This window comes from Pituophis catenifer, unplaced genomic scaffold (assembly GCF_029215685.1).
Source record: "Pituophis catenifer annectens isolate HBS135680 unplaced genomic scaffold, rPitCat1.0.hap2 SCAF_2, whole genome shotgun sequence".
NCBI lineage: Eukaryota > Metazoa > Chordata > Lepidosauria > Squamata > Colubridae > Pituophis > Pituophis catenifer.
The window spans coordinates 176,367,298-176,495,046 of record NW_027256882.1 but is presented as its reverse complement, the minus strand read 5'-3'; the positions used below and the strand labels follow the sequence as shown (position 1 = coordinate 176,495,046).

At 41.7% G+C, this 127,749-nt stretch overlaps 6 protein-coding genes across 7 annotated transcripts; 3 read left to right on the top strand and 3 right to left on the bottom strand.

Moving 5' to 3' along the window:
• The first annotated feature begins 6,101 nt into the window (after window positions 1-6,101).
• NAA10 (N-alpha-acetyltransferase 10, NatA catalytic subunit) lies at window positions 6,102-19,876 on the top strand. Of its 2 annotated transcripts, none has more exons than XM_070935191.1 (8): window positions 6,102-6,203; window positions 7,131-7,229; window positions 8,267-8,325; window positions 10,889-10,934; window positions 11,486-11,601; window positions 12,707-12,751; window positions 17,752-17,836; window positions 19,529-19,876. In XM_070935191.1, the coding sequence occupies exons 1-8, from the start codon at window positions 6,183-6,185 to the stop codon at window positions 19,778-19,780; spliced, it is 723 nt and encodes a 240-aa protein (XP_070791292.1). In that variant the 5' UTR covers window positions 6,102-6,182; the 3' UTR covers window positions 19,781-19,876. The 2 variants fall into 2 exon arrangements, with proteins under 2 accessions (XP_070791292.1, XP_070791293.1); XM_070935192.1 differs by having other exon boundaries at window positions 6,127-6,152.
• A 3,324-nt stretch (window positions 19,877-23,200) lies between these two features.
• On the top strand, window positions 23,201-28,284 carry NUDT16 (nudix hydrolase 16). Its single transcript, XM_070935190.1, has 3 exons — window positions 23,201-23,341; window positions 27,289-27,561; window positions 28,068-28,284. Exons 1-3 carry the CDS (start codon window positions 23,201-23,203, stop codon window positions 28,251-28,253), a joined length of 600 nt encoding a protein of 199 aa, XP_070791291.1. The 3' UTR covers window positions 28,254-28,284.
• An 8,648-nt stretch (window positions 28,285-36,932) lies between these two features.
• On the top strand, window positions 36,933-83,698 carry ARHGAP4 (Rho GTPase activating protein 4). Its single transcript, XM_070935189.1, has 23 exons — window positions 36,933-36,999; window positions 54,889-55,084; window positions 57,529-57,691; window positions 59,662-59,724; window positions 60,871-61,062; window positions 63,364-63,492; window positions 64,727-64,948; window positions 65,042-65,143; window positions 65,414-65,608; window positions 66,433-66,517; window positions 67,630-67,657; window positions 67,854-67,941; window positions 72,891-72,951; window positions 73,109-73,186; window positions 73,472-73,606; window positions 75,706-75,811; window positions 75,927-76,157; window positions 77,609-77,685; window positions 79,575-79,722; window positions 81,968-82,054; window positions 82,217-82,360; window positions 83,303-83,396; window positions 83,486-83,698. The coding sequence occupies exons 1-23, from the start codon at window positions 36,933-36,935 to the stop codon at window positions 83,696-83,698; spliced, it is 2,904 nt and encodes a 967-aa protein (XP_070791290.1).
• Window positions 83,699-85,053: 1,355 nt separating this feature from the next.
• Window positions 85,054-91,426, bottom strand: LOC139312937 (caveolin-3-like). The gene is made up of 2 exons (XM_070938162.1): window positions 91,033-91,426; window positions 85,054-86,436 (listed from the first exon to the last, which is right to left on the bottom strand). The coding sequence occupies exons 1-2, from the start codon at window positions 91,159-91,161 to the stop codon at window positions 86,086-86,088; spliced, it is 480 nt and encodes a 159-aa protein (XP_070794263.1). The 5' UTR covers window positions 91,162-91,426; the 3' UTR covers window positions 85,054-86,085.
• A 4,132-nt stretch (window positions 91,427-95,558) lies between these two features.
• On the bottom strand, window positions 95,559-103,075 carry LOC139312935 (caveolin-2-like). Its single transcript, XM_070938161.1, has 3 exons — window positions 102,721-103,075; window positions 101,865-102,052; window positions 95,559-96,981 (listed from the first exon to the last, which is right to left on the bottom strand). The coding sequence occupies exons 1-3, from the start codon at window positions 102,868-102,870 to the stop codon at window positions 96,831-96,833; spliced, it is 489 nt and encodes a 162-aa protein (XP_070794262.1). The 5' UTR covers window positions 102,871-103,075; the 3' UTR covers window positions 95,559-96,830.
• Window positions 103,076-108,306: 5,231 nt separating this feature from the next.
• Window positions 108,307-112,652, bottom strand: AVPR2 (arginine vasopressin receptor 2). The gene is made up of 3 exons (XM_070935188.1): window positions 112,641-112,652; window positions 109,563-110,418; window positions 108,307-108,509 (listed from the first exon to the last, which is right to left on the bottom strand). The coding sequence occupies exons 1-3, from the start codon at window positions 112,650-112,652 to the stop codon at window positions 108,307-108,309; spliced, it is 1,071 nt and encodes a 356-aa protein (XP_070791289.1).
• Window positions 112,653-127,749: the final 15,097 nt, after the last annotated feature.

Sequence of the window (127,749 nt, the reverse complement as noted above, 5' to 3'; positions counted from 1 at the left end):
GATTTACTTGCTGGTCATTGCCAAACGTGCCATTTCATTTAGATCTGTGCAATAAAGACACAAAATGTTCTCAAAAACAAATATCCCACTTTTATTTTAGTGTGCTTAGTGTGGCATAAATACCTCAATTTACAATTGGGACTAGAACTTTCATCACTAAGCATCGTGGTTAAGTGAGTTATGCCTGATTTTATGTCTCTTTTTGCCATGGTCATTAATGAAATCATGTAGTAGTCATTAAGCAAAATCAGCTTCTCCCATTGACTCTTCTTTTTCGAAGCTTCCTGGGAAAGTTGCAGATGCAATCGTGATTCTGGGATGCTTTGCTCACATAATACTACAACAGTCATAAGTGTACGGAGTGGTTGTAAATCACTTTTTTTCAGCACTGTCATAATTTTGAGTAGTTGTTAAATGAGTGGTTGTAAGTTGAAGATTAGCTCTACATAGTGCTTCTTCCTTAAGTTAACCATACTACTAGGTGGATTTGGCTGAGAGGACTCGCCAGCTACGGTAGCTAAAGGAAGATAAGAATTCACCATCTCCCATTTTTAACATTTTAAAAAAATAAAACAGCATTTTGATTGACTTGCTTCCAAATGTCATTCTGAGGTAATTTAGAACGGTATTCTAAAACAGCACTCCCCAACCTCTGTGGCTTGGCCTGTGTGAGCAGCTGGCATGCACACATAGCTCAACTGCGAGTTGAGCTGTGCATTCATGTGCATGCGTGCCGGCCTGCCACTTGTGCGAGTTGAGCTGCGCATGTGCATGCACCGTCACCCATGCATGCATGCCTCCAGACCAATGATAAAAAAGGTTGTAGGTATATTCTTTTATTGGCATTGGGAATCTTCTTGTTTGTCTCGCTTTGAATGTTTGTGTGTTTGTTTGTGTGTGTGAGTGTGTATATGTATCCAACTTTTTTTTCCTTCTGTCAATTGAGTCCGATTCTTGAAGACTGACTGACAGGTCTCTGCAGTTTTCTGGTTTTTCAGAAGTAGTTTGCCTTTGCTTTCTTGCTAGAGCTGAGAAAGAATGACTGGCCCATCATCACCCAGCTGGGTTTGTGCCTGAGGCAGGACTAGACCTTATGTTCTCTTGGTTTTAGCCTGATGCAGACATGATTCCATATAACTCCTTGACTAAATAGAAAATAAAGAAATATTAATAAACTTCTGGGCTACCTAATAGCCTGGATTTCATCTTTTAACACCTCATTTTGAGGAATGATTGGTAAGGGTGGAAAGCAAGAGGTAAGATGTTTTTCTGTGCTTGCACTGCCATATTTTATATTGACTCCACTTTTTAGGCAGATTCATTGGGAAGAAAGACACAGCATGCATATGGTTCCAGCTTTAAATTTCATTTTGCATCATATTAAGGTTGCTTAACTCTGTACATAAAAAGATAGACTGAACAGTGGTAAACCTGTGGCCCTTCACTACCCTATTTCCCCCAAAATAAGGCATGCCCCAATAATAAGCCCAATTGGGCACAGCAATAAGGCCAAGCGCTTATTTCAGGATTCAAAAAAATATAAGACAAGGTCTTAATTTTGGGGAAACACGGTAGGTACAGCCAATGATAACATGGCATGATGACATAGAGTGCCAGAATCTCCAGCACTGATCCCCTTGCTTGAATTTGCTCTAGACAGAAATTTTACTGACAAAATAGTTAGAAGAACTTCAGCAGCTTTTCTTTTTTATCTAAAATCCGTGTAGGATGTTCTTTAATGAACTTTGCTTGTTTAATGTATTTATAAGCAAGATAATTTCTCATTCATTTGGCAAATTCAAGATTTCAGAGTACTTCAGACATATTTTGCTGCAGTCTTCACAACAGTTTTGAACTGATACTATAACTTGAGGAGAAAGGAAAAGTTCTAAGCCCCAGGATGACTTGTTAAAATCATAGTCTAAAGTATGACAGTGGTAGGATATCTGTAATTGGGAGATTTCTTTCTATTTTAACTTCCTAATATGTAATCTTTTAAGTTTAGGGCTTCAGTCTCATTAAACAGCAATTTATTCCTTTGAAAAAAAATATCACATTGCACAGTTTGTGACTTATTTCTAATCATAAGAATTAAATTTTTAAAAACAAGGTCTGGTAGTTGCTCTATTACCTACTGCTTCCCAAAATAAAAGAACTGCATATGAAATGAATTTTAAATATTCAAAGAATCTTCCTTCTTGGAAACCAGGGAGGGGAGCATACAAATTAAGCCAGTTGTTTGTAAGAAACTTGTACACACATCTTGATATGTACAAGGGGCATTCACTCTGCTTGTATTTGAATTTGAATGACTGATATTTTGCAGGTATTTTCAGTGCACACAAATATGATGATTTGGTTAAACTATGAATTGCAGCCCAGCACATAAAGGGTCATTCAGCTGTCATACCATCAAGCAAGGTTCATTTATAGTCTCTACCATACTCTCCCCAAGTTCAGAACTCGGCAACTAATCTTAACTGCAGTGCGTTCTGCTGCTGTGGTAGAATAGCTGCTATTCACTATAGTAGAACAGGCTCCACATGATTGCCATCTTCTGGAAACAGAAGGAACTATTGCTATTGATCAAATTTACACTCTTATTCAACAAGCGTTTTCTAAACAGGCCTATAAAATCTGTATTGTACTAACTCCCTAGGAACATTGTGCATTTTTAAAAGAAATTGTTCCTTTCAAACCTAAAGAAAACAGTCAGCTGTTTGATAGCAGCAAGGCTTCCAGATGAAGCTTCTATTATATAGTAATCCTGCCTCACTCATTATAGATTTGGAAAAACCATTAGATTTGGAAAGATTTGGAATCCTAACTTCTTCTCCTTGTAACTCCTGGTGTTTTCACACTGTAACTGCTTCTAAATCATTAACTTTTAAAAATATAATTCCAAAGATCCCAGTATCTCCTGAGTGCACTTTTTAATCTTTCTGCCACAAAAATCAGTTGACGTATACTTACATGTCTTGTGATGGTTGTCAATACTAGAAGCCTCCATTTGTAGTATAGAAGCCTTAATTTGCCAAATTAACCCTTTGCTAAATATGGCAATTGCTTCAACCAAGTTGTCAGATGGAATTATCTAATGTACTTTACCATATGAGAATGTAGTGTAACTATTTAAGCCTTTCAGATAACTTCCTCCTTGCCAGTTCCAAGATAAACTACTGAAACTGCCCAGAGAAAATTAAACCAGTTTTGTATTTTACAGATGTTTGGTTATGCAGAAAGAATGGAAGATAGAGCTAAATGCTGTCATCTAAATGAAGAAAGTTGCATCTTTTTCTCTCTCTTCTCCCCCGCCCCCCCATCCATCACATTTAGAAACTGCCCATCTCCTTCACAAAGTGACTCTGGATACAAACACAGGTCAAAACACAAATATTTAAAATTCAGAATTAAAAGGCAGGGGGATGGTCTTCAAGGGATTAACCAGCTCCATGGCTGCATGTACCTCTGGGGGCCCCAAGCTACCTAGTTGGTAAACTGGGTCTTTTCTGGAAGGCCAGGACATTTCTGGAAGGCCAGGAGAGGGGGGGCCTGTTTCGCCCCTATTGGGAGAATGTTTCAAATGATGGGGGCAGTGACAGAGAAGACTCTCTTCCTGGACCCTGTCATCTGAAATTGTTTAATTGCTGGGGTCCACAGCATGCCTGACCAGGTGAGATGGGCCAATGCAATAGAGTGAAGGAGGCTCTGCACACATAGGGCTTCAAAGCTCATAACAAAACCTTGAATTGGACCCAGAAGCAAACCAGCACCCAATGCAGCTCGAGCAAATATATCTACAAGATGCCAGATTCAGGGAGGCTGAGCTAGAGAGACTCATTATATCCTTTTTGCAAATGGATCTGAGGCTTGTTGGAAGAAATGTCCATCTGGGTTCAGTTCCAAGTGGGAAGAAAGACACTGGAAACATGGAGACTGCTTGGAAAGATGGTGTAATGGTGGACAGGACCACATAGGTTTCTTGGTCCTGGGCAAAGAAAAAGGGCAGAGATGCTGAGAGTGTCTGGGTTTTATACCCTCTCTGGGCTTTGGACTTCCTGGGACACAGGAAGAGTATCCTGATTGGTTGCTGTCAGAGGTCATAGCTAGCTTTGTAGGTTGTCTGTGTTAAATTTGGTTGAATCTTGCTGGGTGATGCAATGAAGGGCAATTAAATGGCTCTGCCTGAAGGAGGTAGATGTTTGTTATGTAGAATAGACTGGCCCAGGCCTTAATGGCCCATTGACAAAGGGTGTGTGTATTTCTGCCTCCCTTTTAGGGGAAATATTCTACCCTTTTAATATTTCCTAAAATATCTCTTTTTCCTAGGAGAGGGGTGGGTGCTAACTTCCTACAGCTCAGGATTGTGACTTTTAGAGAATATGAATTGTGAAGTTATCTAGAGTTGCCAGGTGTCCACTATTTGAGTGGACAGTCCGCTTTTTTCACATTATGTTCACTATTTTTTTTCACAAAATAGTGGACATTTTTTTTATTCAAAAGCTTTATGATGAAATGGTACGTAATCTAAAGCTGTACAGTCTAAGAGAATAAGGATAGGAGAATCGTGTTTTGTCTTTTTTTCATAAATTAGAATGAGACAAAGATCGAATATCCATTGAACTTGATTCTCTGAAAAAATTAATGAGATTAAAATAAATATATATTATAAAATTATGTACAGTTCACATTTTTAAAATGCATTGTAGCTTGTGTCAACTGACCTAAAATGGCGTCGAGTGATGAGAGTGACAGCGGCGAGATTTCAAAATCTTTAAAACGAAAGAGAGGAGTGTGCAAATACACCAAAGACTGGGAAGCTACTTTTGCATGGATTACCAACAACGAAACCGACAGAACAAATACGACGGCCTACTGTAAATTGTTTGTAAGAAAATATATAATTTAATTGTAAATTTATTTTTATTTTTTTTACTACTTAACCCCCCCCCCCCCCCGCCTCGCTTGTCCGCTATTTTTTGGAAGCAGACCTGACAACTTCTATCCTGTTTTTTTTTTTATTGCAAAAGTTTTACAATTACATTTTCACCCTTTTTCCCCCCAACCCACCCCAACCTTCCCAACCTCCCTAACCCTCCCTAACCCTCCCCTACCCCGACTTCCATACAGTATACTCATATCAAATAAAAAAAAAAACCCTTTATATAAAACTTATATAAAACTTGAACCCCTCCCTCCCCCTTAATTTTCTTTTTTATCTTCATTACAATAACATATTTCTATCTCAATATATCATTTTCAAATAAAAACTATTTGATACTTCCTAGTTTGGTATTTGTTCTGAACATAATCTATCCACTTTCTCCATTCCCATTCATAAGTCTCTTGTGAACAGTCTTTTAGATATGCTGAAATCTTTGCCATCTCTGCAAAACTGGCCAACTTCTATCCTGTTTTCATTCAAGAGCACAACCTGGTGTATACACTGGCTTCACCTCCAATTTCCCCCCACAACCCTGTGAGATAGCTTGGGCTGAGAAAAGGTGTGTCTGCCCAAAGTCACTAAGGAGCTTCTTGACATAATTTCAAGCATGTTATAAAAAAAAGAGCAGTAATGTCTTAAGATTTGTTATTTACTTAGATTACACCCCTTTCTTGGTTTAACTCAGGGGTCTCCAACCTTGGCAACTTTAAGCCTGGCGGACTTCAACTCCCAGAATTCCCCAGCCAGCAAAGCCAAGGTTGGAGACCCCTGGTTTAACTGATAATCAATGAAAGCACTTCTCCTCCTTCCCTCATTTATTTTCTTGAGTCCAAAGGGGCGGGGACAATGCAAGACTTTCCTAATCTGGACACGAGGAAAGAACCAATCGAATAGAATCATAGATGAATTAAAAAACGATTCCACGGACGGGGGGGGGGGAGAGAAGAGTAAGCCGAGTATTCATTGGTCAGTATGACCAGTTCTAAGCAAGCTCTGATTGGGTACTGAAGAAATCTACCTTAGGCAGGGTTTTCTTAATTGGAGAAGAGGGTGGTACAATTATCAGAATTTTTGTCGGGATTGGCTAGTAGCCTTTCCGTCTCTGCCCCGGTATTGGCTGCGTAGCGGAGATGAGCACGTTCTCTCCCCCCCCACCTACTCACGTCTTTTTCCCGGGGCAACGTACCTTGATGATCGTAGCTAGCGCGTGAGCCGAGGAAGGGTCGCTGCTGTCACTATGAATATCCGGAATGCGCGGGTTCGAGTCTGGGGCTGGCAGAAGGGGGAGGGGAGGAGGCGTGGGAGGGGGTGTTCAGGAGTTGCGCTGGGGTGAAAAGGCGCCAGCCTTTTTCTTCGAGGTAAAGGCTACGTAGAGAAGGCCATTGTTCAATCCTTCCTCCTCCCTAGTTAATTAGGATGAAAGAGTGGGAGCTCTTTCCCCCCCTCCCCCTAATTGTCGGTGCGCATTTCTTGCTGAAGGGACTTCAGTCAGACAGTCCCAGATTGTTGTGGGATATTAATTGAACATTTTAAAGTTGGTTCTTCTGCTAGGTAGGCCTACCCAGGTTCTGCGTTGGTGGTGGCCAACAACCTGGTCTCGGGGAAGGAGTCTAAAATTTATAGCGCGCACAGCTGCTGCTCTTGGATCCAAAGGGTCAGCCTCGCAGGAGGAGTTGATAGCCGTGAGGATCAGAGTGGAACCTTCCTTGTGAGGAGCAGTATATCCTTCCATGATTTAGGACTTGCCTGCAACTTATTTATTATATGTGTTATCTGGCACCTGGATATCTCCTGACCAAAATTAAAATGCTGGATAAAATAGGCAGTGTTTGGTATATAGCATGTACATATCTTTAAAAAAAAAATTTTTTTTTTTTTTACTGTTAATAGTTCATAGCTGGTGACAGCCGTTGTTGCAATCGGTTTGATCCAAAAAGATGGTTTTAATCAATGGGCAAGTTTCTGTTCCTAAAGTTAGCACTGTGGTGTGCTTAGAAAAACAAGGACTGAAAGAGACCAGGCACACCTTGCTGAATGGCCCACTTTTTTTGACACTGTGCTACAGTGCCTCTGATTGCAGAAAATCCAGTCATTTATTTCCGCATGAGCAGGCTCCCCTTGTGGGAATGAATTGCTACCTCTTTTTTTTTTCTGTCTCAATTTTTATTCCTTTTTTCACTATCAGCCCGAGGACCTGATGAACATGCAACATTGCAATCTCCTTTGCTTGCCAGAGAATTATCAGATGAAATACTATTTTTATCATGGACTCTCGTGGCCACAGGTGATTCCTTTTACATTTATATTCCTACTAATTTGTGAAGAATATGAAAGCTAAGGGTTGAGCCTGTTCTCAAAGGGGCCTGGTACAAGTTTCTTCTACACCGTATTTTCCTTTGTCTTGTCTTTTTTGACTTGGCATTGCTAACTGATACAGTCCAGGTAGTTTGTTTAGTGACCAAAGTTACAATGGCACTGAAAAAGTGGACTTATGATTATTTTTCACACTTAATGACCATTGCAGCATCCCCACAGTCATGTGATCAAAATTCCCATGCTTGGCAACTCACTCAAATTTATGATTGTTGCAGTATCTTGGGGTCATGTGATCACTTGCGATCCTCTGACAAGCGAAAGTCAATGGGGAAACTAGATTCACTGAACCGTGTTACTAACTTAACTGCAGTGATTCGTTTAAGAACTGTGGCAAGACATGTTGTAAAATGGGGCAAAATTCACTTAGCAACAGAAATGTTGAGGACTACCTGTAGCAAGGTGATGCATCTTCAAAAAACTAGTCTGATCCAGGCTTTTCAGGTTTTCCAAGTATATATGTGTCCTCCCTCAGCCTCAATCTGCCATGTCTGTTCCAACTTTCAGATGGTGATTGTTTTCAGTAAGCTGTGTAGCAGATTTTATTGATAGTAATACTTTATTTTGAATCCTTAGAATTCCTCTTGGTTCTTTAATCATTAACACAAGTACCGGTACTTCATATTTTAACTTTGAAATTATTCTTTTATTTAGCTAGCTGTACCTTTAGTGATATGGGAACAGCTGACAGGGAGGAATTTTATGAAATTTTATTTTATGAAAAATAATTTTATGAAAGACTACAAATGTAATAATATATATGCATAAAATATTTATATTATGATTATTTAGCAAGTATATCAGGTTAACTAGTAGTCCAAAAAAGTCAAATTTTAAGCTGGCTAGTTTGACTTCTCTGTGAAAAATCAGTAATTTAGATGATTCCCTTTGGTTTCTGGATTCTTTTCCAAGGCCTTGTGTGTCTAATCTCCTCATTGCTCTCTCCAGCTCTCCTACATTGCTGAAGATGAGAATGGCAAGATTGTGGGCTATGTGCTAGCTAAAATGTGAGTATGTGCATTGGATGATTTTAATGAGTGCGTACTACAGATAAACATGTTAGCAATTTTTTATACTGCAGTAGTGAAAGGTTTCAAGCTATGATTTTATCATATGTTGTGTATATTTGTGTTTGTATATTTAAATTCTAAAGCTGCATAACCTCATTTTCTTCTTACTGATGATTAGTCATGAGCTTGAAGATAGAAGGGATTTTAAGAATGAATGAAATATTGCAGGATTGCAAGGTTAGATTACAGGAGGATTACAAAACAGTTACATTTGTTTTTTTTTTAACAATCCCCAGGTCTTCTAGGACACTCATTATAGTTTTACTAAATTTTTGTTGATTAATAAGGAGAGCTGAAGATGTAGAGAAGAATTTATAGAGTTCATAGAAAATGGAGTGAGGTATGGAATGAAGATGTATTTGAGTGTATTCGAGGCACTGATAAGTTATTAATGTTGAGTATACTTGCTAGGAATAAAGGGGAAAGTTTCTTTTTTCCTTACTGTCTCCTTTTTTGAGGATATTTTTTTATTTTACATTTTAAAATATTTTTTCTTTCTTTGTATTAGGTTCTTGTATTATTTGGGCTTGTTTTTTTTTTCCCTGCAGCTGTTTCTTTACCAGGCTAGATAATATCAGTGTGTAGGATTGTGGGAATTTGAGTTTGTAGCTTTTTGTTGCATTTTGTGGATTGTTTTTGTTTTTTAAATAATACAATCAGTGGATTAAGTGTATTCCATTTTCACATATGGAATTATAAAAATGTGTAGGCGCTATTTCCTCTTTCCACCTTATTGTTTGCTTAGTTACAGGTAATCCTCGACTTAAAACTGTAGTTAAGATGAGTATTGCGGCTGTAAATTATGCCAGTTGTTAAACGAGTCATCATGTGACCACACCTGATTTTGCAGGCTTTTTTTTGTGATGGTCATTAAGTTGCAATGTGGTCATTAGGTGATTTCATTGTTTACAGTGGGTATTTTTTGTTGGAAACTGGAAACATATGGACTCCAGCAAAAATTTGCAAATCATGGTCATGTGATTGTGACATGCTGCAAGCAACCATTGATGTGGGCCAGTTGCCAAGTGTCCAGAATGCAATCATATGACTATAGGTTGCCCTATGGCTTTTGAAACTTCAAATCCAGGTTATAAGTCGTCCTAGAGAGGTCTGTTGTAGCTTCAAATGGTCGCTAAGTGACTGGTGCTGAAAATAACATAGGAAGAAGTAAATAAAGCAAGGGATAGCTGAGGCAGAGGAGAAGCAAAGAACAGTCAAATGTTGATTTCTCATGATAAGAAATGCATTAATTTAATTGTAAACTTGCTTCCCATTAGCTAATTAAAGGATAAGGAATTGGTGGACTTTCAGAATTACAGCTCAAGGCATTGCCCATCATTGGTTATCCTGCTGGGAGACAACATTCCTCAGCCTGAGCTAATTTAGGACTTCAGGGACCAATAGAGCAATTTCTAGTATTATAGTTATTAGGCATTGCAAGTGGCAGAAGCAAGTGATTTTTGTTGTTGTTATTTTAGAATGAACATACTAAATAACTTTAAGCATAAAGATTTAGATTGACATGCTGGATCTTCTATTATTATAATATATTGACAAAGGACTGGAAGAAGCTACAGGGAACTATTTCCTCATTTCACAAGCAAATTGTCATAGGATATAATTAAAATTATAACTTTGGTATAATTTGGGAGATGAAAGAATCAAAGAATCTGCTCTTAGTTGTTAAAAAAAATTCTAAGAGCTCCCTTTTAGATGAAATAGCTGAAATCTCATAATTGCTCTTGTAATATGAAACTCCTAAGGCAGAAAAAGGTGCAGAGTAAGTTCCCAGCTTCTAATTTAGACACAGCTTTGTTTTACCTGGATGTTCTTGTATCAGGCATCTAGGAATTGCTGTTGGCTTCATCTGAACCAGTGCTTTGATAAACTGCATGTATGTGTTTGACTCTTTCTTGGCTTACACTCTGTGTGCTTTGAGCTGAAAGATTCAGATGAGTACAAAGAGAGAATAAGATGGTATATCAGGCGATGAATTGTGATCCTTCAAGATATGGCATGGGGTTTGATTCATGGAGGGTAAGATTTTCAAGGCTTACTGGCTGTATAAGACCCCTAGCATCAGAGGCAGGATATATTTCAGTACCAGTTGCTGGGGTCCACAAATGGAAGGGTACTGGTGGTTTATAGCCTGCTTGAGAGATTCCTATTGATGGTAGTTTGACCACAGTGGAAACAGAATGCTGAAATAAATGAGTCTTTGATATTGCTGCTTTTACGTTCTGAGGGGGCCGGGCTCTCAGCCATATAGGGGGTTATTTGATTTTTGGTTTAATATAGTCTAAAGCAGTCTTGCCAAATTGGAGTTCTTCAGTTGTGTAGGGCTACACTTTCCATCACAATGAGGGGAGTTACTGTCTCACAAATAAAAAGACTACCAGATTGGGAAATACATGTTTTTTAAAAACGCACACAAACATACACATAGTTATGTCCAGGATTTGCGTGTGGTTGAAACTGAGCTAATTTTTACTATTTCTAGGGAGGAAGACCCTGACGATGTCCCCCATGGACACATCACATCTCTGGTACTATTTCTTTGCCTTCTCTTTCTCCCCTCCCCCACTTTAACCCTGAGACAGGTCAGTTATATGAATTAAATAGAAAGCACTGCATTGTCCTCTGTTAGAATCAAACTCGAATTGGGAGGTGGAATCCTTCAAAAGAAATTATGAAAAGTTGCAGAGATAGTCCTGAGAGCTGGTACTTGAGGCTTGACTCATTGTTGAGTAATGACTGAGGCTGTTTTTTCTCTGCGATTCTGAGATTACCATTGCACAGAAAGTTGTTTAATTGCTGACAATCAAGTTAGTACCCATTTGGACCTATTTGGTAGATAATGGAGAATAGGGGAAGCCATTTATACCTTTGTTAAGATGTTTGGAGTCAGATCACTATAATCTGCAGCCATGTTTTACATGGGTATGATGCTGGCAAATACCTCCCCCAAGTAAGGATAAGCTTAGACATGAGTAATAGCAGTATATTATACTGAGTTAGATTAGTATATAAAATCACCTATTCTCTCTCTCTTTTGATTAAATAAGCAATAATCTTCATTGCTGTCCCTCTTTGGTAGGCAGTCAAACGGTCCCATCGTCGCTTAGGGCTGGCTCAAAAGCTGATGGACCAGGCTTCCCGAGCCATGATTGAGAACTTCAATGCTAAGTATGTCTCACTGCATGTTCGCAAAAGGTGAGTTTTCCCGTCCCATGTCAGATTTATTTACAGTATTCTTCTTTAAAAAGGCAAGCCTAAACTTACCATTGTTACCATATAATTGTAAGCTTGGTTATGTTCAGAAAGGTAGGCCTTCCATTTTTCGTCACCTCTCCCAACATCTGAAGATTTTAGAATGAATGATTCACACAAAATCCACATATTCTGTTCATTTGCACATTGTCAAATTGGATAATGTGAGAAAAGGCTATCTACACAAATTCAGTATTTGTGGAGAGACATGTCTGAACCAACCGATGTGCATAACTTTGTAAGTAACATTGTCTGCACTCTCTCATCCATGGTCTTCAGGGGACCATCTGTCTTTTACCACTATGTTGTTTTCAACTCAGTGCCGTTTCTATTTTCAGTGAGAATTTGAATTCTTTCAATTCAACAAGGATTCAATCCTTGTTCTTGGCATGCTCTGACCGCATTGGCTTCACAATGAATTTCCATTTGTGGCTCTTGATACTTAAGTTGGATATAAATGTAATGGCCATCAAAAGGTTGATATGCATTGAAAGAGCTCTGTTCTCCTTAGGTGTGGCCATAAAAGAGGAAAAAGAGTTGGGAATTGGTGGATAGACATGTGGAAAATTTTGCTTCTATTACATAAGTAAAACTCTGTTGGATTATGCCAGGACCCATCCAGTCCAGCATTTTGGGTTACACACTGTATATGCAGGTGAAGCTGGGAATCTTAATAGCAGGAATAGGAAGGCACCAGTTAGCTTCTAAGCAGCTTACATTTAAAGTATGTTTCCTGTGATTGAGGAAATAGTAAGCTTCATGACTAGTAGCTATTAATGGACCAATTCTGTGTAAATTTATTTCTCTTTTAAAACCATCTGCATTTGTCACTATTGTCTCATCTGAGAGCATCAATTTTCAATTTTAATAATAGCAGTAAAAAGAAATAATGTGTAGGACCCATTTTATGGGTCTTGCATGTCCTTGCCTTTAGTTTTTGTGGATGATTCCAGGTTCATGATGGTCTGAATCCAAAAACTGAGATCAGTCCAATTGTGTCATTTCTCTTGATTTACATAACTTGCATTTTCTCTCTTCCATTTTCCAGTAACCGAGCTGCATTACACCTCTATTCCAACACGCTCAATTTTCAGTGAGTACCACAAGGATGGGAGGGGGCATGGTAAAGAGTTGTTCGATGTTAGAACATTGTTGGAAATTGAGCTTTTGATCTTTTAACTGGATTGCAAAAGATACTTGAGTGGTTCTGAAGGGGTAAGAGCCCGTCAGACTAATTACTTTGCAGGCTTATGAGTCCCTTGTTGCTTTCCCAGGAATGAATGAGGGTATGTGGGAGTACATAGGATGGGGATTACAGGAGTTGTAATCCAGTACATATTCAGATAAGAGATATTCTGTGTTTTTAACATGGTTGATCCCATGCAAAGGCCTTGCCTTGCTGAAGGTTTTATTTGGGCAATATGCTAGCAATTGAGCTCCTGTATATATATCTCAGCACACAGCTTTGTTTGTTTTGTACTACTGTATTAACAACAATTGTACGGATTAAGATGTCTGTGTTTCTAAAACACAGGTTCTTGTGTAAGAAAACATTACACAAACAAGGAGGAACTTTTAAAATCAGCATCATCCTAAAACCTGCCAGACAGTTTTTTCTCACTGCCTGAAAATACTTGAATACTTGCCTTCTGAACATCTGTAAATCTTCTCAGAGTATTACTAATAATTTACGTTTTGAATATTCCAAGCATATAAATGTTTTCTCTCAGTAATACTTAAAACAACCCTGTAGTGTAGCCCAGAATTTTCTATTATTGGGAGGAATTCTGAGCTTGTAAGAATATCACATTGCATTTGAGTACATGGGTATAAACCTGGGGCTTTGCAGCTTGTATTTTTCTGTATTCTGTTGTTCCGGCTGTGAGCAGAGGAGAGGAGATTGTGAAGACTTGCTTTTATTTTTTCAAAAATAAAACTCCGGAGTGGCGGAGTCGGGGGGAGTTGGAGGTGGCTCGGTGGTTCTGGTCTTGCTCTGCTGGCACTGACGGCGAATTTGAGACTTGCTGTACCCATGGACCATCAAGGGACTGCCTCTGCCCTCTGCTGGTCGCTGCTGAGATTACCTGCTGGAGCTACATCGGTTGTGCCTATTACATCTTTTGGGCACTTTTTGGGCATGAGGGCCTTTAGGGGTAGACCAACCCCAAGAGGCTTCCTTACACCTCCAGCGGGGGTGTTAGCCCCATACCCCATTGGTTCATCTGGGGACCCTGCCTAGGATCAGCGAACTGGGACTCGGACTTAGACGGCCAGGAGGTCGCTGGTTTTTCCTCCTCCAGGGAACAGGCTTTTGGGCGGTGTTTTCCACTGCCGTGAGAGGGCAGTTGTGGTTTTATGACATCGAACCGGCCATGCAGGGGTGAGAGCTCTGCAGTGGCCGAGAATACCGCCGGAGAGATTTCCCAAATGAACTTTGGGATGCCGTCATGGTGAGAGGACGATGGCGGTTATCAGCTATGCCCCACCCAGGTGTTGTGAGGGGGAGGAAGTTCCCGATGCTTGGGAAAATCTCAGCCACTTCCTAGCCTGCTTTTAACATCTCCTGTTTACCATTTTCGCAGCCTCTTCCATGGCTGCCATGGCTCCACGACTGTATTCAAGATCAGACTTATGCGCTTTAAGGAATGCCCCCCATTCCTGGAAGTGGCCTACTGGCCTTGCCAAGAAATACCTCAAGGAGGGGTCCTGGGATCCCGAGAGGTGGCACGAGGGCGTGGGGGATTTTAAAAGTTTTAAAAGTTCTTTGTATTCGTTTTTAATTGGCTTTTCAAGGGGTGGGAGGGATGATGTAACGTGCACAACCGGGGTGCGTTTGGGGGGCAACCCACAGGCGTCGGGACTGGGTCTTGGGGGGCGGGGGGGCTAGTTCCTATACTGGGGAGGGCATTTCCATTGGCACCATAGGTGGGAGGGGCAGATATGGTGGGAGCAGGGGGCCATATCGTGTTAGGGGAGGGCGCACTCACTACTTGCGAGCGATTGTGCGCTCTGGCCCCCCAATGTTCTTCTTGTTCCCCGGGTTCGGACCCCCAGGGCCTGGGCCTCCGGTTGATGTTGTGCAATGCCAGGTCCATGGTAAATAAAGCCCCCCTCATTTGTGATCTGGCTCAGGAGAGGTGTGTGGACCTGGTAGGTATTACGGAGACCTGGTTGGGCCAGGAGGGGGGGTTCCCCTCGTCGAGATGTGCCCACCAGGTTTCTATGCATTCCATCAACCAAGGTCCCAGGGGAGGGTGGTTCTGGTAAAGGAAGGACTTGCTCCAAGGGAGGCCCCTGTACCTCAGATAGCTGGATGTGAGTCCCTCCTTGTGAAGTGGGGACATGGGAGGCAGATGGGCTTGCTGATTACGTACCTGGCTCCCTGCCACATGTTGGCTGCCCTGCCCAAGCTGCTCAACGTGATTGCCGAGGTGGCGGTGGAGACCCCCAGGCTTATGGTCATGGGGGACTTTAACTTGCCATCTGCTGACGAAGCGTCTGAGGCGGCCCGGGAGTTCATGGCTTCCATTATGGCCATGGACCTGACCCAATTAATTCATGGACCCACTCACACGGGAGGACACACTCTGGACTTGATCTTTGTCTCTGGATGAATGATCTTGAGATAGGGGAGATAGTGACTGAAGCCTTGTCATGGTCAGATCATTCCCTTCTTAGCTTGACTTTCTAACCGCCACACCCCGCCGCAGGGAGGCGGAACAGACTAGATGGTTCAGCCCCAGGCGCCTGATGGATCCTGATGGGTTCCAGATGGAGCTTGGGCCATTCCCTGAAGCTCTGACTCACGGCTCGGCTGGAAGAATTGGTGGCCGCCTGGGATAGGGCGGCCACTGACGCTTTGGACCGAGTTGTGCCTTTGCGGCCTCTGACCCATCGCCGAGTCTACCTGGCTCCTTGGTTCTCCAAGGAGCTGAGGGAGATGAAGCGCTGGAGAAGACACCTGGAGAGTAGTTGGAGGTCTAGCTGTTCCGAATCTGACTGAACACTGATAAGATCTCATATTAAGACTTACCTAGTGGTGATAAAAGTGGCAAAATGTAACTATTTTTCCGCTCTTATCGCATCTGCAGATAACCGCCCAGCTGCCCTGTTTAGGGTGACCCGCTCTCTCCTCCATCTGGGAGCACAGAAGGATCCCTTACAGGGTCGGGCTGAGGATTTTGTCCAGTATCTGCACGATAAAATCACTCAGATTCGGGAAGGCTTGGTCTCTGACTGGGTAGGTACAGACGGGATGATGGAGGCCAGTCTTAAGAATGTAATTTGGGAAGAGTTCGATCCTGTCGCTCCCGAGGACGTGGACAGGATACTGGCACGGCTGAACACGACCACATGTTTATTGGACCCGTGTCCCTCCTGGTTGGTGCTGGCCTCCCGGGAGGTTACGCGAGGCTGGCTCCAGGGGATTATTAACGCTTTTTGAGTGAGGGTGTCTTGCCGTCCGCCTTGAAAGAGGTGGTGGTGAGGCCCCTCCTCAAGAAGCCCTCTCTGGATCCGGCTGTTTTGGCTAACTATCGTCGGTCTCCAACCTTCGCTTTGTGGCGAAGGTTGTTGAGAGTGTGGTGGTGCCATAGCTTCCTCAGTACCTGGATGAAGCTGTCTATCTAGATCCGCTCCAGTCCGGCTTCAGGCCTGGGCACAGCACGGAAACGGCATTGGTCGTGTTGGTGGATGATCTCTGGAGGGCTCGGGATAGGGGTTGTTCCTCTATCCTAGTTCTGTTAGATCTCTCAGCGGCTTTTGATACCATCGACCATGGTATCATGCTGCACCGGTTAGAGGGGTTGGGGATGGGGGGCACCGTCCTACGGTGGTTCTCTCCTATCTCTCTGACTGGTCGCAGTCGGTGTTGGCAGGGGGGCAGAGGTCGACCCCGAGGTGCCTTGTTTGTGGGGTGCCGCAGGAGTCGGTCCTCTCACCCCTTCTGTTCAACATTTATGTGAAGCCGCTGGGTGAGATCATCCGTGGTTTTGGGGTGGAGTTCCATCAGTACGCTGATGATACTCAGCTGTACATCTCCACCCCAGGCCATCCCAACGATGCCCTTGAAGTGATGTCCCGGTGCCTGGAGGCCGTGCGGGTCTGGATGGGGAGAAACAGGCTTCGACTCAACCCTTCCAAGACCGAGTGGCTGTGGCTTCCGGCGTCCCGATATAGCCAGCTGGTGCCATCGCTGGCTATTGGAGGAGAGTTACTGGCCCCCTCGGAGAGGGCTCGTAACTTGGGCATCCTCCTGGATGTACAGCTATTTTTAGAAGAGCATATGATGCCCGTGGCCAGGGGGGCTTTTCATCAGGTTCGCCTGATTCGCCAGTTGCGTCCTTTTCTGGATCGGGACTCCTTACGCACAGTCACTCAGGCTCTCGTCACTTCCCGCCTGGACTACTGCAATGCTCTCTACATGGGGCTCCCCTTGAGGAGCACCCGGAGGCTCCAACTGGTGCAAAATGCGGCCACGCGGGGGATTATGGGAGCGATGGGCCGCTCCCATGTGACACCCCTCCTGCGCGAGCTGCATTGGCTCCCAGTGGTCTTCCGGGTGCGCTTCAAGGTGTTGGTTACCACCTTTAAAGTGCTCCATGGCACAGGGCCTGGGTACTTACGGGACCGCCTTCTGCCACCGATAGCCTCCCACCGGCCAGTTCGCTTCCACAGAGAGGGACTCCTCAGGGTGCCATCAGCCAGGCAATGTCGGCTGACGACCCCCAGGGGGAGGGCCTTCTCTATGGTAGCACCTGCCCTCTGGAACAACCTGCCCCTGGATATACGTAGGATACCAGATCCCCGTGCTTTTCGCCGTGCCCTCAAAACTTTTCTATTTCACCAAGCTGGGCTGGCGTAAACCCCCCCCCCTTTAGATATTTTAATTGTAATGGATTTTAGTTGGGATGTTTTAATATCTGGGCCAATATTTGTTTAATTCTTTTAATAATTTTAAATTTTGTATCGGATGTTTTTTATTCTTGGCTGTTCACCGCCCTGAGTCCAGCAGGAGAAGGGAGGTATAAAAATTCAATAAAAAAAATAAAATAAATAAAATAAAAGAGGAAATATGCTTGTTGTTTCCCACAGGATCAGTGAAGTGGAGCCTAAATACTATGCTGATGGGGAGGATGCATATGCTATGAAGCGTGATTTAACACTGATGGCAGATGAGGTGAGCAAAGATTCTGTTGGTGGACACATGCCGAAGAACATGGCCTTGTTATCTTAAGTCTGAAACTGCTGTTGCCAGCTACAGTGCCTTACCACACAGTTCAGAGTCACCACCTGTGCAGAAACAGATGGGTAGCCAGCCTGCCTTCTGGCAGGAACAAAAGCTTTATTAAAAAATCAAAACAAATGCTTTACTACATTTGCCTTTATGACAGCCCAAATACAGGTAGTCCTCAACTTACAACAGTTCGTTTAGTGACCATTCAAATTTACAACAGCACTGAAAAAAGTGACTTACGACCATTTTTCACAGTTACGACCTTTGCAGCATCCCCATGATGAAGTGATCAAAATTCAGATGCTTGGCACCTGGTTTATGTTTATTACCATTGCTGTGCCCCACAGTCATGTGATCATCTTTTGCAACCTTCTGATTAGCAAAGTCAATGGGGAAGCCAGGTTCACTTAACAAGCGGGGTTACTAATTTATCACGTGCAGTGATTCACTTAACTGAGGCAATATTTAATATATTCTGGAAATGCCTTGTTGGTTTATCAAAATGGATAAAGACACTCTTGAATTGATTTTGATTCCTGTTGACTAAAGGGAAAAAATCATGCAGATTGTTTGCTAATAATAGTACAGGTAGTTCTTGACTTGTGACCACAATTGAGTCCAAAATTTATGTTGTTAAAACAAGACAGTTGCTAAATTGGGTTTTGCCCTATTTTATGACTTTTCTTGCCACAGTTGTTCAGTGAATCACTACAGTTGTTAAGTTAGTAACACACGACACACTTATTAAGTGAATTTGGCTTCCCTATTCACTTTGCTTGTCAGAAGGTTGCAAAAGGTGATCACATCACGCCAGGACCCTGCAACTGTCATGAGTCAGTTGTCAAGTGTCCGAATTTTGATCACATGACCATGGGGATGCTGCAGCGGTCGTAAGTGTGAAAACAGTCATAGGGCACTTCTTTCAGTGCCATTCTAACTTTGAACAATCACTAAACAAATAGCTCTAAGTCGAGGACTACATTGTAGTGTAATTTTTTTTCAACTTTGCTGTATAGTTTAGAAAGCCTTGGGATTTCTTAAACATGTACTAACCAAGACCAAGCTTGCTTTTCTTTTCTTAATACCAGGCAGAGTCAGTCTTGACTTTGAACCTAAAACAACAAAGAGACATGTGGCACCTTGAAGGCTAACAAAACTTGTGGCATAAACATTTGTGGTCTACAGTAATTAAACAAGCAGAATAATACACAGAGTTTCATCTTAGTTTTTGATTCTATGCTGTTAGAATGGGGGAGGGGGGAACTCCTGTTTTCTTTTGTCTCTCTTAATTTGTCTAAGGCCAAATGATTGACTTCAGACCAGCACATCAGTGCATTTGTCATGAAATTCTTTAGAATCCTATTACCATGTCTTTCTGTGAAAAGGCTGTCTGGCTATAGAATTGTGAACAGGGAAAAATAACATTGAAATCAGCCCCCATGGTTGCTTAGATTTTGACATTGTTTATCCTGTAGTATACCATAACAGGATTACCCTTGGAGGCAACATGAGATTAACAGTGTGGATGTATTTTTTGTTGCTAATTCCATGTGTCTAAGAACTGTATAATCATACCTCTCTAATGCCATCCTTGGATAGAATACTGTACTCAAAATAAGCATCTCTTCTTCACAGCTGCGGAGGCAGGTGGAATTCAAAGAGAGGGGAAAGCATTCTGTGCTGGGCTCCATTGAGAACAAGGGCAGTGATCACAAAACTAACCATGTGGGTGACTGTTGCCGGGATGACAGATGCCCAGGGACCCTTGTGGGCACCGGACCTGGAGCTGAAGACAGTGGGGACAGCAAGGACGTCAGTGAGGTCAGTGAGGCTACAGAGAGCACAGATGTCAAGGACAGCTCAGAGGCCTCCGACTCTGCCTCCTAGCAAGGTCTTTGACTTTCCAGTGATTGGACTTGTGTCGTCCTTGACTAGGAGTTGGACCGCTACGGATGGATTGGAAATAAAATTTTTGGAACCAGGTGTCTGTGTTGTGGCTTGTGGAGAAAAAGTTGCCTTGAAAGCTGTGGGTGTGTATATGTGTCTTGGCTCATTCCCTCTCCCCTTCTAGTTAATTGAGCTTTCTAATCAAGGGTTGCCACCTTTTATAGAAGTTATTGCCATTTATCACCAGAGTCTCTTCATGGCGGGAGGCTGACAAACAAATGTAATAAATTTAAAAATTCTTGCAGAAGTGAGTGAAAAAGAACTTGTGCAAATTCTTCTGCTGTCTTAGTGTCTGCACCTTTCACCAGTGGAAAAGCTTTCAGCAGGGGCCAGTGCTTACTGTAAGGGGGGTGGGGTGAGTGAGAGGTCAGCTTTGTATACATCCCACAGATGGAATTCAAAAGTAGTATAGCTGGGTCAAAGGGTAAATCTCTAAAACTTGTTCACTTGAAAACTTACTCCAGGTAATCCTCAATTTACGACCACAATTGAACCCCAAATTTGTCGCTAAATGAAATATTTTTAAGTGACTTTTGCTCCATTTTATGACCTTTCTTGCCACAGTTGTTAAGTGAATTCCTGCAGTTATTAAATTAGTAACATCTAATGTTACATTAGTAATCTGGCTTCCCCATTGACTTTGCTTATCAGAAGATTGCAAAAGGGGATCACATCACCCTACGATACTGCAGCCATCATAAATATGAGCCAGTTGCCAAACATCTACATTTTGATCACATGATCTTGGCGATGCTGCAGTGGTCATAAGTGTGAAAAGTGATCATAAGTCACTGTTTTCAGTGCTGTTGTAACTCTGAACGGTCACTAAATGAACTGTTGTAAGTCGAGGACTATCTCTATAAGCAATAAATGAAATAGAACCTTTGTAAACTTAAATGTGTTTCTTGACACAAAAGAGGACTTTTGTTTAAATCGGGCCAAGAATAATTGGACACACAAAATAGGGAAGTACTCACGTGGAATGTTCTGCTTGCATTAATTTTGGGAGAGGAAATCAAGGTGACTTCCCCATTCATCAGTCACCAAAACATGCATTCAGTTTAAAAGAAAAGAACTTAGAACCAGAAAATATAAATGTGCCATTTTTTCTAAATAAAATAGCTAGAGCAAACTTTAGTGCTATCAAACTGGAGATGGAGTTGGGCCAGTCACATACTATTCAGCACATGATGAGGGTACACCTTGTGTTGCATTCTCACTACATACCAGTGTCCCCACCTTTACCAATCCAAATAAGTGTAATGACTCTGCTATTATCATTTCTTAACTGCTCAATCCTTTGTTACAACAGCCTTGGAGTATATAAAATGGGAAGAAAGAAAATATAAATATTACATCATTAAACTACTCAAACATTGGGCTAGAAACCAGGAGACCATGAGTTCTAGTCCTGTTGACACCAAACCAGCTGGGTGACCTTGAGCCAGTCGCTCTCATTACCCTAGGAAGTAGGCAATGGCAAATCACTTCTGAAATCTCGCAAGTGAACTGTAGGGCAGAGTTCCCAACCTTTTTGGCCTTGTGGACCAGCAGGAGGGGGAAGGGAATGGTTGTGCGTGTGTGCACAGCTTCATTTGCATGAGCAGCAACCATACCTGCCCGCCACTTGAGCAAATGGAGCACACACTTGCCCGCTGTTCACATAAGTGGGTATACGTGCACGCTCGCCCACCACTGGGGTTTGGTTCTGAACAGCTGAAGGCCCAGAGATGGTTCAGGGATTGGGGACCCCTGTTCTAGGATTTGTCCAGGCAGTCTCCAGGAGTAAGGACTGACAAAGGCACCACCACCAAAAAGAACGAAAAAATCCCTCCCCCCTTCAAAGCAGAGGGGGCTAGACAGGTTTTCTAGATATCTATTCAAAATCTGTGGATAGGAATACATGCTTGAGAAGGACCTTGGAGATTAGCCTTGTCTTTGAAAAAAGGATACAAAGATTTGGAAAAAAGGAACAATGTTAAACAGTAATTTGGAAAAGCAGTGATGTCATGAGTAAAATGGAGGAGAAAGTAGCTGAAATTGAATCCATTCAAAACTCAATTCAATCGTTGCAATAGATAGAGGTAAGGCAGCACATAAAACATTTGTACCTTCTCACAACTCCAAATAATGTATAGCTCATGGAAGCCCAGAGGCTTCAGGAAAGGTATGAAACAGATTCTGCCTATTGGATGTCCTCAATTCTATGAAATGGAAAAAAGGGTGGAAAGCTAGGTACTGTACGCTGTTTTAAGGCTTAAGCTACTTGTAGGGGAACAAAGATGGCCTGTGAAGAAAAATTGATTGATAGCTGGTATAATCTTTTCTGGAGATTTGAACAAATTCTTTTTGATATGTTGAAATCCTTTATACATGGAAGTTTTTCAGTTACCTACGGAATTCAGTGGTACTTATTCAACTGTATTCCAACTCTTCCCACAGAATCTTGTCCTGATTATCATTTAAAAATGCTAATTTGCAAATATTATTTTCAGTGATACATCTCCACATGAAATGTAAGGGTACATTTGCTATTCAACTATTTTATAAATAATTCCAGGTTTTCTTAAAAAGGCTGTTGCTTAACGCATTGTAAGCCACCCTGAGTCTCCGGAAAAGGGCGGCATATGAATTGAACCAATAAATAAATAAATAAATAAATAAATAAATAAATAAATAAATAAATAAATAAGATGGATGTTTGCAGATGAAACTAGTGTGATTTCATCTGCATGTACTTTGCTTTGGAGCACTCCACACCTGGAAATCTAGTAATAATCGCTGCCTAAATTCCAGTTCAAGAGATCTATTTATTCTATATTCCTAACAGTGAAAACTCAGGAGCACAGAAGAGTCCCGGATCTTGCATGGAGCACCCTTGCTATGCATAGGGATTCTTCAGAATTGATAAAAGAAAAGTCCCTTCTGATGTTAAGCAACAACATAACCCATAAACAATCCAACGTTGCTTAGTTACGCCTCTGCCTCAGATATGCAGGGTGCGCTTCGGTTTTGCACCTTCGAGGCAAAATGGTGGATCAGAAATAACCGAGAGAGGGAAAAATTAAAACAGCGAGATTCTCCTCCCAGTGTGGCCACATCAAAGGTTGGCTTGACGCGCCCTCTTTTGACCAATAATGTAAAACGGCCGGAAAGGCTACCGAACGGTAGCTCAGCGTTCCACGGGTTCTTCCTTCTCAATATCTGATTGGCTGCAGGGGGAATTCGCTCTTAAGGTCTATCGGCAGCAGGTTTGCTAGGGATCTTTTTTTCCACCCCTCTCTGGCGCCGGTGGAGGTGGATCTTAAAACAAGGCTGCCACTTCAAGGTTTACGGCCCAGGGCGCTACAGCCGGGAGAGATGAGTGAACTTCGGCCTCTGACTAAGGCTGAAGCGCAGAGCCTCGGGCCACCCGACTGGAAGCACGCTTGTCATGCCCTTTTATACGCGCCCAACCCCGGCCGGCTTTTTGGCAAGATCCCGTTGCGTTTCGCAGTGTTGGTGAGGATTGATTTTAGCCAACGTTGGGGGTGGGGGTGGGGACCTCCTGAGTAGGGAAAGAAAAGGGGGAGAGCATATTAGGTTTAAAACGTTAGGAATTGCTTACTTGCTTCTGATGGATTACTTGTTCCAGTATTTGTTACCAGTACTTGGTAAACTAGCGATACAATCTGTTCCAGGTATGTGAATGCTCAGAAGACGGCTATTTGATCTGAATAAGTGGTGAGAAAATATAGAAAATCTGGAATGGGATGGACATTTTTTACTAGTGTGTGTCATACACCTTGCATTGACTGTTGGGTTGCTAACAGATCTGGGCTGCAGGAATCCGAATGATTAGGAGATGGCAGCAACCAGTCGAGATTTTCTACATTTGTTTGTTTCCATCTAGTGGTTGTTTTGATTTTTGTAACTGTAGTACAGGTAGTCCTCGACTAACGACCACAACTGAACCCAAAATTTTTGTTGCTAAGTCAGTCATTTGTTAACTGAGTTTTGCCCAATTTTACGACTTTTCTTGCCACAGTTGTTAAGTGAATCACTCCAGGTATTAAATTAGTAACACGGTTGTTAAGTGAATCTGGTTTCCCCATTGATTTTGCTTGCCAGAAGGTTGCAAAAGGGGATCACATGACCCTGGAACACTGCAATGGTCATAAATATGAACCAGTTGTCAAGCGTCACATGAACCCATTGTCACAAGAATTTTGATCATGTGATAATGGGGATGCTGCAGTGGTCGTAAGTGTGAAAAACAGTCATGAGTAATTTTTTTCAGTGCCATTGTAATTTTGAATGGTCACTAAATGAACTGTTGTAAATCGACTACCTGTACTGAGAAGAAGCTAAGTGGTATGACAGTTTTACAAACTGAGCCTATATCTTACCATGTCCAGCCCTGCCTGATCTATTCAGGTATCATCATGATCATCATTTTAGCCATTGTCAATCCATTGCAGGATGAAGGCATCTTTGCATCTTCTGCACGTTTCCAGTCCATATGGTCCTGAACTTTCTTTTGCCAATTGGGCCTGCAAAACTTGCTGATGTTGTCAATCCGTCTTGTTTTAGGTGTCTGGATGCTTTTTATCAAGTGGGATCCATTCTATGGCTGCCTTGATCCACCTGCCATTAGTTCTTGTTGCTATGTGATCAGCCCATTTCTATTTCAATTCTTTTAGACTTTTGATGATATCATATACTTTCATTTCTTCTCTAATCCATGTGCAGGTCTTTCTATCTTATCTTGTAATGCCGAGCATGTATCTTTCCATGACTCTTTGCGCCACTCATAGCTTTTCTATCGATTGTGAGGTTAGTGTCCATGTTTCACCAGCATATGTTAGAGCAGGTAGCACACACCGATCGAAAACTTTTCTCTTCAGGTATATTAATTAGCATTTATGTTGCCTTTTCCAAAGTTTAGAACAATTGTTTCATGGACATTGTTTGGCTGTAATTATCACCTCAAGAGTAAGGTAAAGTGAGGATACCTCTATGTTGCTGAAATGAGGCAGATGTGCAAAGGGGTAGAACCCCAGAGGTTTCCAAATTGTGTGCTATACTCCAATGTGATTGAAAGTGAACATTGTCAAATATAGGGAATGTATCAGTGGTGGGTTGCTATCAGTTCGCCTCGGATCGGGCAAACCAGTCCTGTCAGCAGCAGGAGGCTCCGCCCACCTGCTGGACACTTCTGCGCATGCACAGAACCATTGCGTATGTGCGTAAGTGTGCCCACGCCCACAAGCAAACCAGTAGCAACGGGTTTTGAAACCCGCCCTTGGAATGTATGTTATCATAAATTCTGTTATTTGTTACTTTTCATTAAAATTAAGCTCAGTTTGGTTTTATCTTAATTTTGCCCAGTTCTTAGAGTATAGTCCCCAGTGTCCATTTCAGTGGTCAAACATCTACTTGGCGAGAAAAAAGTTGCATACTCCTAACCAAGGAAGTTCTTGGCAAAAGTGGTGTTGTAGTGTAAGATTTCTGGCATAGCCTATTTCATGCTCAATTTTTAGTTCAAGAAGAGCAGTGCAGTTTAATAGTTTGAGTTATGGAAAGAGGAGAACCATATCAGCCTATGGTAGTCAAAACTCAGAAATCTGGTAGCACCTTTTTAGGTTGAGACATTTTAGTTTAAAAAGGGATAACACTTTTGAAGTATGGAGTTAGTGAGTCTCTGGACCTGTTGGGCATATTTGTTGCATAATATCTTTTGTAAAGGGCGCACAATAAGTGTATGTACTATTATGGGAAGACACCTCGTTTATCACTTTTTACAGTCAGTACAATAGTTCCAAAATCCTTAGAAATATTTTGGAGTTAAATATGCTAATTCAGCTTCAGAAACTGTATATGTGTGTGTGCATATACAGTATGTAAATATATATGTATATGCAGTTTTAAATTATATCTAATGCCAAGGACTGTATTTTTTATGTAGGCATTTGGCTAAATTTGGTCACGTCTAACTCCTGAAAACGTGGCTGCAGTGGGGATGTAATCTTCCATGTTTTAACCCAGGAAAATGATGCAGAAGGTGTCCCTGGATAGAGAAGAAGTAAATAAATAGTGCTTATTTGGAGGCCTCCCCACCCCCAAATAAGGAGGCTTTGTATTGATTGAGTGGTGAAATTGCCAATCAAAGCAAGGCAATGCAGGCTGCTTCCTCTAGCTCCATATCTTTTGGAGGGGGAAACTGAAGGAAGGGTGTTCTGCCCCAGCTCCGGATTCTCTCGAGGATATTGACACACACCAACGGTCCTTATCAAGTTTATTAAGTAGCAAGAATAAACCAAAGTCCGGCAAAGGTTGGCAACCAGCCCAGAAAGCAAGATACAATAAGACTTTTCCCCCAAAAAATGGTCTGATGATAATTACAAGTTGTTTCTAGCAAGAAACTTACTAACTGCGTGTGACTTAAATAGGCTAAGGGAGTGGCCAATTATCCTCAAACCTTACTCTTGAGGAGACCTCCTCCTCCTGAGTAGCCACTCCTGCCTTTTGGCAGCCCTGCGTGCTCGAGCATTGAGGAGAGGCTCCTCCACTTCGCTCTCTCCACTTGAAGTAGCCTCTGGAGGTTCTGAAGGCCCTGGCTGAGTCTCTGCCTCTGGCACCACATCCTCTTCAGCCTCCTCGCTGTCCGATGTGAGCGCCGGCTGCGCGGGCTGCCGGTGCAACACCACACCAGCCTCCTCGTCGTCGGGATCAGCCACGATCCGCTCAGGCCGCTGGCGGGCCACAACAAAGGGGTTTTGAAAGATGGGGACAGAAGAATGGTCCTGCAAGTTCCAGTCTTGAAAAATGTTCATTTGTCAAGAGTCACAATTAGGAGGAGGAGAAAGAGAAGGCGACTTATAATCCACCTGTCTTGCAAAAATTCTGTTTGGCAGCATACAGATTTATGTAATAGTGTAAGTCTGCTTATAACTTTAAACAGCCATTTATTTAATGAAAGTCAGATCAATTCCTTCTTTAAATTTTAATAAATTGATTGCACTGCTCTATCTTCTCCACATTTTGCCTCACTTCCTCAGAAATGAAACAAAAACAGATGAGGAAAAACCAAAGTATTTCTAAATCAAGAAAGTATTTAATGGTGGCAGTGACAAATGGGCCCTTTAGAGTAGGGCAGGCATTCATAAACTTAGCCATGCATCCCTTTGAGAATCTGGTGAAATCTATGAACCACTTCTCAGAAAAATGTATTTAAAGCAGTTACATTTTTTTAGAGGTCAAGAAAAATAAAATTGAATTTCTTTTTTATTGAAAAAGTGCCAGAAATCAAAAAGTTAAAGATCCCTGTTTTTGAACTCCCCCAGAGGTAGGAAGATTTCATCTTATAAGAATACAAGAAAGGATACAGTGAGAAGGGTAGACTACATCTGTAGACCAAGGGTGATTGCATAGCACTCTCAGTCTGAATCTCTTCTTTTCTCTTCCAGATGCAGATGAGGTTTGACGGTCGGCTGGGATTTCCAGGTGGATTTGTGGATCCCCGGGATATTTCCTTGGAAGAAGGATTAAATCGAGAACTGTGTGAAGAGTTGGGCCCTGGGGCTGCCTCCCTCCACCTGGCTGAGAAGGACTACTTGAGCTCCCATGCTTCTGAGCAGCCACAGAGAGTGGTGATGCATTTCTATGCCAAGCAGTTTAGCTTGGAAGAGTTCCGAATGGTAGAGGAAGGGGCTATTCAGGCAAAAGACCATGGACTTGAGGTACGTAAGGGGCAAGGCAAGGGAAGCGGGAAATTAAGAGAGTTGTTGGGAGCCAGTATAAAAACAATTGCTCCCAGACAATTGCTCTCTGGGCAAAGTTGACAATTTGTCCTATTTTTCTTGACTTTAATAATAATCCACACCCATTTTTAAAGGTTTTTTTTGCACAATATTCTGGTGATACTAATTGGGTGTGTGTATAAGTACAGTAGGAAGCTGAATAATATTCTGTAAGCCCACTCTGAACATTGTGACCTTTTTTTATCAAGTCTTGTTCAAGTGCCTGTGAACATATTTTGGTAGGTGTATCAGCTAAAACACTTAGAACAAAAACAAATGAAGTGTAAATTGAACATCAGTATTAGACAGCTTTGTAGCTTTGTGGTAAACCCACACGTTGTGAAGTTGGGTGTCTTGAGTGAGGTGGTGGTGGTGACAGCAGAAAGAGGACAAGTTTCCCTAAGTGTCTATTTTAATCTGATTTTTCTACCCTCTACATGGTTTAGGTGATGGGCCTCATCCGCGTTCCCCTCTATATTCTGCGTGATGGTGTTGGGGGCCTCCCAATGTTCCTCAGCAATACTTTTATTGGCAATGCCCGGGAGCAGCTCATTCATGCCTTGGACACTCTCCAACTCATGCCAGCTGAACAACTTCAAAAGGCTGTTAGGATCGCTCAAAAGAGACATTGAGCCTCATTGACTTTGGCTGCTGCCTGTTCACCCTGATAGCCTTTGGGATGTAATCCTGAAAGAATTTCAGACTTTAGGAACAGGTGCAAGAGGAAGAAACTTAAATATGGTCCTCACTCCAGTCTTCTACCCAGGCATTGTTGCTGGTGTTGCTGAATAGCTTGGTGCAAGGGTTGGGAGTCTGAATGTGGATTCCAATGATCAGGTTGTTGCGTATTTAAAACACATTGATTGTGTCTCTCTTGCCTAGAGGTAGGTAACACGGATTGAAAGATTGAAGCCATTTTGATTGTTCTTATCTTCACGGAACATGTTTGTGATCCGTCTTCCTACATCCTGCTTGTAGGCATAAGAGTTCTTCCAATCAAAAAACACCCTTGCAAAAATATCTCTGACCTACCTCATCTTCTGTTTTCCAACGTTTACTCTAAATGTATTTTGTTATTGAGAGCATTCTGAACTTCATGGAAGTTGCATTTACCTTCTCTGTAAAAGCCAACTGCAAATACCTGTTGATTACTTCATTATTTCATTGTCAGATTTCCTTTATTTTTTATCAGTGGTTAAAGAATGGTTGTGACACTTGTGTGTGACTCTTGACTCATACATTTTTTATTAGCTCATAAGGAAATGGCAAGTCACCACTGGAAACAGGTTTTCTGTCTCCTTCCCCTTCTCGTTTCCAATTCTTGAGATATATTGACATAGATGTGGAAAAGTAGAAGTATGCCGTCATCCAAATTATTGTACTGTTTATATTGTTATACAGGTAGTTCTTGAATTATGACCACGGTTGAACCCAAAATTTCCATTGCTAAGCAAAAAAGTGAATTTTGCCCCATTTTGCAACTTTTCTTTCTATGGTTAAGCGAATCATTTCAGTTGTTAAGTTAGTAACATGGTTGTTAAATAAATCTGGCTTTGCCTGTCAAAAGGTCGCAAAAGGTGATCACATGACCTTGGGACACTGCAACTGTCATTTTACATGCCAGCTAAATGTCCTAATTTTGATCATGTGACTACAGGGATGCTGCAATGATCATACATGGAAAAACTTTCGTAAGTCACTTTTTTCAGTGCTATTGTGACTTTGAATGGTTACTAAATGAAAATTGAGGACTATCTGTATTCAGATTAGGAATGCAATTTATTGTTTGGAAACAGTGATACTGTTCAGATTTCAAGGCATAGGCATGAACAAGTGGGGGAGGGCAATTTGGTCACTCTGCTGACTTCAGCGTTCCATTAAACACCAGAGTGGCAAAGGAACCTGGGAAGTGGAAATGATGTTTATATCCTGCATGTACCATCTAATCAGTGGAACATGGACAGCTGTATCTTGGCTTTTGAAGTAGTCTTTAGATTAGAAATCCTACTTCACGCAGAACAGTATGAGATGCTTGGGGGTAAAACTGGGCTTGAGTGGTGGTTATGGTATTGTATTAGGAGCAAAGATAACCAATTTCTGGTCCACCTTCAGCCACTGATGGTTTAGAGCCAGCCACTTTCTCCCAGCTTGACCTACTTCACAAGGTGGTTGGAAAAACAGAGTAGAGAATGCTGTTAATGTCACCAAAATCCAGACTGAAAAATGGGATAGAAGTAAAATAAATACAACTCAAAATGGCTAAATCTTAAAAGAACAAAAGGCATTGTATGAAGCAGAGTATGAAGATGGTTGAAGCAATGATAATTTGCAGAGATATGGTGAGGAATAGCGAATGGTGTTAGCAAATGTCAGATATGTGTCTCCTCTTAACTCATGCTTTTAATTTCTTTTGCTTACCATTTCTTAGTTCTTTTCTTTGCTTTACATATTATTACTGAACCTCAACAGGGAACAGTGTGATGCAGTTATTTATGTATGTATTTAGAGAAATCTTCAGACCAAGATGGAGTATATGAGAAAAGATATTCTGCTGTTCAGAGGCCAGCACCTTTATCTGCTATGATGAGTGGAAAGAGTAAATGAAACAGAATTAATGATACTGCATGTTAGTCTAGTATTGCATAGACGCTGTGACTTCTTTACAATTTATACAAAATTTTTCTTTTTAAAGGCTGGACAGCTTCAAAATGTTGCGTTCTCTTTGCAGCCTAAAGATTCATGTACATGTACGGGTGACTGTATAAGTCTAATGAATGAATAAATCTTCAGTTACCCCAGCCTTGAAGACACATGATCTTGATGATGAATCTGGGTTTCTCTGTTGCAGCACGCAGGCTACACCTCCAGTTGCAATGAATTGGCGCTTTTCTACAATGGCTTCTGTCCTGTGCAATCATGTCACAGTACATCATGCCACTAATCCATCTAATCTTGCATTCTGTGTTATATGGTGGCTGGCTGGATGCACTTGAGAGGTTCACAAGTTTGGACTGGAGAATGAAAGTCCCTTCCACTGTTGATTCCAACAACCACTGTTGATGGATAGTGACTGTGATTTAGGATCTGGTAAACAACCTGCAATATTAGTAGTTATTGGTTCTCCATGAACCTGTCCCCCTTTAGAACCATCCAAACTGCTTGCCATTACCATAACTGCCAGCAGTGAATTCACTGGTTTCATTGTGCGATAGACCTTCAGCCAGTCTTCAACCTGTCTGCAATCTGTGGATGATCTGACATTGTCAGAGAAGGGGGGAAAAAAACTACTTCTTCCCCATATTACGTGTATCATGCATGATTTTCTGTCATGTCTGCTTAACCTCCTTCATTCCAAGCTAAAAACCTAAGTTTTCCTTGAAGAGGAACTGCTCTAGCCTTCTAATCATAACCTCTGTAATGTCATCTTTAAAATGGGATAATCAAAAGTATCCACATTATTCCCAAATACATTTTTACCATAGAGCCACATGATAGAATTGCTATATTGGTAGTTCTAATTAATGCTGATTATTGCAGGCATAGAATTAGCCAATTTAGCAACTACAGATTAGAACGGCATTTCACTGAGTAGCCCACTATGATGCCAACATCCCTTCTTTTTCATCTCCAGCTTAGATCTCATCAGGGAATAAGTGAGGCTTGGAATTTTGGAATCTAAAGACCTCACTTTAAACTTATTTAATCATTCCTTTTTTAAAAAATGAGTCTTTTTTAAAAATATTTTTTCTTATATTGTGCTTCTGAGCAACTTCTTCCCAAAGGTTGGTATTTGTAATGGATACCTTATTTCATCCTGTTTCATAATATTTGTTAAAATATGAGATTGAAATAAATGAGAAGAAATATGTAAGTATTTTATAATAAACATATCATTCCTAGACGTTTTGTGGATTAGCAAAACACAATGTAAAAATCAAAGCTGAGCCTTGTGATATCATCCTTTGAATGTTAATTTACATCTGTCTTCCATTTCAAATAGCCACTAGGCAAAATTTTACCAGATGCCTAAGTGGATAATTTATGCTGAATATAGAATTGCTGCCTGCACGCTTTGATTTTGGACCCACAACATTTCCTGCAACAAAACTCTGCTATTGTTGAAAATGAACAATTCAACAGTCTTGATTGGAGTATTACTGAAAGGGATCAGTTACTAAAACTCATTTTTCAATTCAATGAGTTCTTTTTGCCCTGGTTACACTAGTTTTTATTCTGCTTTCCTGCTGGAGGGGTAGATGGGCAGGTGGAATCACCAGCTAATGATGGTTTTAAGTGCATGTCCCTGGTGTTTTATTCAGTGACTGCATTTCACTTTCAAAATGTTTAATGCAACTTGTGTTGCAAGAACTAGTATGTGCAAATGCTGCTGGATTTCAGTAGGTAGTTTTGTGTTCTAGAAACATTTTTTTCCAGAAATAAAAAACTAGTACTTGAAGACTTCCATTTGTTTGTTTTGGTATTAATCAAATTTACATAATAAAAAACAATAAAAATATAAAACAACAAAATTAAAAAATGAATATCAGGCAAAAGGATGTTAATAGTAATGTAGCTACCTTAATATTTATAATCTAAATGTCCTCTGGATGCTTATAGCAGTGACTAAACCTCCCCCCCACACACTTTTAACCCACTGCAATCTTGTGAGCTAAATTAACCGTGAAATGATAGCTTTTCGATTAAGTATGGATTTGATCCTGCATCTCCCCTATCCAGATTAATACATGTATCCCAAAATACGCATTCATTAATCACAATTGCAATATGAAAAGTGATGCAAAAACTAAGGAAAGTTGTTTCCAACCTCCTTTCTCTGTAGTTCTCCCACATTTCCAATCCATAGGGGATTGTCCAGGGCCTTGATTGGCCCTGGACAAAATAAACCTGGTTATTTAGTGATAAAACATTTTAAGTATTTGGCACTGCTGGATTAAATATGGTGGCAAGAAGCCTGTAAAAGGGGCCTGGTGGCTCAGCAGACTGATAGCATTGTGATTAATACCAGCTGTCTGCAATTACTGTAAGTTCAAATCTCACCAGGCTCAAGGTTGACTCAGCCTTCTATCCTTTTCTAAGGTAGGTAAATTGAGGACCCAGTTTGTGGGGGCAATAAGCTGACTTTGTATAAACATACAAAAGTATGAAGGCTATTGCTTAACGCATTGTAAGCCGCCCTGAGTCTCTGGAGAAGGGCGGCATATAAATCAAATTTAAAAAAAAAAATGAGTCAGGGAAGGCACTCGTGACCCTTCTGATGAGCAGTTACAACTCATTGCATTCCACATGCCAGCTAGACTGCTGGGTATTCAGCAATGTTGAACAGTGTTTCATTCCCATGCAGGCTGGAGAATTCTGGGAATTGAAGTCCCCACATCTTAAAGTTGCCAAGGTTGAGTATACCATGGGTTCCTCTGGTATACTGCAGTAGCTCTGCTTTCATCCTTTGTGGTCAGGGGTCAAAGAAAGTTTCAACCTACCCTACATTTTTTTTGAAGAAAGTCCATATTCATGTCATGATTATAAGAACAGATATGTTCTTATATCCACCAGATATGGTGGAATCATTGGCTGAAGGAGAGAGGGCCCTCTAGAGGGAGTAAAGAGGTATCCCAGTTTGGAGTCAGTTCAGAGGAGGAAAGATCTGAGGTCAAATCTGCTGTTTTCCAAGAGAAGGCCCTCTGATGAGATTGTTGTAACACACGTGATCACCAATAAAATATCTACTTGGGGCTTGGGCCTATTCAGGAGTGGTTCTGTTTGCTTGCCCCTTACACTGATGTTTCTTAAGCAACCTCCCTTAATGGGCTTGTGCCTGATGCCAGGGAAGAGAGACAGGAAATATTTTCTACCCAAAAAAGTGAAACTCGTTGCAAAGCTTGACTTGTGTTCTCTCTTTTCAACTTCCTCATTTTTCTCAAGCGTTGGCTGTGGTCGGTTTGCAATGCCTCTTAGTTCCTGAACTCAAGGCCTGATGTCGCAGTTCAGCTGCAGTACGTTTTTCTCCTCTCCTTCCTGCTCCTCTGGCCCGTTGAGGAGTGTGAAAATAGGGTGCTCTGAATGGTCCTTCTGTCCATCTTTATATATCAAGAACTCCCCCCCGTCCCCCACCCCCATGTTATTTAGGCATGTGGTTTTGCAAGCAGAGGCCACATAATCCCAGCTTTGAAAGTGCCTGTTCAGCTGCCTCCAAGTGGGCGGGGGTGTTTGCAGTGGACCAGCACAGGGTGTAGAATTTAAAGCAAAGCAGCTTTCTGTGCTGGGAAATCCCGTTTTTGCACCGGAGGCACCAGCTTCAATCTTATTCTTGCTAGCTGTAGATGATCCTAGCAGAAGAGATCAAGAGGGAGTCACAGAAGACAAGACAGGAAATGTGGAACATTTTACTGGCACAGCTCATTTTAATTTTCCTTTACATGCTTGATTTGAATCTGATTCAGACAAAGCTGTGTACTTCTTGTTCTTTTAAAATTTAAAAAAAAATACTTTTGATTGAAAAAAGGACCCTGCTTTTAAATAGACACGTTTTAACTATAATTTGCCTTACATATTTGACCTTTCAATTATTATTTAGTGACTGAGCTAAGTACACTTGAATCTTGTGAGTTAAAATAGTGCAAGAAGGCTCCAAGCACCAAACTCCATATATAATTAGCAATGGCCTGTGAATGGAAGCCTCCTGAGCGTTGACACCATATCACTTATACTTTGTTTTATGCCGGTTTTTTTTTTTTTTTTTTGTGCATAGAGCCTTTAATGTAAAGATGACTTGTACCAAGACTGCATAAATAAATGTTCTTTCTGTCTGGTCTGGTCTTGCAGAATAGCTTTTGAAAGGCAGAATAGCTTTCGAAAGAGAGAACCTGCCTGTTTTGGTCTAGGCTAGCTATTAACTATTTAAAGTTAGTTACTGATTTTGCCGTTATATATTAAATATAGCAGTACTTCTCTTTACTGTACTTAGTTTATTACTTCTATTTTCTATTTTGGTCAGAACCTGTATTTTGGTGAACACAGAACTACTTTTAAAGATCATGGACTGTGCAGAAGCAGACAAGCTTACTGGACTTTTGCGAGATAGACAAGAATCAGGGTTATATAGGAGCTGGGACAGATGGTATGCTTGGCTGCAAAAAAAGAAATCTTAAGAAGAATGAAAATATTAACCTTAATGTGAACGTGGGTAAATATTTATAGGAGCATTGCTTGGCAGTTAAGAATTTTTTCTTCTGGATAAACTTTTCTTTCTTTTGATGAGTTGGTTTAATGGAGATCTGTACTTTCTCTAGGCGAAAATTGATACTTTAAAACTCTCTATATGTTATATTACTCTCTGCAATTCTATCCATATTGTTATACTTTTTTTGTATTTTTAAATAATTTTCAATATTTTTTTTTTAAAAAGAAATACTTTTAAATACAATGAACTTCATGGTTTCATAAACAAGAATTCATCCCCTGACCTTTTTTGTTTGTCCCATCTTCCATTGGAGGAACACAAAATATGCATATTAAATGAAGAACAGGCAATCTTGGAGGCCACAGTGGGCCACAGTTGGAATTAGGAGACCCTCTTGCAACTATTTTCATAAAATGCTGAGGGAAAATGTCCTTTTTTCTGACGTGGTACACATGACCAGTCACAAAAGACTGATGTACCCCAAACTAACTTCCTGGCTCCCAGGTGCCTTCTGTCACCCTTGCACATATCGGCAAATTTGAAAAAAAGGCTGCAGCCATGACTCATTTTAACCAATTGCCTTTGAGGCCCATGTGGGTCCCAGAGATATTCTTAGAAATGAAAATGAATTTGAGGTCTGGCATTCTGCCATTTCATTTATTTATGATTCAAGGAGCCTATCAAAAATTAGGTGAGTGAGATTGCTGGATAGATGCCAAGATAGTATCTACAGGCACATGTTGGCCAAGAGCACCAGGATGTCCGTCTCTGGCCTAATGATAATCTACTTCAGTTAAATACTTCTGCCTTCAGTTGGCTGGAGAAATTTTGTTGCCTGAGGCAAAAGGCATCATGTGCTTCCCATTCCTTTTATTTTTCAGGAGAGAAATGATCTTCCAGGAGAGAAAACAATATCATCCAATACAATGAAATGGGTTTATTTAAAGGAGGGCAGACATAAAGAAGCCCCATTTCCAGCTCCAGCTCCATTCAGCACTCTAAACAAAGGCCTTCCGTGAAGGGATTTCTGGAGATATTTAATCATTTATGCAGCTTGAATCAAAGGAAGGAGACTTGTGAGAAAAGTGTGTGAAAAAAGGAATCTTTATTATTCTTTATTATTTTGACACTGGTTTTAAAGTGGTTTATTTCCCCTTCCCCTGGGAAGACAAAATTTAACCGAATGCAATAACTTTGAGCATTAATTTCATCGTAAGCTAAGATTTATACACTATGATTTATGGAGCAAGCCATGGTGGCCCGTTCACAAATAGTGCAGAGCCATAACAGATGGTTTTCATATCATGTGCTAAGCCAGAAATCAAATACCTGGTCTTGGCATGATGCTCTAATTAGCACAGTTAATTATATTTAAGGGCAGCAGTAGATTTCCTAGATAGGTTTCTCATGCTTTTCCCGTTACTCCTCCTGTTTGGTCAGTGCACTGATACAAGCACAACAGTTTTGCTCACTCTTGTAGGTACAATCCTCTGTGCCCATCCTCTTGCAACAAGAAGCACCAAAGATCTCCCACTGAACAGTGGCTTTATCTCAAGTTACAGCCCTCAGGGCCAACTCCATGAGACTAATGTACTGTTATTTCTTTGAAAAATAAGCGATGAAGGGAAAGGTGTAATTTCTCAGCGGCAACTCACGATGACCATCCTATTTGCTTGGAAATGGGCGACGCAGGAGGAGGAGGAGGAGGAGGTAGTGGTGGTGATGTACTGTAGTTACTCCAACGCAATTCGCAGAAGAGGGAGCAATCTGGTGGTGCAACAGTCGCCGCTGGCGTTTCTTCGGTTGCTGTTGGTTTCTGTGCAGTCCGAGCGCTGGAGAGAGTGACACAAAGCCTTTGGCTCCAACCCTGGACTATAGCGCCTGGCACCGGGGGGGGGTTGATAGTGGCTGGCACGGAGAGGAGAGGAGGGGAAGCCGGAAGGCAGTGGGTTAATCCCGCCGCTCCTGCTCCAGCTTCTCCTGTGGGGAAGGCAACCAGAAGAGAAGGGGGCGGTGCCTCGCCCAGGAGCGCGGCACACCGCGCCGCATCTCCCGTGCGCATCTTGCAGGCGAGCGGCGGCGGCCCTGCTGCGCCCTGCCACAACCCGTCGAGATGAACGCGCCGGGGAAAGCGCGCCGCGAGCGAGGCAGCCTGGCCGAATACGAGACCCAAGTGAAAGGTGAGCTCGGGGTTGTGGGGGGACGGCGGCGGCGGCGGCGCCCAGCGGGGGTCGTGGTGGGGCGACTGCTGGAGTGGGTGGGGCTGCACGAGCTGGAGAGTCAAGAACACGGGGACCGGAGGGCGAAGTGGGGGGCCGCTCAGTTGCCTGCAGCGGGCGAAAGGGGCGGGGCTGCGTACGAGGGGATAGGGGTGCACTGTGTGCATGGGTACTGGGGGTTGGGGGAGGGCGTGCTTCGGGAGCGCCACTGCGCTATCGTAGCCAGGGAGTGGGGAGCGGGGGAGGGGGCGGCAGAAGCGGCCCTCCGGAGCTGGACGTCTCCCTGCTTTTGCAGGTGGTAACCGCAGTGACAACGGCGTGGTGGCCCTCTCACTTCCCCCCTGCCTGTGAACATGTAGGCCTGGGTGATTCAGGGTTACCGTATGCTGGAGCCAGGAGCCCCCTTCCCGCTGGGGTGACTGCCTTGTCAGGGATCATCCTCCTTGCGGGGATCCATTGCGGCTGCGTTTTTATTGCTGGCAGACGAATGCCTTGTCCCACCACCCCTCCCCGCCCCTGAAACCTAGAAAAATGTGACCCAGATTTTTCAACCCAGATAATATTATTACTAGAGGTGGTAAAAAACGAAGCAAAAGCTACTGGGGTGTTTTTTTTTTTTTTTTTAAATATTCCAGGAGCATGGACATGAACATGCTCTCACAGATAAAATGTGTGTGGCTATTGGTTCAGGACATAATGTGAGGCTCCTTAGTGAAAAAAAAGAAATGCGCCAGATTGACAGGAAAAGAAAAGAACCCTGGAGTCTTGATTCCCAGCAACCTCTCTCTTCTCTGTAAAATATTCATTTCCACTTCCCATCTGAAGACACCCTTGTACAGCAAAGCTGTTGATTATAATGCAACATCCCTTCTTCAAGGTTCCGGTTGTTCAACTTCCTCTCTGTTGTGACTGATCAACCAGCAATAATTCTGCCTCTGCCCCATTCATCTGCAGCTTCTCTCCCCCCCCCTCCCCAGCGCATGGCATCTTTCTGAACATGCCTCAGCTTGTTGTGTATAACAGAAGCTTCCACCGAATACCAGAAGGCTTCGGTCCAGCAGTCTGAGTTCACAGTCTTTACTACAATTTAACCAATCGACACACAAAATCTTCTAAGGCAATTTGATGTTTGAGGAAGAAAGAAGAGTGGCCCCACTTGGGGATCACCATCATTGAGACAACTGGGTGTGTGCATGGGAGTATAAGATCGGTTTCAATAAGGAGCAGCTGTACGAGAGGATAGTGCTCCATTTTAATGCAATTTGCATAGGATATTACTCAATGGATATTACATTGTGAAGCAGACCTTTCTTTCTTATCAGTGGCAACACATCATTGATGACATTGAAGTAGGGCTTTGTGGTAGACATTCCAGGGTCCCACTGAACAGGGGGTTCCAGCAGGAAATCCTCTAAATGCAACAGGGCTGACTTAAGATATTTTGATTTGAGTAAGTAATATATATTACAAATCGGGAACAGGCTATAAAACTGTACATCTGTTAAGGTACCTTACTATGTCCTTGATTACTTGGCAGCTGAAAACAAACAGGTTTGCTTTATTGTTGGGGTATCTCTGCCCATTGCTAAGCTTAATTTTCTCTCCCAGAAGTCCTACTACCCTGCTCACTACAATACTCCTCCTAAACCATACAAGACTGGATACACGCTACTACGCATAAAGGTGAAATAGAACCCAAATATATTTAGACACAAATAAATTTATGCTTTCTATCCTTTTCCTGGGTTCCTGCTAAAAGAAGCCAATGGCAGTAACTGTGAGAAGGATCTTGGAGTCCTAGTGGACAATCACTTAAATATGAGCCAGCAGTGTGCAGCAGCTGCCAAAAAAGCCAATACAATCCTAGGCTGCATTAACAGAGGGATAGAATCAAGATCACGTGAAGTGTTGGTACCACTTTATAAAGCCTTAGGGAATACTGCATCCAGCTTAGGTCACCACAATATAAATAAGATGTTGAGATTTTGGAAAGAATGCAGAGAAAAGCAACAAAGATGATTAGGTGACTGGAGGCTAAATCATAAAGAGCAGTTGCAGGAATTGGGTATGCCTAGTCTAGTGAAAAGAAAGACGGAGTGACATGATAGCAATGTTTCAATATTTGAGGGGCTGCCACAAAGAAGGGGGAATCAGCCTATTTTCCAAAGCACCAGAAGGCAAGACAAAAAGCAAGGGATGGAAACTAATCAAGGAGAAAAGCAACCTCGAATTTAGGAGAAATTTCCTAACAGTGAGAACAATTAACCAGTGGAACAGCTTGTCTTCAGAAGTTTTTGGTGCTCCATCACTGGAGGCTTTTAAAAAGACTGGACAGCTATTTGTCTGAAATGGTATAGGGCCTCCTACTTGAGCAGGGGGGTTGACTAGAAGACCTCCAATGTCCCTTCCAACTCTGTTATTCTGATATATTATTCTTCCCTGAAGCAGAAAGTGATTCATCTACTTCAGAAGCACTTCTGAAGATCTGTGTAGGAGCTTTCGAGTGTGGAAAGTAGCCCCTGAGGAGGTTTTGGGAATGCTTTCATCATGAGGCTTAGTTCAGTGGATTTTGCTGATACGTTGACTTTGGTGTTACAGATGGCATGCCCCTGGGGTAGGAATAGCCGGTGTGGTGGCCATGGGTTCCAACATGCCAAAAAGCATCTCCAATGTGTTCCTTCAGGCTTACTACCTCATTTGACATTTTCAAAAGTTCTCTTACGTGGGAGACGGTAGTGACAAAGCAAAATGCTCTCACATCACTTTTATCTCCAAGATTGGCATTCTTTACAAGTAAAATGTAGGTGTTTGCTGTCCACTGCTTTATTTGAAAAAGTGGCAATTTTGCTGCTCTCTCTCTTTTTTTAAAGAGAAGCTGGGGTAGTAGAAGAGGGCTTCTAGTTTACATTCTTGGAAATTAGAGGCAGTGGCTGAATACAAGCTGACTTTTTCAATTTTAGATGTGCTGCTTTGGGTCTAGTTGTGTATCTCCTTCTTGGAGATTTTTCTTTTTAGAAAAATGACCCCAGCAATACAGATACATCCAGTGGCGCACTGAACGCAGACCCTTTGAACCCAAGTAGCTTTAAACCAGATGTCAGACAGATCCAAATGTAGGATATTGGTTTTCCCCTGAGGTAGAATGAGGTGGTTGTTTCAGGCCATTCATTCAGTGCTATGTGGAAGGAAACAGAAGGGTTATTTAATTTATTATTAGATAGTTAATTTATTATTAAGATAGTTAAGTTATTAAGATTATTATTAAGATAGTTTTACTACCAGAGGGAGAAGCACTTATGGAATGTTCTGCTTTAATAACTTCACCTCTGGGGGCTCTGTGCTTTCCTCAGGATAGAGGCCATATTTGCTCTTCCTCAAATATGACAGTACTGTAAAATGGTTGGGACCAGAGCAAGTTATCTCAAGGTATAAGATGAAGCTAGCTAAACTGCAATGGTAGGGCATACTGCCCCTTGAGTGTGCTAGATTACATCTCCAGCAGTTCCTAATAGGACAATGTTTGGCCACAATGTTTGGGAATTATGGAAGATGTAGTACAACACTTCTAGAAGGCACAAGGTTAGGTAGTGGAAAGACAACCTTAGTGAACTAGAATTTGCTCTGAGGTACATGAGTTTTGGATACCAGATTAGCTGGAGACTCAATAGGGGTAGCATAATCTGCTTGAACTACCATAAAAATTTGAAGGCAGGCAGGTATATCTTAATAAGATCCTTGCAATTACATCACTAAGTCATTCTTTTTTAAGCAAACTCCTTTCTAAAGAACAAGACAGTTTGCATGAGAATAATATAGTATTACAAGTAGTCCTTGACGTTTGTTTAATGACACTTCAAAGTTAATGACGACTTCAAAAAAAGTGACTTATGACTGTCACAAGATCTCCAGGGTCACATGATTGCATTTTGGGTGCTTGGCAATTGGCTCATATTTTCTACCAGCTGCAACTTCCTTCAGTTACATGATCATAGCTCGTCACCTTTTCTGCTGATTTCTGGCAAAAGACATCCTTTGGGGAAACTGAATTCACTTAACAACAACTGCAGTAAAAATTGTCATAAAAGTGGGTCTGACTTGACTTACAATTGTAATGTCTTACAATGGAAATTCCAGTCCCACTTACAGTCATATGTCAAGGACTTCCTGTAGCTGTGTTCAGGAGAAGATTTGAGCCATGTTATAAATCAGATTATTTGTAGACTCTTAAATGCCTGACTCCAGTATTTGTTAGTGCAATTAATATAGATTATTTTCATTGTCTTCTCTATGGCCCACTGGAATGAAGCAAATACTTCCTAAAGGCTTTCTTATTTTGTCCTTCTTTCCCATATCCTTGGCTTTGTGCCTTATCTTGTTGCTGAATCAAGACCTTGCATGGGGGTAGGGGATGGGGAATGGCCTTCCTTTTTCTCTCCAGTCAACTAATTCTCCCTTCTCCATGTTCCCAGCTGAGTTTTCTCTCCCCATTGAGTATAGCTTCCGACTTGTCAGTTCTGATTTTTCAGAGGCTTTTGTGCTGAGGGGTGGGGGAAGGGCTTTATCCATTTCTGTGTCTCTTCACTCTTCCGCCTTGTTTCTGTTGATAAAGCTGGTAGATAAAGCAGATGTGTTTCCCCCCATCCTCCTTATTTGCTGGCTCCTTTCTTAATACCCCAACCCATTAAGCAATGGACTTCCAGTACCCTGGGGTCTGACATGGATCATGGTTTTTTGAATTCTAGGCTGAGTGTTGGTGAGAGGAATTCATTTTTAATTTTAATAGAATTTTTTTATTTTTATTTTTTTTTAAAGTTCATTCTTCTTCTGTTAACATGAAACCTGCTCTGTTAACACGAAACCTGTTCATGCTGAATCAGGAAACATTTCTTCCTCGACATATATTATTCTCTTCCCATTATTTTGGATTCTAGTATTTTTAATGCTGTATATCACCCAGCAACCTTCCATATTTCATAAATTTGGGTGAGACTGGTGACATAAATTTATTCAATCAATCAACCAATATGTGCACACATACCTTGTGATATCAAGGGTAGATGCAAAATACATTGCTCAGAAATGTAATTCCATAATCATTTGATAATATCTAGTGTCTAAACTGACCTGCAGTTTCAGCAGGCATTGGCTTCTCAGACATTTTCAAGTCTAATCTCACACTTTCAAGGGACTAGAAGCTGAATTTTGCATTCAATACAACTGCTTGCATTGTTCCTACACTTTTATAGAATATTTACAGCATATGACCATGTCTCTTATAGGACAATCCTCCACTCTGCCCGCTGATGTTTCCGTATGTACAGTGCATTCTGAAAGTATTCAGACCCCCTTCACTTTTGTAAATTTTGTTATACTGCAGTCTGACTCTATAGTTGTAGAAATTCATTTTTCCTCATTAATCTACATTCAGTACCCCATAATGACACCGTGAAAACAGAATTTTAAAAATGGCTGTAAATGTATTAAAAAGAAAAAAACTGAAATATCACATTGGCATAAGTATCCTTTGCAACAACACTTGAAATTTAGGTCCAGTGCCCCCCATTTCTCTTGATAGTTGCTGACATGTTTCTATACCTTGATTGGAGTTGATCTGTGGTAAATTAAATTGATTGGACATGATTTGGAAAGGCACACACCTCTCTCTTGAAGGCCTCACAGTTGACAATGCATACTGTAGCGGAGCAAAAGCCACGAGGTCAAAGAAACTGCCTGCAGAGCTCAGACATAGAATTATTGCAAGGCACAGATCTGGGGAAGGCTACAATAAAATTTCTACTGCACTGAAGCCTCCATAGTTCTCAAATGGAAGAAATTTGGCACAACCAGGACTCTTCCAGGAGCTGGTCTTCTGGTCAAACTGAGCAATCGAGGGAGAAAGGCAGGGGTGAAATGCTCCCGGTTCGGACCAGATCACCTGATCCAGTAGCGATGGAGGTGGGTGGTTCGGAGAACCGGTAGCAAAAATCCCTGCCCTCCCCGCCCCATGCCCAGCTGAGCCGCATGATCATCAGAGGCTTTTTTTTTTAATTTTTAAAAGCATTTTTTCCTACAATCTCTTCGGCCGAAAAAATGCTTTTAAAAGTAAAAAAAAAAAGCCTCTGATGATCGCGCAGCTCAGCTGGGATCGTCAGAGGCTTTTAAAAGCATTTTTTTTTACAACCTCTAAGAGGTTATAGAAAAAAAGCTTTTAAAAGGCTCTGACGATCCCAGCTGAGTTGCCTGATCGTCAGAGGCTTTTAAAAGCATTTTTTTACAACCTCTTCGGCCGAAGAGGTTGTAGAAAAAATGGTTTTAAAAGTAAAAAAAAAAAAGTTGGCCATGCCCACTCAGTCACATTACCCCACCACCACCAAGCCACACCCACAGAACCGGTAGTAAAAAAATTTACATTTCACCACTGGAGAAGGGCCTTAGTAAGAGAAATGACCAAGAACCCAATGGTCACTCTGACTGAGCTCCAGAGATCCTCTGTGAAGGTGGAACAGAGTTCCAGAAGAACAACCATCACTGCAGCCCCCCACCGATCTGGTCTTTATGGCAGAGTGGCTAGACAGAAGCCTCTCCTCGGAGCAAAAAGCACCTGAAGGTGTCTCACACTGTGAGGAACAAGATTCTGTGATCTGTTTGGCCTCAATTCTAAATGTTGATTGGATGCAACCAGGCACTGCTCATCACCTGCTCAGTATCATTCCAAAAGTAAAGTATGGTGGTGGCAGCATTATGCTGTGGGGCTGTTTCTCAGTAGCAGGGACTGGGAGACTGGTCAGGGTTGAGGGAAAGCTGAATGGAGCAAATACAGGGATAGCCACAATGAAAATCTGTTTCGCAGTTCTCGGGACTTCAGACTTTGCTGAAAGTTCACATTCCAACATGACAACGATCCTAAGTACACAGCCAAGATTACACAGGAGTGGTTTAGGGAGAACTCTGGGAATGTCCTAGAGTGGCCCAGACAGAGCCCTGACTTGAATCCTATTGAACATCTCAGGAGGGACTTGAAAATGGCGGTCCACTGACAGTTGCCAACCTGACTGAGCTTGAGGGGATTTGCAAGGAAGAATGGCAGAAAATCCTCCAATCCAGTGTGCAAAGTGTGTCGTGTCATACCCAAAAAAGACTCGCGGCTGTAATTGTTGCCAAAGATGCTTCAACAAAATACTGAGTGAAGGATTTGAATACTTATGCCAATGTGATATTTCAGTTTTTTCTTTTTAGTAAATTTACAGACATTTCTAAAATTCTGTTTTCACTTTGTCATATGGGGTACTAAGTTAATGAGAGAAAAATGAATTTCAACAACTGTAGAATCAGGCTGCAGCACAACAAAATTGACAAAAGTGAAGGGGATCTGGATACTTTCTGAATTCACTATATATTGTATAGGTTATACTTTGCAAGTGAAAAAAGGAAGTGTGGGTGTATGTTTTACACACACACACACACTATTTATATCTCTATCTGCCCATCTATCATCTATTATCTCTCTATCATCTTCTTTCTAATCTCCCTCCAGCCCTATCTGCCTACCTAACTACCTCGTGTTCCCTGTTGTTAATTGTTAACCTAGCTCTCCAGATGAATTGTTTACAAGCCTATTTCAATGTAAAGATACATGAAATCAGTGTGAGCTCCATTTAGCACTGTGCCACTGCATGCAACTTAGATTACGTTCTCTTGTGTTCATCAACCAGTAGAGTTGTCAAAGAGAACATGACAAGTTATGGGACTCTTAATGCCTCTCTGCATTTCTTTGCATGCCCCTCAAAATGGAGATTTTTGAAATGGTTAAAGTACATTTTCTTATATATGATAGTTGAGTATATGCAGGGCATCTGAACACAGAATATTAATTTTTACATTAATATGCCCATGCCTGTGACAAACTATGAGTATGACATGAAAAGGGCACAGACATTCTTTTCCTTTTCCAATTTATAGGAATGATTGTTCAGTAAGAATGGGCTTCCTTTTTGCATAGGTTTTGAAGCCACTGTTTTTCTTTATGTAGATCTAGGCGTCTTGTCATGATACTTACTTATACATTCATGCTTGCTAGAATCATTGAAAAGCAGTATTCAGCAATCAGCGTTGTTGTGTAATTTAATAACTATATATACAATTTTGCTCCAAGGTGTGGCTTTTGGATGGCTTGATTGCAGATCTTAATGCAAGTTGTGCTTCTCTGCATCAAATCCAACCTGATTCTGCTTTTATTTTACCTTTGTATTTTGTTTTTATAAAAAATATAATATAATATAATAATATAATAGTATGGTATGGTATGGTATGGTATGGTATGGTATGGTATGGTATGGTATGGTATGGTATAGTATAGTATAGTATAGTATAGTATAGTATAGTATAGTATAGTATAGTATAGTATAATATAATATATGTTATTAAGTAAATTACTAGCCTTGATTTTTAGAATACTGTACAGGTTTATGGTTTCTTACTTGATACTAGCACAGGTAGTCCTCAACTTACAACAGTTCATTTAGTGACCGTTCAAAGTTACAACAGCACTGAAAAAAGTGACTTATGACCTTTTTTACACTTATGACTGTTGCAGTGTCGCCATGGTCACGTGATCAAAATTCAGATGCTTGGCAGCTGGTTCATATTTATGACGGTTGCAGTGTCTGCGAATCATGTGATCCCATTTTGCAACCATCGGACAAGGAAAGTCAACGGGGAAGCCAGATTCACTTAACAACTACAATGATTAATTTAACAACTATGGCAAGAAAAGTCGTAAAACGGGGCAAACTTGCTTAACAAGTGTTTTACTTAGCAACATAAATTATGGGCTCAACTGTGGTAGTAACTTGAGGACTACCTATATACCAAATTCGGAGGGGGTATAGATAGAAAGCAACATGCAGAAATGTGATCGTATTCATTAAAACTTAAGTTTCCTAAGAAAGTTATCTTATTGATAATTTATGAGAAACAGTCTCGGCATGAGATTAAGAGGGGTTATATGTAGTCCAACTTTTTCTAACCTTACAGAGGATATAAAAAGTTTACATAATCCTTTTAAAATGCAGGTTTTTGAAATGTAAAAAATATCAGACCAAGATAATTCACTTCAGATTTTTTTTGCATATTTAATACAGTATAACATGTAAGCTGCACGGTTCAATTGAAAAACAAACTAAAATCATTTAGGGGAAAGAATTAACAATAAAAAAAATGTACAGTAATAATGTGGTTAAGTGTGCACACCCTTTTATAAGTAGGGAAATGGCTGTGTTCAGAATTAACCAATCACATTCAAACTGATGTTAAATAGTAGTAGCACACAATTAATGTAACTCTGATCAAGCTCATATAAAGTTCAGCTGTTCTAGTAGGATTTTTCTGACATCTTCTCAGTTGACTCTTACAGCAAAAGCCATGGTCTGCAATAAGCTAATAAAGCATGAAAGGCATCTCATTGTTGAAAAGTATCAATCAGGAGAAGGATACAAAAAATTTCCAAGGCATTGGATATACCATGGAATACAGTGAAGACCAGTGGTGAAATTCAGCAGCATCTATCCGGATCTCTCGATCTGGTAGCACTGTTGGCGGGAGGCTCCGCCCACCCATCTGGATGTCATCACGTCCCATTTTTTACCCTCTGCGCGTGTGTGGAGGAGGCACACACGCTCACATTTGCGAGCCGGTAGGGAAAGGTAAGTGAATTTCACCCCTGGTGAAGAGAGTCATCAACAAGTGGAGAAAATAAGGCACAACAGTGACATTACCAAGAACTGGATATCCCTTCAAAATTGATAAAAAAAAGAAAAGGAAAACCGGTCCAAGAGGCTGCCAAGAGGCCTACAGCAATATCGTGGTGGTAGCATTATGCTTTGGGGCTTCTTTTCTTCAGCTGGAACTTGGACTTTAGTCAAGGTATGAACTTGTTCCAAATATCAGTCAATTTTCACAGAAAACTTTCAGGCCTCTGCTAAAATGCTGAAGATGAAGAAGAATTTCACTTTTTAGCAGACAATGACCCAAGGCATACCCCCTAATCAACAAAATAATAGCTTTACCAGAAGAATATCAAAGTTTTGGAATGGCCTGTCCAGAGCCTCGACCTGAATCCAATTGAAAATCTGTGGGGTGACCTGAAGAGAGCTGTGCACAGGAGTTGCCCTTGCAATTTGACAGATTTGGAGGGCTTTTTGCAAGGAAGAGTAGGCAAAGATTCCCAAAACAATCTTTGTGCCATGCTAATAGGCTCCTACCCCAAAAGATTGAATGTTGTCATAAAATCAAAAGGCGCTTCAGCAAAGTATTACTTTAAGGGTGTTGCATACTATTTATTGTATGTCATTCCCCCCCTAAAATGATATTAGTTTGTGTTCAATACTTTCCAATAAAGGTGGAAAAATTCAGAAGTGATCTATCTTGGTCCAATTTTTTTTTTTACATCTCAAAAACTAGGCATTTTAACAGTGGTGTGTAGATGTTTTATATCCACAGCATATCCTCTAGATCAGGGGTGTCAAACTCGTGGCCCGCAGATGCATCATGCGCTGGCCACACCCATGCCCGGTTTAGCGAAGGGGGAAAAAGCAGTGATACGTAATATGATGATGCCGCGACAACGCAAGTTTGACATCCCTGCTCTAAATCATGGGTCCCCAACCCCCAGTCCATGGACCAGCACCGGTCCGCAGCATGCCAGAAACTGGGCTGTGCAAACAAGCCAAGCCCCATCTACCAGATGCAGGCAGCACACAAAACCACGCCCCCTCTGGTCCGTGGAAAAAAACTCTCCACGGAACTGGTCCCTGATGCCCAAAAGGTTGGGGGCCACTATTCTAGATGTATTATTCTATATATCCCTAGATTTCCAGCTAGGATGGCTAAATGTTTTGAGTTGTAACATCAATACTTTGATAGACAGAGATGCCCCCAAATTATGTTTTTATTTCCTTAAACACACACACAGAAACACACATGTCTCTCCAAAACCAGTATTCAAACTCTCTTCTTGGCAAATGACAAATACGTTTCTTGGCAAATGACAGGAATCAACTGTATTAGGTGACTTCCAACAGCAATTCCATGTTTAAAGAGAAAATGTTTTGTATATAGAGAATTTTGTGTTAAAAAATTAATTAAAAATTAATTGCCTGTTGACCTGGATGGAATAGATCATAGATCATGTGGTTAATTTGTGAACAGATATATGTTAGTTGCATAAAACTAAAGATACTACTGATTTAAGTAGTAGTTGCATTGGTAGTATTTATTGCTGCTTTACAATAAGAAGAATTCTTGTTGGCAAGAATTCTTTGAACTGATAGAACATTAGTTCATTTCTTCATTTTGGAAGCAGATGAAATGATCTTAAAACGTCATGGATTTTGACTTAAAGGAAAGATTCCTAGATGTGTGTTGCAGTAAATGAAGGACAAAAGGCATTTATTTTGAGAGCTTTATTTGTTGCTATGATGAGAAAAGGGAAGGCAACCAATTAAGTCTGTCATTTCAGCTTGGTTGATTGCAGGAAATTGAGGGCTTTTTTGCAAATAAATTGCTCATCATCTACAAGAAAAAAGATTCATCATGTTAACTTTTATGTTTAGAATATTTTTAGCACATAATGTCATGAAGTAATTTACATGTTTCATTTAAGAGGTTTGTCTATGCTGTACGAGATTGTGATTTTTTTTTTTAGAAATAAGTTAGTACCAGTAATAGATATAAAAATATGCTCTCCATAATTTTGCCACTCTCAAAGACAGAGACTTTCTTCATAGACTCACTTCTGCTTTGTCACACTCATACCACAGAATGATGGCACAAAACTCCCCTCCAGCGAAGGGTTGCCTAAAGAATAAGGATGAATATAAGGATGAGCAGGCACTGCTCTAGGATACCGAAGCTTAGGGGGCACCAATGCCAGCCTGCCTGCTGAATCATTCTAAACATACAGAACTTCACATTGGTAGGAAGTGCTATCAATTAATGTCAGCTTAGTACCATATGCCTTTGATGCAGCACTGCCCTTCAGCAACCCTGCTGTCCAGATTACTCTTTGCCAGTGGTGAAATGTAAAATTTGTTACTACTGGTTCTGTGGGCGTGGCTTGGTCTGTGGGGGTAATATGACTGAGTGGGCGTGGCCAACTTTTTTTTTTTCTTTTAAAACCATTTTTTCTACAACCTCTTCGGCTGAAGAGGTTGTAAAAAAAATGCTTTTAAAGCCTCTGATGATCCCGGCTGACTTGCCTGATTGGCAGAGGCTTTCTTTTTTTTTTTTTTAAAGCCTCTGACGATCCAAGCTGAGCCGCGCGATCATCAGAGGCTTTTTTTTTTTACTTTTAAAAGCATTTTTTCGGCCAAAGAGGTTGTAGAAAAAATACTTTTAAAAATTAAAAAAAAGCCTCTGATGATTGTGCGGCTCAGCTGGGCAATGGGGGGGGCGGGGATTTTTGCTATCAGTTCTCTGAACCACCCGCCTCCATCGCTACCGGATCAGGCGATCCAATCCGAACCGGGAACATTTCACCCCTGCTCTTTGCTAATGCCAGTCCCCAGTTTGGCTTCCCTCTGTAAGGTTTACTTCCTTACAGTGTGGAAAGGTGAGCCAGCTGCAGCATTTGCTCCTTCAGATATGGAGCACAAAGCATACTTAACTCTCCTGGGATGGGGAATCAAGACCTATTCAGGAAAATACAAGCAACCACAAGGAGTCTCAAAAAGTGAAAAAGAGAAAGCATTTGCATACAAGCATAAATACCAGTTGGGACAAAGGGGTTAGAAATGGAAGATTAAGTCTAACCAGTGGGAAGAAAAGAAATACCCTCACTCACCTTTTGCATGACTGGCTTAACAACTCTATACAACAGGAGGTAGGAAACTGACTCAGTATGGCCAGCAAAAGACCAGGAGTAGTTCACAAGTTACAGGTCCACCATAAGGCCCCACACTAGGAAAGTTGGAGAGAGGATTCTTCCCTCCATGTAGCATAAATTAATATCCTGGGATTTTGCATGGTGAAATAGTCCTTATCCTGCCCTACAATTTAATGGGCCCTTTGCCATGTGCTGCTTGATCTTAAAAGCTGGGCAGTTCTTGGCTGCTGACTTAATTGCAATCTGCCCTAAAAATTCTGTCTCTCAACTACTCCCCACCTCATTTACTGCTTCACATAAACTGATAGTGTTGTTTATATCACTTTCGTACCATCACATAAGTAGAGAATAGAGGGATGCCCTACTTTCATCCTAATTCTTCTCCTACTCAGAATCCCATTCCTGAGGCAACTGAAGGGAGATCATATATAGTACTGTATGAGTCAAGATTTCAGTCTGTCTCTCTCATGAAGCAACTAACTGACAATATCAGTGGCTCCATGGAAAGCACAGTGTGGTATTTTGAATAGAGTAATTGCTTATCTCGTAGCATGTAATGAACCGTGATGGCATAGTGTTTAGAATGCAGTACTGCAGGCTACTTCTGCTGACCACTGGCTGCCAGCAGTTTGGCAGATTGAATCTCACCAGGTTGACTCAGCCTTCCATCCTTCCGAGGTCGGTAAAATGAGGACTCAGACTGTTGGGGACAATATGCTGACACTGTAAACTGCTTAGAGAGGGCTGTAAAGCACTATGAAGCAGTATATAAGTGTAAGTGCTATTGCTATGTAAGGGGAGAGGAGCCTTCGTAGACCAATGATTTGCCAAAGATGATGAAGAATCTAGGAGTGTTCTAATGGTTATTGCTATTGGCGACAAAAAAGATGTGAGATCGGGGTGAAATCTACTTACCTTCCCTACCGGTTAGGAATGCACGCGCCGTGGACCTTCTGTGCATGTGCAAACCCTTCTGCGCATGCGCAGAGGGTAAAAAATAGGTTACTTCCTGGTTAAAACCAGGATGTAACGACGACTGGGCGGGTGGGCAGAGCCTCGTGCTGCCGTCTCTACCGGTTCTCCGAACCACGCGCCGCCATCGCTACCGGTTCGGCCGAACTGGTCCGAACATGTAGCATTTCACCCCTCTGTGAGATGGATTCCTTGCCTGTGGTGGAGATGCAGCTATGAGTTTCTGCTACCAGCAGCAGAATTTGGCTCTGAATATTGAGAAAAGTTTGCAAAGAAAAGAGGAAATGATATGAAAGTCCTCATGTCTCAGCCTCACCATTCACTGGAAGTAGAGAAGACTGCCTTGATTGTGGTTCTTGTGAAAGGGTGTGGGTGCTATGGTAAAAGGGCTCCTGAACATTGTTTGGTCTTTACCAGAAGTTGGCTCATCTGCCTGCTCTATGTGGTCTGGCAGAATACAGTATAGTTCAGATAAAAGACCCAAAACATTGGGGACTGGATGATACAGAAAGCTGTAAAAGCCATTTGTATTGTTATACTACCTAATTGTGCCATTCTCAAATAAGTGGATGGGGGAAACGGCAGAATCCAAGAAGTGGTGGAGTTCCCATCCATCCAGAGGAAACTTGGCTGCATTTCTACAGTATGTTTTTCCCTAGCAAGAACTGAGCCTATTAATAGTTTGTTGGCTCAGTTTGGCTTTGAAAGCCCCATGCCTTGGAAGATACCAATAGAAGCTTCCCTTAGGGATCAATTTTGCTAATTTCTGGATTTTTTCTTCCCTTCTCCTTATTTGTGTGTTTGCTGTGTCCAGATACCTCTTGATTCCTCAAGGTAGCTACAATTTGGGCACCTGTGTCTGTAAGTCTCAAGGTATTGTTAGGTATGGTGCCTATTTACTATGCTTGTAGTTTCTTATGAGAGTTTTTAAGATAGCTGTCTGCAAAGAAGCATTCTCGTTGTGTATAATGTTTTTCTCTCTCATTATCAGACCTTCTGTTTATGAGCTCTGATGATCCACAACATGTGGGCAGAGACTCTGCTTACCTAACTGCTAAACTCTGGAATTTATGGATGCCAGAAGAGCATCTGCAATTCTGCTGTAAGGTGTCTGCTGTTTCCTTAATCTCTTAAACTTGCAGATAGGAAATGCAGGATTATGGTATTTCTGTAATGGATCAAATTTTTATTATATTTCTTTACCCTTCTTCTGGAAATTATATATGTCAGGACGTATCTCTTTTTTGTATACAAGAAAATAATAGTAGAGAATCCCTAAGTATATCCAGAGAACATTTTTCATTCTACTAAGAAACATATCCCAATCCCTCTGTTATATAAATCCCTTGGTATAAACTACAATTGGGAAATCAGGGCCCCCAAATCAAAGAGGGAGGTGTCTGCTTGCAATTATTCACTGATTCTTTTTCTTCCCACCTGTAATCTGTTGCTTCCTTGTGAATTTTCTTCTTGAAGGGAGTTGTGAAACTGACAGCATTTTTAAAAAATCTCTCAATATTGCCTCTAAAAAGATACTGTCTTAAGACTCTTACATCATGTTTTTGAAGATCCTAATTATAGAAGGCTTGTCAGGAGATAACTGGGTTTGCATATTGATGTAAAGTGAAAATGTTTGATTTATATTTAGTTTATATTTGTTAACAGACTTGGAAGTATTTCCTACGTGGGGTGTTTCATTATTTAACTTTCCAATGAATAAGACGGTTGAAAAGTCTATGAATATATTCTTGTTTTTTGGCCAAATAGATATTACATAGATGTCAAGTTGAGGGGAACTGAATTATTGCAGAAGCACACAGTAGTTTTTTCAAATGTACAGATAGTCCTCAACGTACGACCACAATTGAGCTCAAAATTTTTGTTACTAAGTAGACATTAAGTGAATTTTTCCCCTTTTATCTCTTTTCTTGCCACAGTTGTTAAGTGAGTCACTGCAGTTGTTAAGTTAGTGACATGGTTTTTAAGTGAATCTGACTTCCCCATTGACTTTGCTTGTCAGAAAGTCGCAAAAGCTGATCACGTGGAACCTGAAACATTGCAACCGTCATAAATATGAACCAGTTTCCAAGCGTTCCAAACTTTTGTCATGTGACTATGATGCCACAATGGTTGTAAGCGTCAAAAACAGTCATAAGTCACTTTTTTCAGTGCCACTGTAACTTTGAATGGTCACTAAATGGACCGTTGTAAGTCGAGGACTACCTGTATTTATTCTTGCCATAAGTAACTTTAAGCTGTAAAAACTGATGTCAATTCATAACAGAAGCTGAATAAAAATAATTCTGAATGGCCTGTTCCCTTCTGTGCTACAAATTCACCCCCATATTTATATTGTCTTTCCTTTTTAAGTAGTAAAATTGATGAACAGATCTTTTACATTTTAAAAGTTTACACCATGGTATTAAAAATACTGAGTGGTTCATTTACTATGGTAATTCAATATCTACTTAGCGTGACCACAAAAGAAGATTACTGTCAGTCTAAAAGCAAGATTATAAATGCATCCTTTGCTTTTGAAACTAGACAAATAACTTCTTTGATAGAGAGACAAGCTAGCTGAATGGGACGCCATGTTGCGATGGTCCTCCATTCAGCTTTTCCTAAAAGCATTATTTATTCAGCAGGGCTTATATCCAATCTTCATCCTAGTGGACGTTGGGTGGCAAAAACCTTGTGAAAATAATAAAACAAAACAAGGAAAATAATTGCAGCTATTATAGTAATAATAAATCAGTAGGTGAATAAAACAGCCAGATCCCGGTCTCGATATCTGACTGATTGTGCAACCAACCATAATACAATCATATAATAAAGTGATCAAGCCATAATCACATAATTCTGGTCTAACAATCAGTTTGGAATAATGGCTTGCAGAAATAGATTTCATCATCTCTCTGTGAAATGCAGAAATTGCAAGAACCACATAACTCCATGGTGAGAAGGTTCCAAAGAATGAGGCTGTGAAAGAGAAGGCCTGCTTTCTCAGTTACATCTCTTGAAGGAGAAATCTTTAACAGGCCTTCTCTGTGTGTCTGAGTCAGGAGGAAAGATTTTGCTCTAGCTAGGCATTGCCTGAGGTAGTGTCTAGGATAGGGGTCTCCAACCTTGGTAACTTTAAGTCTGGAGCAAAGCTGGCTGGGGAATTCTGGGAGTTGAAGTCCTCCAGGCTTAAAGTTGCCAAGATTGGAGACCCCTGATCTAGGACAACTCAGCGCAACCAAATTGGCATGGCCAATTTGCCATGGCCAACTGGCTGGGACCAACTCACTGTAGGGCAAGAGTTACACTAATATCAAAAAAATGATGGAATAGAATCATTAAAAAAAGAATGTAAATGGAGGGACAACTTGAAATGTGAATGACAGAAATTACAATCATTTTTTAATTATTTTAAATACTTAAATTGAATTGTTGAATTGTCTCACAGCAAGTTGTCCCATGATGAGTTGGCCGCAGCAACATGGCTGCATCAAGATGTCCCATTCCACCTGATGTATGCTGATGTTGCGTCAAATACGGTACTTTAGGCCTGGAAACTGCATCAATAATGAATGCAACAACATCAGAATTGGTGTTGCTTGGCCTTGGTAGGGTTATCCCACCAATAGTTTAGCCACATATTTTGTATCAGTTGCATCATCCAAATCGTGTTGAAAGAGAACTATCTCCACATAAATTACATTATAAGTACTGGTAAGTAACTGAATGGTAATCAAGGTTGGATTTACTTCCGATGGGCATCCTGATCCAGGTAAGGTTGTAACTGGTGTATCAGCCAAAGCTGCGTGAAGGAACTCTGGTCATGGTTTCCACCTGCTATTGAAGTAGTGCCATGGGTTCAGAAAGACCCACAAACCAACATTTTCAGAAGGAGTGCAACTCCCACCAGAGCAGTGTTTTAAGAAAATGCTTCCAATTTACAGAAACTCTTGTCCTCCAAACCTTCCTCTCTGCTATAATCTGTGCTTCTCTCTCAGAAATGCGCTGGCAGATGGGGGAGCAAGTCCGAGGTCTCGACTCTCAGGCAGAGAGTCGACAACAGTTGCTCCAAGATGTGGCTGACTTCCTGCGCCGGAAGGCTGAAGTGGAACAAGAATATTCCAGAGGGCTGGAGAAATTGTCTGAACGTTTCTCGGCTAAGATACGTGGCTCCAAGGAGCATCAGAATTTCAGGTTAGAGTCTTTGGATTCTTCAGGGGGGAGGGGGGAGCAGATGTGGAGAAGGAACTTCCACAGAGATAAGCCGAGGGTGATGATTGCATGGGAAGAAGCTGGGGAAAAAAAGGTTAGAGACATTATTGAACAGTAAGTGTCAAGAGTTTAACCCTTGGAGCTTTCCTACAAGGTCTTTACTGGTGTCCATTTTGTGTGTAAGTCAGCGCAGTGGTGATTATATATATCTTAATATATCTAAGAGACATTACCGCAAGCAACTGTACAGGAAGAAGTAGAAAGTTCATGAGTTGATAACCAGTAATCCCACATTTGGAGGTAACTGTTGTTGGAATGTTTCTTATTAGCCCAGTTTCCTTTCAGTGTGCTTAGGTTCATGCTATCATGCCTCATCCCCGCCCCTTCTCCTTTTTGTTAGAAAACTGATTAATCTTTCCTAGCCTTCCAATCTCTTGGGAGAGCTAGAGATATGAGATGCACTCCCTCCTCATAATCCCTTTGACCTTTTACCCATTTCTTCAGTCAATACCGCAGTTCAGTTTTAGTGGAGCATGTTTCATAACCTGGGAATCGGTGTCATACTACTGATAGAAAACACCTGGGGTTGATTTTTTTCTATCAGGTAATGTGGACCCTCCTGTTAGGAATATTTCATAAAGAAAATTGAAAGTACAACAACATCGACATATATTTTATGTAACAGCATATGAAAACAATGATTGATTAAAAAAACCCTACAAAAAAAAATATCCCTGGATATTTGAAGGGTAATAGTCAGGAGAACAGTTTGAAGCAGATGTGATGTTTGACATGAGTGAGCCCTGTGCTTGTAACTAAGTGCAGTACAAATATAGAATAAAACATTGATTAATACTTTAACATAATTATGGTATAATTGATTGGAATATCATAATATATAAGAAGGATTTCCAAATGAAAAGGTCCAGAGTATTCAATATCAATCTGTATTCATTTGCCTATCTTAGGCAAGAAAGCCAGGTGAGTGACACAGAGTCAGTCCCTCTCTGCTAACCCTGTGAAGAAGAAGGCAATGACCATTTCCAAAATCTTACCGAGAAAACTCCAGGGGCTTATTTCACCCTGCTTGGTTCTCATGGGTGGTGATCTCCTCTGAGAAATTAAGCAGAATGTATCAATCATATCCAAGAGACACCTTTTCTTAAAAGCAAATTTGATATTGTTAAGGAAAGCCAGATTTTGCTTATTTTATTTTTTTAAAAATATTTCTGGAGGTGGCCAGCAGTGGAGAAAACAACTGATGGGATGGCAGGTGAAGGAAATGTGGGTTGCTGATGGAAGGTCTGATGGTGGGGGTTAAGTCTGAATATATCAGGGTGGTTGATGACATCGTCTGCAACTAAATTTGAGTGACCCTATATTATATTCAACAATTTATCCTGGAGGATATAAAGGCTTTATGTTATAACTAGGTTGAAAGCCAGTTTGGTCTAGTCGTTAAGCCACCAGGAAAGAAATAGAAAGACCTTGAGTTATATTCCTGCCTTAGGCATAAAAGCCAGCTGGGTGACCTTGGGCCAGTCACTTTCTGTCATCTCTAGAAAGCAGGCAATGGCAAACCACTTCTGAAAAATCTTGCTAAGAAAACTGCAGGGACTGGTCCAGGAAGTCTCCAAGAATCAGACACAATTGAATAGAAGGGGGAAAAATGACTAGGTTACCTCACCAGCAATACTTGGTTTGATGTACCAGTGCAATGTCAGCACATGAATAGAGCTCTCCTCCTTGTGAGGAAAAAAAACATGTAGATGCAGAGTTCTGCTAATTGATTTGAACATAGAAGTTGAGCAGCAGGAAAAGTGAAAAATGCCTAAATTTTGTTACTATGTTTAGTAACAATTATCAGCCGTGTTTGATTTTTTTGTGTATGCAGTACTTTCTTCTTAAGGTATCTGTGGTGTAAATGGGTGAAACACAACATAGCAGTCATTTTAGGCTATAACGGGGTGGTGATCATTGTTGTCAGGTCCAAATGGCTTAGGAATGGTCACAGTTGGCACACTAAATGTGGTTGTGCAAACAAACTCCTTGCCACTGTTACAACCATGGAGAGAGGCAGCTTTGGATCTCCCCCACCCTGCAGACCTCCTCTTTCAGAGGTAGTACAAACTGATTTAGAACAGGCTAATCACAATTCCAGAGCTCAGCTATTTCCTGACAGCTTTTCCACCTTGTGGGTGGTGATTGTTAATTTTAGATAGTTGGCCTTCATCCAGCACATTACCAGACTTGGCCAAGACCAGTTTCAGGTACTCATTACATCCTTGGTTAAATGGTGGAGAACAATAGAACCAATATGCCGCAAATAAGGAAGAGAGATAAAAGATGATAAAAGCTAAGGATGTAGACACTAAGTGCGTTGTTCCTGCAGTCAAAGATTAAAGGGCTTCCCTCTTTACATGCAGGAAGGACCAGAATCTCCCTTCACCTTTGAATTGCTGGTATACAATCCTCAATCAGACACGGCAGGCAAGCCGGGATCATGGAGCACTGAGTGAAATCTACACAGGGCATTTGGTGCTTCGGTTGGTGCACATCAGCGAGGATGTGGGGCGATTGGCCCGGAAAGTAAGTGCTTTGGAGTGAGATCAAGGTGGATTCCATCCTCAGGTCACCTTGATATGTCTATCAAAGTTAGACTTTGTACAGAGTCCTAGGCTTGAACAAAGGCCTCTTCTTTGTAACCTATACTGTCCCTTGGCCTTGCTCTTGCTGGAATCACCCTTTGCCAACAGCCAGTTATTATTCCTGATTGAAAAGGGAAAATGGACAAAAAGAAGAGTTTTTATGACTCTCTAAGCATCTGTGTCAGAATATTTTCCCTAGCCTTCTCCTGATCAGTTCAGAAGTTGACTAATGTTTCTGTGACTGTTAAGTAATCATGGGAAATGTTTTCTCAGATCCAGTTCCTTACCTGGCAGAGCAGTGCTTGGTGACCTGGAACATGGTTGTGAAGTACCAGCACCAAACGTGATGGGTGTTGTATATGAGAGGCATGCCACTATGAAGAATGGGCTCAAATATTTACTCTGACCTCAGTGTTCTATTTCTGTTCAGTATCTCCTTGTGATCTCTGTGTGCAGCCCCATTCTATTTGTCATTCCCTCTGAGTTTGGTATCTTGCTCACCAAAGTTTCAAAGTCATGCACAATAATTTCCAAGTTTTTATTTGGAGCTCTTATACTAAACTACCTTCTAGATCCTGATCGGAAAACAATGTGCTCACAAATTCAGCAGTCTGCAAGTCTTTCCTTTGTCAGTGTCTCACAATTCTTGATTATTTAAGTCTTAACTACAGGCAAAGAAGCCGAGAAGGACAACCATATTCAGTAAATGAACATTTGCCATTTAAAAAGTACTTCCACACTTGCTGTCTTAAGCCAAGCATTTGCCTCCCTATATGAGAACATTATAATTAAGAACTCTCAAAGAGAAGAAAATTGAGTGGCCAGGCCCAAATGCTCCCATCAAATGTAAGAGACAAACCCATCAGATAATCTGTCCTCTTACAGGAATCAGGTATTGCTATCTGGTTGATCCAGTGGGATTGTTAAGAAGGCGTTAGCCCTGCCAGGTAAATCAGGCCAGGAAACCAATTTGTGTGACCCTACACATTATATTCAGCAATTTATCCTGGAGGTTACAAATGCTTTATGCAAGAGATACTAGAATTCTATTTTACAGATACAGGTGCTATGAAAAGTGAGAACAGTTTGATGTAGTGGTTAAGGCATTAATTTAGAAACCGGGAGACTGTGAATTCCACTCCCACCTGAGGTTCAAAGCCAGCTTAGTGACTTTGGGCCAGTTTCTCTCTCTCAGACCTAAGAAGTAGGCAATGGCAAACCGCTTCCAAAATCTTGCCAAGAAAACTGCAGGGACTTGTGCAGGCAGTCACCAGGAGTCAAAAATTGACTTAAAGAACTGTAAGGAGGACATTGGACATTTTACTTTCTGTTGTCAACAAATCACAGTTCTCTGAGCATAGGGAGCATGCAAAACAAAGGGTTTTTTTTTTTTGTGTGTGTGTGTGTGTGGTAAATTATTTTTTAAGACCTTACTTTTTTGAGGTTAGACATGCACCATCAGAAAAAAGGAAATAGTGTTTTCCTATTACATCTGAATTCGCTTGTATTCAATCATTTCTTGCTAGGATAGTCTGTAGTTTTATGCAGTGAGAGTCTGAATTGGCTGGCCTTTATGTTTTTTTTTAAAGCATGTGTAGGCTGCTTATGCAAATCCTTTGTGTCATTGGAGGGAAGCCAAGAACTGCCTGAGCATTTGAAGTCCTATCCTTTGGTCACTGGAAATCCTTGTTAATCACTGCCATGATTATGATTATTCTCAAGCATTGCTTGCTGGATTGCAACTATATTTCCATAACAATAGGGATTAAATATTTGTTTTCTTAAAAATCAAAACTGAGATTCTCAGCCTGCTGCAATAACAATGTCTCTGTTTTTCCCTATAGTTGAGTAGACTATGTGCAGCCCAGGATGCCCTATCTTAATCTTTCCTACTTTTTCCTCCCTGGTCAGAGCAAAGAGATGGAACAGCAGATGCAGGATGAGCTCCTGAAGGCAATTTCAGAGTTGCAGATGGTAAGTGGGGAAGAAAGGGTCCCTATCCTGCAATTGTCATCTCATTTGGTCTCTAACACGGGGGTCAAACTCAAGACCCGGGGGCCAGATCTGGCCTGCAGGGTGCTTAGAGCTGGCCCGCTGGGCCACCCTGGAAGCAGCAAAGGACTAGCCCACCTGGTGCCTCTGCCAGCAAAAACGGAGCTCCGTTTTTGCTGGCAAAGGGTTGCAGGAGGCTGTCGCAGCCAAAAACAGCTCGCGAGCCCCTTTTTGCTGGCAGAGTACTCAGACCTCGACAGGTGCCCCCGACACAAGTGATGTTGAACTGGCCATGCCCACTCTGGTCATGTCCCTCCCAGCCCCACCGAGGTCAAACACAACCCTCATGCAGCCCTCAATGAAATCGGGTTTGACACCCTTGCTCTAACAGGATAGGGCAAATGGCAATAATATAATGATTCAGTAATTTTGCAGCAGTAGTAGCAGTGTTTATTCTAAGACTGAGATCCCCCTTTTCTCAGACTATGCATTTAGGATGGAAGGGGCCATCAAGCCCAACGCTTTGCTCGGAGCAGAAATACTCGATGTATTCCCAAGAGATGGCTTGAACACCACCATCTCTCTAGGCAACTGATGTTGCTCAGTAAGGATTTTCTGATAATTTAGTTGGAAAATCAGTTTTCTTGAAATTTAAGCCCATAATTTCATATTCTGTTTTCTGGAATGAGAAAGTACAAGCCTGGCCTCCTTTGTGGCATATCTTCATATATTTAAAGAGTGCTGTATATCCACCCTCCCTTGTTTTTTCTGGAGACTAAAACACCGAACCTCCTTAAATCTTTCTTTCCAATGCTTAGTTTCTAGTCCCCAATCACCTTGATTGGCTTTCTTTGAGCCAGTTTCAATTTTTATGAATCCTCTTTATTTGTGGTGCCCCAAAATGAATATAGCACTTGAAATGGGGTCAAACGAAAGCAGAATTCAGTAGAGCTGAACAGTTTCTTCTCATGATTTGAAAAGTATATTTCTGAAGAGGTAATCTAAAACCACCTTTGCCTTTTTTGTAGCCACATTTTATTGTTGGCTAAAATTCCACTTATTTATTTCTCTAATGATTAAGAACAAAGTTTGGCAAGTTCTAGCTGATCAGCTCCTGTCTATTCGTAGGCTATGAAGTCATACCAGACATACCGCATTGATTGCCTGAATGCTGAGGCGAAGCTGCGTGAGGCTGAACGGCAAGAGGAGAAGCGCAGTGGCGGAAAACATTCAGATCCTAGTGGATCCCCTGGTGGGGCTGGACTTGACAAAACCCCTCGTCGCACTTCACTTCGGAAGGTGGAGCGCCTCCTGGAAAAGGTAGCTAGAAGATGGGGGTGGGAGTGTTGGAAATGTTGATCATAGATCAAAACGTGCCTGGGTCTTTTGATAAAGATGCTAGTACTGTTCACTGAATATACTAGGACTTATATTGGAGTAAATAGGTTTGGTTTAAAGCTGGGGGGCTATCAACCTGTTCACACAGCATGCTTAACTGGATCAGGACAAAAGTCATTTGCATAACATAAATTTGTGTGTATTAACTCTTAGGTTTTTTTGTGGGTTAGTGTGTTTTATGAACACATTCGGTGTCTTTGTGGCTCAGTATTTTGGGTGAGAAATGCAGAAATATGAGTGCAGCCCATAAATCCGAATCTTCCCTTCCCACTGGAGAAGTTTGGGGAAGAGGGATCTTCAGTGTATTGTTCTTTGGAAGAGGCAACTCATGGAGCTTTTCATTCCAGCTTCAGATTTGAAGCAGGGGTAGGGAGCAAGAAATGACCAGAGGTTCCTTTTCAAAGATGCACCAGAGAATTTCCCCACAAAGAGGAAAGTTTTGAGAGATCACAGATTGGCTGGCAATTGAGGCCAACCAAAATCTATGACCATTTATTACCTTGCAATTATTTGAGCCAGTAAGTTCAGACCACAAACCACTTCCTTTTCTTTTGGTTCTTTTTTCTGCTGCTGGTGGGCTGATGTGAAACTTTTGTGACCTTGGTGGAGGCAGGTTGGTTCCATCTGAAAAGGCTGTTTCTAAACAATAAAACCGATAGCAATTGTCTTTAAGGAACACTAGCATAGGTTACAAGTCTCCTCTGCAAAACACACTGTTGTTCCAACATTCACATAAATCCATTAATCATTTTAGAATGTCAGTGCAAACTGAGCTCACACAGATACCAGCCTATTGAGTTTGCCAGAATTCCCTTTATGCCCCTTAGAAATCTGGAAGAAAGTCCTAAAGATTCGTCTTCTTTGTAGTCATGGAGAATATATCAGTCTTAAGGTCTTGCATCTAAATGAAGTTTACACTGCATCTTTGTAGCTTTCATTCTTGAGTTAATGACAGATTGGCCTAGATTATATTCCTTGAATCCATTTAGATAGCACTTACTGCTTTTAGTTCCTGAGTTCTATTGTATGTTTTTTATTGTTATTTCCCCCTAAAATATTTCAGTTTGTTTTTCAATTGAATTGTACAGCTTAAATGTTATATGTAGAAAAAAATTCTGTAGTGATTTATCTTGGTCTGATTTTTTTTACGTCTCAAAACATGCCATTTTAACAATGGAAACAATGGAATTGTTGGGGTAGTGCAAGGCAGACACGGTGTTTGCACTGTTCCTACTCACAGAGGAGTCCTGTATCACAGGAAATAGGATAGGTATTCCTCAACTTACAACCGGTTGCTTAACAACCATTTGAAGTTATGATAGATTTCAAAAAAGCGACCTATGAAAGTTGTAACCTTGAAGTTACAACTGCCACACACTCCTTTCTGTGATCATGGGACTGCATTTCAGGCATTTGGCATCCGCCTTGTATTTACAGCTGGCTGCGGCATCCTGCAGTCATATGAAACCAGCAGAAAATGGCAAAAAACCACTCATTGGATATGTTAGATTTGCTTAACGATTGTAGTGTTTCTATTATGGTCATAAAACAATCATAAAATCGAGTCTAGTTATGTGGTGTCTTGACTTATTATCATAATGCCTTGCAGTCAAAATTTTGGCCTCCACTGTAGTTGTAAGTCAAACAGTATGAACTATATATAGTAGATCTGGAACCCCAGCATCATACTTATGAACACCACTCTGCCCACATTTTTTCAATCATTTTATGCAATCTCCTTACTAAATGACAATTACGGTGCCTCCAGTGTATCCTCAATATTTCAAATATATCCATCAGTTTAAAAGTGGTCAGGGAAGATTCTCTGCAATAGAACTTCATTCTGAACCCACCAGATTTTTCTTGTTATGCAAAAGTTATGGGAAAGTAGAATGCTAGGAGAAAAATATATCATCAAGGGGATTAATGGGAAGGAAGAAATAGTTAGCTGTCACTCCCCAGCTGCCTATCGAATAAAGTTGCTGCACAGCCCCTTTGGCGATTTTCTTCAATGATTTCAGAGATGATCTTCTTCTTTCTCAGTGATTTATCATACAACATCTGCTGGAATCAGGCTACGAAGGAGGTTGTTCCCTTTATGAGCAATTGTTGCCATTATTTATCAGGAAAAAAAGATGTTTACAAAAGTACTAAGCGGAGGGAAGTGGAGGGAAGAAGGAAGGACAGTCTGGAATTTTAACTTAACGATTTCTTGATCTTCAGAGACAGTCTAAATTCCTGGAAAGCAAGCTGAAATGTGCCAAGGCTCGGAATGATTACTTGTTGAATCTACATACCGCTAACTCTGCCATGAGCAACTACTATGTACGCGATGTTGCCGACCTGCTAGATGTGAGTCAATTACTCTCCATGCCCATAAGCAACATAGGGGTTAGCACTAAAATATCAACTGCCAAGGCTTTGGTTGCCTATATGGATTTCTTTTGTCACTGTTTATGTAAGGGCACGAGTCCATGTATATGTCAAATGTATACTGGTCTTCCAGTGTAACTTCGTGGCTTGTCTAAGCTATCCTGCGACCTGTATGGTGGGAATGTTGAAATTGCTCATAGGTTTCATGCACGCTCTTCACAGAACTATAGTTCCAAAAAAATTTTGGGAAAAGGAGAGAGTACGCATCAGTATTAAAACTGGATCAAGACTGTGGGACATGGGTACCTTTTAAAATCCCCAACCCCTGGTCTGCAGCTCGATGCTGGGCTGCAGCCCATTGGAAACCAGGGTGCGCAAGTGGCAGGCGAGCCTGCATGTGCAGCTGCTTTTGTGCAAGCAACACACACACCTGAAACCATCCCCTCTTCCGCCCATCGCCACTGCTGCCGCCAGTTTGCAGAACCAGAAAGGTTGGGGATCACTGTTTTAAAAGATACCATATAGAGAAGTTAGCTAGTTTCCTGTAACTCTTGAATGGTTGTTTTTTGTTTTTTTTTGAAAAGGCAGTGCCTGCCATATTTTAACAGCTATTTTAATGGGGGCATTCTCCATTTAAAAATGATATAAGTTTAGCCCTCACCGATGAAAATGGAAGCTTGAAAAAGATACTGGAATAATTTCTGCTAACCAACTGAAATAGGGTTACCATATCTCGGTTATAAAATTTTAGATGACTGTTAGGTGACAATAAAGAGTTGGACTTTTCCGTAGCTGTTTGCTGCACTAGGATATAATTTTCCTAATTGAAATGTACATTTCTGATATGAAGCTTTAAGGGCATTCTACTTGGCTGTCTTTTTTCCTGTGGTCCTAAACCATGAAATATTATAAATTTCTAATCTTACAATCACAAAATTCCAAATCCTGCAGAATCTCTTTCCTTTCTTGCAGAATCTACTGCACTCTTTATCATGACTTTATTTCTACACTCTTTCCAATTTCATAATTTGACCTGCATTTATAGCAGATGGTCATTTGCATGTCATAGAAAAGATGCACCAACAACAAAAAGTTGTGCTTGTTGTGTCATTGTGCATACATTGGAAAAGATAGTGGGGATTGGTCAACCATGGAATCTAATAACCATTAGGCTCATCTGATAACCAAATATATCTTTATCATATGATTCCAGTGTTTTGACCTTGGCTTCCACCTGTCGCTGGGCAAAGTACTGAGGACCTACCTAGCTGCAGAGTCACGGGCCCAAGCATCTTGGCAACAGGGCCTGTGTGCCATTGAAGGGGCGGTTGATGCTTTAGATCCATTGGGAGATAAGTCCAGGATGATGGAGGCCAACCCTGCAGCCTATTGCCCTCCTCTGTCCTTTGACTACCAGCCTCATGAAGGTGATGAGGTGAGAGGATTCCTGGCTTCTTGTTCTACATTTTTTTGCTTTCTGCTCCGGCTGGCCCTTATTATTTCTTTTCTGTAATTTTTCTACCTTCAGGTATCTGAAGTCCGGGCTGAGGGTCCACTGAGAAATGAACTAGTTTCCCGTTTCCAGCACATCCAGTCCCGCCTCAATTCCATCACCCTGGAGACAGATGAAGTAGGTACCAATAGAGAGTGAGGTGCAATTGAGGGGGGGATGGGCAGGAATTAATTTCAATTTCAAAAATCAGTTTCGTTAATTTTGGGAACTGCGAAGGAGAAGTGCCGGGGTGGGGAAAATTCTAGCACTTCTTCTTGCTACTGACTGTTCTGCAGATGCCTTTCTCATTCCTTTAGTGCTAGAGTAGAATTCCTGGGATTCATCAGAACGTAGCTGGGCTCTTAGGAAGACCTTTCTTGGTATAGAAATTTCTATTTTCTTTCACAGGTCAACAAGACTCTGAAAGCCACCCTGCAAAGTCTGATAGATCTTTTGACAGCAGAGGAGCCAGAAGCACTTGATGCCTTTCAAGGCTGTCAGTCTACAGAGTCACTCAAGTCCACAGGTTCTGATGCTGGTGGGAAGCAGGCATTGGCAAAACGCCGGGCCAACCAGCAGGATACAGAAAGCTTCTATATCATGGTAGAATCCTAGATACCTAAAAGAATTAAACTTGATGCACCCTTAATATGCGGTCATAAAGACGAGGACACCATAACCTAATACATTTAAATAGTTATTTTTATTTTAATTAATCTAGATTTCACTAGAACTTGTTTATGATAATTCACCCTTCAAATAAAAGACAGCATGAGGTCACTTTTGCTATTGATAGGCATCTGCTTTACGGTGATTTCTCTATGAAATCACTGATAGAATGTTACCCTGAACTAATCCCTGCTTCAGCATCTGTCTGGCATCTTCAGAGATGTTCTGAGCAAGACCTATTGCCAGAGACCCTTCCTTCAGCCCCATTTTAGAAACATAGACAAAAAAAGGTGGCTTTGGATTTTGTCTCCCAAAGTGGAGAAACACAAAATATGAATCTGCTGTAGAATGAGAATCTCTGACCTGATTAGGTACTATAGAGACCAGGAGTAAAAAAATAAAGTGATAGAAGATTGATTTGAGAGAAAACCAGTTCCTGACTCTTTTGTTCAATGGTAGAATGCTTCTAGTTTTGAAATGGATGATTTAGCTCTTTCCAATTATCGAAGTAATCTAGAAAAGTGACTGGGCCACTTTCTGGAATTCTTAATAGCTGGCTAGATGCAACAAGACACTAAATATTTGTGAAGGATGAAAGATAAGTTCTGTCCCATTCAGTCTTCCTGGTATGGTTCCAGTTTGTTGAAAGCTTCAGAAAGACATCTTGGATTTGGTCATTATATAGAATAACTTGTCCCACTCAGCCCAGTCACCTGCTGCTTTCTTTGATAACATATTTCATGCTATCTCTTGCACAGAAATTCAAAGAATATCTCTCTGGACGAAGCATTCAAACAAAACTGCAAGCAAAGCATGACCAGATGAAGGAAGCGATAGAGAAAGGTGAGGTGTGAAGTAATAGACAGTATCTGTACTCTTTAATTAGAAGCCTATTATTGGTATTTATTATGTTTGTCCATCCATCCACCCACTCACCCACCCATCTGTCCATCCAGCTTCTAAGAACTTGAGAAACACCTGATAATATCTAAAAGAATAAATCACTTTCTCATGCTTTCTCCCAGAATACTCTCAAAATTACGGGTTGCTGAAAAAGTTTGCCTTGGTACTCTTTTCAGAGAATTTCTGATCCCAAGGTTCCCTTGTGGAAAAGGTGATGAGAATTGTTTAATAGTTTTCACTTAAGGGAAGAGACAGCAGTCCATTGGGGAGTTGCATTCCCTTCTGTAACAAACACACACACACACACACACACACACACACACACACACACACACACACACACTCATACACACAGACACACAGTGTAAGTTTTGAATCCTGAATGCTGATAGCTCTTTGAGTGAAAAAATCTGTGATTCTCTCCTTTATGGCTTTCCAAATATTAGTTCTGTGCTTTATTGAAGCTATTATTTTAAAAACCTGATATATATATTTTGAGAGAGATGAAATTGGTTTGGTGAGTAGGATAAGAGCGGACAATTATATTAATGTATTCAAAATATATATTAATATCTACAGTAAATTAAGTTATATAGAATTCACTATTAAAATGATATTTTTTTTTCTTTTTCGCTTTGTTGTATTTTTTACATTTTCTAAAAAAACATCTATGTACTCCTCCCCCCACCCCTTTTTGGCATTATTTTAAAAGCAATTAAAAATAAATAAATAAAGGATAAGGGACTGCCAGTTGACCCTTCTTGGAAAGCAGGGAAATAAATTTCACAAGATGATTGATTGGCTTTGCTGTCAATTTCTGCAACTCTGGTTTCTGACCAAAACCAGATTCTTGCTAAGTGTGGCCCCAGTGAGAAAGCAATCTGTATCAGTGAGTTCATTCCAATGAGATTCTTATTGTAGAAGCAACAAGCTGATCTTGAACAAGCAACAAGTGCTCTGATTTTACTCTAAATCAGAAGCGTGAATAAAGCCACTAAGACTCCAAATTAAACTTCTTTGTCTCCTTTTGTTCTTTCTTCTTGCTTTCCCAGGTGCTGCGGTGGATAGAGAATTAGCCAGGTAAAAAAGGAATCCTGGGATTAATGAAAATTGCAGATTCAGTTGGTGGTGGTGGTTCCCTTGTAAGAATTCCTCAGGCCTACTCTGCAGTGGAGAATCCAAGCAGAACCCTGGGGAGGATACCGTTCCAGTTTGGGGGGGGGGACACCCTCTGACATCTGCCTTCCTCCCCACACCACAAAAATGTTGGTTCCAGGCCACAGTCCCAGCGCATCCGGCGGTCCCGCCCTCCCTCGCGCTGTCATCACCAGCTCTTCGAGGGTGACCTACAGGCCTTCTTGGAGGTACCGGCTGCTGCCCTCAGCTGCTCCCCTCCTGCCCAGCTCCTAGTCTTGCTTTCTTGCCTTTTGCCTAGTGTGAATACTCTGCGTTGTTCTGGCCCAGCTTTTGCCTCTGGCTCTCCCCAATGGCTTTTGCTGCTCCCTTTGCTTGTAACATGTCTGCTCACTCTGTCTCTCCTGTCCCTGCTGCCCAAGGAGGCGGAGGCTGCAGGCACGGAAGCAGGTACAGGACTGGCGGTGGGAAACGGTAGCCTGACTCGGTGGGTGGGGAGGCCTGCCACCCTAAGTGGCATGGAAGGGTATTTGGGCTGCTTGTGTGATGGACTGTACTTTCACATTAAAAAAAAAACACACCATGATTCTGGGTGTTTGTGCATTCACTCACTTATATATATATTTATGTATGAGTGTGTCTGCAAGTATTTGTGGGATTATAAAGTGCTAACCTTGCATGAGGCATGCTTTGCACATCAGAATATTTGATACTGTATTTCTGTATGTAAGTGCCTATGTCTGCATGCAGTGCTATCTTGTTTGTATTTTTGCACATGTACTATTCCATCTTTTAAAAAAACGTTTACTTGTAACTGGGAGATCTTGATGTGTTCTTGAGATAAGACATGACTGCTTGTTTTAGCCATATATTATCCATTGTCTGATTGTCTCTTTCAGTCCATTAAAAGGCTAAAAAAATTTAGTTCTGTATAGGAAAGCTTTGAATTTGTATCCCTGCTACTTTCTGGGAAATGCTCGCTGCTTTTGCTGTTATAGTTGCAACATTATGCTCCAAGAAATAGTGTGCTAGCATGAGCATCTATAGTGGCAAAGGGGCAAATAAGGCATGATGACATAATCACACAGATCTTGCAACACATGTGCTTGTTGACAATAAATGTCATTGCAGCATTTTCCATGTGTGTGTCATCATTTTGTTGTCCTCATAACTTGTTGTGGACTCTGTGGATCATAGCCTGGAGTCCTTTGCTTTTGAATTTTAAGCTGATAATTTAGGGATGACTCTGGGGACCTGAGCCAAGTAAGTTGAACCAAAATTTCCTGCCTAGCCAGTCAGTGACCAGGAGCTACACCCATAAATTAACAATAAAATAAAGTATTGATTACATTTGAAAAGAAATGATACCTTTCCAGGTAAACTTGTGAAAAAAGGTTCTGCAGAATTTGTTTTATAGCAGGGGTGTCAAACTCATGGCCCACAGACCAGATGCGTCATATGCTGGCTATGCCCACCCCCATTTTAGCGTGTTTGACACACCTGTTTTACATCATTAGAATAAGGATATTAAAATACACTAATGCAATTGAAATAAAAATTTTTGATTGCTTCAGATTTGTCCATAATTAAGCAAATTAATTCGTTCATTCTTTACAGGAATTTATTTGATAACTGTAGGTAACGGATCCTAGCTAAGAAAAACCACTTGATCCTTTTTGCCTCTTTTTGTAGGCAATACCTGTTCTAACCATTTGCCTGCTGTGATCTTTAATCTACAAATCATCAGAATTGTTTGATTCACACACCACTAATAGCTTATGCAGATTTGTTTAATTTTATGGTTTAGACTTTACTTTAGTTTTCATAAACAGATTAAAAAGAGAGATTTGGGGCTTGATCTAGACTCTACATCATGCTGTAAGTGACCTGTTGAACTCATAGAAATTTGAATTCTTCTCAATTAATTTAAATCTCTTTGGTTTCAATGAATCCCCTCTCACCATGTTACATTTGGATTCCACCCACAATTTATCCAGGTGTTAGAAATGTGGTAAATGTGTGGGGACTTGAACTCAAATCCCAGCATGCCAATGGGAAATCTCTGTGCTTTACCAGGTCTTTTTGCAGTCATACACAGCACACAGAGAGGGTATGTATGTCGGTGAAGGGATGGTTTTCAGTGCTAAAATGAGACTAGCAGCTGTTGATCCTTGTGAATGTGCACCTTGTTTCTACCTCTAGACTACACGTGATGTCATATTTTGTTCTTTCATTGTTGGGTATTATTGCATTAAAAGGGACGCAGTGGCTCAGTGGCTAAAACGCTGAGCTTGTCGATCGAAAGGTCGGCAGTTCAGCGGTTCAAATCCCTAGTGCCGCGTAACGGGGTGAGCTCTCGTTACTTGTCCCAGCTTCTGCCAACCTAGCGGTTCGGAAGCACATAAAAAATGCAAGTAGAAAAATAGGGACCATCTTTGGTGGGAAGGTAACAGCGTTCCGTGCGCCTTTGGAATTTAGTCATGCCGGCCACATGACCACGGAGACGTCTTCAGACAGCACTGGCTCTTCGGCTTTGAAATGGAGATGAGCACCGCCCCCTAGAGTCGGGAACGACTAGCACATATGTGCAAGGGGAACCTTTACCTTTACCTTACTGTATTAAAACCGCAAAAAAAGAGAGACCTTACCTATTATTCCCCCTGTCCATTTTTCCCCCTGCCCATTTTTTTCTGTGCTAACTAGTGAATGTGCCTTAATATTTAACACCCTGAGTCCTTTTGCTCATAAAGGTAGACTGCTTTTTCCATTGTATACATGAGAAGATAGGGCCGAGCATTTTAATAGTTTGCAAGCTACATGTGAATCCCCACCCCTGCCACCCCTGTCTTTCTAGCTCTTCAGTTTTGTTTCCCAAGGGCCTGGGGCCAAAACCTTCAAATGGGTTTCCCCAGTTTGAGGAAGTTGGAGGCGTTTCAGGCTTCAGATAAGTATTTTAAAGCCTCCCTAATAGATAAAGGCACCCCATTTTTAAAATCCCATTTGCAACGGTTGTGTATTTTCTCCCATTTGCAGACGTTTTAAGGGGTGAGATGAGTGCCAAGTTTCTGTAGCAATTTTGCTGCTTATTAGTAAAAAGAAACATGGGGAAGAGAAGTGAACATTTTGTCCCTTCTCCTCTGATGATACTGTAATGACCCTAGCCACATCTCCTTTGATCCCCAAATGAGGCACAGAGACAAAATGACACACACACAGACACAATCATAAGGAGTTGTCACTCCTGTTGTAGAAGGAGGCTTAGTTCAAACATAGAGGCTACACTGGGAAATCAAGACATCAGCCTAGAAAGAGATGGTAGCAAACTGCTTTCATAATAGTTCTGAGAAAAATGCATAAATGTAGGTACCGGAAGTGGGGTAGGGTGGGGTGGGGTGAGCCGTCTTCAAGATGCTTTTACTTTCTTTATGATCTACAATGCTTGCCTAACTAGGGAAAGCCCAGGTTCTCTTTCTAATTTCTTTTTTTGCCCCCTTCCCCCTCACTCATTGCCATATTTGTGCAAAAAGTGAAACTGAGAGGAAGTTGGGTTTTTTTTTCCTTTTGATTTTGCAATTCTGGACAATATGTAGCAATTTTCTTAGCTGGGGCATGGTTGAGTTTGCTTTAAATATAATACAGATTTCTATGCTAAGCAAAATTGAATATGTGGACCAAACAGTTCTGCAGTTTTTAGAGGAGAAATTAAGATGATTTATCTAAAGCTTTAAAGCTCTCTCCAGAAGAATGGAAATTTGATGGGCTAATTATGCAATTACTTGCATAGAATCTACTCTTTTCCCAGTAGTGGGTTTCAAATCCCGTTGCTACTGGTTTGCTCATGGGCACGCATGGGCGACACTTCTGCACATGTGCAGAGAGGTCTGGGCGGATGGGCGGAGCCTCCTGGCACTGCCGCTACTGGTTCGCCCAATCCGGGGCAAATTGGTAGCAACCCACTACTGCCTTTTCCCAAGACTGACCAAAGTAAGGTATCTGGAGGTTTTTTCCTCTTCCTTTCGTACTTCATTTTATCTTCACTTTATTTTCCTTCTGCTTTCCAGGCAGTCTTGACCCCTGGCGACTGCCTGGGCAAGCCCCTGAAGTTTTCTTGGCAAGATTTTTCAGGAGTGTCTTGTCCTTGCCTTCTTCCTAGGGCTGAGAGAGGAGGACTGGCCCAAGGTCAGCTGACTTCATGTGCAAGGCAGGAATAAAATTCAGAGCGCCTCGGATTCTAGCCTGATGCCTTAACCACTACACCAAACTGGCTCTCATCTTCACAATTGTCCTGTAAAATTGTCCTGACAAGAAAAAGAGAAAAGACATACTTTTTAAAAGTTTCTTCTCTAAGTTTTATTTGCCCAAGTTTTATTGGTTTTATTTGCTTCTGATTCGTTGTCAGGGGCTCAGTCACACTCTTCTCTTCAAAAGCCCAGGTTATAAGCTTGGCTATCGTGCATTAGAAGGTCCTCGTTTCTTTGCCAAATAGTGCCCACTGAGTTAGTTAGCAGTTGCCCCAAAATCCAATTTAAATCCAACCTTTCTCATCCCTCCAATGTCCATGCTGCACTGAATATAGAAAAGCACAGTTTAAACAGTTGAGTTTGACAGTAAGAGGGATCATTGCTAATGATGATCATTCTCATTCTGTTTCTGCTGTTGATAACAAAAGCTTTTTTCCAAAACCTCCCATGTCTGCAGAGCAGCAACGATGTGGAGAAGAGGCACATATAAAATAAGCTACTGATAACTGCTGTCAGCAGCACCCAACCATTTTTATTCACCTATCTTTTCCCACATTATATCACCTATTACACAATTCACTAGTTACAGCAGTGAGTTACTGTAAATTGCATTATAATACAGCAATTGTTACAACCGTCCTAAGATAACTATTCTTGCCCCTCTTGCAGATAAAAGTTTGAATCTGAAGGAGTGATTCATCTAACTACAAGTAACCCATTTGGAGCTAAGATGAGCAGGCCACTTCCTAATCAGAGTTTTTTCTTAGCTATACCCGCTGTAGCATTTTGTTTTGCTCTATCTGCTGAATCAGACTAAAGATGCCATTAATTAATGAACAGGCCCAATTGTGACAGCTAGAAAACTAGCCCCCAGCAGTCCTGGGTGTGTTGTGAGAATGCTATCTTGTAACACTCTGCTTTCCTTTCTGTAACTGCAGGCCTCAGGCCAAGCGGTACCCCTTGTGGTGGAAAGTTGCATCCGCTTCATCAATCTCCATGGTAAGATTGTCCTGTGCTAAACTCCCCACCCCCCATTTCCTTCCTTCCTCTTTCCTTGTGTCCGTATTTGGTCACCTTGCTGGGAGTTGAACTGTGAAGACCATGAGTTCTTCACTGAAAATATCCCTTGCTATTTTTTTTCCTCCTCTTTGCTCAGGCCTCCAACATGAAGGTATTTTTCGTGTGCCTGGATCTCAAGCACAAGTAGCAGAGATCAGGAATGCCTTTGAGAAAGGTGAGCAGTCAGGGGGACGTTTAAAAGGTTTTCTTAAGTTTGCCATGGCATTTCTAGGACGCCATAGAAGCAGGAGGTACATCAAATACCTCTTATGCGTTTACTCTTTCCTTGACATTCCAGAAATGATAACCAAAACAGATATTGGTCTTCAGATCCCATTGCAGCAGCCTTCAGTGTTGGCATCAGCTGCCACATTCAAAGTCGTTTAGACATTTTCATAGTGAGCGCAGGATTAGGCCCCATCTTTTACCGGTGGTTGCAAGTTTTATTTTTCTCCACCAGGTGAGGACCCCTTAGCAGATAGCTATGTACAGCATGACTTGGATTCAGTGGCTGGAGTGCTGAAATTGTACTTTCGGGGACTGGAGAAACCTCTCTTTCCTTATGATATTGTTCCTGAGCTGCTGGCCACAGCCCGTAAGTATATTTGCCTCTTCCTCAGTGGTGTTGTTGCAGCAAGTATGAATGTTTATGCATACATATGCAATTATGTATATCATATTGGGATCTACAAACCATTTCTTACAAAATCAAAGAGTTAACATTTTACATGTGAACTTCCTCTCCATCTCTTACATACATCCTTTTTTGACACCCATTTATTTTCTTTACAAGAGAATAAAGCTGAGGAGAAAAAATGGGATACAGTGTAACATCTCCACCAGCTTCAATATAAATGCAGATAGCAATAGCATTTAGACTTATATACTGCTTCACAGTGCTTTACAGCCCTCTCTAAGTGATTTACAGAGTCAGCATATTGCTCCCAACAATCTGCATCCTGATTTTACCAACCTTGGAAGGATAAAAGACTGAGTCAGCCTTGAGCTGCTCAGAATTGAACTCTTGGAGTAAGCAGTGAGTTAGCCCTGCAGTACTGCATTTTAACCAGATAGTCCTTACTTACCAATTACTTTGTTTAGTAACCTTTTGAAATCATGATAGTACTAAAAAACTAAATTCATGATTGGTCCTTGAACTTGTGGCTGTAGCATTGTCTTTGAGGTCATGTGATTGCAATTTGGGTGCTTTGCAAACCAGCAAAAATTTACAACAGTCATAGAGTCCCTCAGTCAATTGATCACCATTTGCAACTTTCACAACTGACTTCTAACAAAAAAGATCATTGGGGAAGCCAGCAGGAAGTCACAGTCTTGGTGATGTCATATTGTACTTCGTGACTGTGGGTACTTTGCTTAATAACTGCAGCAGAACTGACATAAGTCCAGTGAGGTCATATGAAGTTTCACTTAACCATATCACTTAGTAGTGGGATTGCTGGTCCCAATTGTGTCAGTAATTACTACCTGTAATTCATTTATTCCAGCCTCTAATAAAGCAAGAATCTCATGCTAATTAGAAGCAAATGAAGTATTTCTAAATAATTATAGTAATGTATTGATAATTTGTTTTATTCAGCAAATAATATTTAAGTAATTGAATGAATTATAGACTGGAGTAAAGGTCTCAGAAATGGTTGAATATACAATAACTTTATGCACACTTTATATAATTGGAATGGGATCTGTGTGCATGTATGTTTGTATTTATACAGCTAGTTGTGCAGAGGTCCATATAGATTGAAAAATGGTATAAAAGTGAAACAAAAAATAAAAATAAATGTATAGGAATTTAAAATTGAGAATGAGACACCTCCCCCCCACATGCCTTTTTGAAGGGGTTTAGAGAAGAGATAGCCTGTGATATATAGGTTAATTTTATGGTCCACTTTTTGCAGCAAAGAAGCAGTCATTGGTAAAATGGTCTGAGAGGGGAAAGACATTAGGAATCAGATCTAAAGACATGTTTCATTCATCACATTTCCCCAGCTCAGTTGTTTCTCCCTATCCCTAGCTGGCAAGGAATCAAGAAGTTCTGTCCTTTGGGAGTGGCGTAAGGCTGACATTTTCATCCCTTCCCTTATTTTTTTGAAGTTTAGAGGGTCTCCACACACCACTTCCCCCAGAGCTCCCAAACTGCTTGCATCTGGTTTTCTGGTTTTCCAAGCAGAGGGAGGAGCCAGGTAACTTAATTGGGCTGATTTCTGTTGGTGCATTTCTCAAAACAGGAAATGTCAGCAAAAAACAGATCCTTGACCCTTGTGCAGCTTAGAGTTTATCCGGGGGGGCAACATGTAGGGTATGGGAACTGACAAGGGGAGATTTAGATGATGCTAACACTCTTGTGGGGCAAGATGGAGAAATCACTATTCTCAATTGCTGAATGACAACTGTTGGTTTAGTAATTGAAGCAGTCAACTTCTAAGGAGTAGTATGGCCGATTTAGAAATATGAAATATAAACAAATGAATAACACGCTGAATGCTTCATGCACCAATAATGTACTAATCATATAAATCAGTTTCCACTGTTCCTTTTGAGCACAAAGTGGTTATGAATTATAATACCCAAAGATGAGAAGTAACTAAGTTTGTGGGGGTGCAGACGCACGTGCAGAAGTGCTGATCCATCCAATGCATGGTCCTCTATCTCATGCTGTTATCCATTGCTTTCCAGATCTGGAGCCTTTAGCTGATCGCATCTCGCACCTCCGGGCTCTCATTTCCAAGCTTCCATCTGTAGTACTGGTGGTTCTGCGGTACCTTTTTGCTTTCCTCAACCAGTGAGTTTTGGGGCACCGTGTGGCAAGTAAACCCGCTCCTTAGGATTTCCATGGCCAGAGCTTTCTTTGGCTAAGGGAACTCCATTGCCTCCCCCCACCCCTCTTCTTCCTGCAGTTTATCTCAGTACAGTGATGAGAATATGATGGACCCGCACAACCTAGCTGTCTGCTTCGGCCCCACCCTGGTGACGGTACCTGCGGGCCAGGATGCCGTGTCGGTGCAGCCTCACATCAATGAGGTGGTAAAGTGCCTGATCGTCCATCATGAAGCCATCTTTCCTGGAGCTAATCAGCTGCCTGGGCCCCAATATGAAAAAGTCATGGCTCTGGCCGAAGAGGAATACTGGTATGAGAAGGAGTAGAGGAGGAGGATTCTGTAAACGGGGGACAAAGCAGCCAGGGGTGTGTGCAGATATTGTTAATGCAACCCTGGTTCTGCATATCATGCCTTGTCAGTCTTCCATGGCGGTGTGGCAGCTGGGATCATATCCATGCCAAGTTAGTTAAAGATCTTTAACCAAGTTAGTTAAAGATCTGCATCTGCATCAGTATGTTAAGTTTGCTTAGTTCAACTTTGGCCCAAAGCACGCTGTCTGCCCCAAGGGTGCTTACTCTGGCAAGATTTGATGCTGTTTGTTCAAAGGTAACAGAGATGCATCATATTCCTATCCAATAATGCCTTTGCATCTGTTTGGATGACCTGCTGAGCATCCCCCTCCCCCCCCTGGTGTTATACCTGAATCTTTCAGCAGATGCTTGGGCTGGCCTCAGTCTGAAATTGTGCTCTTTTTACTAAGAGATCAGTCTACTACAGCCACTGCAATAGATGAAATTGTGTTCTCTTTGGTTGAACTTAGAAATCAGCGGGTTTCATATGAATGGCTTAGACCCTCCAACACTAGCCTATTCACTCTGTTTGACTGACTTTTTTCTTCCTTTTGCTAAACCAGTGTCCAACAAACAAAAACTTTTTATTTTAGCCCAAGACCAGCATAATACAATACAATAAGAAAGTCTTTATAGAAATATAAACTTATAATACAAAAGGCATAGGTTGATACAAGGGAATTGTGTGGGACAGGACACAGGACCCATCATCGGGAATTTAGGCCTAAGTAACAATAAGATTAAAATATGGTTTAAATGTTTATTTTTTCAAAAATGTTCTATATAAATATCTAAGCACATTAGGCAAGTAAATATGAACATAAATACACAAAACAAGTAGAGTAAATATAAAAGTGGTTGTTGAGGGTGAAAGGAGGCATAAAGAAATGAAGGAAGAAAAACTGAAGAGAAACTGTTTTTGCTAACTTGTGAGCATCTTTCTGATTTTCTATGCTGTCATGCAGAATTTGGCCACTTTGTGTGTTATGGTAGGAGCCTTATCAAACAATAGAAACAACGGATAGAAATATCTAGAGTGGCCCGGAAAATCTAGCAGGAGCAAAATGGCAGTGTTACATATATGGCTTTAATATTGGCAAACCTGTAGTGCCTGCTTAGTTGTTTCTATCTTCCCATCCACAGAAGGGCCCAATTGTTCTGAATAGGGTACTTTTTAAAATCAGCCATCAAACACTATGAGTGTCAATAGCTTTTATGTGGCCTGTGTTAATATTTTTCCTCCTTTTATGCTCTTTATGTTTTTGGTCTGTGACTGTATGGGAAGCAAGTATATAAGAAATAAGAACAGTCTTGGTATGTGTGTGTTGCTTGTATGCCTATGTGCTTTGGTTTGTTGTGCAACTCCAACCCTTGGATCTCATTCTTCGTCTCTTGTCTCTCTTTTGACAGTGATGTCTTGCCCCTGGAGACTACAGCAGAAGAGCCTGAGACTGAGGGGACCCCAGAAACTCCAGCAAGTGAGGATGGTGAGTGAGTGTGTGTGTGTGTGTGTGTAAGAGAAAATTCTGTGACCTGTTTTGTCTTGTCCTGCTTGATACTGCCCTCCACATGGGGGTGGGGGGGTTGCAAGAATTCTTAGTTAGGTTACAGGGGCATAGCACTGTTTCTTTTCAGTGCTAAAGGAAGAAGGGAATCAGTGGTGGGGAGTCTGTAGTTGAGCTTTTTGGAGGAAGACGATGTAGGAAGCCATCAATCTAAATGCAGACATGAATTAAAGCGGAGTACATGAGTCTGTGTCCTGGATCAGGGTCTGTCTGCGCCTCAGCATTTTTCACAGTTGGAATGGATTAGTCCCTCGGTTCTAATTAAACATGGTAGTTGTAGTCCAGCAACACTGAACATTCTCCTTTAGATATGCTTTAAATGTGACTCTTAGGGGACATGCTATGGATTTTTGATATATAAAAAATTGGGTTTCTGGGCTCCATATCTTTAATGGAGTATCATCTGGCTATGCAGTAGAATTAAAGACAGTCTGTGGAAGTGTAAGTATGACTAGATACTTTGGGATGTTGATTCATATCTGTTTCTTTTTATGGAAGAAGATGTCAGAGTCTGCACTTTATTTTAGGAGACTAAAGTTGTTCCTGCCCCTCCACTGTATTAATGAATTTGGCTGACACACTCATCCCATAGATTTATTTATTATTTATTTATTTGTTCAACTTGTATGCTGTCTTTCTCCGAAGACTCAAGGCAGCTTACAATGCATTTAAAAACCATATATAAAAACATTAAAAATTAAAACATTAAAAACAATTAAAACCCATTCACACCATTCATGGCCAGATCTCGCCAGATCACAACAGCGAGATCAACGGCCCCAGGCCTGCTGGAAAAGCCAGGTCTTCACCGCTTTTCAGAAGGCCAATAGGGTGGGGATGGTCCGGATCTCAGGAGGTAACTGGTTCCAGAGAGCTGGGGCAGCCACAGAGAAGGCCCTCCCCCGCGGGCCCGCCAGCCGGCATTGTTTAGCTGACAGGACCCGGAGGAGACCAACTCTGTGGGATTTTACCGGTCATTGGGAGCTATGCGGTAGAAGGCGGTCTCAAAAATAACCTGGCCCTGAGCCTTCAGATCTACTCTGAAGGAGTAGATCCTTCAGAGAAGAGAAATATGTATTGTGGCCCAACCATCCCTTGGTTGCGTTAATAATGTGACGTTGATATTCCTAAAAATAATGATTTTCTTATGAATTCCATTCCCTACTTATGATAATGATGGCCATTTTACAAGCTTTTTCAATAAGCTTCAATCTCCTATTTAATATTTAACAATACAATATTTAAATGCAGGTAGTCCTTGAGCTTGCCCATTACAGTTGCAAGATGTTTTAACGATTGTAAAACAGGTCAGTCTTGTGACTGACCTGATTTTATGAGCTTTTTTGTAGCAACCAGTAATACAGTGGTTGTCAAATGAATTCATTAAGCAAACCTATTGTTTGCTAGGGCACCTCTAGCTGTATTGCCAACCTCTAATATGCAGTCATGTGATTGCAGGGGTTGGCGACCATTGAAACTTTGGATTTGGGACATGTCCCCTTTTTCAGGTCCATCATAACTTTGAATGGTCTCCTAGCAAGTTGAGGACTACCTGTATGTTTCTGTCCATCTTCTGCACACACAAGCATCCTTTTTGTTAGATCCAATTATTCCAACAAGAACAGGGTGGGGCCATCCTTAAGATAGTCTACAACTACTCTTGTAGACACTGCTGAGAATGAACCTTCATTACCTTTTCCCCTGTGGAGTTGCAAAAACATGTTGTTTCACTGACATTTGAGGAGTTCTTCTGCAGATGGGTTGGGAAGGGCCTGTTAATTTACCAATTATTCATTTTCTTGCCCTCTCAGAAGGAGACTCCCAATCGGAAGCTGTGCCCCGCTCTGGTCCCATAGCTCAACCTGAAGAGCGGTTTGTACGAGGAATCTCAGTTGGCTGGCGACGAGGTGAACGTGGTGGCAACCGAGGATTAGTACCACCCATTGTCTTACCGGACAGGTGAGTGGCCATTGTGTTGCCAGTCACGGGAAAAGTAGTAGTTATGAATGCAAGCGGACCAGGGTAGGATTGGAAAGATACAAGACTGCTGGTGAAATCTTCATGCTTAGCATATAAAAGGGAGGCTTTGTTGCATATTGCGTGCTTTAGTTGAAACTATTCCAGAATGAAAATAAATAATATCTAAGAAGCCCCGTTCCCAATCTGGACTGAGAGGAAGGGATAGAAATAACACAACATTGTCAGTTAAATAGAAACCAAATGTTTCCATACATGTCAGGGACCAAGGATTGTGGATTTGTGTGGATATGGATATGTTTAGGGTTATCTTGGGGTCTGGAGAAAAGATTGCTAAAGACAATTGCAGTGGAAGTGGTCGTGGGAATGCATTTGAGTTATAAATTCTACATGATATTCCCTTTCAGGTAAGTAACATTTTGCAAAGCACAGCTAGAGGAGGATAGAGAAGGAAACTAAAGTCTGACAGAAAAAAGAGAAGGAAAAGAAATTGAACTAATTATAGCTTACATAAATACAGTTCATACTATAACTCATATGTTTTTATTCTTGCAAACTGTTCTTGTCTCTGTTGATTCACCTCTTTCTACACCCTGATTGCCTTTTGTTCTTTAAACTTCTTGTCGTCTTTTCTGAAGAGCTGAACATGTCATCTACCATAAATTTATTCTGTTCATGATTCTTCATATATTTTCTTGTGATTTGATTTTTATTCTTTCTCTCTATATGTCCTAACCATTTCAGGGTTCTTTCATACTGATAATGCACTTCCTACTGTATTTAACTTGTTTATACTGTAGGTTTCTCCTACCATCCCAGTTCTCTTCCATATAGCATTCTTAGAGGCCAATCTATTCACTTTTTTTTTACACCAACATTCACTTTTACCTTTTGTAGTTTCAAAATTCAAATGATAGCTGTATAATCCCGAAGAGTGTGGATCTGAACATTACTGCATCAAGGAACTATAGGAATTGTTTGGAGTTAACAATTATGCATAACTGGCAAACATCTAGAATGAGTAGATGAATTTGTGTATGTTCATAGAATATTTGCTAAAGATGGGAAATTGGACAGACAAATTTTATGATGTGCAATTGTTGGTACTAAGTTAATGGGTAGGAATGAATGTATGTTTCAAAAAAGTGCAATTAAGTCGGGGTATGCTTCTGCCCAGTTTGTTATATGCAAACAAGAAGTGATAAATTCAGTAATGAATGGATGCTTAAAGAATGTAGATTGAATACAAGAGTAACCAGCAGGAGAGAAGTTTATTGAGGGGGCTTGGAATTGGAACACAGATATATGAAGTACGAGTGAATGGATCAAGAGGAAGGTGGAAACCAAGAATATTCGGGTTGGATGGAATTGATGAGATCCTCAAAAAGAAAGTGTTACAATAAGCTTAAAGAATAAAAGCCAGTTTGTAAAGTGATGTGTGAGTCTGGTGGATGCAAGAATAATTTGCAAGAGCAAAAAGGTATGGAGATGTATACAGTAGCAAATTACCTAGGTGTAAACTGTATATTTCATTATCTCTGCTTATTATTTCTTATTCCATCACAATTATCATTCTTTCATTAGGTTCTCCAAATGCCCCAATCACTTTTTTGTATTTTTTCATTATATTCTTACCTATCTATTCATATTACCTAAATAGAATAATATTTCCTCCGTATCACAATTATCCAGAATGTTCTTTGTTGTTTCCCAAAATTCATCCCTTCCTGTGATTTTCTATTTTTAGGCACTTGCAACTATAGAGACACCAGTTCATTCTTTCTGAGAAACATTTTAGCCTTTTTACTCATAATGAAATCAATATTTTTTCATGCATGTTATCAACTCCACAACATCCGACAACTTTCATATTTAAGCCTCTGATATCCTTTCCTTTTCTCTTAATTTCATGTGGACATGTCATTTTTGTAATTGTGGCTTTTATTTTTAGATTTTATCTATTAACCTTAGGGCTAGAATCTTAGGGCTTTTTTTTCTGATGGTTTTCCTTGGGGGTTGTTCGATTTGTTTTATTTTCAAAGAAAAACATGTGCAATAGATGAAATCAGGAAATGTGGGGACTGTCTTTTTTATGTCAAATGGTTTTTAAGTCTCCTCCAAAATCTTTTTGAAAGAAGACTGGGAAGAAGGCGTGAATTACTTAGGGAGGAGCCATCAGCCCTTCTTTCTAACAACTTTCTTGGTTCCTTGGTTGCTTCTTTTGCAGTGAAAAACAATCTAACACCCGCAGTTCCAGGTTAGAGATTGATACTGGACCATCTCTGGAGGAACTGCTCCCTGAACCCACTAGCAGGTAGGAGAAGTGTGGCGGGTAGACCACATCCAAATTCTCAGTGCTGTGTGATGTTGATTGATACTACCTCTATGATTGTTGCCTGCTGCCCCAAAGAGGGCTTGCCTTGGGACTGGATCTTTCTCTTAAGCAGATGTTCTCTCTGCCTCTCTCATATTTTAGGCTGCGTGTCAATTCAGATGTGAGTCGCCAGCGTGGAGGAAGCAGCCCTATTCGCAAGTTGGCATCACCGTTCATGGATGGGGGCCGCCTGCCTTTTCCCATCCTACAACCAACCCAGGCCAAGACCTTTCAACCTGTTGAGAGGTGAGAGCGTTGAAGGGAAGGGCACAAATGTGCATTGGCATGTGCTGGATCAATTAGGTGGGAAGGACATTTAGAGGTGGCTCTAGTCCTAGACAATGCCAAATAATATTTGGGAAGTATTTCATTTCTGCTTTGATAGAGTCCAAAAGAAGCATCTGCATTAGATGGGACAGGAGAAAAATAGACAATATCTTTGTGGTTTGGGATATAATTAAATGGGGAGATTCTAATTTTGAATGCTCTCTTTTAATAAATCACAGGTCTCCCATTTCAAATGCTTTGATTGATAAATAAAACCAACCAAACAAACAAACAAACAAACTTACAAGCAAGCAGAGCATCCAATTTGGAATGCTCTCTTATAATAAGTAAGTAAGTAAGTAAGTAAGTAAATAAATAAATAGAAAGCAAGCAAAACAAGCATTATAAAGCAGAGGCAGGTCATATGTTCTTCTTAATAATGCAGCTGAGTGTTTTCCATGATACAAAGTCTGGCTAGAAAAAAAAATAGCTGAAGTGGCATTTCAAAAGAATGTTGTCAATGCAGACAGAATAAGGTTGGCAGAGGAATGGAGAGAACAAATGGACATGAAGGGAGATGTCTGATGTTGATCACTGCTCTATTACTGAAATGTGTGTTTTCCATAGGCTTTTCCAACAGGTACTTGATAGTTAGCAGTAACTGTCATAGGAATGACTATTCCCAGTTGCAGGATTTGATAAGTTGTGTCCACAAGGCTCTCTGCAGGGCATTTTCTTCTCTATCAAATGTCCTTCTCAACCAGCATTGGAAAATGCTAACATAATATAAACTAAGATAATTGAGAGGGATGGATAACAGAAAAAAACCCCACAAGGGATAGAATATTAATGATATACTTAAGAAGTCCATATGCAGTCTTATGTTTCATATACTCTTTGGTGCTCTTTGTTTTTCCCCAGGCCAGACCGCTGGAACGAAGTTTCTCCACGGACCTGGGCTGGCAATAATTTTGAGAGACAGGGACCAGTGGAGAAACGGGTAGAGGTAGACCGGGTAAGAGCCTCTCCATTTTTTCCTCCCCTTTCTGGTTTTTCCTCCCTCTCTTGCTCCCTTCACCATATCTTCTCTTTTTCCATTGATAGGAGGTGGCCAGGAATATGGATTCTGTGTTCAAAGAACTTCTTGGGAAAACTACTCTGAAGCACACAGGGATTTGTGACCCTCCCAATCATTCTGAACCCCCAAAGAGCAATTCTTTGGCTAAGAAGGGTATCGCCCCTGCCAAGCCAGCCTCTTCAAACAGGGCGCTTCTGCGGGGCAAAGGGGTCTTCAAGTCTTTGGGAAATGGAGAGTGAGTCAAACATGACATGGGGAAAAGCACCCCCAGTATGACTTGCCCAATACTGTGGCTACCCTCCTCCTCCTCTTCCTTCCTGTTCCGGATACCAACTCAGGGCAGTTGTGTCTTGCTCTCTCCTGGTGGGGGGTGGGAAGGGGGGGTGATGTAAGATTATCAGCATTTGTGTTCCGACTTCCAAGCCAAATGTTGAAGATACATTTGCTGTTGGGCGTCTTCCTGCACTGGAGGTGCATCTGAAGGATTTCATGTTGTGGATGTGACTGGGGCTAAAACATACAGCTCCCATCAGGACGGTCCTGGACCCAACACCCAGACCAGTTGTTCCTTTGTCACAAATAGTTTGCACTTGGATCTTCATGTGGAAGGGATGCATGGGGGAGGGAATGTGCCAAGATTCCTGGACTTTGTTCTTGGCCTTGGGAAGGGAATCATGTCTAGTGAGTTATGGTGCCAGAGGTTGAAAAGGAGGGCATTGTTTTGTACGTGTGTTATTCTCTTCCTGACGTGCTTCACACTAGCCCTCACCACCTCTCCTTCCTTCCTCGGCTCTCAACCCCGGCAATGTATCTCTTGTTGCTTTAAACATTTGTCTGAATTTAAAATTCTTTCCACACATGCTACTTGGTACAGCCTCATCCAACCCTGCACGCATCACCCTCCTACATTGGGGCAATAAGTAAGGGGACATATTTGTGGTGGGGACCCATGTGCCAATTTTTCCCTCATCATCCAAGGTCCAATTTGTCTGCCCCCCTCCCCCACCTTCTACTCCCACATCATCTTTTGTCTTTACTGCTCAGTATTAATCAGGGCTGCATGTACTCTGTGCTTTAAAATGCTGTGCAAAGTCAAGCTGAATTCTGCAACCTGTGTAAAGTATGCAACTTAAACTTGTAGAGATTCTCTTCCATAATTTATGTTGCCAATCTGACAACTGGAAATCTGACTTACGGCACCCTCGTGGTTCCAAACTTTCAGCAGGAAATTAAAACCACACTTTTGAGCATCACTTTATAGACATAAGGGCTAGAAACCTGCTCTTTTATATATATAAAAATTTTATATATATATATAATTTTTTTTCACATTCTCAGGAAGCAGAATTCTGTGCCCAATGCCGCATCCTGTGAATTTCTTTGCAATTACAGCATATGTACAGCCCTGGTATTAGCTTGTCATTAACAAAAATGACTGTACTGTGATCTTTCTATACAGTCTGTTGATTTCTGTTTCTTGCAATAAACTGGATTTATAAACTCTCCACAGAAAGCGCCTGCCAGTCAGGATTTTATAAAGAATAAACAAGACACTGAAGGATTTGCTTGGGTTTTATTGTCATAAAATGCAAAATATCTTTTATAATTTTAGAAAATTGTCAGTGTTTGTTTCAAAGCAGCAATTGGCATTGAGGTTTAAGAAAGAACAGCACTGATTGAGTAATTTTGTGTCCACAAACTGATTTCAAAGAAAGCTACCACAGTGATGACATGAAATGGGTTGGCTGAAACCGTAATGTAGTGAGTGTCAAGGGAGAGAGATTGAGATGTAACATGTAAGGCTTTAGTGCTGTACTCAAAGCATCTCTGAAATGGCTTCCTAGGACAATATATCATCTTGTTCCAATTTAAGGCAGTATTGGAATTTTGTATTCCGGATATGATAGCTTTAATCCCATTGGCTGCCTCAATGTACTGTGGAATGGCAACTCAAAGCATCCTGCAGCCAGGCTGCGGGAAGATTCTGGACACTGCAATTGTAGCACATCTAGAAGGTGCCAGAATGGGGAGGCTATGATGCTGAAATGACCCACAGGTCAAATGCTTGGCCATGGCAAGTTGGCTGTGGTGAATTGTCCCATTCTGCTAGAAACTGCTATACAAAACTCCTGCAGTTACTTATTTTACAAGAGGGCTTGTACAGAAGAACTTGCCACTATGTTGTGATAAGTGTGTGTGTGAGAGGGAGAGGGGGAGAGAGAGAGAGAGAGAGAGAGAGAGAGAGATGGGGAGGGGGAATTTAGAGCAGTGTTTCTCAATCTTTGCAACTTTAAGATGTGTGGACTTCTTGGAGTGGGAGTACGGATGGCTGGCTGTGGAATTCTGTGAATTGAAATCCAGACATCTTAAAGCTGCCAGGGTTGAGGAACACTGATTTAGGGTACAGGTTTTTTGTTTGTTTGTTTGTTTTTCCCACCTTAATAAAAAGAAAAGATGGAGTAATTTCTTGGGGGCAAGGAATTTAAGATAAAGATCCATCAGCCAGATCGTTTCCGCCTCCATCAGTTGACTGACTCAGGATTCCAGCTGAGCTACTGTCCCATCTGAATGGGTCAAGTGGAGGAAAAATGAAGCCAGAATCCTGTCCTGATCCAAAGGAGAGGCCTCAGTCCTTCGCATGTTCCTTGCGCAGGGCCACTCGGACATCGCTGCAAACTTTTCCCACTGCTTCAAAGAGAGGGTCGCAGAAGGTACGTATGCACAAGGCATAGCAGCGCCCACAGCACTGCACCTCTATGAAGTAGCTCTTGATGCAAGGCATGGCCCCCCAGATGTGGCAGAAAGAAACACAGGCAAAGAGGAAGCCCCAGAGCAAGGCAAGGGGCAGGCCCAGCACCCCTGATAGAATCCGATAGCACCAGTACTTGCTGACAGTAAAAGTGGTGTTGCTCGCCTTCCACACTCCATCAAAGCTGTGGGTACCCTCTGGCTCAGCGATCACATCTTCAAAGTCTACCTGGCAAGGTAGGAAGAGAGGTTGTGAGTTGCCCAAAGCTTTGTTTCAGTCAGGAGGATTTGTGTGCGTGTGAAAAAGAGTTGTTTGTGTGTGCGTGTGAGAGAGAAATTGTTAATGCTAGAACTATTGAATCCTAGGCTGGAAGGGAGGACGTCTGGTCTAATACCAATTGGTCCAAGGTACCAATTCTCACACTATCCCAGACTTCCACATCTAAATCTCTTCCATCATTGGTAGCAATTTTTCTGTTGCTAGTTAACCACAACACATTTTAGACATCTTGAATGCTAAAATATTTTTTCTAGTTATAGGGAAGTACAGCTAATGATTTTATTTATTTATTTATTTGTTTGTTTGTTTGTTTGTTTATTTATTGGTTCGATATATATGCCGCCCTTCTCCGGAGACTCAGGGCGGCTTACAATGCATTAAGCAATAGCCTTCATACTTTTGTATATACCTGCTTAGTAGGGCTTTCGGGGGCCCCTAAGCGGTGTTCTTTTATATACAAAGTTTATATACATTTTACCTACCTTGGAAGGATGGAAGGCTGAGTCAACCTTGAGCCTGGTGAAATTCAAACTTGCAGTAATTGCAGGCAGCTGGCAGCTAAGTGCTACTTAACAGCACTTTAGTCCGCTGCACCACCAAGGCTCTTTATATGATGACCAGTTATTATACTGGGTATGATTTGGAACAAGGATTTCCCTCATTGGGGGGGTGGGGCTGTTATTCTTTTCCCTGAATCTGAGTTCCTAAACATATTCAGAATTTGATTCTGGTGAAAACCTGTATTAAATTCGGCGAAAGGTTGCTGTGATTGGAGAAGAGCTAACCTCCACCTCGTCTGCTTTTTTCTGTACTGAGCTGAGCTTTCAAAGAATTATTGAATTATTTTCCTTCTGAAAAAGTCGGCTCGAGTTCTGCTATATGTGTTTATTTGCAGCCTGTAATTCTCGAATGGATGTAATACCACCTGATATTCAAATTGCAATCATGCATTTAAAGTGGGGGGGGGGGGGTAGATCATCAGCAGGATTCTACACATTTCCATAACTAATAAATGGAAAAAATTACCAGGAAGAGAGCAGTTAATTTGCATAGCTTTCCTACACACTATTCTGAGTCTTCATTTAGACAATCCCAGCCTATTTTTCACCTCCAATCTTCAGAGCAACTTCCTTGCCTTTTGGAGCTGTCGCTGTTGAAATATGAATTTTGGAAGTGCCCCTTGTGGAGTAAAGAGCAGGTGAGTGACTGCCTCAGCAGGGGGTGATTTCCCAGGAACACTGTGTCTCAAGAAAGTTTTCCAGAACAGGCCTCATTGAAAGAATTGCAAAATCAGGGCAGGGCAGATATTAGCAGGCAGGGGATGGATTTATTATTCGTCTCAAGAACCAAAATATTTAGTTCTTTGGAAATTAAGCATGATCAAGGACAAATTGGAGTCACTGTGATGGTTTAAATTATGCTTTGTTTTTAATTGTTGGCGGATATCCTGATTTTATCAAGAAGGACAGGCTAGAAGTGGTTTTGCATTATAAGCAAAAATCCAAGTTAAAAGCTTCTAAGAGCAAAGTTCAATTCTTCTCCCATTGTGCAAAGGATTAGAACAGCATTTCCCAACCTCAGTATCTTTAAGCTGTGTAAATTTAAACTTCCAGAATTCGGCCAGCATGGGGAGTTGAAATCTACCCAGCTTAAAAGTTGCTGATGTTGAGAAACACTGAATTAGAACACTGCTATAGTATATGATTAGTCTTAGGCTGATTATCCCTTCCCAAGTGTCATTTTTTAATGTTATCTTTACTCCATAATCCTTTTTAGAACCTTGTTAGCTTTCTTGCAAAGTGAGCTAATCAGCAAAACATTGAATTAGAGAGAACTACATTCTTTTCCTTTGGCCTTGATTAACTTTGGGAAGTAAAAACTGCCATTAGATACCCAGAAAAAAAGGAAGGTATGGGAAGAAGAGGTCCTATTTTTTTCTCCCCCCCCTCCTCTTTAGCTATTTAGGTGAATAATTGCAGAACATTAATCATTAAAAAGGAAATTGTCACATATAATACCCACAAGGATTCTGTGTTTAAGCTTTTATTTGCAGAGGGAGCTAATTTTACAGGCTCCTTAGAAAATTTCAAGGAGAGAATGGTCTAAAAGGAAACAAGCCTGTTTGAACCTGTTTGGTATTTTGAGAACATGTTTTGGTCCACCTCACAAAATGGCTGCCACAGGGCTGTTGCCTATTCACAAAATGGTGATTTTGTAGGTGTGAAATGTAACAATTCCTGTTCATAAGAAACAAAGATGCTGGGATTACTATGCATCTTTCTCTAGATCCCCATAAACTTCCCATTGTCACTCCTAGTTGATCATAGTGGGTTGATTGTTGTTATATCTTTTTTCTTTTTGGACAAAAAAACTATAATTTAGAGGCACCAGCTGTTTCTATTTTCTAAAAATGCCTACATAAACCCAAAGGCACTCATAGAGATGGAATTTGGCCAGCTTATTTTTCAGCACGGCATCAGATGTTTATGCCTGATGGAGTGTCTTTGAAATCCTTCATTTGAAGCACAGAGACAGTAGCCCAAGGAAAGAGATATCTTACACCAGGTTTTCTCAACCTTGGTGACTTTTAGATATGTGGACTTCAACTCCCAAAATTCAGCATGGCTGGCTGGCTGGTGAATTCTGGGAATTGAAGTCTGCATACCTTAAAGTTGCTAAAATAGAGAACCGCTGTGTTTCACTAAGACTAGGGTACAACAAGTACTCTGGCGGCTGGGGATAAAGTCATATCACAGCTTTTCTAAAAGAAGCTACTTTGAAGATCAATTTGGGGTAAGTCACATTCTCTTGGCCTAATGAACAACACACAGAAATTATAGCATAAACTTTATCTGTACAAAGATATGAATCTAGCTGTTTTCAGTATAATGGCAAAGTAAATATATTCTCTAAAAAGAGGAAGGGGTCAAGGACTCAGTTTTTCCTTAAAATTAATTACGGTAATTATATTAGTAGAGAATGGAATGGTGACCCTCAGTTCCACTTCCCCATATTCTGCTAAACTTAATGAAGAGAAAAGTCCATTCCCTCTCCTCCATTCATGCTTCTCAATGGCATTGACTGCTAAAAGTCCTGCTTCTGTGATGCTTGGAAGAAATTCTGAGGAAGCGCAGTTGAATATGCAGTTGAGACTTCTAAAAAAGTTGCCCTTTTTGTGACTTTATTAATTGTTTTTAAATTATTTTAGCCCTATGTTTATTAATAATAAAGCTTTTTATTAAGGATTGCAAGAAAAATTATGTTGTTCTACTCAGCCGCTACATATAAATTGGATGTTCCTGTTTTTCGCAAGACTGCCTTTATCATCTGCCACTAGAGGGGGCTATTGCGCTGTTTCTTGGCTTCCTCAAAGCTTCCAGGTTGGATGAAGAGTGCTGGACCTTGAAGTTGATCTGAAGCACCCCGGACTCTTCAGACATTCTTGTGAGAGCCCCAGAAGTGCATGGTGCCAGCCACACCTTTTTACCTAGACATCTCACCCTCTTTTCTCTCTCTGTTCAATTCCACACTATCTTTTCTACTTTTTCTTTCCCAATCTTTCTAACATTTCTAAAACCAATCATTGCCTGGCAAGTAAGAAGGGTGGGGGGTGGGGGGTCCTTTGTGACTTGGCTTTCAGGAAAGTGTTTCCATAAAAAAAAAAAGGAGTCTGAAACCCACCTAGGAAGCCCTGAGGACTCAATGTGGCTGCTCCTGATTACCTTTCATCCCTTGCTACCTTTGTCATTGCTCCTTTTCCTGTTCCTCCATTTCATTGTGGCCAGCTTGATTGTACTCAATACGATTATAATATAGCTCAATACCCAGAGTTCATACAATGTGCTAAGTTCCGAAAGCAATGAATTAAAACTGTAAAATTAAACCAAACAACTAGCTTTTAAAAATAATACATTCCTTGGGAAGCAACCACTCTTTTTGGAGGTGGGAGGAGGGGAGAGAGAACATAGATTTATGCAGTACATTGTGTGAAGAATAAAATTCTTAGCTTGGAGAAGTGGAAGCACCCTTCCGTTTATCTCCTCTATATCTAGAGTGATATATGCAACCCCAACAACTTTGCAGGAACATTCTCTCTATACCATGCATTCACCTTATGTAGTTTATATTATTGTAGAGGGAGGGTAGGGAATACGACTTTGGAGAAAATACGCAGGAACCCCTATTACCTTTCCTAGGCAAATGGGACCAATAAACAATAAAAGTATTTATTCTGTTATTCTCTGTTAAATCCAGATCTACAAGATAACATTTAGGTAGGCAGACTGGTCTCTGATTCAATGAACTACAAGGAGGAGGGACAGCACAATCAAACTTGCCAGATTCTGTTACTATACCCAGTCTCAACAAAAATACAGAAGTTTTTTTTGCCTCTCTGTGGAACTGATTGATATCCTAATCTGGTCTATCTAGTGAGGCTGACTCCTTGTTTCTTCTTTTCAATCTGAAGGGAACTTTGCGAGAAGAATAGTTCTATGCTGCTGCCGCCGCCACTTTTTAGTCCCATGCCCTGGGAGATGTGCTCACCTTGACCACCTCTTGGTTGATCTGCTTGGGGTCTCTTTCCACCAAATCAATCTCTTTGGTGAGAGGGTCCCGGGAGTCGATCTTCTCCAGAATCACATCTACTACTTCTTGTTCTTCTTGTTGGGCCATAGCTCTGGGCCTGTTTCCTATTCAGGATCTGTCTGTCTCTGTAAAGCAGCCACCAGTTGTCTCTGACTGTCAGGGAAGAATGGCCTCTCCCTTATTGCTGCCCCCCTCCCTTTTCCGTCTTGATAACTCTTGACAGCAGTTCATAGATAGAAATAGTCCCCATCGGAGCCAGAATACAACTCCCTTTCAATCAAGACTCAGTTGTTTTTTAGCTAGCCTGAATAATTAGCAGTCTAGGTAGTCTTTTCACCTTTGTTTTAAAAAAATCAACTCACTGCACATAATAATAGAACATTGTAGATAAATCAGCTTTTTGAAATGAAATTTAAATGTATTGGTTACCCGTCTCTCAGTCTGGATTGTGTACATCTCATTAAAAATAATAACCAGTTGGAGGAAAAATAATTAGGTTCTTTGAAAGGACACAAACAGATTTTCAGAGTGGTGAAATTGGGAATATAAATGCCTTTTTTCAAAGACATGAATTTATTTGTGTTGCAGTGCTATTGTCACTACTCAAAGGAGTTTCTGAAGCCCTGCACAAATCTGCAACAAACAAAATTCAGTGACTTGAGATAATGGCAAGATAAGCATAGGCACCAAGGTTCAGCAATACATATCTTATTAATATATACTATGTTACGGCTTTGTTTCCAAAAAAGGCTCTTGTTTTACACCAGCTCCAGGGCAGATTCTGTTTGGAGGTCAAAATGACTTTTGTTGACAATAGTTGAAGATGGGATATCTCTATCCAGAAGCTCAGTTTCTACAGGCTGAAAATAAATAGCAAAAGCATTTGGTTTTAGAAAATTATCTGGGTGTTGTAATGGGGGGGGAAAGTACTCTGAGGGCTCTCTGACCATGGTTATTTTCTTGCATCTGCTTCATTACTCAAACTAGGTGCTAAACCCTCATTTCAACCCTGAGCTACAAATACTCTCCTTCATTACTAAAAAGTACCCTGTGAGTTCAGTGGTATTGAACTCATAAATAGATTCAGTTCAAGTTGAAGAGACATTGCTTAGCTATTACTTACTTGCAAGTGAATTTTTTTAAAAAAAGGAAGGATGTGCAGAAGTTTATTCAGCTCAACCATTGCTATAAGATTTTCATAAGGATTGTACTCATGACCCATAAGAAAGTGTAGCATCCAGTTGTGCGAGGCTTAAACTTCAATCAAACTTCACAAAATTGGGTGAATATGATGGGGTAAGTTATTTAACCCCTTCCTCCTCCAGTCATTCATTAATTGCTTACACAGCTTGTTTAGCCAGGTCAGGTGAATACTTTGTGGCTGCACTGATACAACATATCAAGTTTGGTTAATGTTAACATTGATTAGTATAATTTTCTGTTTCAGTGGATTGTGTGAATCCAATCAATAGGATGGAAACTAAGAAAATGATGACCGGTTGAAATAAGTTGTGTGAATGCAGCCTCTATAGTTGTAGACAAAACCCCTCCCTTCCGCCCCTCCCCTGGGAAGTAATATAGAGTAGTGTGCAGAGAACTGAACAACAGTCTCATTTTGGCCACAATCATTCCTGCTGGATGGTCATTCACAAATCATCCCTGTTAGTAGAAGCATTAACAATATTCACCCACTGGTGCTAATTAGATAGGTCGGTTGTTATAGAAACAGCTAGTACATATCATGATATAATTATCTTGGAGTATGAGTTCAGTTCAGCCATAAATGAATGCTAACAGATGCAGTATATTTGAAGCAAAAGCTAGATTTTTGAAGAAATGCATAAAAGGCAAAGTTTTAAATACATCTTGAAGAGGGAGAGAGTAGAAGAGAGAGGTTAGGGGAAGGAACTCTCAAACAGAGACTCATTTAACTTAGAATAGGTACAGTGAGGAACAAACACAACAGATAATTGTCAAATCCTTTTCCCTCACCTAGCCCTGCCATTTGATTAAAAAGTCTCTTGGGTGTGAAAAGATGACACAATCTCTGACACCCACAAACAACAGTTTTCACCCAGCACTAAACAAAGCAATGGCACTTTAAATAAGTACAGCTGTAACTCACATCCCTATGTACTGTAGTTAAGTTTAGCAGCCACTGGTCATTTCTAGAGAGGGTACAGGACTCCCCTGCCAGGATGGCAAGAGAAAAATCACAGGGTGGGGTGTCCCCCACGTGCAGCTGACTCTGGCATCAGCAGCACTATGGCCACCTGCCAGTCCAGTGCCATGCTTGAGAAAGAGAAATATGTGCCTGTAACATTACTCCTGCTGCGTGAGTGCACGGAGCTACTTTGCTGCCAGCCAGAGCTTTAGGAGACACCGTCATGATGGGCACCAGCAGCTGTAAGCTGTACCATCCCCAGGGCAGTAGGCAGAAGAAATGGGGCATGTTAAGGTGTGGTCTTATCATGGAGATGTATGTGTACGTGTGTGTCTGATTGGCTGGTATTAGGCAGAGAACAGATGCAGTCACTAAATCTAAGGCACATGTAAATGGGCAAGTACCAGGCTTCATTTTGTATAAATAATTCTGCTGCCATGAGCTTCTATTTCAGCCCCAGCCCTGTCACTGCTGCCAAGGAGTGCAACTGCGCAGGGTGGCCAAAAAGCCATAGATGGGGGGAAGATAGATGAGTGGGGGGAGCTGAAGTGCCTCAGCAGTTGTAAGTGGCAGCCCGTGGCCCAGGTACCTGAATTGTGATCATGTGATTGGAGGGGGGCCACTTCAATGGTCATAACTTCAAGGACCAGTTGTAACTCACTTTTTTCAGTGCTATTATAACGTCAAGCGGTAGCTGAATGAATGGTCATATATCGAGGACTACCTGTAAAGTTTAATTCTTGGCAGCTGTATTGCAGGACAATCTAAGGACAAAAATTTGAGGATTACCCTGGCTTCACTTCCTCTTCCTCCCATAGTTGTCAGCCTATGGAATAACTAGCCTTAACTATATTACTTAATGTGTGATGGTGTAGTCTTGGTGTGGAGAGGAGGGGTGCCTGGTCTGAGGGATTTAGCCCCTTTCAAGTTGCCTGAATGATAGGTTGCTGATGTGAAGGTGCCCTGCGTTGGGTAACTGAGCTGTATCTCAACATGGTTACATGACTTATCTTGGAAGTCCAGGAAACTTATGTCCCAATTGCTTGGCAGGGAAATTGTGGGGTGCAGAGGTAGAGTTCAGACTGAAGCAAGAATAGATCATATGGTATATCAGGAAAACTCGCTCCACTCTTCCTAGTTTGTCAGCCGGGCTATTGTTGGGTATATATTTAGTAGAACTGCATTCAGAAACAACCGAGTGACAGGTCCCAGGCACAGCACAGAAGCTGCCAGGAGCACTGAGGAATGTCTCATCCAGACCTCACCCTTTCCCTGCATCTGTGATCTCTCATTTAAGCTACGACAGGAAATTGGCAGAATTCTGGTCAGTTTCATCCTAGATCTCAAATACTGTAGGTAATTGTTGTATGTAAAGGAATGGCAGCTAGTAACTTGCAGCTGTAACCAGCAGTTTCTGGAAGTATTCTGGTGAACAGTAGAAATGCTTCTGGCATAGGCAAGAGGGTGTCCCACATATAATAAAAACAGTAGTGATAGTGGTCACTTACTGACCAGAATAGGGACTGGCAACTCTGTAGTTAAGCGGTGCAGTTGTTAAACATGATGATATGCAACCACACCAACGTAGTAAGTCCTGTCAATTTTGGCTGCAGTTGTTAAGTGAATCATCATGGGTCATTAAGTGCAATGTTATATGACTCTGGCTTGCAGCTTCCTGCTGGCTTCTCCATTGATTTTGTCGGAATCCAGCTGTGAAGGTTTTACATGATGATCCCGTAACTGCAGAATGCTCTGACCATTTAAATGTGAGCTGGTCACCAACTGTCTGAATCACGATCACCTGGCCATGGAATGCAATGGCTGTGACATCAATGACTAGTCATAGGTCTCAATTTTCAGCCCTGTCATAACTTTGGTCATTGAATGAGTGGTTGGTAAGCGAGGACTACCTGTAGAAAGCATTCACCTTGCACAGCTGGCAAAAGCCAACTCTTTCCCAGTACATTGACCTCCAGGAAGAGAGTGCTAATTCTGTGTTTTAAACTTAGATCTATTGCTCTTTTGAAAGATCACTAAGTATATTATATACAAACTGTTCCAGAAGAACGCAAGACTCATGTCCATCTGGAAAGTACATAATGCATGAAAGGTCTTGTTGGATGTCCCACTGGAACTGGGTACCTGATCTCTTCACTAGCCCAAGCCAAATTGCCCTGAAAGGCAAGGCCCAGTGCCCAGAAGTGATAGGCTGTTCCCATAATAACTACAGGAGAAAAGGAAAAGCATTAGTTTGAACCAAAACAGTGAAAGAGGAATGTAAGCCTGTGGTAGATGAATTGTAGCAACAATTAATGGGGTATCTTTATGCTATGGAATATGAATGTTTGCCACAAAACAAATCAGGCAGAAGGGAAACTAAGCAATAGTTTATTGTTGTTCACTCTACAGGGGTGGGGATTTAACATATTAATTCCAGTTATTTCTAATAGGAGAGGGGCTGAAGTGAATCATCTCTCCATGGCAATTTGTTCTGTCAGAGGCATTGTGGGTTTGGAAGCATTTCCTTTGCAAACCCCACTCCTACAATATGTCACATTAGTGGAATTTACCCCACCCGATGGCCTCCGGAATGGTGGGATGACAACTGGTAAGAGGACATTAGATTCGGAATGGCCTAGTTGGAGTGCCATTGCCTATCTGCTATCCTGATCTTTTCCTAATGTGGATATGTGTGACATGGATTGGAGAGTCACTGAGGGATAAGAATTGAAGATTGGATACAGGTCAAATCTTGGGAGAATTTAGAAGGAATCTTCTGGACACTCTGAGAAATGGTGGAACTTGGAGCAGAGAAGGCTTTGGCTGGCCACAAAATGGCTGCCATTGTTGGCAGGGTACTGTAGCACAAAATACCATTTTATCAGAGAGCAAACTGGGGAAGCTATTTCCTAATCACCTCTAGCTTCACAAAATATTGATTACCATACCTGTTGGCTTTTGCCTTTTGGGGGGTGGGGGGGAAGAGAAGGGCATACTTCAAAGAAAGCTATGGCCTGAAAGCATTCACTATATTTACTTTCTCACAATGCCTGTGTGAGTCCTGGAGGAATAAAGACAATGCTAAGGGGGATGCTTTGGTTTGCCCACTTTTCATTGGACTTTTTTTTTGAATTAGAAGAATGCAGGGGGGGGGATGTTGACAAAATAAGGTGATTGCTAAGGGAGAACTTCCCAGGTATACAAAGATTTTTTATGCCATAGGAACTACATAGCCTACTTCTGCCTTACAAAAGGACATGCATGGGGGCTTGGGGAAAGGACTTTCCCATTTTAGTCTCCAAATGGAAAGAGTAGAGAAAGCATCATTCTGAAGCCCTGTTTGCAAAACTGGGCAAAGGAGAGGGGTTTGGAGAAGAAAAGGGGGAAAGAAGCATTTGGGAGTCTACCCTGCCATTGATTCTCCAAAGGACTCCCTTTCCATTCTTTTTCCCTGTCATTCCCCACCACCACTCAAGTCCCATATTGGTTTAAAAAGTCCCTTGGTCAGTCCTTCTGGAAATTGAATGTATTCAGTGGGTTGTATAATGTGGAGTCAGTGCAGTATAGATCTTGATGGAAGAATATCCCTGTATCACTTTTGAGTTACTGTAAGGTAGATGGCACTGCAGCAGCGTCCCAGGCTAGTGAAAAGAGGGGCTATCAAAACATCCAGGATACTAGCCCAGAGGGTACGAACTGGAGGCATGGCCATTGTACACAGCTGGATGCAAGGCATCACACACCTGTTGTGGGAAGAAGAAGAAGGAGGGAGAAAAAAAGGTTGGCCTTCTAGATAAACCTTCCTCATTCTTCCTTAATTTATACTTCAGTAAGACAAGCAGTTGTTTGACTGAATCTATATCCTGCTTTTCTGCAATGCATTAGATACCCTGTTTCCCCTAAAATAAGATAATAACCCCACTAGGGCTTTTGAGAGCATGTGCTAAAATAAGCCCCCCCCAAAAAATAAGCCCTCCCCGAAAATATTTAAATGTATGTGCAGTTGGTCCCTGCCATTTCCTCTGGTTAGGGTTAGGGAGACAGAGCTGGAAATCAGGTAAGACTGGAGCCCCGTCTTGCTCCATGTGCCCCAAAATAATAAGACCTCCCCGAAAATAAGGCCAAGTGCTTATTTCAGGGTTCAAAAAAATATAAGACAGGGTCTTATTTTCGGGGAAACACAGTAGCTAATAACAATTATAATGAAAATGAAAAGTAAAAGGCAACACAAAAATAAGATATATGCTCCAAATTATGAAAATTCTATTAAAACACCATTAAAGGTATGTGAGCAATTCAGACAAGTAATAAATGAACTTGTACAATTAATATGGAGCTAGTTTGATCTAGTGCAGGGGTATCAAATTCGCGGTCCGTGGGCCAGATGCATTACACACTGGCCATGTCTACCCCTAGTTTAGTGAAGGGGTAAAAAATGTTGTGATACGTCACGTGACAACAACATGCCATCGCAGATTTGACACCCCTGATCTAGTGGTTAAGGCATAGTCTAGAAACTGAGACACTGAGTTCTAGTCCTGTCTTAGCCATGAAAGCCAGCTGGGTTACTTCAGGCCAGTCCCTCTCTCTCAGCCCAATCCACAAGGCTGTTGTAGAGAAAATAGGAGGAGGAAGGAGTATTAGATATTCACCGCTTCAGTTATTTATAAAAAAATAAAGGCAGGATCTAAAAAACAATCTTAAAAAATGGATAACAAGGAAGGAGTTGGCCCTGACATCCTTGCAGGAATACTCAAGCTTGAGAGTGACACCTGAGAAGGCCCATCTTATCTTCCTACTACTTAAATTAACCAACTAGATCAGGGGTGTCAAGCTCAAGGCCGGATCTGGCCCGTGGGGTGCTTGGATCTGGCCCGCGGGGCCACCCTGGAAACAGCGAAGGACCAGCCCGTGGTGCCTCTGCCTGTGAAAACAGAGCTTTTCACTGGCAGAGGGTTGCAGGAGGCCATTGTAGCCGAAAACAGAGCTTGGGAGCTCATTTTCACTGGCAAAGCACTTGGACCACCACAGGCATCCCCGACACAAGTGACATCGAGCTGGCACCCCACCTTGGCCACACCCACCTGGCCCCTTGAGGTCAAACACAACTCTGATGCAGCCCTCAATGAAATCGAGTTTCACACCCCTGAAATAGATCAATTAAGCCTACCATTTAAATTGTTTTGGACATTATTTTCCATTATATAACATTTTAGAACTAGTGCTAAATTTATTTTGTATTTCGCACAACCATAACATTTTCTATTTTGATTGTATCTTTTTGATTTTCATATTACAGAATATGAAATTTCTTACAGAAATTGTTACATTATCATAAAGAAGGTTTGTTTATAATTTACCTTCTAAAATTCTGTTTTCCGGATACAATGAGGTTTTCTATCCAGAACAAACAGATGTATTTTCTTCCATGTAATTACTCAATTTATATTACTAAAGTCCTCATTTGTTTCAGGATTATGATTTTTTCCTGACTAACTTTGGTGACAACTTTGGAGTTGCTGTTTTTCCCGAATACTCTGAATGTTTGCATTATTCTTATGGCAACAGTACCATAAGAAGTTGATATTGTAAAGCATACTGGAAAAATGCAAAGCAGACATTGAAATTAGAAGTGTTGCTGACTCATTTCTTCTTTTGTAATAGTCTAATTCCTCAGAATGCCTTAATTACACACCGGCTACACCTTGTCTGCCCTCCAGTGACAAAGTCCTCTACTTAAGGGAAATGGTGACAAACATTTCAAGTTTATACTAAATGCATTCACAATTCAATCCAAGATAATGTTATACATATATTTGTGTGCGTGCCCATGCCAGCATGGTGTAGTAGTTAAGTTTCTGGAGAAGGAGTAGGAAGACCCATGTGCTTTCAACCTTAGACCGGGAGAGTCAAAAACACCCATCAACCAACATGCACAGGGCCAACATAGTAAATTATGATCCCTAACCTTCAGCGAAGAGATCTTTGTCTTGCTATGGATTCCTATGGGCTGAAAGTAATAATTCTACCTCCCCTCTCTCTCCCTCCCTCCCTCCCTCCCCACAATAGGGAAAAGAATGGGGCTAGCTTTAAGGACAGATAGATAAAATGCAGAATTGCTTGCTCATAATTTAATCTACTTAGAGTATACTGTTCTGTAAGAAAGCAATTGTATTTCTCACTCTTACATGGCACCTCTGGATGACTATCTCCATGCCTTGGAGAAGTTCTTCCATGACTTTCTTCAGTTCCAGTCCCTCAACTCACATGCAGGAACATAGTTTCCCATGGTGGAAATTTGCATGGAGCTGTCTTTGCTGAATTAGTAAGAGACAGAAGAACTGAGATGTAGGCAACAGGTTTTTTAGGGGTAGCGATATCTTGGGCCTCTTCATTTGCTTCAGCACCCTGAGTGGCTCCCTTTCTTTCTCACCATTGTATTTACAAACTCTAGTAATCTTTAACTGAACCATGGTTTGCTGAATTTAACCAGATGTCTAGGTTCATACAATATACTCATCCATAAACCAGCCAACTGATTTTTCTCCTAGTATGTGGTGCAAACTTAACCTCTGCTGCTGTTCTCCCATAGTCCTATTTGCATATCTCCCAGTGGTCCAGTGGCTTGCTTATATCCCACTCCTTACATGCTTGGAGTCAACAGGAGAGTAGGCAGGGGCAGCAAGAAGAGGGAAAAAGAACCCCAGAAATCATCTAAAGGCCTCCTCAACTGGTAGTGGCCACTGACATCAGCCCATATTTGTGATGTAATGTGGCATTTTCAAATAAAAGATACGGGGAGTCCTCATTTAGCAACCACTTCATTTAGCAATTGTTTGCAGTTACAATGGTGATTAAAAAGTAACTTAGTAACCAATCTTCTCATTTATGACTTTCATAGGTCTGTAAAGAAAAGTTGAAGTAAGATTGTAAGCAAAGTTTTGGTTTCACTTAGCAACAACTTCGCTTAATAACCAAATTGTGGCTCCAATTGCGGTATTCAATTGCTAAATGAATACCTGTACTGTAATTTTCTTGCCAGGTTGTATCCTATCTCTCAAGTCTGTACAGTATCAAGCCCTGGCATATTCCTTCTCCCATGTTTGTTTGTTTTTTTTTTAATTTGATTTATATGCCGCCCTTCTCCGGAGACTCAGGGCGGCTTACAATGCGTTAAGCAATAGCCTTCATTCTTTTGTATATTTTTATACAAAGTCAGCTTATTGCCCCCACAAACTGGGTCTTCTCCTGTCCAACAGAGGGCACTGGAGTCAATAGTTGGGTTCTGCTGCTGCTTTCCATGGGATTTATGGCTACCAAAGAGAGACATGAGAAGGCTACTATAATGTCTGCTTATGAGTGAAAAGGTTTGGAGTCCCATAAACAATGTACAGTGTCCACATGCTGTGGAAATTTCTATGGCCAATTTAAGTCCTACAAACCCTCCCATACTGTAACCCTCCTACAACCTGCAGGAGGGACTTGTTCCCATACAAAATGTCTTTTCTCTCTTACCAAGATCTAGACTGCAAAAATCCAGATACCAATAAGTAGGGCTTTCTCTGGTGCATCTATTGGCCATCTAGATCTTGCAGTCGAGCTCTGGCAGCTCTATTATGTCAGCTAGGCTGGTATGAGGTCTGAGGTGTGGGAAGGATATGGTCAGAGAAGTATAATAATGCAGGAAAAAAGAAAAGTCAGGCTCAGGTGTGCCATGGGGTAGAAGTTGATCTCCAGGAGATGCTGGTGGAGAGTCCCAGAAAGTCACATTCCAGGGGGCTGAGAATCTTTTATGTGGTGTCGGTCGCTCACCTTTTTTCAGGCATGTAGGTCAGCCTTCCATAATCTTTTGATTGACTGGGTTAGGGAAAAATGATGTAGATGAAGTTCAAAACTTTCCTCTTTGTGATTGCGATTTGTCATTTATGACACACCTCATATCCTCTAAGGTAGCATGTGATAGAAGGAAGATTGGTGGTAGCCAGAAACTGATCTTTCAAAGCCCCTTTTTTGCATTGGGTTCACACAGTGCAGATGTGGCTGGCTATTGATGGCTTGCTGTGTTGTATAAACAGCTAGTGAGGTTATTTAATGGTTTGGTTGGTGTGTTATATGAACCTAGACAAAATAAAAATTCTACAAAAAATTTATCTTCATTATATCAACATATACAGATTGGTTTTTGTTTTTTATTTTTAAATCAGTCTATAAGTAGATTCCTACTATCTTCTTCAGAGATTTATTTTTTGCTACCCATTTGAGTTCCAAGCATTGGATTCCCAGAAGTCTCCTATTCAAGTCCTCACCAGATCTGTCCCTGCTTATCTTTTTTAAAGATCAGCCGAAAGCATCTAGTTCTGCTGTTTGCCTGTAGGTATCCAAACCAAGGTGATTAGATTAGTTTAGTAAGCTATTGTCAAGGTAATCATGGACCAGAAAGTTGTACAGAGATAATTACCCATAGGGATACAAGTAACCTGAGAACTACCTATTGCAATGGTTGATAGTTCTCCTACTGATGAGTAAGAGGTTGCTTTGTTTTTAAACCAACCAGGAGTACAAGTTAGCTGGGAGTTCCAGTAGGTTCAAGTGATATTAGGAAAGAAAGCCAAAAGAAGATGCTCACCAGATATGGAGGCAGCCCAGGCAGGCAAAGAGAAAACCTGAGCATAAAGAGACTGGCACAGCACAGAGCAGTGAGATAATACGGTAGCACCAAAGGCGGGAGCTCTCAAAGGTGATGTCACTCCAAGTCCAAATCCGATCAAAGGTGCGGAATGAGGAAGGTTCTGCAAGGATGTCGGAGAATTCCAGCTACCAAGAAGAACGGGAATCTGGTTACTAAGGCTTCCTGACTGGATAGATTAAATTAGATTAGGCAGAGCAAAGAACCTGGACTCTGGTTATCTCTGTGTGTAGACATAGTCTTGTTGTTCTGCAGCTGTTCTGCAGAAGATAACCCATGAAGCAAGAAATACACAGACATTAAGGAATTTTAATGCAAGAATAAGCAGAGAATTTAGGCAACTGCAATACAAAAGCCCAGCCCTAATTTATTAAAGAGTTCATTATGGTGGAATTTCTTTGACTCTCTTCTTCCTGAGCATTAGCAGCCTGGAGTGAACTGCTAGTAATGAGGTAAATTACTAATACATTCCATTTCTTTCTCTGTTCATTATGTCTAATATTCCGCTTTCTTTCTGAGATTTCCCCATAAATGCAGGACCAAGTGTGTGTGTATGAAGAGAGAGAATGACTGACTACTGATGGACTTTGAGACATATTATAAGGAAATCAATCAGGAAAGACAGAACATTTGGGGCTGAAGTAGGGAAACATAAGTAAGCCTGAATTTCAAAAGTGGGAGGAGACTGGGTTTTAAAGAGAACATAGTTCCCTTGCTGAATGGCATGGCTTTTTACAGAGGTGCTCTTACATCTTGGACAGCCCAAACATGGTTATTCCTTGGTTCCCCTTCTTACCTTTAGATGTTGGTTGATCCCATGTGGATCTCGGGGATCAGTTTTGGGTGGTATGTCGACAGTGGATTGCAGGAGCATAGTTTCTGGTTCTTGCAAATGAGGATCTTCTGGATCTAATTTATACTCCACCAAGTATTTATCACTGATCATCTTGAGAGTAGCTCAAGGCTTCTCAGACTATCGGATCCAGGGATGCTGTCAAGCACCTCCTAATACATGAATCTGTGACACTTTCCCTTTTTTACAACACTATGTTTTATTCTGAAATTATCCTCCCTGTCTGTCTATCGTGCCTCCTCACACTGTCTTTATTGCTATACGGGAATCTGACTCCAGTTCTATTCTCAGCTTCAGCCAACATAGATTGGAAGGAAAGGCCAGTCAAGGAGGGTGGATCTTGGCAATTGCACACCCCCACCTGGTATTTTCAGCTATGGGGCAAGCAAGCCACATGTATAGGGACAAGGGTTATAAATATGCCACTGTCCCAGTGATCTTTTGCTGGGAGACGGAAATGGGGGGAGGAAGGAAGGCCAGCTAAATATACACGAAGCCAGGCTATTCTTACAACTGGGATTAGGATGGGGTTCCATGGACTAGAGCAGAAGAATTCCAAGGCACAATAATTATGCTGATGCAGCCAAATGGGTTTCATCAATGTGGGGCGCCATCTAATGGCCACTGAACTCCTCATAGATTTACAGAGTAATGCGGAAGTGAAAAAAAAAGATGGTTTTATGCAGAAATTGCTCAATATTACTATTACATAGTAATAATTAGGAATACAGTAGTTTGCACGTTATCTGGATTCATGTACTGTGCAAAGCCTTAGTTTATTAAATAAACTAGAATTGGCCAAGTTTACAAAGTGTGCTAAACCATACATTATGGCTTAAAGCTAGAATACTTAGCCTCGTACAATATACTAAGCCAGAGCTCCCCAACCTTTCTGGCTTTGCGGCCTGGCCAGGAGTTGGGGAAGAGGGGATGGTTTCGTGCAAGCAGTGGGCAAGTGCACACTTGAGCTCCATTTGTACGCCCACCACTCAACACAAACGGAGTGCACACACATGTGGCTGCCAACTGATCACACAAGTGGGGATGCACACGCGCACCCACCCACCACTTTTGTGGCCTGGTTCTGAATGGCTCAAAACCTGGTAGAGGGCCACAGCTTGGGAGTTGGGGACCCCTGTGCTAAGTTACATACAAATATACTACTATGATGTATAAACTATGTTGTCATGTGCAAGGGAGCTGTGGACAGTTATGGTTCTTTAGTGTATATACATGTGTTGGAAGGAAAATCCATCCGATTCAGTTCAAAGATGGGAGAAAGACACTGGAAATAAAATGGAGGCTGGAGGCTGATTGGAAAGAAAGATCCATTTATTGATGACCAGAACCACCAGGGATTGTGGTTCTGGATAGCTGACAAAATGGAGTTGAGAATGGGTGGATTTTTATACCTTCTGGATTCTTATGGGGTCATGTAGGGGTCATGGCTGGCTCTATAGGCAAAAGGGGAAATGCAAATCCTAGGTGTTTGTCTGAGCTAATTTTGTCAACCTTTTGTTTGTTGCTTATCTGAGTTTCTGTCTTGACCCAGTCTTTCTGAATGGATTGCCAAATCTGCATTTCTAAAAGCTGGCCTCCTCAGTTTCTGCTTGGGGCAGGGAAACTGGGCTGGTTTCTGCCTCCCTTAAGATTTTTTCATTTCTCCTTTAGAGGAAATATTCTATCCTGCCTTTTTAATATCCCCCAAAATATTACATTCTTCTGGGGGGGGCGGGGCTTCCCACACAAAATCTATGTATATATTGCAATAAATGTAAACATACATATATGATTCCACACATCAGCCATTAACTATTTTTCACCCCCTTACAGATGGGGATTCAGAAAGAGAAGAAATATTTAGACAATAACATTATAAACACGAAGTACGACAATATGTATTCAGAGTTATTCATAACAGCAAGCATTAATACACCTAAACCTTCAGTTTCTAAAATTGATCCATTGTATTTATAACATTTTAGCATTCTCAACATCAGCTTCCCAATTGATTGGTTATGAATCTCTTATCTCTCTTTCTCTTTCTTTCTGTGTATATGTGTCTGCACACAAATGTACCCCAGATACTCTCCTTCATTAATAAACTTTTAAACAGAAACAATTCATCCATGATTTTCTATTGGTTTGGAAATTAACAAAGCCACCATTTTATATTGAATAAAACATTTACTTCTTGTAATCTAAATGCTGATCCTGTACTTGTTCTTACAATGTGGGCCAGTCACTATCCCTTTAATACAACCTATCTCACTGGGTGATTGTTATAAAGGTAAAATAAGGGGAGACCTCCATGTCAGCTTAAACTCCTAAATAATGTTTTAAATAAATAAGGACAATAAATACACTTATTTACCTGCAGGAATGTGTAAAGAGGCCCCAGCCCCACTTATAATATATAGAAATATTATTTATGAAATTGCACACAACATAGACTTGAGTTGTTACTTACTAAGCAAGCATATAGGCTGCTTTTTCTTGGAGGAAGGAGTAATACTAAGAGAAGATCAGGATATGATAATATTTTTGCCATGTGATTTAAACTATTCTGCGGATCTGTTTCTCTCTAGCAAAGTTATGAAATCAAGTAAACTAAACCATGCTTTGTTCTAGTCCTATGTGCATATTTGCTTTGGCAATTGTAATTTGATTCAAAGCATCAGATTGACTCGGGTGCTTCCAAATTAGTTCATATGATTGCATGTGCCATGTAACTTTTCTGAACTGAACTGACTTTCTAAATTAGATTGATTTGGTGATTTAATTTGAAGCTTTGAATTTGCTTGACTTTGTAAATTGAATTTGCTCAACTACCGGTACATCCATTGAATTAACTTTTGAAGAAGGGCTTCAGAAGAGTAGAAATATTATGAGGGCAGTGACTTGAGGCTGCTTAAGGCCCCATCTTCTACCCATGTCTGTTGTGAGACTAGGCTGAAGCTGGCATAAGGTGAAAATGGAGCAGGTACAGAAGCTTAATTTATTCCCACTTCATACAGTCACACAATACGTACACATGCAACTATGCCCTGAGGCCAGCATGGGAGGAATTGGATATTTAATGGATTCTGCAGAATCCTTGAACTCTTTAAGAAAGAGCTACAGGAGAACATTTTAAAATAATATATTTGGGTTTAAGGGATCTATAAACTATTCTAAAGGGATCTAAAGATGGAAAAAGACATACAGTTCCTCATAATTCCAAACCCTTTGAAAGACCTCATTCAGGCACCCTCTGAGCATTAGGTTCATCCTGGGGCCTTCCTTCTCTGCAGGAAGCCATGTGATTTTTCACTGGACCTGTGAAGTTTTCCTTGCATGTTTTCCCCAGAAGGCAGCTGCCCTGCCCTCAGGAGCCGCCACTGCCTACAAAGCTTTCAGTTGGGCAATTCTTACCTTGTTCTCTCTCCCAATGAGAGAGAGGAGGCTGTTTTAAGTATGGAAAATGCCTCATAGTATACACTTGCTGCTGTGTTGTGGTTTTAAAAAGAAAGAGCTGCAAAGGCCTTGCATTTATGACACCTTGGCTCTACTGCTTGTTTCCAAGTTTATTTTTATTTTATTTTATTTTATTTTTATATCGCCCTTCTCCTGCGGGACTCAGGGCAGTGTACAGCCGAGATAAAACATAGCATATAAAATTTAAAAACAGTTTAAAAAACAATTAAATAATTTCGGCCCAAAATTTAAAACAACCCAATTAAAACCGAATTCAATTAAAAATTGAATTCCAATTCCATAATTGAACTCCATGACCTAATTACAATGGAGAACTTCAAAAGTCCACCTCTTTATTTAACCCCTACACTTTCTGGCTCACACGAGTTCTCTCACCTCATCTAATTGATGACTCTGAATCTGTTCTATTATTTTGGAATCCAAATCCTTTTCCTTTAGCTTGTGGGGTGTTCAAATTCTATTTCACATAGCAACACTGAAGCAGAATGCCAGCATAGTGACATGGTCGGCGTAAGGATTCAGATTCTAATTCTTCTTTAGGCATGGAAGTGGTCTTAGGACTTAGGTGGCCTTGTGCCAGCCATTCCCTCTTAGCCCAGATCAGCAGCAGGCTTTGTGACCAACTGATTATATCCCCACGCCCTTGTTTACCATGTGAAATATGTGAGCGCAATGGAAAAATGAATGGACCATCCCCCTGCAACTGTATAATAGAGGTGCAAAGAAGAATAACAGCCGTGACATTGTAGTTTTTGATCTTACTCGCTCACTGGTTAATATTAAATCATATCAAGAGGCAGATACATTCCCATGGCATCTGCTACCTCCAATCAACACAAATGAAAGTATGAAAGCCTTCTCGCAAAATATATTGAAGCCAAGGCAATCTCCCTAAGAGCGTATGTGGCTTATGGGCTGTCTGCCCTCTTCAATGGAGCATTGAGATTGGAACAAACACCTACATTTGCTTCATGGTAGGGCACAGCCTCCATTTTTTAAATTTGGAAACCTAAGCATGGTGAGGAAGACATCCAATAAAATACTGGCTGGTTGCACACAGTACACTAAGCAATGTTATTCTATTTTTAAACTCTGATTTGTTAATCAAATAACAATAGCCAGATTGGCATGTAATGCTAAACCATAAACCAAACTTTACAATGATTCAAACTTTGTGCTACCTCAAAGCCAATCGAAAACATTATAGAACCATGATGGCGAACCTATGGCATACGTGCCACAAGTGGCACGCAGAGCCCTCTCTGCCGGCATGCCAGCCGTCACCCCAGCCCAGCTCTACCACACATGCATGCGCGTCTTCCGGTGGCCAGCTGGTCTTCGGGTCCCTGCCGTGCATACACAGGGGTGGGGCACATGCATGGGATGCGTGCGTGCATGTGCATGGGATGCGTGTGCACATGCGCTGGGGTGCAGGAGGCTTTTCAGGCCCAAAATGGGGCACAGGCGACCTCGCGCTGTGCCCCCATGCCCCGATTTGGGCGTGGAAAGCCTCCTGCTCCAACCTGGAAATCAAAACGGGGCGCGTGTGTGTATGTGTGTGTGTGTGTGTGTGTGTGTGTGTCTGGGGTGCATGCGCAGGAGACACGCATGCATGCACGGGTCTGGGGCACATGCACGGGGGCACTCACATTGCATTTTGGGGGTCTGGGCATGCTTGCGTGCATTTGTGTGTGCGTGCGCTTTGGGCATTTGGCACCAAAAAGGTTAACCATCACTGTTATAGAGGAAATAGGATATTGGAAAAGGAAATAGCTTCCCTAGTACCTGCTCCAGTGTTGCCCCTGTAGCAGATTATCAGGGAATTCAGTCCTTGACAGACAGACAAACACCCCCCCCCATCCATTCAGAAGCTGTGTCTTGCTGGTGCTGCAGTCCTTTCTGACACAAGTTCTTTTCACTTAGCATTGCTGAGCAGAAATGTGTGCCTCTGCTGAACTGAGAGGCAGCCTTAGGCAAGCTGCTGGTTGCTGAGAGTCAACCATTCTGCAGGAGTGCCCTTCACACCTGCCTTCCTGCTTGCAAGCTGCTGTCTCAGGAAAGAGTGTCTCGGCCCAGTGAGAAGCTGCCTGTGAGAATGGAGTCTTCATACAGGGAGCTGACTTGCCGGTGGGCCCATCTGGGGCAGAAGATTCGGCGCAGTTCGCTTGAGATGCTGTTGCTGAATGTGGCATAGACCCAGGGGTTTGTGCAGCTGTTCAGGCTGGCAACGAGCATCAGGAGAGTGAAAGCTGGGCCTGGAGTAAATAATAGGAATTAACAACTATTGGAGTTATCAACAGAAGTTAAGCTCATCAAAGCTTATCTTGCAAGTTGTTCGGTAAAGGCAGACCCATCATCACTGAGGAACAAAAAACTGTGTTTGGGATTAAAATAAGAATTTCACATGAGAGTTTTTCTCTAGTCCAAAACTGGCAACTCAACCCAACCCTTGCTTAACTTCAGCTCTTTCCATATGGAAATGCAATGTGAAGTGATATAACATAATATATAAATAATATAATATCATGTAATATATAACATAGTCAAAATACACAGTAAAAGGCATGATTCACTGCATTTATTTGTTGCATGTATTGGTTGATTGGTGCTTAGTTCCATGTTCTGCTGAATTAATTCAGATAGTTTTGCATGAACATTTGATTGTATTGGATTGCAGAATAAGAAAACAACAGGATCAGGGGAGTGGCAAGCAAATTATGAAGGGAGGGCTGGGCAATTGGATCAACAGCTCTAGTAGGTAGTCAAACCAGAAAGCAAAGTCTCAGAGGAACCACAAAAATATAAGGGGAGAAAATAATATGACAGATAGACAGACAGACAGACAACATTAGCCTTGACATTCCAGCAGAATATGTTTGAGAGTTGATGGGGTGTTGTAGTTAAAGCGTTGGATTAGACTGGATAACTCTAGGTCAGCCTTCCTCTCTCTCTCATTAGGTTGTTACTACTGTAGAAATAAAATGAAGGAAACATCATCCCAGGATGGGAAGGAAGGAAGGAAGGAAGGAAGGAAGGAAGGAAGGAAGGAAGGAAGGAAGGAAGGAAGGAAGGAAGGAAGGAAGGTCCTATTCATAAAAACTGCCATGGGAATGAGCAGAAAGAGAAGGGCCCTCTCTTTTCCTAAGCTTTTTAATTGGATAAAAGAGCCTTCCTTAATCCAGTATCCCACAAATGAGTTGGATAAAGTTCCATCATTTGTCCTGATCAACATGGCAAAAGCCACCAGGTTGGGGGAATCTGAGACACAATCTGGTTAAAGTACTGTTACTGAATGCTGCGTAACCTACCTTCAGTAGGTGCTTGAGGATCCCAAACAGCCCACAGTTGTACTAGGAAGAAGGGAGCCCAGCAGAATACATAGATGAGCACGATGACCAGGGTCATTTTAAGAGTCTTAGTTACGGCACCAGATATAGGGGAGGCCCTTTGTTGGCTCCCCCTACGAGCCAGGGCTGCTTCTGGCCCCAAACGCAGGCTGTGGTAGACCTCACAGAAGATCATGCCTTGGCAGGTGGCAATGAAGAAGGTGGGAAGGAGGAAGACCATCAGAGTCACCCAGGTGACATAGGCCCGGGCTCCCCAGGGTTCAGCAAAGGCTGCCCAGCACTCATGGGCTCCACTGGGCAGTTCTGTTTTGGAGAAGATGAAAAGCTGTGGGAGGCTGAGAAGGAAGGATGCTATCCATGCCAATAGCACAGGTCGATGCCGTGAGGTTGTCCCTCTCCGAAAAGCCAGCATGGGCCGGCAAATGGCACGGTAGCGATCATAGGTCATGGCCACAATAACATAGGATGAGGCAAACATGCCGACCACCTGCAAGTAAGTGATGGAACGGCATAAGATGTCTGGGCCTTGGAAGCGATCAGTGATTTCCCAAATGAGCTGAGGGAGGACTTGGAAGAGGGCCACCGTCATATCGGCCAGGCAGAGGTGTTGGATAAATCGATGCATTGGGCTGGCCCGGCGACCCTGGCGGAACAGAACTCCAAGCACCAGGGCATTGCTCAGAGTGGCCAGCAGGAAGATGGAAGCCAAAATGGCAATTTCAGCCTGAGCCAAAACATCATCACGGTCATCAGATGGAGGGAGAGAAGCATTGGGAGTGGGTTCCAGGAGCACAGAGGAAGCATTTGGCATTTGATCCTGTGAAAGGCACAAGGGGAAAAAAAAAAAAGGTCAGATCAACATGTGTCCATTTTCCCAACTTTCTCCAACCCCACAGCAAAAAAAAAATAAATCATAAAATCAGGTATGACTGACTTAATGATTGCCTTGCTTAGCGACAGACGTTCTGGTCCTAATTATAGTTGCAAGTTGAGAACTACCTGTACTATATCCTCTGCTTTTAAAAGTATGTGTATGGTAATGTAGTACAGAAAGGACTGTGCATAGGAAATCCTTTATTTAAAAAAAAAAAAGGAGATCCTTTATTTTTACAGTTGTGGTTACTTGGCCCCCACGGAGAGGGCTCACAACTTGGGCGTCCTCCTGGATTCACGGCTGTCTTTAGAAGAGCACTTGACGGCCGTGACCGGGATGATTTTTTATCAGGTTCGCCTGATTCGCCAGTTGTGTCCCTTTCTGGATCGGGACTCGTTACGCACAGTCACTCATGCCCTCGTCACCTCCCGCCTGGACTATTGTAATGCTCTCTACATGGGGCTCCCCTTGAGGAGCACCCGGAGGCTCCAACTGGCACAGAGTGCGGCCGCGCGGGTGGTAATGGGAGCGTCATGGCGCTCCCATGTAACACCTCTCCTGCACGAGCTGCACTGGCTCCCGGTGGTCTTCCGGGTGCGCTTCAAGGTTTTGGTTACCACCTTTAAAGTGCTCCATGGCTTAGGACCTGGTTATCTACGGGACTGCCTACTACCGCCAATAGCCTCCCACCGGCCAGTACGCTCTCATAGAGAGGGACTCCTCCGGGTGCCGTCAGCCAAACAGTGTCGGCTGGCGGCCCCTAGGGGGAGAGCCTTCTCTGTGGGGGCACCTACCGTCTGGAATGAGCTCCCCCCGGAGATACGGAGGATCCCGGATCTGCGCACCTTCCGCCGCGCTGTGAAGACCTTTTTATTCCATCAGGCGGGCTTGGCCTAATCTCCTCCCTCTTTTTAATATGAAAATTTTAATCTGTTTTTAAATTATTGGGGTGTTTTAATCTGTCTGGGCCAAAATGATTTAATTTGATTTTATCTGGTTTTTAAATTTTTTGTATCTATGTATTTTATTGTTTGGCTGTTCACCACCCTGAGTCCTTCGGGAGTAGGGCGGTATACAAATCAAATAAACTAAACTAAACTAAACTAAACTTATTGGTGGCACCATGACAGTAGGGGTCTGGCAACCCCTCGGGCATCTTTTCAGATTAACTGAAACCCCGAGACTTAATTGACTTTTTTAAAAAAATGATTTTTATATGGTGCCGGTATACTGGTTTCAGTCCTCCATAGCAAAGAGCTAAAGGTTTGGCAATTTGGTTTATATTAGCTATTCGCATCGCTATAATAAGTAGGTAAATGCAACAGATAAAATTGTTATGGTGGGCGGAAGGAATTTAGATTTTTTTCAAGCCATGGAACCCGCTAATGAGAAAAAAAGATTCTCAGAACCCCTGATGAAGAGGCAAGGCTACAGTGACTGAAAATTGGCAGTGTTCTTTTTTTTTCTTCCTGCCTTTAGTCTCTCACAAAAACTCATCAATCTTTTACAAAATCGTAACATTATACACAACACCGTTCGAAAAACTCTGAATTAAGCTGTTTCCTTCAAGTCTCACTGCTCTTCTTTCAAAGCATCTATCTCAAAGTTGGCAGAAGGTAGATAGAAATCTTCTATGGTGTTTGGTACATTTCTAACAGTTGGATCTTTTAACAATAATAACAGCATGATCTCTCCACTCATCCTGAATAAATCTGCCAAAATGAAGAAAATGGCATGGAGCAGAGCTGGATAAATCAGAGTGTATGTTGTATTGAAAGCCTATGAACGCCATTCAGTTTTGATCCACAATAATTTTGGGTTGCTTTGTGAGGATTGAAAAAGAGCAGAAGGAAACTCAGAATACCAGAACAACAGATTTGGGAGGGACCTTGGAAGTCTTCTAGTCCAGCCCCTACTCAAGGAGAAAACACTATACGATTTCAGACAAATGGTTGTCCAATCACTTCTTTAAAATTTCTAGTGTTGTAGCATCCAGTTTCTGGAGGCAAGTCGTTCCACTGATTAGCTGTTCTAACCGCCACTTAATGCTAACTTAAGTCAGAATTTGAGGATGAGTACAGGAAGGGAACAGACAGGCAGAGGGCAACATGTAAAGTCCAGGTTTAAGCCTGCTGCCTTGAGGTTTCCCATACTCAAATCCTTACCTTATCATTCATAATTGGAGCATCAGTCAGCAAGTGGCTTCAACCAATAAATCTTACTCTGCCAGCTGGCAGTTTCCTTGCAGATTGCACTCAGGGCAGAAGAGAGGAATTGGCCTGCTCAGAGAGGTGAGGAAGAAATCTGAAGAAAACCAGGAATTTTCTCCTGGTCCTTTACGAAGAAGTTGCTTCACCACCTTCTTAATGAGATTCAGTGAAATGTAGAGCTTTCAGTAACCACAATCAAGGAGGAGGGACCCCGGAAAGAAGAGGGTGGGAGTAAGGTCTTTTCCCCACCCTCAGGCAACTCTGCTGGTAGAAGTTAATTTGCTGACTTGACTGGATGCCAAATACAGTGGCTTTACAAAGACTTTCCCAAGAGTGAATGAAAACTTTCAGGAAAGAGGAGAAGGAGAAGGAAGTAGCAATAGTTCAGATTGGGTATCAACAGTTCTCCCCTCCTCCACTGCATCCCCCCAATTCTGGATCTTGCAGTTTTCAAATCAAGAATGTGTTAACCTGCAGTATCATGATTTATATATTACACCCCAGGTCTTGAAATCAAGGTATTTTCTGTTCCAGGTGCTTCAATTGGTAGACTCCACTCCTTCCTGTGGCAAGACCGGCACAGTTTATTAACAACTACAACTTCCATCGGCATGGATTAGGTAATTGCTTCTGATGGATTGCTTGCTTAACTCAGCATAGCGAATTTCAGAGATAAGACAACCCTCCTCCCCCTGTCATCTTCAGTATTTACCATGCAACTATAAAGATATAGAAGCAAAAGAAGAGAAAATCAAATCAGCAAGGCATGGTTGGTCTAGTTAGAGCTCCAAACACTTGAGTTATTAAAGCATTTCTTTCTTTCCTGATTTAGTTAGACATTATCAGATGAGGCAACATGGGGCAGATAGATCTTAATATTTTTGTTGTTAGTCGCGACTCGCGAAGTTATGTGCGACCCATTGCGAACCCATGGACTGTTAGGTATTTTGTGTCAGCCATGGCAGTCTCTTCAAAGGCCACCAGATGGCAGCAAAGAGGCACCTTTGATCCCACTGGTGGATCAAGGGGCTCCAGCCCCTGCAGCCCCATTGGGGAGAGTTAATGGTCCTCCAGCCCCCTCACACATTGGTAAGGGAGGGGCCAGGGGCCCCTATAAGAACTCCTGCACAGGGGTTGCTCTTCCCTGCTCTCCCTGCTTTCCCTGCTCTTATTCTACTCTCCTATGGGACTGACCCATGGGCTCAATCCAGACATGGATGCCTCCATGCCTGGGAATTTATTTCACTCTATTTTTACTTCTAAATAAAGACTTAATTTGATTGCATCCTTGTGTGCTGACCTTTTCTTGGAAGCGCCCTCAACGAACCATCGTTCTTCGTGAGATCCCTCACATGGACAATGTTCCTCCAGGCCTTCCTGTCCTCTACCATCCCCCGTAGTCCATTTAAGCTCAAACCAACTGCTTCAGTGACTCCATCCAACCACCTCCTTCTCTGTTGTCCTTTTCTTCTTTTGCCCTCAATCTTTCCCAGCATTAGGCTCTTCTCCAGTGAGTCCTTCCTTCTCATTAGGTAGCCAAAGTATTTGAGTTTCATCTTCAGGATCTGGCCTTCTAAAGAGCAGTCTTAATATTACACCTGGCCTAAAAACTCACCTCCAGTTACATTTGCCAAATGCAGATCCCTGTATTCATGCCTATTTGCTTTTTTATTTATTTATTTATTTATTTATTTATTTATTTAATTAATTAATTAATTAATTAATTAATTTTTATACCGCCCCCTCTCCCGAAGGACTCGGGGCGGTGAACAGCCAGAATTAAAAACACACAATACAAATATTAAAATACATTAAAACAAAATTAAATTATCTTTGGCTTCTCCAATTTAAAACCCCTTACCCATAAAATTCCCCAATTAAAAATTTTTTAACCCAGCCCGGCTTGCTGAAATAAAAAAGTCTTCAGGGCCCGGCGGAAGGTCTGGAGGTCCGGGATTAGTCGTATCCCTGGGGGTAGCTCATTCCAGAGGGCGGGTGCCCCCACAGAGAAGGCTCTTCCTCGGGGGGTCGCCAGCCGACATTGCCTGACAGACAGCACCCTGAGGAGGCCCTCTCTGTGGGAGCGTGTTGGCCAGTGGGAGGTTATCGGAGGCAGAAGGTGGTCTCGTAAGTAACCGGGTCCTAAGCTATGGAGCGCTTTGAAGATGAGAACCAACACCTTGAAGCGCACTCAGAAGACCACTGGAAGCCAATGCAGCTCACACAGGAGAGGTGTCACGTGGGAGCGCCATGTCGCCCCCATAAGTACCCGCGCGGCTGCATTCTGCACCAGTTGGAAATGGGATACCAGTTGTATTTCAGTGGGAAATACAAAACGAAGTGATGTAGACACTTTCATTGCTGGTTTAGGGTTTTATTTGTGAAGGTGAACCTCGCATCCTGAAATACAACACATCGAAGTCTTTCTGTCGAGCCCAAAAGCAAGGCTGTTCTAGGGTATAGGTGGTCCTTGACTTACAGCAGTTCGTTTAGTGACCATTCAAAGTTGTAATGGCAATGAAAAAATGATTTATGACTTTTTCACATGACTGTTGCAGCATTCCCCCTGGTCATGTGATCACAATTTGGACATTGACTCATATTTATGACAGTTGCTGTTTCCTGGACTCAAGTGATCCCCTTCTGCAAACTTCTGTCAAGCAAAGTCAATGGGGAAGCCAGATTCACTTAACAAATGTGTTGCTAACTTAATAACTGCAGTTGTATGTTGTATGTAATCAGAATTAATATATTGTAACATAACACTGTAAGGTTGCTAAAAACACACTTCTGCTGAACAATCAACTGACAAATACAGAAACCAATTACCCTAGCAAGAATGATAAAACAAAGAAACCATTTGACCACACTTCCTCAAATTCACAAATAAGCTGCACAGGCACCATTTACACAACAAAGAAGAAAGCCTACAAGATACAAGGAAGGACAATTAAGGCTAAGCCGCAAACATAAGGAAGGACTATTAGGGCTAACCTTTGGGCAAAATCATACACCAGAATGAACACGTACACATCCACGCTGCACAAACTCTATACAAAAGACCAGTCCCCTATAAAACAACCCCTTTGTACCTCATTTTTTCTGCAGCTACCTCCAGGAGTGAATCATTTTTTGCTTTTGAGACTAAATGGATCACCTCCTTTTTACAGCAGAGTGCCTTGGGCTGGGGATGGCGAACCTATGGCATGGGTGCCACAAGTAGCGCGTGGAGCCATATCTGAGGGCACACGAGCATTGCCCTAGCTCAGCTCCGGGCCCAACCGGAAGTTGGGAAGTGGGCTATTTTCGGCTTCTGGAAGGCCTCCAAAGGGGTTGAGGAGGGCCGTTTTTGCCCTCCCCAGGCTCCTAGAAAGCCTCTGGAGCCTGGGGAGAGTGAAAAATGGGCCCACTGTGCCATCGCGTGCCAAAAGCGGGAGGAGCGTGGGGGGAGAACACGTGCATGGGAGGGCGGGACACAAGTGGGCATTGAATTATGGGTGTGGGCATGCATGCGCATGATGCCCCCTGCTCTCCCCCCACTTTTGGCACACGACGGCAAAAAGATTAGCCATCACTGGTCTTGGGACTTATTTGCAGAACCCGGCTTAGATTGGGACCCGAAATTCTCCTAACATTTGGACTGGACCGAAGAAGGAGTGGGAGTTAAGTAAGCCATTATTATCTTTTCCACCTTAACATTAGCTTGCAACGTACAACACTGCAAAGAACTTTGAACACCTCGAAGCTCTATGTAGACCAGTCTTGCCCAGTCTGATATCATATCTATTGGAGGGTACTCTAAAATTAGCAGCTCCAAATCAGTGGTGAAATCCAAATTTTTTTACTACTGTAAAAAATGTATTTTTTTTAGCATCTGTGGGTGTGGCTTGGTGGGCGTGGCTTGGTGGGCATGGCAGGGGAAGGATACTGCAAAATCCCCATTCCCTCCCCAATCCTGGGGGAAGGATACTGCAAAATCTCCATTCCCACCCCACTCTGGGCCAGCCAGAGGTGGTATTTGCCGGTTCTCCGAACTACTCAAAATTTCCGCTACCAGTTCTCCAGAACCTGTCAGAACCTGCTGGATTTCAGCCCTGCTCCAACTTATCTGATCCAGGCAGTGCTTTTATTATTAGTCTTATTGGTAATTTACATGGTGAGAAATTCTGTTTGGAAGCTGAAAGACCGAGTCTTTTAACAAGAGGAACTTTCAAATAATGACCTTCTACAACTGAATAGATTCTAGAACTGAAGGCCCTCCAGCTATTCTTAGAATGTCTCTCCATTCATTAAAAACTGAGTGGGATTGCCTGGATCTTGAGTCCAACAATAGATAAGAGACCCAGAGATTCGGTATGCCACAGACATAGTGGAAAAATTTATTTTCTCAGGTCACAAATGGAAGACAAGCTACTTGAAATACAATTTGCCCAATATAATTTTTATCTGTACCGTGCTGCTATTTTATTAGCATATTATACAAACAAAGTTATAGTGTTTTTTAAAATCTAAGGCTAAGGTTTTATTGCATTGTGTGAACTAACTAAAGTTTATTTAAGATACTTATTCTACGTGTGTCCTATAGAAAGAATTATTTTGACACTGATAGGGGAAACATTTTTTAAAATCCCTGCAGTTATAAACCTCATGTAACAGGTAGACATTCCACAGAGGAAGTGCTTCTGATTATTCCACTCTGTTCTAGAGTGGTAGATTTCCTTATTCATTCACACAGGCACTAGGTAACAAAAGCAAGAGGTTCTGCCAAGAGAGAAAAAGTATTTTTATTCACTTCTGATGTTTCTATTAATTTTTTCCTGGCAGAATTCTCATCAAAGCAGACAGAACACATGTTTTCATATCACCACATCTTTAGTGGGAGAAATGTCATTACTGAATGTAAAAGATGCAGGAACCTAGCCAGGATAGGTAAAATATTTCTTGAACTTCCATCGCATGCTGGTCGAGCCCCAGGTTCTCTGCAGGCTCACCTGAGTTCTTGATTGCAACTGGGTAGATGCTGGGGGAGGAATAGAGTAGGCAGCTAGCCAGCCAGCCAGTGTGCATGTTCCCTCTTTATCTGAAGAACATAAATGCTGCAAATCATAGTTCTGGCCAACTGGCAGAAGGAGCCCATTCAGGAAATTGAACAGCTCGCCAACCCATTCCAACTCTTCAGCTCTTAACCCCTAATATGCCAAAATTTCTTCTGCCTTATCTAATTTACATGACTTCATAGGGACCCAAGAGGTTCCCCCCCCCCAATTTTCAGAAGTTTATTCAAAATATGGTAGGGTCAAGACTAAGTGGGCTTAATTAACATGCTTTTTAAACAGAGAAAAAAAACATACAGATTTTCCAAATCCAAGTTTCTAGTTTTGCCCACTTTGAACATCTGACCCCCTTCTGCTAGGTGTATCAAAAGGTTGCCTAATCATTTGGTAACTGCAGTAAATAGAATCATTTCCCTGCCATTCTTCTTTTCAAGAAGTACCAAATGATATTGCAAAAAAAAAAAAAAAAAAATAGAAAAAAACCCAGGAATGAGAAAATCAGCTTCTCCAGATACCATCCTGGTTTAATCTAGTTTTGCCTCCCCAAAAGCTGAATTGATTTAATTGCTGCTTTCAAAGGGGGAGGAGTTAAGAACTAGCCTGGATCAGTGGTGAAATTCAAATTTTTTTACTACTGGTTCTGCGGGCGTTGCTTGGTGGATGTGGTGTGGCTTGGTGAGTGTGGCAGGGGAAGGATACTGCAAAATCCCCATTCCCTCCCCACTCCTGGGGGAAGGATATTGCAAAATCTCCATTTCCACCGCACTCTGGTACCAGCCAGAGGTAGTATTTGCTGGTTCTCTGAACTACTCAAAATTTCCGCTACCACTTCTCCAGAACCTGTCAGAACCTGCTGGATTTCACCCCTGATCTGGATTCTGTTCTAATAGTTGGCCTATTCTGGAATAAATGTAATTGATTTTTATTCATAGCATCATAGATCCTTTGGTAATGGAATTGTTCCCCACTAGGGGGAGCCAGATGTGAAGCATTGTTTCTCAAACATCATTGTTTCTCAAACTTGACAACTTTAAGAGTGTGATCTTCAACTCCCAGAATGCCCCAGCCAGTTCTCTAGGGAATTTTGGGAATTCAAATCCACATATTTTAAAATTGTCAAGTTTGGGAAACACTGGTTTAGATGCCGTTTGCCTCTATATCCAAGACGTGTCTCTATATGTCAGTCCCAAAGGTGCTTTTTCAAGAAGCACCTGGACTTTGTTTTTCTTTGAAGACATTTTGCTTCTCATCCAAGAAGCTTCTTCAGTTCTGACTGGATGGTGGGGAATGGAAGGATTTATATTCCTTGAAGACAGGTGGTTATTTGAATTCTTTTAGAGCCATTGAGGCCACCTGGAGGTTTATCTGTGTCCTCAGGGTCACCTGAGTAGTGCAAATGGGTATGGAGCCTTCTTGGATGACTGAGAATCTCCATTGACACTCTCTCTACATGTTACTGCCTCCGTAGAATTCTGAGGACCCGGTGGCATGACAAGGTGCCAGACACAGAAGTCCTCTCCAGAGCAGGCCTGCCATCAGTTCACACCCTGCTGATGAAAGCCCAGACACGCTGGGCAGGCCATGTTGCAAGGATGCCAGACCATCGCATCCCTAAACAGCTCCTCTATGGTGAGCTGTCTCAAGGAAAGCGATCGCATGGGGGACAAAGGAAGCGATATAGACACCAGTGGTGAAATCTAAAATTTATTACCACCGGTTCTGTGGGTGTGGCTTGGGGGGGGTAATGTGACTGGGTGGGCATGGCCAATTTTTTTTTTTTACTTTTAAAAGCATTTTTTCTACAACCTCTTTGGTGAAAAGGTTGTAAAAAAATGCTTTCAAAAGGATCTGACGATCCCAGCTGAGTTGCCTGATCGGCAGAGGCTTTTTTTCTTTTAACAATTTCCTTTGACAATCCTAGCTGAGCCATGCGATCATCACAGGCTTTTAAAAGTTAAAAAAAAGCCTCTGATGATTGTGCGGCTCAGCTGGGCATGGAGGTGGGCAGGGATTTTTGCTACCGGTTCAGATCCGCCTCCATCGCTACCGGATCAGGCGATCCGGTCCAAACCAGGAGTATTTCACCCCTGAAAGACACATTGAAAGCCTCCTTCAAATCTCTGGATATCGACACCACCTCCTGGCACAAGATCGATTGACATGGCACATGTTGATCCACTAAAGCTGCCAGACATCTGAGGACAGAAGAACAACCATAGAACAACCATAGCACAAGAGAAGTGAGCATTCCTCAAAGCCAGAGCTGCAAATGCTGCAACAATGATGTCCACACATGTCTGCTTGACATGTGGCAGAACGTTTCATGCTCGTATATGCCTTACCAGCCACCTGCGGACACATCGTGGACAGCCCACAACCTGTTAGATGTCAAGGTCCTCTTCGAACCCAATGGACGAACATCATCATCTAATTGGGGGGGGGGATCCTAAGAAACTTTTTCTTTCTCCTGTGTCCTGATGAGGTTGCCTTCATTTGATCTCCATTCCCTACCTAAGGTAGCTTTTAATCATCTTTAGTTGTTCTAATATATTGTCTTAAGAGATGAGATCAGCTCAGTGGTGGGTTGCCCCCGGTTCAGACCGGTTCGCAAGAACCGGTAGTAAAACCGGCGGGAGGCTCCGCCCACTGACCCCAACGTCATCATAGGTCATCTGCGCATGCGCGGGCACGATACAAACTGGTAGTAAAGGTAAGTAGAACCCACCCCTGGATCAGCTCAACATCCATTGACCACTTCGGTTTGCTTCAGCCAGGCCATTTCCTCTGGGCCCCTGGGCGCTGTGTTTCAGCACCATTTTAGTTAGAATTCCTTTGAATGTGAAACACTTGCACAGAATGTGTTTTGGCAAGAGCTCATCCCTTCTCTACAGTCCCATCCCACATTAAGGAGAATGATTGGAGGCATTTTGACTGCTGATGTTTGAAGGTAGGAAAACAAGTCCAGGGGACTCCACTAATCCCTGCCTTTAATATGCCTTGCATATTGTAAATAAGGACATCCCATTTGCCTTCAGAGGATTTGGATTGCCAGTGGAGGCAGCAAATTACATAGCAGATCTGAGACTCTGATGTAGTTTTAAGAATACTTTGAAGACCAACAGGAAAGCTATATACATCTTACTATTATGGTTATCTATAAGACACTGTTCCTCTTTACAGCATATGGGATCCATCTTGTTTCACATATTCACTGGCACTTGTGGGTACGACCTTGAAGATTACAGGAGATGGGTTTTGGATGGGATATGAGAGTTTCCTCCCCCCCCACAGTTCAAACTGTGTTTACAGTTTGAACTTCTGCAAGGTAGACTTCCACATTCTTGCTGGTTAATGATAACAGCCTCCTCTTTTCCCACCTGAATTAACTTCCAGATTATCTGTTTATGGAAGAAAACAGTTGAAGAAAAAAAGATCAGGAAAATTGGGGTAATTGGGGGGACAAATTGTAAACAGAATAATATTGAAAAGGTACCACCTTGCCTTTCCCTGCAAACATGCCACCTCTGACATTATTGAATAATAGGATAAACATGTTGGGACAAAGGCATGTGCCTCCTACCTTGCAGTTTTACCCTTGGTTGCAATACAGAAATGTAGATAGCAGTTTTCTAGAAGTTATGAGAGACTTTTAGCCTTCAGACAAGATCTGTAGATTTCAGGAGTCTGCCTAGGTCATGGAGGCCAGGCCACTGACTATTGTCAGCTTCACCGATCACCCGGAATCTCCATTAAAATTGTTTCCTCATTTTTTAGCCCTTTTAATCTTTCAGTAATCTCACTTGCTGCATGCTGGCTGCCCTATGAGGTTACTCATTTCTCATATTATCTACAAGCTGAAAGACTTTTAGTATATATAAAGCAATTAGCAAGAGAGAGATATAACTAGAATTACACACTTCAAATCATTAATGATGATGATAGATGTGGTCATTTCTGCTTGGGGGAAGAATTTGATTGGCCTTAGTTGATTCTTGTTCATGGAGAATTGCTCTCCATGCATTGTCCTCATGTGGTATGGCTCCAGGGAAGGGGGCTCCAGCCAGATTCCATTGGCTTAATACAGATGTTTTGTGATCAGTTTTCCTAACCCTATTGTAGTCCTTCCCCTGATCCTTATGCCTGGATTTGGGTATACTTTTAAGCTGCTCAATGATCTTATTGTAGATGAGAGCTTGGAAGTGGGTTGATTCCCCTTGAGTTATTAAATAGAAAAGGATGTTTCCCCAGTAATTCGAAAAATTCTACAATGTGCAGAAATGGATAAGATGAGCTGGAAATTAAGGAGAGGGAAGAGTCAGAATATTATAGAGTGTGGAATAAACTATATGATTGGTTAGAAAAAAGAAATCAAAATAACATTTTGGAATGTTAATTTAACTGGGTTAAAACTAGGAAGTGTAAATTGCTGAACAGTGTCAACCGCTGGATAATGATAGTTTTGTAAATAGATACTAATGTAAATATAAGTACGTAGATGAAAAATTGAATAAGAATAGAGTATACATATCCATGTCAATACAGTAAGGTGTAAAATAATATATGATGTAATGTTATGTTTGTTAGGTGTTTTTAATGTTTTTTGTTGTATTTCTCTTTATGGTGTTTTTAAAACTTAAAAAACTTAATAAAAATTATTTTTAAAAAAAGAAAAAAGAAAAGGATGTTTCCCAAGTTGTTTGTTTTAATTAGATAATTGTGGCAGCATGGGGTCAGACTCGGAAGACTCCGAGCACTTTACACCATAAAATATATATAAAAAATAAGAGCATAAAATAAAAGCACAAAGCTGCCATAAAACAATAAGCATAATAGTGACCGTTCACTTCCCCAAGGCCCTCTGGAACAATCATGTCTGGAAGAATAGCAGTTAAATTGTCAATCTAATCTCTAGAGGGTCCATTCCGTAAAATGGCACTGCAACCGAAGAACAGTGGCTGTAAACCTAAGGCCCCTTCCCTTACATGGAGAACCGTTGAAAGATATTGGTGGCAGGTCTGCACTGGGCAAACTGAGTGGGCTGCCTCCGTGCAGAGGAGGTATCTGCAAGCACCTCCCTTGAGCCAAGCTACCCCATAATCCCACAGAGACATCTAAATATAAGGAAGATGGGAGAAACCTGCAAAACAGTCCTACAAGTAGCTTCAGCTCCTTAAAATTGTGTTTTCACACATGAGGATGAATATTAATAGACAGGAAGCTTTCAATATTTGGCGGTGCTGGTTGGGAATGCTGGGAATTGCAGTTTAATGCACCTAGCTGGTACCAGGCTGGGCAAAAACTGGTAAAAATCTTTCTTTGGGGTCTGTTATGAACATATGATGCATTTACCAGGGAAAGCATATTGGATGAGGGATGTTATGGCTAAAGAGTTGTATAGACACAAAGTGGCCCCTTAATTATGAGGAACTATTGTGAAACTCTCTAGGAAATAAAGTACAGTGAGATTAGAAGGTGGACATGGGAAGTTTATGGATCCAAGAATAGCATTGGCAGCTACCTCCATCGTTCTGATAAACTTATCCTTTTTCTCCCTATTAGGCTGATTGCTATCAGAAATACCAGAGGGGAGGAGTAAATATTTGCTAGCTGTGCCCAGAAGCTGTCTCTCCTGATTTATTGGCCAGTTCCTCCGGTTCCCCAGCAGGCTTTCTGGGACAATGGATAGAGAATTCCTCTAAGCTCATGCTGCTGAGTTTTGTGTAGCATTCCTAACTGCGTATCAGTTCTCCAGTGAGCTGCAGGAGGGGCCAGACCTGCTACAGGGATAGTTGTATCCAGCAATTTTTAAGAGGGAAACCCACAGGTGTGGCAGCAGAGGATAGGGCCCAGGATCTATGGGGAGTGCTTGCCCAAACTAGCCAAGAGAAGTTAGGCTGTCCCTGCCTATATGGGTCATCTGGCTGCACATCTGGGGGGAAAAAAGGTTGCCAAAGAACATTGGAGTTTATTTTGCCATGGACTGCTGCCAGTTGCAGAGGGAAAACACTACACTCCAACCAGACCATCTAAGGACAATGTAAGACTGATTCACTCATGAACGAAGGATGAGATGAAGACAACATCACGAGGGCCACAGCTGAATAAGGAGGTTGCTAGGATATATTTGTACTGTGTTTGGAGGAATGAGGAGAAAGGCCTTTCCTCAGTATTCTTAAAATGTTCTCTTCCTATTCTTGAATCAACAGAGGCTGCCTCCATCAGCCCAACAAAATTACCTCATTTCTTCTTCTTAGGCTATTAAAAAATGGTCAGTTAGGAAACACTTGAATGGAAAAACCTCTGGCCCAGTGATGAAATGTAAAATTTGTTACTACCGGTTCTGTGGGTGTGGCTTGGTGGTGGTGGGGGGTAATATGACTGAGTGGGCGTGGTCAACTTTTTTAAAAAAAAAACTTTTAAAACCATTTTTTCTACAACCTCTTTGGCTGAAGAGGTAAAAAAATGCTTTTAGAAGCCTCTGACGATCCCAGCTGACTTGCCTGATTGGCAGAGGCTTTTCTTTTTTTTTTAAGCCTCTGACGATCCTAGCTGACTTGCTTGATCGGCAGAGGCTTTGTTTTTACTTTTAAAAGCATTTTTTTTTGGCCAAAGAGGTTGTAGAAAAAATGCTTTTAAAAATAAAATAAAAAGCCTCTGATGATTGCGCGGCTCAGCTGGGCATGGGGGTGGGGAGGGATTTTTGCTACCGGTTCTCTGAACCACCCGCTGCCATCGCTACTGGATCGGGCGATCTGGTCCGAACTGGGAGCATTTCACCCCTGCTCTGGCCCTACTCCTGCCATGTGCATGTAATGTTTGGCTTGGCTGAAGAGAAGCTGGCCCAGAGAATCTGGCCTTTTCCAATATGTTGAGTTAAAGTGCTTCTCATTAGAACCAGCAGAGAATTATTGGCTTGAAATGCATAGTTCCTCCCCCTAAAATAGCCATCCAGTCTCTTCTTCTAGTTACTGCCAATGACTTGATTTCCCTCCAAGGGCAATGGATAATGAAGCCTAACAGTTTATAATCCTTGAGGTTGCCCACAGGTGAATAGGTGGGAAAAGGCTGCTTTAGAACACTGTTTTAAAGTTAGTTTCTACCCTTATAATGGCTATTTGGTTTGGCTTTATCCATTCTCGGCATTCCAGAATTTCTTGGAGATTTCTTCAGCCAAGTATTTGCCCAATATGACCAGTAGAACTCCTAGAATTTCTTCCCAAAGTGGGGGAAACTCTGGGAAAAGTCAGCTTGAAGGAGAAAAGTTTGGGGGAAAGCTGGTAATTTAATAGCACAGATATTGCTAGGCATCCAAAAGAGCTTATAGTTTTGCTTTTGTTTTGCTCTGAATTTTATCTCTGGGGAGATTTTTGTTGTTGTTGTTCTGAAAATTACCAGCAGAGGCCTGTTGGTATAATCTAATTAACAATGTCTGCTGTTGGCTAATTTCCTGCTTAATTTTCTCCAAAAGCAACAGATAAGCCTAGGCAAACATCTGCTTAACAATGCAGTATTGATTTCTTCTCCCTTATCTTTTTCTCTCTAATCTTCTTCCCTTTCCTTTGCTCTGAACACCCTCATCTGACAAAGCATTCCTTAAAATTGGAAAGTGCAGCCACAGTCCGACATGATATGTGATATGTACAATAAATTCTGTACTACATTTTCAGAGATGAAAAGAAGCCATGCTTTTGCTGTTGTAGCACCTGTACAATCTTCTCATTCCCTACACATCTATTTATATGCTATAAAGGTTTTGCTCTGCCTGTTGTCCATTAAAACTACTAAGAACCAGCCCTACCATTTGGCAGAATGAGGAAAGTCTCAGGCAGGAGATAGACAGTTCCAAGAATCTCTCTATTTTGGAGAGTAAAATAATCATCTAAAATTAGTTTCTTCTTGTTAGTTGCTATAGAGAATCTGTTCCCTCATCTTTGTAAAAGTACTGTACGTTTTCTACATGATAGTGTGTGTGTGGGTGAGTGGAGAGGTTTAATTACGAGCAATTCTAAATAGACCAGCCTTCTATTTAGGAATGTCTCTCTTAGTAAATAGACAGTAGTAAATTAGGTGAATCAACACTCTGAGCATGGACTTGTTTTCCAGCCGAATTGAGTATATTGGTCATATCCAATATTTCTTAAAATAACCATATTATGTTTCTGCTGTGGAATATGCCACAAAGAACAAATCAGATACCGTGTTTCCCCGAAAATACGACCTACCCCAAAAACAAGCCCTAGACTGATTTCCATGCCTGCGCCTAATATAAGCCCTACCCCAAAATAAGCCCTAGTTAAGCCCTGCCCATCATCTGGTTGTACGAGGTGGGGCAAGGTACAGGTGTAAAAATAAAGCTAAGGTGGGGGGGGGTGTTGAGCTGCCCCCCGTGCCCTGCACCTGTTTAGTTAGGATTGCCCCATCCAGGCCTCCCATACCCCAACACCTGCTGTGCCACTGCCCAATTTCTTCTGCCGCCACTTGCAGCTGGACATGACATGGCGCATTGCGCCAGTGCTGTCACTTGCACATGCAACGGTACAACATGCCATGCAGCTTCCTGCTGTAAGTGGTGGCACCAGCGTGATAAGCCAGCTGGCGTCTGAATATGAGTGGTTGCAAGCGGCCACAGAAGAAGTCAGACAGCACCGCAACAGGTGTCGGGGCGTGGGAGGCCTGGCTACAGTGGTCCTAACGTAAGCGAGTAAGACATCCCCCCAAAATAAGACCTGGTGCTTATTTTGGGGCTGAAAAGAAAATAAGACTGGGCCGTATTATTGGGGAAGCACGATATAAAAGAAAAATCTGGAATACTTAATGTCGAGTAGTGTGCACTATAGGTACTCCTCAATTTATGACCACAATTGAGCCCAAAACTTATGTTGCTAAGTGAAACATTTGTAAAGTGAGTTTCTCTCCATTTTACAACCTTTCTTGCCACAGTTGTTGTGGTGAATTATATTTTATTTTGCATAGTTCCCTTAAAGTCATCTACAATAGGCAGCTAGAGAGGGTCACCAGGGTCAAGTTTACTGAATTCTGTTCTGGTAAATGACTGTTGGGTGAATTGCCATGGCAGTTGTTGCAGCCATTTTGTGAAGAGGTAACTGCCCCATGGCAGCCATTTTGTGACAAAAGTGCTTAATGATTAAAATTTCCAAGATGGCCTCTTGATCCGATTATTTGCCTACATGTACCTTATTTCTTGGTTGCATGTTATTGCAGTGATTTTGACCTGACTTCAATCTTATCAGTCACAAAATAGACTGCACAGCTTTTGATAGACTATGACTGTTTTTAAAGTCACCACTTGATGGATTTTATCCCTGAAACAGCGTAAAAAGCACATGATTTCTGCCTTACTCCTAGGTATATTTTGGCTTGATGGAACTGGAAATGAATGTGGGACTCTGTACAGTATTCTGCAATACTAGTTACACTTATGCCAATCCCTTTTGCAACATTGCAGCTAAATATACCAATCTGATTGTATGGAGTGGGCTTGGATCATAGATTGGTTAGTTGTCAATGGTAAGTAAAGTCTGAGAAGTTGTTTATAGTGTTGGCCTGTGGGTTATTTCAATCATGGAAGAAACATCTTTTTCCTTGAACCAACAGGTTCATTCAGTGGTGGGTTGCCCTCAATTCGGACCAGTTCACAAAAACCAGTAGTAAAACCAGTCGGAGGCTCTGCCCACTGAACCAGACGTCATCATAGGTGATCTGCGCACGCGCGATGCAAACCAGTAGTAAAGGTAAGTAGAACCCACCCCTGGGTTCATTGCTTGATTTAGATAGAATTGTGATGTTTTGTAATGGTAATGTTTTCTTCTCGTGGAATTAATTATTGCATGTGGTTCAAAGTATATAGAGATGTTGCAAGCCTGGGTGAACTGGCCTGTGGTCTTCTCTGCTGGTTTGCAGACATTCAATCTAAGCTCTTTGGCTGTTGCCTCTTGAAATAGCTTGTAAAAAGCCAACTGTTCCCTGATGGCCTATCCTGCTAGTGCAGA

Bases quoted from the DNA above. Each gene is read 5' to 3' on its own strand.
- NAA10 (XM_070935191.1), top strand. From the start codon at position 6,183: ATGAATATCCGGAATGCGCGG. The intron at 6,204-7,130 runs GTTCGAGTCTGG...TTTCACTATCAG, and splicing joins TGAATATCCGGAATGCGCGG to CCCGAGGACCTGATGAACAT. The intron at 8,326-10,888 runs GTGAGTATGTGC...TACTATTTCTAG, and splicing joins GGCTATGTGCTAGCTAAAAT to GGAGGAAGACCCTGACGATG.
- NUDT16 (XM_070935190.1), top strand. From the start codon at position 23,201: ATGAGTGAACTTCGGCCTCTGACTAAGGCTGAAGCGCAGAGCCTCGGG. The intron at 23,342-27,288 runs GTGAGGATTGAT...TTTCTCTTCCAG, and splicing joins CGTTGCGTTTCGCAGTGTTG to ATGCAGATGAGGTTTGACGG. The intron at 27,562-28,067 runs GTACGTAAGGGG...TACATGGTTTAG, and splicing joins CAAAAGACCATGGACTTGAG to GTGATGGGCCTCATCCGCGT.
- ARHGAP4 (XM_070935189.1), top strand. From the start codon at position 36,933: ATGAACGCGCCGGGGAAAGCGCGCCGCGAGCGAGGCAGCCTGGCCGAA. The intron at 64,949-65,041 runs GTGAGAGGATTC...TTCTACCTTCAG, and splicing joins AGCCTCATGAAGGTGATGAG to GTATCTGAAGTCCGGGCTGA. The intron at 82,361-83,302 runs GTGAGAGCGTTG...GTTTTTCCCCAG, and splicing joins ACCTTTCAACCTGTTGAGAG to GCCAGACCGCTGGAACGAAG.
- LOC139312937 (XM_070938162.1), bottom strand. From the start codon at position 91,161: ATGGCCCAACAAGAAGAACAAGAAGTAGTAGATGTGATTCTGGAGAAG. The intron at 86,437-91,032 runs GTGAGCACATCT...CTACCTTGCCAG, and splicing joins TCAACCAAGAGGTGGTCAAG to GTAGACTTTGAAGATGTGAT.
- LOC139312935 (XM_070938161.1), bottom strand. From the start codon at position 102,870: ATGATCAGTGATAAATACTTGGTGGAGTATAAATTAGATCCAGAAGAT. The intron at 102,053-102,720 runs GTAAGAAGGGGA...TCTTCTTGGTAG, and splicing joins GGATCAACCAACATCTAAAG to CTGGAATTCTCCGACATCCT. The intron at 96,982-101,864 runs GTGAGCATCTTC...TTCCCACAACAG, and splicing joins CTGGGCTGCCTCCATATCTG to GTGTGTGATGCCTTGCATCC.
- AVPR2 (XM_070935188.1), bottom strand. The intron at 108,510-109,562 runs GTAGGTTACGCA...TATTTACTCCAG, and splicing joins TCCTCAAGCACCTACTGAAG to GCCCAGCTTTCACTCTCCTG.